Consider the following 108,313-nt stretch of genomic DNA (forward strand, 5'->3'; position numbering starts at 1 on the left):
ATTCCTATATTGAATTTGCTGATATGCCTATAAACTGGAATATTGTGATGTGCTAGCAATCTTTATGTACCACAAAGATATAGTCCAAAATGTCCTTGAATTAATTCACATTAATCCCAAAACAGTGATATAGTCCATGAAGTATTAATGAAGACTCTGTAATTCCAGTGAATAATTTCAATAAAAAAATCCTCTCAAAATAAAACTGAACACAACAATATGACTGATTACACTTTGAATCTTAAGGTATGAATGAGTAATTCTGAAAGAAACAGCCTTTATATAAAAAGCTAAGACACAAAAATGGAATCTGGATAATGGTCATTTTACATCAAATGTTTTAACAACCTGTAACACTCTTAATTTTGAAACAAAGCTAAACCTCGAACTCAACATCATATGTTGTTTGTCTTATTTACTTCTCTATCATAGTTTTTATATTTTTTTGACCTTATTCTTCATCTCTGTAAAGGTTTGAATCCTACCATCAGATCAGCAGAGTTCATCTTTAATTCAGTTATCTTGACACTAAATAAATAATCTGATTGCAGTGCCATAAAGTACCAGACCAAACCAAACCATCCAGCTACTAGTGGCAACTTTACTGCTGCAAAACAGTTTTTAATATAATTGTACAAGACTATTTGTAGGTACAACTGTATAATCTTATGTGATAGTAATATATTTTCTAAAAGCCAAATTATTAATAGCTAAAGCTTTAACTAGTGACCTATCATTATAGTAACTATTAGTTTAATATTTTTTAATTTCTTGTAATATTATAATTTACTATTTTAGATATAAACATAATCCTATCATAAATATGTAATATTGCTCTTTAAATTGTTTTATTTCATTCATGCAAATGTTGAGAGTTTAATTTGTGTAAGTCTACAGGAGAAATGTTTATGTTTAAGTCCAATATTACCAATTATTTTTTTGTTGTTAGAATGTTACAGGTTAATGGAAATAGCTTCCTGGACTAGTGTTGATGTTACAAGTAGGTGGAAATAGCTCCATGGGCTAATGTTACAAGTTGGTGGAAATAGCTTCCTGGACTAGTGTTGATGTTACAAGTTGGTGGAAATAGCTCCCTGGGCTAATGTTACAAGTTGGTGGAAATGGCTTCCTGGACTAGTGTTGATATTACAAGCTGGTGGAAATAGCTCCATGGGCTAATTTTACAAGTTGGTGGAAATAGCTTCCTGTACAAGTGTTAATGTTACAAGTTAGTTTAAATAGCTACCTGGGTATTAAATGCTTTATGTCTTGACTCTGAAAATAAAGTCTCTTTATAGACACCTAATTTAGTTATTTCTAAGGTGAGACGGCAGTGATCCGTAACGGAGAGTGCTTTAGACCACTCGGCCACTCGGGGCCCCCAGTATGAGGTACTTGTTATATATTCAGTATGAAGTGATGTGTGATACTTGTTATATATTCAGTATGAGGTGCTGTATGGTACTTGTTATATATTCAGTATGAAGTGCTGTGTGGTACTTGTTATATATTCAGCATGAGGTACTGTGAGGTACTTGTTATATATTCAGTATGAAGTGATGTGTGGTACTTGTTATATATTCAGTATGAAGTGATGTGTGGTACTTGTTATATATTCAGTATGAGGTACTGTGAGGTACTTGTTATATATTCAGTATGAAGTGATGTGTGGTACTTGTTATATATTCAGTATGAAGTGATGTGTGGTACTTGTTATATATTCAGCATGAAGTGATGTGTGGTACTTGTTATATATTCAGTATGAAGTATTTTGTAGTACTTGTTATATATTCAGTATGAGGTGCTGTGTGGTACTTGTTATATATTCAGTATTAAGTATTGTGTGGTACTGGTTAGGAAGAACAGCCACAGTGAAGTTGGAGTGAAACGGAAATAAGCAGGTTATGAAGTTGTACAAAGCAACAACTTTGATTGTTCACTCAATTTTATGACGAACCAATTCTATCTTTAAAACAGATTGGCAATTTATATAAGTATATTTGTGTTTGATATTCGGTGAATGATTTATTTCAAAAGAGAAGTGTATCTTCCTAATGTAACGTATTATCACAGTTGTTTATGTAATTGATTAACTTGTTGTAAATCATGTACGGGGAGCTCATGTCATTCTGTTCTATATATCTGCTCTGATCTCTGTTTATTCCATCTATAAGTTTCATGCTTTATATTAATATTTACTCAATCTGCACAACAACACCAAAGGCAAACACCCTCTAGATAATGACAACCAAATAAAGTAGACACCTTGTAAGAAGGTACAATCCACCAATCAACCACACTGCCAACACCAACCAGCTTTGTGGGGGCTGGAGCTGGCTGGTGTTGGTGGGTGTTGGGCAGATTGTACCTTCACTGTGGCTGTTCTTCTTGGTCCCTTTCACTTTCTACTTCTCCAAACTCTATTGTCTCACCTCTTTTGGCCCTCAAACTTTGTGTAGGTAGGTGGATATGTAAGTACTCAGATATATAGATACCTGGATAAGTAGGGACGTGGATACATCAGTGGAGCTATTTCCCCTTTCAAAATAAACAGTGAAGCAACCTGAATCTTCTGTCAGATATCCTACTGGGAATATATCATTACCCCCCTTCTCGTTATGTCAGATATCGTCCTATCAGAATTCAAACAGATACCAAAGGCTATCTGGACAAGCCAAAAATGGCAGACCATAAATAAACCTAGTTTCATAATATTATTGTACTTCCTAATGGCTATTTCATCACCGACTCACATTAACATCACACAAAACATAACAGTTCTGTTCTCATCTCAATTACACAAACAAATGAATGAAATTCATTACAAGTCTTTAGCATAAATGAAATCTCACTTCATGGCTTACAACATTAATTTCAGTCAGTACACACTAAAGTGGGACCTCAAGTGGTCTAAAGCACTCTCCGTTACGGATCACTGCCATCTCATCTCTGTCTGCATGGGTTCAAGTCCAGGATTCGGCTAACGTGGGTATGCAAGAAAGCTTGCCAGTAGCTTCTCGTGGGTCAGTGGTTCTTCTCAGGGTTTTCTCGGGTTCTTCCTCCACCATTAATACTGGGTGCCATGTATAGCCTATTGTGTGCTGAAAAATGTCATTAAACCCTACAACAACAACAACAACACACTAAAGACTTTATCATACATGAAATCATCTAAGATTGGAGAATTCACAAGATTCTTGTAACAAATATCAACTAAAGTAATGCATGAAATTCTTCCTATAACAATCAAGACCACAGTCAAAAAATTCTTCAAACTTATATAAAGAAGATCATTGTACAAATTCATATTGATGAACTCAAACACAGTTATACTCATATCAAGAAAATTGGTCTACGGATTAAAAAAAAAAAATTAATGCAAATAAAAGCAAATAAATTCAAGCAAATCATTATAATGGTATCAACAAACTACATGAGATTGATGCAAAAATGCTTTCAAGCTTTGCTCGCTTCTACCACCAGAATTGTGTCCTTCAACTTTCCAGACATCCAGTCCCTCAAATAAATGTCTTACGAGAGAATTTCTTCTAAATTCAATCTCAGTCTCCTATATTTTTTCCTCCTGCAGGAAAACATAGACTGACTTAATTTTTTCTGTTGTGATGGGGCATATTAAAACCAAGAAATTTTGTGTGGGAAATATGTCCCTTTTTTAGTGTAACCAATTGGGATTATATCTACCACCTTATTAAACTAGGCACCACAATTGCGGTCAGCCTGACTTTTAGATTTCCAAATAACTGATTCTGAACAATTTCAAATCTGACATGTTTGATACAAAGATCGAAGTTAACCTTGTCCTTCCAGTCTGTTTGACGGTTAAATAAACGAAGACTTAATTAAGAATCACTTCCTCTTACGACACAGACATTAAAAATCATTGCAGTATAGTGATCTAACATGCACCTGTCCCCATAAATCAAATTAATTGTTTCTCTTTCTCAAATTAATGTGCTCTTTATAGATCAACAGAAATTTTTACCCTTACATATCTCCTGATCATCAAGTACACTCCATTCCAATTAAGAAAAATGCCTCCAAAATGTGAGAAAAATAGAAATTTCTCTGAAGTTTATCATATATGTATTTTTTAGAATTTTATGACACCTCAACACAATAGTAGCTTTATGGTGCCAACAAAAGGTAAAGTTTGAATGAGGAAAAAAGAGATTTGCACAAAACTTGAGGAAGTTACAAACTTCAAAACCAATATAAACATACACAAAATAAAAATATAGAAACATGTTAAATTTCTGTAAAAAGTAACACAAGAAAGATAAATGTAACACATGTACAATTCTTAAAACATATGACCAGAATCTGTCAATGTACAAAACTGCATTCCCTCAAAAAGTCCATGATTTTCTCAGGTGGTAAATAATCCTAGTTTCCTCATGCAGTTCCTGTCAAAATAACTGTTTCTCGATATCTGAAGTCGATGCACTCTATAAAAATGTGTTCTGCTGTCAGGGTGATACTTTCATGGTATGCACTCTTGTCAAGGTACACCCTTCAAGAGGTATTCACAAGTCAAGGTCGTGTATCCAATGCATGGTCTACACAATACAGAAATGGGTAAATGCAGGGTTTAATTTTTATACCAGTGTGACTAGACAGTAAACAGTACAGGATAGTTTCATTCCAAGCTGTATGAGCAATCATGTTTCTGTAATATATGGGATATTAATGAGCTGTCAGATTAAATTTTTTGATAGGCTTTCAGTGTAGAAAGAGATCCAAACAGGTGATTACTTCGTTTTTCTGAGAGGTTTCAATGTAGCTCAAAGATTTAAAGATGACTGTAAAAACTGAGGCCTTATTTGATAACTGGCACAATATATTGCTAGCAATGGCAGCACAACCTTGATCTTCATCTTTTGAACCAGCTGTATAGGAGGTTTCATGGTTAGTATCTCCCCTTGAAAACACCAGAGGGCATCTCAGTGCAACTCACTTCCGGATAGTTCAATCAATTAAGATGGAAAATCTAGATCAAGAAAATGTGACAGACCGCTCACATTATGCAAGCATGATCGATATCTCACTATCTTAAAAAGAAATTATATCAATATTTGATCAATTGATTTTACTTTTTTTTCCCTAACTTGCGCTGCTCCCAGCTTTCAAATAAATATTCTCTTCCCCTTTCAGAACTTCATTATCTTTCCATTACTACCTCATGCTCTAGTCTGTATTATTTGATTGTGTGAAAGTGTATTGCTGCGCAAAACGTTCTTGCAATTTATCTCACTTGAAGAATATTGAAAATATGTTTATTTTTTAAAGCTTCAATCATAGCAGTTAATGAAGGCTGAACGACGAGAAAACAATTCCAACTTCTTATTGTTCTTTTATTATTGATTTAGACTGTTGTTTCTCTATTAATAATTTAATATATGTTTCATGAAATAACTTGAGTTTTTAAAAATGCACAGATGTCAACCACACTTGAATAGACAGGTGAACGTGCAAGTCTCCTTGATTATTTTAATTTTATTTCCTTGAACGGTTGAAAATTTTAGAGAATACAGTTTGGAGAAATATCGATGTTAGACACTATGCATGTATAGAACATTTGTGGCTCTCACCTATATGCCTGTCTGTCTGTATGTATATCTATCTTCTTTCATCTGGTTCATGGGTATGTATATCCTCGAATGAATGTGTGTTCGCATACATATATTATATAAACATACTTCTGGTTAAAAACGAGTATAAAATGATGCTAAGATAGAAAGAGTGACTAATAGATAAAAACAAATATGAATATTTGTGAGTATCCATTTATTATTGACTTGAAGAGCATGTTCTCACAAGCAGTCTCTTTTCTAAATCATAGTGTTTGCAATTTTACATCCGGTCACATGGATCAATAATGATTTAAAAGGCGAACCAACGAAATAGGACGGAATCTGTGAAATAATTGGATCTTTAAAACGTACATATTTGATGCAAGGAAAGTTAAACAGAATTAAACTAATTTTAAGAAGGCTGTTTTAGATGAATTTGCTGGTGGCGATCAGAAATGTTGTCTAAAGACCCCAGCAAATTTGAGAGTTATTACATGTCAGCATAAGCAAAGAAAAATCATGCTGAAAGTTATTACATGTATTGTATAATACTTGATGTTTCAAAAGTCACAAAAGAAAATGAAATGAAAAAAGAAAACGTCATTGGGCACGTTATTTAATCTGAATATTGTACGATATTTACACCCACATATGAATAAATATTCCGTCTGCATTACTTACACATTTATCGTTATGATAGCTTTGTAAGTTCCTCTGAATACATTAAAACACTGTGTTCCATTTTTTTTTTTTTAAAAAATTTTGGTTTAAAATATTCAGCATTACAAATCAGCTGACATATCGAATTCATGTTAGAATTTTCTTATCAAACTTGTGTTATAACTTTTTTAACTCGTGTTATAAACAAACTATTAGCCTTGCGAAAGTAACCGAGAAAGAAGAATATATCAACATATGAAAAATGCAAATTGTTGAGATTGTTTTCGTTAAAGTTATATAGCCAAAAATAGGCAATAAATGTTTAAAATTGGAGAGCAAAGTGAAATGTTCCTACAAATGTATCTGAAATTATGGATAATGAATCTATATTATCAGAAATGGACAGTGTATTTAATTTAATTATTTGATATCATTTAAGTATGGAAAGTAAATATTATTTAATTGTCTGATATAATGTAAGTATGGACACTGAATTTAATTACCTGATTTAATGTCTATAATTATTCTCCTAGTATGAACAAGATGTTTGACATATATAATGTATTCATTGGTTTAACCATAATGATCTGTAGTACAGCTAAGTTTCCTTCCTTTGTTGACTTTATGTTCTGCTAACAAAGTGTAGAACTGGTGAACTATCCGGAACTATAAAATTTTTGTGGGCATGCGCATTGGAGCTAAGGGAGGTAATTTTTGACGCTACGCTCAGTAACTCCGTTGCAACCATGAAACCCCATATACAGGGACATGATTATGATATCAGGTTCTGATTTCAGTGAATTTACTCTGAAAAAGGAGATGATCTGTTGCAAACCTTAAGAACAGGCAAAGATCAAATATCATTTGTGGTTGTGTTAATAATCAAGGTGGTGATTTTGGAATAATAATTTTGCAGTATTTCCAAAATTGATTTCTGAAAAGTCTGGATGAATTTGTGAACCAAAAGGTGAAATGAAAATTAGTTTCTTTTCTGTTTACAAAGTTTGGTATTTGGTTTTTGAGCATACAAAGTTTGGTATCTGGTTTTTGAGCATACAAAGTTTGGTATTTGGTTTGTGAGTGCATAAAGTTTGGTATTTAGTTTGTGAGTGTACAAAGTTTGGTATTTGGTTTGTGAGTGTACAAAGTGTGGTATTTGGGCCTACATGACATTTGGAATTAGATGGATTAGTGGAGTGTTTAGTATTATACTGAGGAGACAATTTTGTTCATGTAAGAGTGATGGACTGTTTGCCTCAATATACAGGCTTTCTGAATGAAAGTTTTATATACACCCTAACAAGTCTAAGTCCCTGATTGTGTATCCGTTTAAGCATCTGGAGGCTAGATCTTCTGGGTGATCCATGAATAATCAAGCTGTAATCAAATTTAGATCAAACCCATGACCTGTAGAACTGGTGTAAGAGTCTGATCCACTCACCAATCCAAATTGGCTGTGACTTGTATTTAAAAAAATTCTTAGTTTTGCCACACGAGGATAAATCTGCAGCGAATAAAAAAAGGTCATCTGATGGATGTTGCTAAAATACTGCATGTGAATTTGGTGAACTGAAAGTAAAATAAACATCAACAAGTATACTTGAAATGGACCATGCTTTATTACAGAATGAAAGATGATACATTTGTATCCTTAATATCTAAGAAGGAACACAGAACTAACTTCCCCATTAATAATTGGTTTCATACTTTTATATGAACCACTAATTAGTTTTAATGATATGAATTTGAACTGTCCAATGCCCAGGCATTAACATTAATACAGGAATACATATAAAAGTAAAGGAAATTAACATTAATATAACTTGATCATTTGATATATCTGGAGTATTATTCGATTCTTTTCAGCATAAGATACTTCATATCTTTTTCTAAAAACAAATATTTCAGCAATTTTTAAATTACTTTTCTTAAAAATAAATTCCATAAATAGATAAGAAAGGTAAAATGATTTCCAATATTTTACAAATGCAACTAAGACTTTGTACCACTTCTGCATATTCTGCACAACTTTTTGTGTAGTTAAAGGCATTCAAGCATGAAGAAAAAGGAACATCAAACAATTACTAATTTGCCATAATCAGGATTAGGTCAGTTCCAAATAATGTATTCAGCACAACAAATGAATTTACTGTGCAGGCTGACATGCTTCCCCACTCAAACTGAGCATATATGATTCCAATTACGAACTATAAAATGCTGTAAATTTGTATGAATTTTTTACATTCTAGTTTGATTATAACCTTTAAGAAAAATCTGCATCAATAATAGTATTCACATATAACAATAACACTTAATCACCAAATAAAAGTTCAATCTACAGTAGATTCATCTATGCATTTCTACTTTTTGGTTATTAAATCACAGGACTATTAACACAGTCAAGTTTTTATCTCTCCATGCATAATAAGCAACTAAAATGACAGAAAACTTAATACTAGTAATACAACTATTATCATTTAAAACTTTAACATGCACCAATTATGATAACAACACTGTTGGGTGATATATGTTATGATAGACTTTTATTGACTGTGACATGATAACAACACTGTTGTCTCATATATGCCATAACAGGCTTGTGACATGATAACAACACTGTTGTCTCATATATGCCATAACAGGCTTTTATTTACTGTGACATGAAAACAACACTGTTGTCTCACATATGCCATAACAGGCTTTTATTGACTGTGACATGATAACAATATTGTTGTCTCATATATGCCATAACAGGCTTTTATTGACTGTGACATGATAACAACACTGTTGGGTGATATATGTTATAACAGGCTTTTACTGACTGTGACATGATAACAACACTGTTGGGTGATATATGCTATAACAGGCTTTTATTAACTGTGACATGATAACAACACTTTTGCCATTACATCCTCCCATGAAACAGCTCTACTACCAAAAGCTATTTATCTTATCAAATATAAATTGCTTCCCTCTGAAACTATGATCCATGAATTTTTCTACTTTTTATGTAATGCCAAAACACAACCATGAAAAATAAAATAAAAATATTAATACTCCAAATCACAATAACATAGATTGATGATTACTTGATTAATCACAATTACCAAAATTGTCCCTGTTACTCACTAATTAGCTCATGATAAACCAAAAGAATCCATGTCATTCAAACACAAATTTGCTTATAATTACCAAAAGAACCCGTGTCAGTCATCAACAAAGTTGCTCAATATCACCCACTAAGGTCCTCTTGATTACCAAAAGAATCCATTCAGTCATCAGCCAAGTTGCACAAGATTACTAAAAGAATCCATGTAAAGCACCCACTAATTTGCTCATAATAACCAAAAGAATCCCTTCAGTCACCCAATAAATTGCTCATGGTAACCAGAAGGACCCTGTCAGTCACCAATAAAGTTGCTCATGATTACCAAAAGAATCCATGTAAATCAATAAGTTGTTAATTACCAGAAGAATCCATGTCAATCACCCACTAATTTACTCATGATTACCAGACAAATACATGTCAATCACCCACTAAGTTGCTCAAGATTAACAAAAGAATATGTCAATCACCCACTAAATTGCTCATGATTACCAGAAGAATTCATGTAAATTACCCACTAAATTACTCTTGATTACCAGAAGAATACATGTCTATCACCCACTAAATTGCTCATGAATACCAGATTAAAGCACCAATGCCATCTAACAATTTATGTGATCTCAGCTTTTTACGATGATGTCATATTGTCCTATGCAACATTATCTCACATTGTAGCTCCTAATATATATGTACACCATTTTAAATGTAATACACAAACTATACACTTAAAACTATTTATTGTCTGGGTAAACTTTGTGCATCTGAAGCTCTTCCTAATAAGCATGCAAAAACATAATGTTTCCATCATATGTACATGCTAGAATAGCTAGTCCCCTTTAAATATTTTGGGAATTTTCCAATAAGATGGTTCATTCTCTCTCCCAATATGGTTTCGCTACATAAAACACACTAAGATCAAATTTTTATACTAACTGAACCAGTAAAGTTATGGGATAATGGAAACATGAAAGAGTATGTGACAGCTTCCACACACAGTTATAGACATATATAGATATACACCTAATTATTTTAGCCGTGCACATAAACACAATCAGACAGTAGAAAGTTGGATCAACATCAGTTTTTTTTCAAGAAAGAAAGGATGCCTATTCTAAACTCTTCATTTTTAAAGTGGGTGAGAACCATTTACCATGAAACTGGTTTATATCCCATGTTATCCTTTACAAACATTTCCTTGTAAGATGTCATCTGTTATCCTTTACAAACAAGTCTCCTATAAGATGTCACATGTAATCCCTTACAAACATGTCCTTTATAAGATGTCATCTTATCCTCACAAACATGTCCCTTTTAAGATGATAACTGCTAAGACAAGTATTTATGTACAATCTGATATCATCCTCAAGGTTCAAAGCTGATATTATCCTTGAGGTTCAAATCTGATATCATCCTCAAGGTTCAAAGCTGATATTATCCTTGAGGTTCAAATCTGATATCATCCTCAAGGTTCAAAGCTGATATTATCCTTGAGGTTCAAATCTGATATCATCATTGAGGTTCAAAGCTGTAAAAGATTCAAGCAACATTATGCCATCACTGTTTGGGATAAAGTCAACTCCAAAATGCAATCAAAAGATAAACAAAAGAAAACAAAAAACCAGTTCATATGATGGGCTGGAGTGTCACAATTCATGTGACAAGGGTGTCACTTTTGTCAGCAGCTAGATGCTAAAAAATGAAGTCTATGTCACAAATTACTTAAAGGAAACAATTCTGAGTCAATTATTAAGATTTAAAAATGTATATATTCAAAAATATATTTCCCAAATAAAATCATGATCACCAACATAATAATTCCATAAACTGACAAAATTCCAATAAATTTATTTCCTCCCAATTGTGCTTGCTTCAAATTTATTCTCAGCCATGAATAACTACAAGATGCGTCTTTTCTAAAACTACACAGCCTATATCACAGATAATAAGCTACTGAATAAAAATAAATGTCACATGTGGCATTAAACTACAGACATAATCTTCAGAAAATAAATAAAATAAAATTATCTAATTAATAACAATAGTTAAACAATGCATAAACTAGACATAAAATATGTATACTGAGACAAAACAAATTATTGAAATTTAACATAATATTGCACTAACATAATATTGCACAAAGAGAAATGTTAAATAATATACCACAAAACAAAAAGATCTCTAAAATATAAAATTATTACAGATTAAAACAGATTGAAGGCTATCTTTTGAATATAAATATCAAGTAATTTTTTCAGACTTTATTGACATTGCAGGAAAAATACTGATGAAGAACTTTTTGATGAAGGCTGTTCCAGTAAAATATACATGTGACCCTGGATGGCACATTTTAATGTAGAATTGTCACCCATAAATGCATTTATAACTTTGTATTGTTTTCATATAAACTCTTTGGGTAATCTGAATACCCTAGCATATCATTTTTTTAAAGTGCCTTCCCTGGGAACCATGTATGTTTAAATGGAATAGCTATAATTGGATTTGACTTTTCCTAATCCACTGTGGCTCTGTGATCAGAATATTTGTATCTGATTTTTTAACATAACTATTTTTTGACTATATACTATAGTTTGATAAAACATTCATGCAGTTTTTAAATAATATCCACATTCATAGAGAAGAGTCAAAAGACATCACAGTATGATTCTTACACTCAGTATCCTTAAAATAAAACATATTTAATAAACCTTGGTGTTACAAATAATCAACCTCCATAATGCGGTTCCACTGGTATCAAAAGATGATTATTTTCAAAGTGTAAATCTTAGACATTTCCATAATTACTTATAACCATGCATAAACAACACAATGGAAAAATTAATTTACGTAAAAATAATAAATCCTACAAAAATGACAATTTCTTTAAATTTCATGAAACTACTGCTAATGATTATAATACATAATATTAATTCAGCATGCATTAATTATAATTATTATATGCTCATTTTTTCCCCCGTTAACTTTACATTGTCAGAATTGTTCAACATTACCTGATACTGAACTCGCGCCACAATACACATACAGCATTCACGTGCATAAAGGAACTACTTTCTATTGTAAATAAACAATGGACACAGACGCCAGCACTTTTGATTTTGTACACAAATCATTTACACTCGCGTAAGAGGCTCTTTATGTTGCGGTTGTTTAAATTTGCTTCTGAATGAACTAAAACAGATGTTTCGTGGACTGCCACATACCAGCTGCTTTGGCACATTCCGCATTGATACAATGTTATGGATTTAGGCTAGCTACATTATATAACAGACGCAAGATAATGTCCTTACAAATAACATACAATTGGCAAGTCACATACTCTCTTCTTTAGCTGGTGATAAGAATGGCAAAATAAAATATACTTACAGTTTTACATCCTGAATTTCCTCAAAATGTATTTTCTTAATTTATGCAAATCTGAATTACATGAGCCATGTCATAGGTTTTCAATCTGTATTATACATTTCGAAATTGTGCTGTAATTTCGATGATAAGTGCAACTGCATCCTCCTTACTGCACTTTTTAAAATGAAATAAGCATTAAATTCCATAGCATCTTTTTGATAATTGCAAATGAAAGACTTCATATTTTTTCCCACATTATGATTTCAAACATTCAATGACAGAAACAGAAACACATTTGCAGATGTCAACACACTTCTCCCTATCTTATTAAATCTCATATATTTCATGTGGAATCGTCACATACAAATCCAGTCAATAATCATGAAATTTCCTAGAATTGAGAAAATTACAAAAATCTATTCATTCCAGATCAAATGGAAAAGTTGTTGCTATGTACATTCATTCACAATACGACTCCAAATTTCAATTTTAACTAGACATGCCATTTTCTTTTGAAAGTTATGTCAAGCGCGCGACTAAGTTCAAATTTATCTAGGCGGAGTTATGTGCGCAGTAATAATGTTGATTTGTGTAATGATGAATATGCGCTTGTGTATTTAGTTTGGAATGCGGCATACATTCATTTACATTGTTTCTTGTAGTGTATTGTGTTTAGGTAGAATAAAAAAATAAGCATATAATAAAAAGGTTACTGCCTTTGTATGGGAAAATATGAACTCGTTCTGTCAGAAGGATATACTGCACTCCCAAGGTCGTGCAGTATTCCATCCCAAAACTCTTTCATATTTTCCCATACAAATGCAGTAACCTATAAGTATTTTGAAACACAAGTCCTATCAATCAAATTTTGCTTTTTTTTTGACAAAGTAAAGCTTAACACATTCATCTAAATATTTGTATCTAAGTAAGCACTTTTCTTGTTCACTCATTATCCTCCATTCTAACCAATTATCTCTTAGTGTGCTCTTAGGGATATAATACCATGAGTCCCTCAAAGATAATGATGTTCAATTGACTGAAATGAATTTAAAAATATTCAAGATATGATCAATTTTTCTTTTTTTAATTTCCAAGTGTTGAAACTGTCTCTAGGTTATTCAGGTAAAATGTACTTAAGACCCACGGAAGACACTTATTATTTGAAGTGGTCATCTATACATGCAATTTAGAATTTTGTATCAGCTTCATAAGAACTCTTGAGTTATCAGAGTACCCTGGCATACATCTTTAAAAACTGACTTCCTTGGGTACCATGTATGTTTAAATGAAACAGCCCTCTGATATTTTTAGGCAATAACAAGCTTTTCAAATCAGTCACTAGCAGTCATAATGGCTCTATGAACCCACCATTTACTATAAGAACTGAAAAAACATGTTGACTTTCCATTCAGGATGAGTTGCCATAATTTTCAAGATGGCTACTATGGTGGCCATATTGGATGTCACACTGACACCATTCTTTTATCACAAGAAATCTTTTAGTGAAAACCACATCCTGATACAACTTTTTATTCAGATGGCATAGCAATGACAAGATTTTCGAGATGGACACTGCTGCACTCATTACTGGATACCAAAGTGGAACCAGTTTCATTTAAGACTAACTAGATGTCATAAGAAATCTTCTGGTAAAAATCCCATGTTAATAAGACCATCCATTCAAGAAGAGTAGCATACATATTTTTTTGAAATGGCCACTGTAGCAATCTTACTGGCTGCTCAAGCATCCATTATCAATTAGGTCCAACGAGACATCAAATGAAGTCTTCTGGTGAAAATCCCATGTCAATATGATTTTCCATTCATATGTTATGAAACAACTGTTTAAAGTTTAAAGTTTACTCTGGTCTTTGAACCTTCATCCACATCTGAAGGTACATTAGCATCATCGGTTCAATGTTAAAAGACCTTTATGTCAGGATGCACTGGGTCAAAGTTTTAGCTGTGTAAACATTCTTCCATCAATAGTAATATCTGCCGTAATTGAAAACTTTTTGTCAAGTCTAACCAAAATTTCTTGATCAAATTATGAGATGTCATTTAAAGGTTTTTCTATTTTTAGTAATGGAAGTCCTATTTGATGTAAGCTAAGCAAAAATTTCAACAAATATGAAAGACTTTCATGGAAAGATTTTTGATATCAAGTATGGTCAAATGTTGCTGAACAGTTTCTTGTTTTAGTAATGGTGCCACAGTGAATGATGGATTAACATCCATTACACAAATCAAAAAATCCTTGATAAAAGAACTCTTCCTCTAAAAGTCTGCAAACAGGTTAGCATTTCTTAAATAAAGTTTTTAAGTAACAATTGTGAACAGATGATATACAAAGAATGTGTAATTACAGTATCTTAATGAATGTGTAATTACAGTATCCTAAAGAATGTGTAATTATAGTATCCCAAAGAAAGTGTAATTACAGTATCCTAAAGAATGTGTAATTATAGTATCCCAAAGAATGTGTAATTACAGTATCCCAAAGAATGTGTAATTACAGTATCCTAAAGAATGTGTAATTATAGTATCCCAAAGAATGTGTAATTACAGTATCCCAAAGAATGTGTAATTACAGTATCCTAAAGAATGTGTATTTACAGTATCCTAAAGAATGTGTAATTACAGTATCCTAAAGAATGTGCAATTACAGTATCCCAACGAATGTGTAATTACAGTATCCTGTAATGAATTAACTTCAATAAGAATATCACAAATCAGCACATACACTCTATTTCACAATCTGATTAAAAATTGAGATCTACTTATAATAAGCATACCTGATCGGCACTGATATGACATCGTGTTTTGCTGACTTTCTGATAAGCCAAGCAAGTTACAACTGGCAATGTGTGATGTAATGATAAAACACAAAAAAATTAAAGGCGATGTTTTATCTGCTAGGCAACTAGAAAGAAGTGGACCAAGAGTTCCAAAGATCACCAGAACATAGAATATCAGTACCCGTCCAATCTCTGCTATGTTGGCAAGCTTGGTATTAACAAAATTACTGGACTTATACTTGGACTTCTCAGCATCACTTAGCACTGTGACTATGATAGAAATGCTAAGTGATCCAATCAAAATAAAAATTGATGATGAAATGGTGGTTCTTTCTTTCTGTTGCTGTGGCAGTCTTGATTATGATGCACCTGAAAGACATAATAATAAATGCCTCAAAGTCTGAACAATTAATTTACCTATTTACACATTTAAAAATGCTTATCCTCGTGCATGTTTTACATAAACAATAATCTCAAAGCTTTGATTAATGCAAATGGGCTTGAGGTCATGAGTTCAATATATAGGACTTGATGTTGCTAGTTTAATATAAAGGGCATGATATTACTAGTTTAATATGTAGGGCTTCATGTTACTAGTTTAATATACAGGGCTTGATGTTACTAGTTCAATATGCAGGACCTGATGTTACTAGTTTAATATATAGGGCTTGATGTTACTACAGTAGTCCCCCTCTTGAACGGCCCCTCTGACCAGCGGCCACCCGCTCCTTACGGCCAGAATTCGTTGGCACCGACAAGTTTGTGTTCAAAAGTACCCCTCGCGAAAGGCCACCCGGCTAACGAGACCAGCGGCCAGCATATTAGTGCAATAATATAAAATTTACCCCTCACAAGTGGCCGCATTTTATTTGAATATGTATCCAGAGCCAGTATTTTATTCATAACGTGTGTTAAGTAATCCGATTTCTGTTTCGCCGATGTCAGCTTTTCGTTACTGAAAGACGTGTTGAGTAAAGTACATTTACCACTAAGGTTAATATTATATCATTTATGCCTCACGAGAAGCCAAATTTATTCCATAAAAACTGAGAAAGACTCAAATTTTAATCCATACAAAAGGGTACAAACATGTAATCCAATTAGCCTTACTGCTGTGTTATCATAAGATATCCGGTTTAGTCACTGATAATTTTTAAAATTACAATTATTGAACAGTAGTAACAGCTGAGAAGTGGCAGTTTCGATGTACAATACACAAGTCAGCAGGAAAATGGTTTCATAGCCTTTATGGCTTCCCTTAGTAAGATGTTCAGCTTGTTCACTTTGATAATTACTGGCTATTACTACTGACAATAATTCTCAAATTACAAATCCTAACAGCCGCGAGGTCAAATCTGTGTGATGTTAATGGTACATATCGAAGCCATTTTGGCTTCTATCACTTAGTGTAAAGAAATGTATAAAAACAATAGGGTACCAGACTGCAACTAACAAATCACGTGACAAGATCACTTCCTTTAAAAACACGCGGCAATTTGTTTAGATGCATACAAAATTGTTTTATCAGTATTGTAGTTGGCAACATAAATAGTTTACTGCAAAAAGATCAGCATGTCATTGAGGAAAATAAAAATTCTCAGTTTAGAGGAGAAAGTGAAAGTAATTCAACTGACCAGGGGATGGGTCGTCGAAGATCCTTGCAGAAAACTAATGTCAGGAAGACTCTGATAAACAATATCGTGAAAGATAATGAAACAATTCTGCAGAAGTGGGAAGGTGAAATGGACGGAGAAAGGAAGATTGTTTCCTGATTTGAATGACAAGAAAAAGCAACAATTTTGTCAGTTGAATTGGGATATGATGACTTCACCGCAAGTAACGGATGGTTGCACAGATTTCAAGTGCGACACAATATTAAGTGTTCTGTCCTTAGTGGAGAATCAGCTGATGTTAATAATGAAGTTGTCAAAGACTGGAACAAAAGACTTAACGATATATGCAGGGGATATGACAGCAAGGATATTTTGATTGTGATGAGAATGGTTTGTTTTTTTAGACTGTTACCAACAAAGTGACAGATGATGTGAACTGTAACATAATTATAAAGACAGTTTTAAAACTATATCAATGGTTATTCATAGCTTTCTTTTGAAAATGATGACACAGTTTGTTTTACATTTATTTCACATCATGCATATGATTTTTTAATGAAAATATTAAATATTTAAAATTAAATATACTTGTGACTTTCTTCATATGTATTTACTATTCACATTTGTCATCCCCCTCTAGAACAGCCACCCGCATTATAAGGCCACTTCCCTGCTGCATTAGGGGTGGCCTTATAAGAGGGGGACTACTGTAGTTCAATATGTAGGGCTTGATGTTACTAGTTCAATATGTAGGACATGATGTTACTAGTTCAATATGTAGGACTTGATGTTACTAGTTTAATATGCAGGGCTTGATGTTACTAGTTTAATATGTAGGGCTTGATGTTACTAGTTCAATATGCAGGACCTGATGTTACTAGTTTAATATGTAGGACTTGATATTACTAGTTTAATATGTTGGTTCTTGATCTTACTAGTTTAATATGTAGGGCTTGATGTTACTAGTTCAATAAGCAGGACATGATGTTACTAGTTCAATATGCAGGACCTGATGTTACTAGTTTAATATGTAGGGCTTGATGTTACTAGTTTAACATGGAGGGCTTGACGTTACTAGTTTAATATATAGGGCTTGAAGTTACTAGCTTAAGATGTAGGGCTTGATGTTACTAGTTTAATATATAGGGCTTGATATTACTAGTTTAATATATAGGGCTTGATGTTACTAGTTTAATATGTAGGGCTTGATATTACTAGTTTAATATGTAGGGCTTGATGTTACTAGTTTAATATGTAGGGCTTGATGTTATGAGTTTAATATATAGGGCTTGATGTTACCAGTTTAATTTGTAGGGCTTGATATTACTAGTTTAATATGTTGGGCTTGATGTTACTAATTTAATATATAGGGCTTGATGTTACTACTTTAATATATAGGGCTTGATGTTACTAGTTCAATATGCAGGACCTGATGCTACTAGTTCAATATGTAGTGCTTGATGTTACTAGTTTAATATCTAGGGCTTGATATTACTAGTTTAATATGTAGGACCTGATGTTACCAGTTTAATATGTAGGGCTTGATGTTGCCAGTTTAATATGTAGGGCTTGATGTTACTAGTTTAATATGTAGGGCTTGATATTACTAGTTTAATATGTAGGACCTGATGTTACCAGTTTAATATGTAGGGCTTGATGTTGCCAGTTTAATATGTAGGGCTTGATGTTACTAGTTTAATATGTAGGGCTTGATGTTACCAGTTTAATATGTAGGGCTTGATGTTAGTAGTTTAATATGCAGGACCTGATGTTACTAGCACAATATGCAGGACCTGATGTTACTAGTACAATATGCAGGACCTGATGTTAATAGTTCAATACGCAGGACCTAATGTTACTAGTTTAACATGTAGGGCTTGATGTTACTAGTTTAATATGTAGGGCTTGATGTTACTAGTTTAATATGTAGGGCTTGATGTTACTAGTTCAATATGCAGGACCTGATGTTAATAGTTTAATATGTAGGGCTTGATGTTACTAGTTTAATATTGTTATGACTGTTTCCTATGGTTCTTTCAGTCAAAACATATTCTGGGTTCACCTGGTACTGGCTTGAGGTGAAATGAATGTAGCATTTTGATTGTGGTGTTTGTACTGATATTTCTGTACAATAAAAAGCTAGAATGACAGAGGAGATTATAGAGAAGAATGAAGAAATGTGTGCTATTTATGTTGTAAATAAATACAGAATAAATTATGTTTAACTTTTTATTGTGTTCTCTTATTTCCTTTTTCTAATACTCACAAGATCACAATTACATTGACATACACAATAATAATTTTACTTCATGATCATACATTTTCTATACAACATAAGCCAAACAAGATTAATTTTAAATACACAAGGGTTCATGTATATTTTAAGAAACAACAATTTTAGCATAAATATGTTTTTAAACTAAATTTGATATAATGAAGATTGTTTTTATAACATCAAAGTATAATTCTATTGGTGGTGGATTGTACTAACCCTATTTATAGAAATTCTGAAAAAATAAAACCTTTAAATGAAATCTGGGTATTTCCAAATTTTTATACAGCTCTGAAATTTGTATAAATCAAAATCTGGGTAAATCTGAATTTTGGACCAATCTGAAATTTGTATAAATCAAAATCTGGGCAAATCCAAAATTTGTATAAATCAAAATCTGGGCAAATCTGAATTTTGGACTAATCCAAAATTTGTATAAATCAAAATCTGGGCAAATCCGAAATCTGTATAAATCAAACTCTGGGCAAATCCGAGTTCTTGGACAAATCTGAAATTCGGATAACTTTAAATCAGTACAACTCTGAATTTTGTATAAATCAAAATCCTGACAGATCCGAATTTTGATATTGTAATAACATAACACTTTCAGAGATGTGATGTGATTTTGATTTTTAATGTAGCTTTAACAATTTTTCAGTCATAATGCTACGATGTCTGCAATGTGGCAGTTTATAGTGGTGTCTAGCACTGGGGCATCATGCCGAAGACATGTAGCACGATGTCCCACCCAGTCACATTATCCTGACACCAGGCCGACCAGTCCTAACACTAACCTCTTAATGTTGAACGCCAAGCGAGGCAGCTGTTAGTACCATTTTTGTAAGTCTTTGGTATGACTTGGCCGGGGATCGAACCCACGACCTCCCGCATCCAAGGCGGATGCTCTAACCACTAGGCCACCGAAGCGGTCTTTTAGAGATGGTTTTTACCTGAATAAAAGTAGTCATGACTGATAAAAATTTGGATTTAGAATTTTGGTCCGAAAGGAGACAGACGGTTGTGACTTCGATGCTGTCAGTCTCTCGTCTGCAAGGACGGAGGCCTTATTTATACTCTCTATACCCTTGGAGAACCTTGGATGTTTACACAAACATAAACAATGGGGACACTCGAGGTTCTCCGATACGGGTTAAAAACGAGAACACTACCACCTCACGCTCAGCAAACTAAAGTACTGCGAACAATGGCACCATTACAAACCTAGCGGAACATGTTCTGGGAGGCAATACTTGATTAAAATACAACGTAACCATGTAAGGCAAAATAAAATATTGTCATCTAATAATACATAATTATCTAACAGTTACTCGAAACATAGTGACGAGTCAAAATAATCATCACAATGGATGAAATGAGTGTCGGTCGGTCTCATTCAAAGCCGACATGTGCTTTCAACGAGGGACCGTCTCAAGGCAACGTAATCACTGGCAACACGGTACAGGTACGCAACATTTTAAATAATTGTACTAAACAATTAGATAAAATAAAATTGTGAGACTGGCATAGCAATATGTAGGGCTTGATGTTACTAGTTTAATATATAGGGCTTGATGTTACTAGTTCAATATGTAGGGCTTGATGTTACTAGTTCAATATGCAGGACCTGACACTACTAGTTCAATATGTAGTGCTTGATGTTACTAGTTTAATATGTAGGGCTTGATATTACTAGTTTAATATGTAGGACCTGATGTTACTAGTTCAATATGTAGGGCTTGATGTTGCCAGTTTAATATGTAGGGCTTGATGTTACTAGTTTAATATGCAGGACCTGATGTTACTAGTTTAATATACAGGGCTTGATGTTACTAGTTTAACATGTAGGGCTTGATGTTACTAGTTCAATATGTAGGGCTTGATGTTACTAGTTCAATATGCAGTACCTGATGTTACTAGTTTAACATGTAGGGCTTGATGTTACTAGTTTAATATGTAGGGCTTGATGTTACCAGTTTAATATGTAGGGCTTGATGTTACTAGTTTAATATGCAGGACCTGATGTTACTAGTTTAATATACAGGGCTTGATGTTACTAGTTTAACATGTAGGGCTTGATGTTACTAGTTCAATATGTAGGGCTTGATGTTACTAGTTCAATATGCAGTACCTGATGTTGCTAGTTTAATATGTAGGGCATGAAGTTACTACTTTAATATGTATGGCTTTAAGTTACTAGTTTAATATGCAGAGCTTGATATTACTAGTTTAATGTGTAGGACCTGATGTTACTAATAAATTCAATAGGAAGGAATTGATGTTACTAGTTTAATATGTAGGGCTTGATGTTACTAGTTTAATATGTAGGGCTTGATGTTACCAGTTTAATATGTAGGGTTTGATGTTACTAGTTTAATATGCAGGACCTGATGTTACTAGTTTAATATACAGGGCTTGATGTTACTAGTTTAACATGTAGGGCTTGATGTTACTAGTTCAATATGTAGGGCTTGATGTTACTAGTTCAATATGCAGTACCTGATGTTACTAGTTTAACATGTAGGGCTTGATGTTACTAGTTTAATATGTAGGGCTTGATGTTACCAGTTTAATATGTTGGGCTTGATGTTACTAGTTTAATATGCAGGACCTGATGTTACTAGTTTAATATACAGGGCTTGATGTTACTAGTTTAACATGTAGGGCTTGATGTTACTAGTTCAATATGTAGGGCTTGATGTTACTAGTTCAATATGCAGTACCTGATGTTGCTAGTTTAATATGTAGGGCCTGAAGTTACTACTTTAATATGTATGGCTTTAAGTTACTAGTTTAATATGCAGAGCTTGATATTACTAGTTTAATGTGTAGGACCTGATGTTACTAATAAATTCAATACAAAGGAATTGATGTTACTAGTTTAATATGTAGGGCTTGATGTTACTAGTTCAATATGCAGGACCTGATGTTACTAGTTCAATATGTAGTGCCTGATGTTACTAGTTTAACATGTAGTGCTTGATATTACTAGTTTAATATATAGGGTTTGATGTTACTAGTTTAATATGTAGGGCTTGATGTTACTAGTTCAATATGCAGGACCTGATGTTACTAGTTTAATATGAAGGGCTTGATGTTATTAGTTTAATATATAGGGCTTGATGTTACCATTTTAATATGTATGGCTTTAGGTTATTAGTTTAATATGCAGGGCTTGATGTTGCTAGTTTAATATATAGGGCTTGATGTTAATAGTTTAATAAGTAGGGCTTGACATTACTAGTTTAATAAATAGGCCTTGAAGTTACTATTTTAATATGTAGGGCTTAATGTTATTAGTTTAATATACTGGGCTTGATGTTAAAAGTTTAATATATAGGGCTTGATGTTACTAGTTTAATATATAGGGCTTGATGTTAATAGTTTAATAAGTAGGGCTTGACATTACTAGTTTAATAAATAGGCCTTGAAGTTACTATTTTAATATGTAGGGCTTAATGTTATTAGTTTAATATACTGGGCTTGATGTTAAAAGTTTAACATGTAGGGCTTGATGTTGCTAGTTTAATATATAGGGCTTGATGCTACTAGTTTAATATATAGGGCTTGATGCTACTAGTTCAATATGTAGGGCTTGATGTTACTAGTTTAATATGTAGGGCTTGATATTACTAGTTTAATATATAGGACTTGATTTTACTAGTTTAATATATAGGACTTGATTTTACTAGTTTAATATACAGGATTTGATGTTGCTAGTTTAATAAGTAGGGCTTGATGTTACTAGTTCAGTATGCAAGACCTGATGTTAATAGTTCAATATGTAGGGCTTAATGTTACTAGTTTAATATGTAGGGCTTGAAGTTACTATTTTAATATGTATGGCTTTATGTTACTAGTTTAATAAGTAGGGCTAGATGTAACTAGATTAATATGCAGGGCTTGATGTTGCTAGTTTAATAAGTAGGGCTTGATGTTACTAGTTTAATATGTAGGGCTTGATGTTACTAGTTTAATATGTAGGACTTGTTGTTACTAGTTTCAAATGTAGGGCTTGAGGTTGCTAGTTTAATATGTAGGGCTTGATGTTACTAGTTTAATATGCAGGACCTGATGTTACTAATGAATTCAATATGAAGGACTTGATGTTACTAGTTTAATATGTAGTGCTTGATGTTACTAGTTTAATAAGCAGGGCTTAATGTTACTAATTCAATATGTAGGACCTGATATTACTAGTTTAATATGTAGAGCTTGATGTTACTAGTTTAATATGCAAGGTTTCATGTTACTAATTCAATATCAAGGACCTGATGTTATTAGTTTAATATATAGGGCTAAATGTTACGAGTTTAACATGTAGAGCTTAATGTTACTAGTTTAATATGTAGAGCTTGACGTAACTAGTTTAATATGTAGGGCTTTATGTTATTAGTTTAATATGTAGGGCTTAATGTTACTAGTTCAATATGCAGGACCTGATGTTAATAGTTTAATATGTAAGGCTTGATGTTACTAGTTTAATATGCAGGGCTTGATGTTACTAGTTCAATATGCAGGACCTGATGTTAATAGTTTAATATGTAGGGCTTGATGTTACTAGTTCAATATGCAGGACCTGATGTTACTAGTTTAATATATAGGGCTTAATGTTACTAGTTCAATATGCAGGACCTGATGTTAATAGTTTAATATGTAAGGCTTGATGTTACTAGTTTAATATGCAGGGCTTGATGTTACTAGTTCAATATGCAGGATCTGATGTTAATAGTTTAATATGTAAGGCTTGATGTTACTAGTTTAATATGTAGGGCTTGATGTTACTAGTTCAATATGCAGGACCTGATGTTACTAGTTTAATATATAGGGCTTGATGTTACTAGTTCAATATGCAGGACCTGATGTTACTAGTTTAATATGTAGGGCTTTATGTTACTAGTTTAATATGCAGGGCTTGATGTTACTAGTTTAATAAGTAGGGCTTCAAGTTACTATTTTAATATGTAGGGATTAATGTTACTAGTTTAATATGCAGGGCTTGATGTCACTAGTTTAATATGTAGGGCCTAATGTTACTAGTTTAAAGTGTAGGGCTTGATGTTACTAGTTTAATATGCAGGACCTGATGTTACTAATGAATTCAATATGAAGGACTTGATGTTACTAGTTTAATATGTAGTGCTTGATGATACTAGTTTAATATGTAGGGCTTAATGTTACCAGTTTAATATGTAGGGCTTGATGTTACTAGTTTAAAATGCAAGGTTTCATGTTACTAATTCAATATCAAGGACTTGATGTTATTAGTTTAATATATAGGGCTAAATGTTACGAGTTTAACATGTAGGGCTTATTGTTACTAGTTTAATATGTAGGGCTTGAAGTTACTAGTTTAATATGAAGGGTTTGATGTTACTAGTTGAATATGCAAGACCTGATGTTAATAGTTTAATATGTAGGGCTTGATGTTACTAGTTTAATATATAGGGCTTGATGTTACTAGTTTAATATGTAGGGCTTGATGTTACCAGTTTAATATGTAGGGCTTGATGTTACTAGTTTAATATGCAGGACCTGATGTTACTAGCTCAATAGGCAGGACCCGATGTTACTAGTTTAATATGTAGGGCTTGATGTTACTAGTTCAATATGCAGGACCTGATGTTAATAGTTTAATAAGTAAGGTTTAATGTTATTAGTTTAATATGTAGGGCTTGATGTTACTAGTTCAATATGCAGGACCTGATGTTACTAGTTTAATATGTAGGGCTTGATGTTACTAGTTCAATATGCAGGACTTGATGTTACTAGTTTAATATGTAGGGCTTTAAGTTACTATTTTAATACATATGGCTTTATGTTACTAGTTTAATATGCAAGGCTTGATGTTACTAGTTTAATAAGTAGGGCTTCAAGTTACTATTTTAATATGTAGGGCTTAATGTTACTAGTTTAATAAGCAGGGCTTGATGTTACTAGTTTAATATGTAGGGCTTGATGTTACTAGTTTAATATGTAGGGCTTGATGTTACTAGTTGAATATGTAGGGCTTGATGTTACTAGTTTAATATGTATGGCTTGATGTTACTAGTTTGATATGTAGGGCTTGATGTTACTAGTTCAATATGCAGGACCTGATGTTACTAGTTTAATATGTATGGCTTGATGTTACTAGTTCAATATGTAGGGCTTGATGTTACTAGTTTAATATGTAGGGCATGATGTTACTAGTTTAATATATAGGGCTTTATGTTACTAGTTTAATAAGTAGGGCTTTATGTTACTAGTTTAATGTGTAGAGCTTGATGTTACTAGTTCAATATGCAGGACCTGATGTTACTAGTTTAATATGTAGGGCTTGACGTCGCTAGTTCAATATGTAGGGCTTGATGTTACTAGTTCAACATGCAGGACCTGATGTTGCTAGTAGGGCTTGATGTTACTAGTTCAATATGCAGTACCTGATGTTACTAGTTTAATATGTAGGGCTTTATATTACTAGTTTAACATGTAGGGCTTGATGTTACTAGTTTAATATGTAGGGCTTAAAGTTACAATTTTAATTTGTAGGGCTTGATGTTGATAGTTTAATATGTAGGGCTTGATATTACTGGTTTAACATGCAGGGCTTGATATTACTAGTTTAATGTGTAAGGCTTTGTTGTTACTAATTCAATATGAAGGACTTGATGTTACTAGTTTAATATTTAGGGTTTGATATTACTAGTTTGATAGGTAGACATGATAGTATTAGTTTCATGTGTAACTATTGCTGTTTATCTTGAGACAGGAAACACCTTGTTTTCCTGATGCAAAACTTTGAAACTAAAAAGATTCACTCAGAAAATATGCCCAAAAATGTTGAACAAGAGTTCCTCATTAGAATGACGCTTTACTCTCTCTGTGTGTGTGTGTGTGAGGTTTGGATTTTTATCATAGCTTTAACAATTTTTAACCTATATCACTACAATGTCTGCAGTGTGACAGACATGTAGCATGATGTCCCACCCAGTCACATTATCCTGACACCAGGACAACCATTCTTAATACTAACCTCTTAATGCTGAGTGCCAAGCAAAGCAGCTGTTAGTACCATTTTTATAAGTCTTTGGTATGACTCGGCTGGGGATCAAACCTACGACCTCCCACATCCAAGGCAGATGCTCTAACCTCTAGGCTACTGGAGCAGTCTGGTGCTTTACTCTCTGAAAAGAATTTCCAACAATTCAAGACAAGACCATTTCTTCTTTTTAATTGCTGAGTGTGTAAACCATCTCTGATATTCTTCAGTGATAACATTTTCAAATTAGCTACTGTGGTAGCCATAGTGGAAGTAAGATCGGCACCAATCATTTAAGACAATCTAGATACCATTTAAAAGATTGTGGTGAAAACTCCATGTTGATATGACCATCCATTCAGGAGATACAGAGACAAGATTTTCAATCATCCATCATGGCATGATCAGATCAGAAAATCATTGCAACCTGGTCCATGGCATGATCAGATCAGATCTGATTTCAGATCAGATATGCACTATTTTTGTTCAGGAGCAACCTGTTGTTTATTACATTTTATATTATAAATTTTGTAATAGACTTCTAATTATAACTAAGATTTTATTTTGTAAGCATTAGGAGCCTTCTACAATGTTATTTTCCATTAGGTAATAGTTTTGTTTAGACACTGCTAATAGTGACTGGAGTCAAGTAAAGGATTAAATCATCTTTTTCTAGAAATTATTCACTGATGCTGTAAGATCTTGTACTATTGCTGTGACCAGTAATTTATTTATTCAAATTATTTAATTCAAGTGATTCTTCTCTGAAAATACAAAGTGCTCTTCAAAAATAACATCTTGGATTAACAGTGAAATTCGAATAAGAATATATTCTTGGATTGTATTACTGTGATCCAACAAAAGACCTGGCACATCATCATGATTTGGGTCACTGTAGGCGCATCAACACTTCCAGTGTTGGATTATTTATTTTAAAATACCACTAAAGTTTGTTCAGAACTTTAATCATTAGGACATGAGTTCAAAATTCTAGGATTATTTGGGATTCATTTTGCAACACAGTGAGATCTTTTTACATTTTTCACTTTGTATTCTAGGGAAATAAATTATTTGTTCAATTTTGCAAAACTTGTTGGTTTTTCGCTATTTTCTTTTGCTTAATTTAAGACCACAGAGCTGTAGTATTAGTAGGATGCTTTTGGAACAGGTAGCAATGATTTTCTGTCAAAATTACTTCAGTGCTGATGAATGCAAGTATGTTAGGCATGTAGGATGCTTTTCTACAAAATAATAATAGCTTAAACTCCTGTACCAACCTTTCATCCTGTGATCAAACACTGGAGTAGAATATGGTGGGGGATGTTCAGTATAAACAGGTGGAGGCTGGCCCACTGTACATCCTTGGTTACCATGGAAACTAGCATTGAATTCAGGGACACTTGGAAATGGAGGTGCTACCAAAAAAATTAATAGGAAATGAAAACATGAGATTCAAGTTGGTCTGACATTACTCACCTATGCAGTTGATACATGTCAGCTTGTCAATACCAAATTCACACATCTAATAAAACTAAAGAGGGACTGAAAAACTTGAAACACATAGTTGCTACACTGTCTTTTATTGCTAGTGTAATGTATCTTCTTTCTTATGTTTCAAATATGCTGTGTGGTATTGCTGTGTTAACAAGATGTCTTATATTTCAGAATGACTAATTAAAGTGTCTGCAAACAATAAATTCTGTTTTGCTGGGCTTTGCTCAATTTTGCAGATGGCTCATACTTCACTGAATCAGAGCTGCATTTTGATATTTTACTTTTACTTGTATTGTTTTCTGAATACCAATGTTCTTACAGATGGAGTGAAATCTGATTCTAATACAAATGGTGTTTAATAACCTTTGCTTTTCAACATGCATCTCTGAGATCTGCCTATAGCTTCAAATGAATTGGGTGGGTTGTTCCACTTTGCCTGTGCAAATCAGCCAAATGGGCTGTTCACATCAGTTTTGAAGGGAATTAACACAGCTTCACCCAGGCTGTTTTCAGCTAATTAAGTAATATGTGAAATGCTTATGTGTGACCAACTTACCTTTTAATAGCCCTATGATAAGCAGCTGTATAACCTGCCTCAAGGATAGTTTTACATGGGTTAAAAAGCAGGACTGCTAACTGTTGGTACAGACTACAAGCACAGGACAGATATAGTGGTGGTCAAAACATTTCTCTCTCTGCTTATTTTTTAAGATTTTCTTTTTAAGATCATTGAAAATCATATTTATCTAAACACGACTATGGCATGTGAGTAAACCAGTTTTTCACGTTTGATGTTTCAATTTTATCACAGGTATAGCTCATGATAATACAAGCTTACATAGCAATCCTAGTCAAAATCAGATGAGAAATATGTCCTCTAGAATGTTCACAAACTCAGTCAATTAAATGCAAGATCACCTGAGTATTATGCCTTAATGTGACTCACAAATGAATATACCCAAAATATTGATGAAAAAAGCTTGTACACCAAATAGATCACCTCATCAATATGCATGGGTGATGCTCATAATCCAAGATTTTAAAGACCAAATCTTAACAGAAATAGGACCTTTTAAGTTTTCATCAACTCAAGCTTATGTTACATGTCTATGCTCTTAAAATAAGTAACAGAAAAGAGTGAAAGACAACAAGTTTTGTAAATTTAACAAATCATTTATTTCCCTAGAATACAAAGTGAAACTGAGATAAATGAACTTACAGTATTGTGAATCAAATCCCAAAATAATTCACGAATTAAAGACACAAGTCGAAATAATATAAAATCCTGAATAAAATTCAGTACAATTCCAGAATAAATCCAAAAACTGAAGGTGATGACATCTATTATAGCTATTAAAGTGTTGACATGTCAACAGTCTTTTGTTGAATCACAGAAATATAATTTCAGTTTTTGAATTCAGTATAAATTCCAGTGAATGTCTTTATCCAAGAATTTTATCAGACCACTTTTGTATTTCCAGAGAAAATAATCACTTGAATTCAATAATTTGAAGAAAAGAAAATTCAGCTCAAAGTGGTCACAACATAATACAACTTGAAGGTGCTAGATGTTAAAGTACAAATGACCAAATCCTCACAATCACAAAATATACAGTTCTCTACCTGACCTTGGGTCACAATTAGCATTTTCTATTAAAAAATATTACCTAATGCAAAATAACCTTCCAGAATGATCTAATGAGCCTCGTTTACTTACAACACAATAACCTGTAAAATTAACTTAGGAATCTCCAAAACCCTGACCTAAATAAACATGTTTACTTCTTCTAGTTTACCTGAATAAAACTCCTGTATTAAGTTCATACACATACAGAATAATGAAGCTATTATTAGTTGCTTACATAAAATGAAATAAATTTTTTTAAAAGTCAATTAGGTCAAGCAGAAAATAAGTCAATTTTGGACAAGGTCAAGTCCAGCATACAATGATACATTATAATAGCATGTAATGAAACTAACAAATAAACAATTAAACTGAATAAACAAAACACCTATCTGATGCAAGATCTCTAACTGACGGGCATAGATGCTGCACATATCTCGATTACATAAGCTGTCATACTAAATCTTGTCAAAATCTGATCAGATTATGTGGCCTCTAGAGTGTTCACAATCTCAGCCAATCTGATGCAAGATCACCTCATACCGAGATCTTGCTCATGTTCAAACTTCTCTCAGATTCTGAGGGTATCAAGCTACTGAATATTTCAAATTTGATCAAAATGGAATCAAAACATGTTATCCAGTAAGCAAAGAAGCAAATGTTGGTGGACAGACAATAAACACTAATGTGGTAAAAAGCATACATTGATGGACAGACAACAAACACTAGTGTGGTAAAAAGCATATACTGATGGACAGACAACAAACACTAGTGTGGTAAAAAGCATATACTGATGGACAGACAACAAACACTAGTGTGGTAAAAAGCATATGTTGATGGACAGACAATGGACATACTGCCTTAAGCTCACGAGACCCTTATAAACAGGAGAGCAAAAGAGGATAAACAGACAATAAAAATTGACAAAGAACAAAAACTTATGAGTATATCATACAATACAAAGTTTAAGTTCACTGATGCATCAAGGGGCATCAGCTTTTTGACCCTCCCTTCTTATTATTTTTAAAATATTGATTCAAATACTGAAAGTGATTGTATCCTTTATTTCAATGCAAGTTAAATCTATCATCCTTCAAACCCCAAAGCCCCCTCCATGACAATGTGCATCTACAGAATAGAGCAAACAACCAAGCCTGGCACTTCTAATTTAAATTACCAGTAATGACCTGAACTATAAGTACTGACACTAAGAGTGTTCTTGTTTATTTAAAAATCCTGTTATCTTTATTAAAATTAAATTTTCTTCTAATTTCTCTACTTTAATGATATGAATACAATTTTTGTTTTAAAAAGAATGGTGTTGCCCTGTATGACAAACTAAATAATTTATTCATTTTACTCTAAAAGCTACCACAGTTCTGTCCATTAATATTTACAAAATTGTCTTTACTAAATCCTGACAAGTGTGTGACATTTTACAGACTTATTTTTGTACTATCCAGTTTTTCCTTGCTACAACAAGTTATCAAACTTGTGTTATCCACACAGTAAATATCTGCTTGCTTGACAGCTACTTCTAATGTGATCATAACATACATTTTGCTGCTAAAATACGAACATAGGTATCTCATTAATTAACATTAACTGATTCACTTCCAAAGCAATACTGCATGTAGAAGTTAATGCCCAAGGGCATGAATGGCTAGATACAGGTAGACAAAGTGATTAAAACAACAACTTAAGGTTTTGCTGCCTTTCTGAAAATAGGAAAAAGGCACTTTTCCCAATGAATATCAGAGGGCAACGGATTATGAGATTTGATCAGCTCTGCAGACCCTGACCTTTGACCTGGGGACTTAGCGAAAGTAAAAGGTGCAGACATGTATAAAGTTTCATCAAAGTATCTGGGGATTACAAGTGACAGCCCAAAAGAAAAGTCAATAACTTTATCCTTTTTCATGACCCTGACCTTGAGACGGGGGACTATGCAAGAAAATGTCATTTCAAAATATATAAAAGGATAAAGTTTCCTTCAAATATCTTAATTAGTATAAAAAAGTTATGCCCAAATAAGGAAAGAGGTCACTGACTTACATTTTCCCTTGCCATGACCTTGGCCTTGTTGTGAAGGTTGTTGATGGTTTTGGCTAATCACACTATAACTGGTTATAATTTCATTAAAGTATGTTTAGAGGTTCAAAAGGAATGCTCCAAGCAAGGATTTAAGTTACATTTTCACTAGTTTTGACCTAGACCTTGGGTTGAAGCTGGATATGGTATGTGACACAGTAAAATCAAAATATATGACTGGTTACAATTTCATTAATATAACTTCAAAAGGCAAGGATATCAATCTGAGTTACTTTCTTACTTACTGTAGCCTTGACCTTAAAGTGGTGGTCTGGCTATTGCATGTGACCAGTATAAATAATATATATTCTTGGTTACATAGTAACTAAAATATCTTCTGTGCTTCAAAAGACATACTCCAAACAAGGATATAAATCTGGGTCAATTTTCCCATACTGTGACATCAGGCAGGGATTTGGTATAAATTTCACTAAAATATCTTAAGACATGGACACAATTCACAAAATTCAATTTACAATAATGTAGTATCTGTAAATAATGTAGTACCTACATAAATAAGTGCCAAATAATGTTGTATCTATATAAATGAGTGCCAAATAATGTAGTATCTATATAAATAAGTGCCAAATAATGTAGTATCTGTAAATAATGTAGTATCTATATAAATAAGTGCCAAATAATGTAGTATCTGTAAATAATGTATCTGTAAATAATGTAGTATCTATATAAATAAGTGCCAAATAATGTAGTATCTATATAAATAAGTGCCAAATAATGTAGTATCTGTAAATAATGTAGTATCTATATAAATAAGTGCCAAATAATGTAGTATCTGTAAATAATGTATCTGTAAATAATGTAGTATCTATATAAATAAGTGCCAAATAATGTAGTATCTGTAAATAATGTATCTGTAAATAATGTAGTATCTATATAAATAAGTGCCGATTGCATTAACATTAGACTGCAGCCATGCCTAATTTGAAGGTCTGAAAATAATGCAACTTGAAGAGAACCCACCTGTATAAAGGTGGGTTAACATGAGGTTTCTTGGTTAATCTATGAAGATGAGATTACACAGAAAAAATATGACTTTATTTAATTCACCTGAGGGTTCTACAGATTGGTTAGAGGTGAATGCTTGCACTTTGGACTCCTCACTTGAATCAGGTTTGGGGGTTTGTCTGTACTTCCGGCCTTGATGTCTGGCTCTCTTCTTGCAGCAGCAATAAATGAGCAGGCCAGCAATGATCACAACCAATATTATCACCCCAATTATGATGGCTACAATAACACCAACCGACATCATGAAAGTATCTATGCCATCTGCAAAGACATCACCTGGAACAATCATCAAAAATCCATTTAGAAAACTATATTCAAAATAATTTTCAAGGAAACTTTTTGTCCTTTAGGAATGTACATTCTAATGCAAATTGCATACCTCATTACTGAAAACACTGATGTGTAACTGTAATAAAAAAAACAAGAGTCCCTAGATGGGGCTGATGCTCTGATCATTTTAAGACCTTCATGCAAGTAATTTAGGAGATACAGCAAAAAGATAAAAACTGCTAATGACAAAAAAAAGAAACTCATTTGACCAACATGAAAAATTATAACCAAAACTGGTAAATGAAATCTTGATACAATGCTCATCTTGTCATTGCACACAAATTTGTAACAAACATAAGGAAATTTGCAAATTTTAGTAAGAAACTATATATCTGTAGACTTTGTAAACAAAATTATTTTCTCAGTATATAACAATATACAATGAAATATCAATCAATGAAAATGTTGGGAAATGGCAACACTGTAACAACAAAAATATCATTTAAAGTCTTATCAAGTGGAGTTTGTTTTATTTTTTTAAATTCAGTTTCAGTGAAATGATTATAAATGTGATATGTGTGTTTCTATTCAAATGTTTAAACAGTCAATAAAAACTGTCATGGTATAGCGCCCACGAGCTTTAACATGTGATCCAAATTAACTAGGCAGCTAAGCCAGCTTTATTCTGACAACTGCTTTATTCATTCTATATTTACTTTTATGCCTCCGTACATATCAGGTAAATCCAGGCACAATCTAGTTGTTGCAATTGTCAAACTTTGCTGATTGCAATTCAGTTCTGTGGAGAGCAATGGTACCTAGGAATGCTAAAATTGACTCAACTAGTTGTGCAATTTCTTGATTATAAATATGTAAATTCACATGTCTAAACAATCAAGTTACATGGCAGGGTTATCATTCCTCTTCAACCATGTGAAACGGCAAGGATACCATCATTCTTCAATGACACTGCTACCAATGCTCTTCAACCAAATAAAATGACAAGGCTACCATTGCTCTTTAACCAAGTGAAACTGCAGGGATATCAAAACTCTTCCATGAAGTAAAATGGCAGGGATATCAACACTCTCCCATGAAGTGAAATGGCAGGGATATCAACACTCTTCAATGAATGAAATGGCAGGGATATCAACACTCTCCCATGAAGTGAAATGGCAGGGATATCAACACTCTTCAATGAATTGAAACAGCAAAGCTACAACTGCTCTTCTATCAACTGAAATGGCAGGGCTACCACTGCTCTTTAATGAAGTGAAGTGGCAGGGCTAACACTTGTCTTCAACTAAGTGAAATGCTGGGCTACCATCGCTCTTCACTAAAGTGAAGTGGCAGGGCTACTAGTGGTCTTCAACTAAGTGAAATGCTGGGCTACCATCGCTCTTCACTGAAGTGAAGTGGCAGGTCTACCATCACTGAAGCAAAATGGCATGGTTACCACTGCTCTTCAACCTAATAAAATGATAGGGCTACCATCTCTCCTCAACTAAGTGAAATGGCAGGGATACCATCACTCTTCAACCAAGTGAAATGGCAGTCCACAACAGTGATAATGTACACGAGTCAAAGCAGTAATTTCTACCTTTCTTGTAAACAAAACATGCATGATTCATGAAAATTTGCATCCAATCTTTACTGTTTGTGTGATAGTGCCCACATAAATTTAAATATGCTACGCAAATCTTTCAACTGAAGTGGGGATTTCACAATCATGTGTTCTAGATATATCCCTCTTGCAACTAAACATTCGAAACTAATCTGAAGCGTCTATTAAATTGCACAAATTGGTCATTCCAATTTCTTTTTTTTTGTTGTCTTTTGTTCAAGTAATCACAGTGCAAATGCGAGATGCTGTTTTATTTTTATCAGCAGACAATACAGGGTTATATTCGGTCAATTCCTGTGCTATCAACAAGAATTTTATGGTGACATTTAAAATTGCTATCTTGCAGAATTAATATTTGATGGGTTTTACTCCAGCATTTTGTAACTCTAGCCAGCAATTTTTAGCTTGTTAGTGTCAGCAATGGATGAATACACATGTTCTTACCTCAAAAGGGAAGGAATATTTCAACTTTATTGATACACGAATTGTGAGTACCTTATGTCAACTTTACTAATATGTAAATTGTGAATACATTATGATACCTTTAACTGTATGTGAATTGTGTCAACTTTATTGACACATAAATTCTGAGTACTGTATGTGAACTTTACTGACATGTGAGTTTTGAGTACTGTATGTGAACTTTACTGATATGTGAGTTGTGAGTACTGTATGTCAACTTTACTGATATGTGAGTTGTGAGTACTGTATGTCAACTTTACTGATATGTGAGTTGTGAGTACTGTATGTCAACTTGATTTATATTAAATGACTTCTTCATATTTAATATATAAATATTAAAATCCATTAAATTAATACATTTTAAGACAAAAATGGACATTGTAATTCTCATGTCTCAACAAAGTTTCAAGCACCTCGGCCCCCTTCATTCCAACTGTTATCCAATTGTTAACCAAATTTTAAGTCTACTTGCAATCTAATACCCTGGCACACTAACAGCTGAACAGTGGTCATGAGTCTGGCACACTAACAGATAAACAGTGATCATGAGTCTGGCACACTAACAGATAAACTGTGATAATGAGTCTGGCACACTAACAGATAAACAGTGATGATGAGTCTGGCACGCTAACAGATAAACTGTGATAATGAGTCTGGCACACTAACAGATAGACAGTGATCATGAGTCTGGCACACTAACAGATAAACAGTGATGATGAGTCTGGCACACTAACAGATAAACAGTGATGATGAGTCTGGCACACTAACAGATAAACAGTGATGATGAGTCTGGCACACTAACAGAAAAAACAGTGATCATGAGTCTGGCACACTAACAGATAAACAGTGATGATGAGTCTGGCACACTAACAGATAAACAGTGATAATGAGTCTGGCACACAAACAGATTGACAATGATCAAGAGTCTGGCACACTAACAGATAAACTGTGATAATGAATCTGGCACACTAACAGATAAACAGTGATGATGAGTCTGGCACACTAACAGATAGACAGTGATCATGAGTCTGGCACACTAACAGATAAACAGTGATGATGAGTCTGGCACGCTAACAGATAAACTGTGATAATGAGTCTGGCACACTAACAGATAGACAGTGATCATGAGTCTGGCACACTAACAGATAAACAGTGATGATGAGTCTAGCACACTAACAGATAAACAGTGATAATGAGTCTGGCACACAAACAGATTGACAATGATCAAGAGTCTGGCACACTAACAGATAAACTGTGATAATGAATCTGGCACACTAACAGATAAACAGTGATGATGAGTCTGGCACACTAACAGATAGACAGTGATCATGAGTCTGGCACACTAACAGATAAACAGTGATCATGAGTCTGGCACACTAACAGATAAACTGTGATAATGAGTCTGGCACACTAACAGATAAATTGTGATAATGAGTCTGGCACACTAACAGATAAACAGTGATGATGAGTCTGGCACACTAACAGATAAACAGTGATAATGAGTCTGGCACACAAACAGATTGACAATGATCATGAGTCTGGCACACTAACAGATAAACAGTGATCATGAGTCTGGCACACTAACAGATAAACTGTGATAATGAGTCTGGCACACTAACAGATAAACAGTGATCATGAGTCTGGCACACTAACAGATAAACAGTGATCATGAGTCTGGCACACTAACAGATAGACAGTGATAATGAGTCTGGCACACTAACAGATAAACTGTGATAATGAGTCTGGCACACTAACAGATAAACTGTGATAATGAGTCTGGCACACTAACAGATAAACAGTGATGATGAGTCTGGCACACTAACAGATAAACAGTGATCACATGTCTGGCACACTAACAGATAAACAGTGATGATGAGTCTGGCACACTAACAGATAAACAGTGATCACACGTCTGGCACACTAACAGATAGACAGTGATCATGAGTCTGGCACACTAACAGATAAACAGTGATCATGAGTCTGGCACACTAACAGATAAACTGTGATAATGAGTCTGGTACACTAACAGATAAATTGTGATAATGAGTCTGGCACACTAACAGATAAACAGTGATGATGAGTCTGGCACACTAACAGATAGACAGTGATAATGAGTCTGGCACACTAACAGATAAACTGTGATAATGAGTCTGGCACACTAACAGATAAACTGTGATAATGAGTCTGGCACACTAACAGATAAACAGTGATGATGAGTCTGGCACACTAACAGATAAACAGTGATGATGAGTCTGGCACACTAACAGATAGTGATAATGAGTCTGGCACACTAACAGATAGACAGTGATCATGAGTCTGGCACACTAACAGATAAACAGTGATGATGAGTCTGGCACACTAACAGATAAACAGTGATAATGAGTCTGGCACACAAACAGATTGACAGTGATCATGTCTGGCACACTAACAGATAAACAGTGATGATGAGTCTGGCACACTAACAGATAAACTGTGATAATGAGTCTGGCACACTAACAGATAAACAGTGATGATGAGTCTGGCACACTAACAGATAAACAGTGATGATGAGTCTGGCATACTAACAGATAGTGATAATGAGTCTGGCACACTAACAGATAAACTGTGATAATGAGTCTGGCACACTAACAGATAAACTGTGATAATGAGTCTGGCACACTAACAGATAAACAGTGATGATGAGTCTGGCACACTAACAGATAAACAGTGATCACATGTCTGGCACACTAACAGATAAACAGTGATGATGAGTCTGGCACACTAACAGATAAACAGTGATCACACGTCTGGCACACTAACAGATAGACAGTGATCATGAGTCTGGCACACTAACAGATAAACAGTGATGATGAGTCTGGCACACTAACAGATAAACTGTGATAATGAGTCTGGTACACTAACAGATAAATTGTGATAATGAGTCTGGCACACTAACAGATAAACAGTGATGATGAGTCTGGCACACTAACAGATAGACAGTGATAATGAGTCTGGCACACTAACAGATAAACTGTGATAATGAGTCTGGCACACTAACAGATAAACTGTGATAATGAGTCTGGCACACTAACAGATAAATAGTGATGATGAGTCTGGCACACTAACAGATAAACAGTGATGATGAGTCTGGAACACTAACAGATAGTGATAATGAGTCTGGCACACTAACAGATAGACAGTGATCATGAGTCTGGCACACTAACAGATACACAGTGATGATGAGTCTGGCACACTAACAGATAAACAGTGATAATGAGTCTGGCACACAAACAGATTGACAGTGATCATGTCTGGCACACTAACAGATAAACAGTGATGATGAGTCTGGCACACTAACAGATAAACTGTGATAATGAGTCTGGCACACTAACAGATAAACAGTGATGATGAGTCTGGCACACTAACAGATAAACAGTGATGATGAGTCTGGCATACTAACAGATAGTGATAATGAGTCTGGCACACTAACAGATAAACTGTGATAATGAGTCTTGCACACTAACAGATAAACTGTGATAATGAGTCTGGCACACTAACAGATAAACAGTGATGATGAGTCTGGCACACTAACAGATAAACTGTGATAATGAGTCTGGCACACTAACTGATAGACAGTGATGATGAGTCTGGCACACTAACAGATAAACTGTGATAATGAGTCTGGCACCCTAACAGATAAACTGTGATGATGAGTCTGGCACACTAACAGATAAACAGTGATGATGAGTCTGGCACACTAACAGATAAACAGTGATCATGAGTCTGGCACACTAACAGATAAACTGTGATGATGAGTCTGGCACACTAACAGATAAACAGTGATGATGAGTCTGGCACACTAACAGATAAACAGTGATGATGAGTCTGGCACACTAACAGAAAAAACAGTGATCATGAGTCTGGCACACTAACAGATAAACAGTGATCATGAGTCTGGCACACTAACAGATAGACAATGATCATGAGTCTGGCACACTAACAGATAGATAGTGATCATGAGTCTGGCACACTAACAGATAAACTGTGATAATGAGTCTGGCACACTAACAGATAGACAGTGATCATGAGTCTGGCACACTAACAGATAGACAGTGATTATGAGTCTAGCAATCTAACAACTCAATCATCACTGATCCTACACTAAAGGAAGTTTTGTTTTAACTTCTGCCCAGTGATCAAAAGTTTGACATCCTAACAACTGAATACCACAGCTCCTAAAGTAAAGGCAGTTTTGATTTTATTGCTGATTTGAAGACAAGTTACAAATATTACTTACTATTTGTCCTTTCTCTCAATTCCATATCAAATGTGTATCCGTCTTTGGACAGTCCTTTTTTACTTAACTGTACCGTCATGTATTTACCTGTGCTACATACCATCTCTGCCTCTGAGCTACTGTCAAATACTTTCTGAAATAGGGTAACAAACTATACAATACTACCTAACTATATATATATATATATATATATATATATATATATATATATATATATATATATATATATATATATATATATGAGTTGATGGTGGAAACAAATTCTACTGAGAGGAATCATATATCATCATATTTCAATAAGCTTACATTTTCAACCTCATGGCTGGTATCTTATTTTCATTTTCACAAAGGACAGGGCCAGCAACAAAACTTTTCTTGTTATTTCCATTTAAATCCTTGCATATCTTGGTCAAAGAGACTTTTATATTAACAGTTGCTTAGATATGCATGGAAAGTTGTTTGGATTGACTATTTGGCCCATCCTTGAGGATATAGGTGAAATTCTTTTTTCTTTTACTTACTGGATTTGATTTTTGTCTACTTGTCCCCTTCTCCCCCAAATCTCAAAGTTACCCAAATATAAGTGAATGTTCGTCTGTCTGTGTAAAGTTTGGTCAGGTCTATTTTAAATCTAACATGAGGAAGTTTATAATCCAGACAAAACTGGTCCAGGAAACAAATAATTTTTGCCTTACAATATTCTGTCAAAAATGTAGGTTTTTGGAGTTATTCTTTAAAGTTCGCATAATGTCAACATTAGTTTGTATTAGTGTAAAGCTACAACCTTGTTCTTTTCGCTAATACCACCCACTTGGTTCTATGAAATGTAATAATATGAAAGACCATGGAAGAAGGGTACTTCCTCATAACAAAACATCTTTTGGCCTTAGCAAGTTTAGATAATAATGTATACTGAAGTTAAAAGCTGAAGATTATGTCTCAACTGTCAAGTCGTGTTTTCACGAAAGACTGAACAGTGACCTACTACACAATAGGAGGCCCAAAAGATATATAAACTGATAATATTTGAGAGGTTTATCTTTCTAAAATAGCATTTCACCCACCCCCCAAGACTTAACAAGTGAAATATCTTTTGAAAAGGCTGCAGGAAAATCTTCTATTCCATATTAACATTCACAACTACATCTAGACACATAAAAATGATACTCCAAGAATTTACTAAAGTTCAAGAAATTTGAATCTTTTCATCAAATGGGAATAAATGTAAAAAAAGCCCACTAATATCATCTTTATATTTTTTAAGTTCATACTGTAAAGTTTGATGATGACTTAAAAGCTTGTTTTTAAATTAAGATTCTTTAATGAAACCTTATTAATAAACTTGTAACCTGCATTCTCAATGGATAATTGTATTTGGTACCTGACCTTGTCTAAAAACAAGTTCATTGTGTTCCTGCCTAAAGACAATGATCATGCTTTCATGTTTGTAAACAAAAAATACATAGCTAACATTTTCTCAATGAGATTAAATACTAGGATCATTATCACTAGAAGTAAACATATTTATTAGGGTATGGGTCAGTTATTGGAATTCCCCCATAAAAATACCCAGCCAACATGATGTTTACCACATTCTATATTATAATTTTAGCAATAGAATCTTCAAGAGTCGACGTGTCCATTAAGTATTAATTATTTAAAGAAAATGCTAATTGTGATCTAGGTCAAGTAGAGGGCTCTATAATCTTGTTTACTTGAAATTATTCATTTTTGCTTTAATATCTTAAGGGAGAATCATTGTTGTGTTGAGTATTTGATTTGGGCTAGAATTATTTATTCAAATTATTATTCTCTGGAATCAAAAACTGCTCAATAATATTCTTGGACAGAAACATCAACTTGGAATTATAGTGAATTCAAACAAGGATATCTTGGATTATAATTGCGTGATTCATCAAAAGACTGTTAGAACATCATCACACTTCAGCCACTGGTACATTAGTACATTTGGACTACAGGCGCACCTTCAGCTTCAGATCTTATTTGGAATACCGCTGGAATTTAATTACATCTTTATTCATCAGGACTAGTGATACAACTTTTTGGACTCTTTGGGATTTAATTTGAATTACTGTAAGTACTTTTAAAATTTTCACTTTGCATTCTAGAGAAATAAATTTTTGTTGAATTTTACAAAACTTGTTGGTTTTTTATTACTTGGTAAAACACCATAGAATTGTGTTATATATATATATATATATATATATATATATATATATATATATATATATATATATATAGTAAACTGATAACAAACAGTGCAAAACTAGTTTATTACTAGCCCGAGCACTTCTGAGTCGAAAGAAACAGCAAACACAAAAAAACATCAAAATTATACATTTTTACATAATGTTTCTACGCAATCAAAGCTAGAAAATAGTTTATGTTTCGATTAGTTGGCTTCAGCTTGACTGATGATGTTGTGTATCTATTTATATCAACCAACAAATGGATGAGCCATATCACCATCTGCTTTTTTATTTTAAGTTGGTGTAACTGTAAATTATATCCCAGATATTTCATTGTTGTAGTAATCATAGGCAAGTGAGTGACCAATAAGCAAAATGAGAAAAAAAAATTATTTAACTATAAATGCTGGCTGTAAAGAGATGATGATTTTAATTGGGTTTGGTTGTCTTTTTCAAGTCTTCTTGACTTAGGTCACTTGGTTTCAATGTTCTAAGGTAAGATTCCTTTTTCTTTCCTGGTTTCAGAACTCCATTGGGGGTTGTGTGCAATTGCAGTTAAAAATTATAAATTACGTTCTCTGTTTTGCATGCTATGTTTTGATCACTTAAGTTTAGTTTTTCACTCACTGTGCTAGAGAATGCACTGGTCTCAATTATCTGGGCTTTCCTTATCAGCTGGAATCTGGGTGATTTACTGGGTTTCTGTTACTTTACACAAGGCTACTTAAAAAAAAAACCTGTATTCCCATTAGGGGAGGTCACCCAACCCCCCCCCCACACCTACTTTGGCAACTCATCCTCCAACTTTAAATCTAATGGAAGGCTCTGATCAAACATTGACAGATTTTGCACCTTTTATCCTCACAGGGATGGTCTTAGCTTGTGATTGGCATTAGCTATGCTCTGACTAGGATGTTTCTGATATTTTGGTCTGCAGCAGGCTCTTACTGTTTTGTTTGGTAGGATTAACTTTAGTGTCACAAGATTCCACAAATAGGCCAGTGTCAGGCTAGTGAGAAACAAGTTTTTCACTGTTCATTATCAGTTTGTTGCATTTATCTTAATCAATCCTTGTCAATCCTTGTGCGGAGCCAGTACATTTGAAAGAACCATTATTTGCCATATATATATATATATATATATATATATTCATCTCCCAAACCCCCTTCCTATCTCTCACATAATAACAAAAATGGCATAACAGCACAACTGCCATGATGGCCTATTGTGAAAATAAAACTCTTGTCGTAATTATGGAAATTTTTTAATATCATTTTAAACACCCACCCCTCCCTGCAATGGCCACTATTCTGCCTCTTTATCAATGATTCCTCCAAATTGTTATCTAGGTACCTGTTCTCAAAATCCAATAATGGCCACAAATATAAACTTTTGGCAATTATTTTGAAAATGTCACTCTGATTGTAACATTACTTCATCTCCCCCCACACACAACTTCAATGGATAGAGGTGCCTAAAAACAATATCCCCTTTTACACACTGTTGCATGGTCCATATAAATACACTTTAGATCTGTAAATTATCAAGCTTTAAACATTTCCATCAAGTTTTTGAAAAGACATACAGGCTGATAACAAGTATCACAATATTCCTGATGTTTTATTAAAAATGTCCAGAATAACATCAGGTGAATGTATTCAATTTTGAGACAATCCCCCAAATTTAAGAAATCAAGCAAAACTCAACTGAATGTCAAAATCATATACAAAATGTAATATAATCACTAAAATCATACCAATGATTAAAAATAACTGTTATATCAACTTCCCACCACAACAGAGCTGTTATTACCAATTACCATCATCTATGAAAACCCTTGAAATCAATGTCAAATCCTGAAAATTTCCTATGGGGTTACCTATTTAAAACTCTGTCACCCATATGGCCTCAGCTAATTAATATCCAATTCATACTGGATTTCAAAAGTATTTATTTGCACAGGTCATGATGGAAAGTACATAAAAATTAAATAAGAAATATAGATGATCGAGCAAAAAATTTGGTTAGTCACTGAAGCATATAACTGTGCATTTAAAAATGAAAAATACTGAAACAAACTATCAGGTGGGCATATGGCCCTTTGTTCTCTCCCCACTCCCCCCCCCCCCAAGGGAAGTCACAATTGTGACAGGATCCCATTTCCGGTAACAAGTTTATTGTTTTACTGAATAAAAAGAAATTAACAAAAATGCATGTTTCAAGAAAATGGTATGACTCATCTCAAATGTATATGATGGAACCTCAAACCATAAAGTAAATTTTGATTCCTTGAGGAAAATATTACTCTGACTATGCACTAAAATTTTACGAATACAGGACCTCAAGTTCCAGCCGGTTCGAGTCTCGGATTCGGCTAATGTGGTTATGTGAGAAAGCTTGCCAGTAGCTTCTCGTGGGTCGGTGGTTCTTTCCGGGGTTTTTCCGGGTTCTTCCTCCACCATTAATACTGGCCGCCATGTATAGCCTATCTTGTGCTGAAAAATGGCGTTAAACCCTACAACAACAACAACAACCTCAAGTTCCAGAACATTTCACACATACATCACTTCAGGTTATCAAGTAGAATGTAACCATTCATACATTATTCTATCAAGTAGAATGTAACCATCCATATTTCATGTTATCAAGTAGAATGTAACCATTCATATTTCATGTTACCAAGTAGAATGTAACCATTCACACATCATGTTATCAAGCAGAATGTAACCATTTATACAGCATGATATCAAGTAGAATGTAACCATCCACACATCATGTTATCAAGCAGAATGTAACCATTCATATTTCATGTTATCAAGTAGAATGTAACCATTCATACATCATGTTATCAAGTAGAATGTAACCATTCATACAGCATGATATCAAGTAGAATATAACCATTCATACATCATGTTATCAAGTAGAATGTAACCATTCATACATCATGTTATCAAGTAGAATGTAACCATCCACACATCATGTTATCAAGTAGAATGTAACCATCCACACATCATGTCATCAAGTAGAATGTAACCATTCATAAATCATGTTATCAAGTAGAATGTAACCATTCATACATCATGATATCAAGTAGAATGTAACCATTCATACATCATGTTATCAAGTAGAATGTAACCATCCACACATGTCATCAAGTAGAATGTAACCATCCACACATCATGTCATCAAGTAGAATGTAACCATCCACACATCATGTCATCAAGTAGAATGTAAGCATCCATACATCATGTCATCAAGTAGAATGTAACCATCCACACATCATGTCATCAAGCAGAATGTAACCATCCACACATCATGTCATCAAGTAGAATGTAACCATCCATACATCATGTCATCAAGTAGAATGTAAGCATCCATACATCATGTCATCAAGTAGAATGTAACCATCCACACATCATGTCATCAAGCAGAATGTAACCATCCACACATCATGTCATCAAGTAGAATATAACCATTCATACATCATGTTATCAAGTAGAATGTAACCATTCATACATCATGTTATCAAGTAGAATGTAACCATCCACACATCATGTTATCAAGTAGAATGTAACCATCCACACATCATGTCATCAAGTAGAATGTAACCATTCATAATTCATGTTATCAAGTAGAATGTAACCATTCATACATCATGATATCAAGTAGAATGTAACCATTCATACATCATGTTATCAAGTAGAATGTAACCATCCACACATGTCATCAAGTAGAATGTAATCATCCACACATCATGTCATCAAGTAGAATGTAACCATTCATAAATCATGTTATCAAGTAGAATGTAACCATTCATACATCATGATATCAAGTAGAATGTAACCATTCATACATCATGTTATCAAGTAGAATGTAACCATCCACACATCATGTTATCAAGTAGAATGTAACCATCCACACATCATGTTATCAAGTAGAATGTAACCATTCATACATCATGTTATCAAGTAGAATGTAACCATCCACACATCATGTCATCAAGTAGAATGTAACCATCCACACATCATGTTATCAAGTAGAATGTAACCATCCACACATCATGTTATCAAGTAGAATGTAACCATTCATACATCATGTTATCAAGTAGAATGTAACCATCCACGCATGTCATCAAGTAGAATGTAACCATCCACACATCATGTCATCAAGTAGAATGTAACCATCCACACATCATGTCATCAAGTAGAATGTAAGCATCCATACATCATGTCATCAAGTACAATGTAACCATCCACACATCATGTCATCAAGCAGAATGTAACCATCCATACATCATGTCATCAAGTAGAATGTAACCATTCATAAATCATGTCATCAAGTAGAATGTAACCATTCATACATCATGTTATCAAGTAGAATGTAACCATCCACACATCATGTCATCAAGTAGAATGTAACCATTCATACATCATGTTATCAAGTAGAATGTAACCATCCACACATCATGTTATCAAGTAGAATGTAACCATTCATACATCATGTTATCAAGCAGAATGTAACCATCCACACATCATGTCATCAAGTAGAATGTAACCATCCATACATCATGTCATCAAGTAGAATGTAACCATCCATACCATCATGTTATCAAGTAGAATGTAAGCATCCACACATCATGTCATCAAGTAGAATGTAAGCATCCACACATCATGTTATCAAGTAGAATGTAACCATTCACAGATCGTGTTATCAAGTAGAATGTAACCATCCACACATCATGTTATCAAGTAGAATGTAACCATCCACACATCATGTTATCAAGTAGAATGTAACCATCCACACATCATGTCATCAAGTAGAATGTAACCATTCATAAATCATGTTATCAAGTAGAATGTAACCATTCATACATCATGATATCAAGTAGAATGTAACCATTCATACATCATGTTATCAAGTAGAATGTAACCATCCACACATGTCATCAAGTAGAATGTAACCATCCACACATCATGTCATCAAGTAGAATGTAACCATCCACACATCATGTCATCAAGTAGAATGTAAGCATCCATACATCATGTCATCAAGTAGAATGTAACCATCCACACATCATGTCATCAAGCAGAATGTAACCATCCACACATCATGTCATCAAGTAGAATGTAACCATCCATACATCATGTCATCAAGTAGAATGTAAGCATCCATACATCATGTCATCAAGTAGAATGTAACCATCCACACATCATGTCATCAAGCAGAATGTAACCATCCACACATCATGTCATCAAGTAGAATATAACCATTCATACATCATGTTATCAAGTAGAATGTAACCATTCATACATCATGTTATCAAGTAGAATGTAACCATCCACACATCATGTTATCAAGTAGAATGTAACCATCCACACATCATGTCATCAAGTAGAATGTAACCATTCATAAATCATGTTATCAAGTAGAATGTAACCATTCATACATCATGATATCAAGTAGAATGTAACCATTCATACATCATGTTATCAAGTAGAATGTAACCATCCACACATGTCATCAAGTAGAATGTAATCATCCACACATCATGTCATCAAGTAGAATGTAACCATTCATAAATCATGTTATCAAGTAGAATGTAACCATTCATACATCATGATATCAAGTAGAATGTAACCATTCATACATCATGTTATCAAGTAGAATGTAACCATCCACACATCATGTTATCAAGTAGAATGTAACCATCCACACATCATGTTATCAAGTAGAATGTAACCATTCATACATCATGTTATCAAGTAGAATGTAACCATCCACACATCATGTCATCAAGTAGAATGTAACCATCCACACATCATGTTATCAAGTAGAATGTAACCATCCACACATCATGTTATCAAGTAGAATGTAACCATTCATACATCATGTTATCAAGTAGAATGTAACCATCCACACATCATGTCATCAAGTAGAATGTAACCATCCACACATCATGTTATCAAGTAGAATGTAACCATCCACACATCATGTTATCAAGTAGAATGTAACCATTCATACATCATGTTATCAAGTAGAATGTAACCATCCACACATCATGTCATCAAGTAGAATGTAACCATCCATACATCATGTTATCAAGTAGAATGTAACCATCCACACATCATGTCATCAAGTAGAATGTAAGCATCCACACATTATGTTATCAAGTAGAATGTAACCATTCATACATCATGTTATCAAGTAGAATGTAACCATCCACACATCATGTTATCAAGTAGAATGTAACCATCCACATATCATGTTATCAACTAGAATGTAACCATTCATACATCATGTTATCAAGTAGAATGTAACCATCCACACATCATGTCATCAAGTAGAATGTAACCATCCACACATCATGTTATCAAGTAGAATGTAACCATCCACACATCATGTTATCAAGTAGAATGTAACCATTCATACATCATGTTATCAAGTAGAATGTAACCATCCACACATCATGTCATCAAGTAGAATGTAACCATCCATACATCATGTTATCAAGTAGAATGTAACCATCCATACATCATGTTATCAAGTAGAATGTAACCATTCACACATCATGTTATCAAGTAGAATGTAACCATCCACACATCATGTTATCAAGTAGAATGTAACCATCCACACATCATGTTATCAAGTAGAATGTAACCATTCATACATCATGTTATCAAGTAGAATGTAACCATCCACACATCATGTCATCAAGTAGAATGTAACCATCCACACATCATGTTATCAAGTAGAATGTAACCATCCACACATCATGTTATCAAGTAGAATGTAACCATTCATACATCATGTTATCAAGTAGAATGTAACCATTCATACATCATGTTATCAAGTAGAATGTACCATCCACACATCATGTCATCAAGTAGAATGTAACCATCCATACATCATGTTATCAAGTAGAACGTAACCATCCATACATCATGTTATCAAGTAGAATGTAACCATTCATACATCATGTTATCAAGTAGAATGTAACCATTCATACATCATGTTATCAAGTAGAATGTAAGCATCCACACATTATGTTATCAAGTAGAATGTAACCATTCATACATCATGTTATCAACTAGAATGTAACCATCCACACATCATGTTATCAACTAGAATGTAACCATTCATACATCATGTTATCAACTAGAATGTAACCATCCACACATCATGTCATCAAGTAGAATGTAACCATCCACACATCATGTTATCAAGTAGAATGTAACCATCCACACATCATGTTATCAAGTAGAATGTAACCATTCATACATCATGTTATCAAGTAGAATGTAACCATCCACACATCATGTCATCAAGTAGAATGTAACCATCCATACATCATGTTATCAAGTAGAATGTAACCATCCATACATCATGTTATCAAGTAGAATGTAACCATTCACACATCATGTTATCAAGTAGAATGTAACCATCCACACATCATGTTATCAAGTAGAATGTAACCATCCACACATCATGTTATCAAGTAGAATGTAACCATTCATACATCATGTTATCAAGTAGAATGTAACCATCCACACATCATGTCATCAAGTAGAATGTAACCATCCACACATCATGTTATCAAGTAGAATGTAACCATCCACACATCATGTTATCAAGTAGAATGTAACCATTCATACATCATGTTATCAAGTAGAATGTAACCATTCATACATCATGTTATCAAGTAGAATGTACCATCCACACATCATGTCATCAAGTAGAATGTAACCATCCATACATCATGTTATCAAGTAGAATGTAACCATCCATACATCATGTTATCAAGTAGAATGTAACCATTCATACATCATGTTATCAAGTAGAATGTAACCATTCATACATCATGTTATCAAGTAGAATGTAACCATCCACACATCATGTCATCAAGTAGAATGTAACCATCCACACATTATGTTATCAAGTAGAATGTAACCATTCATACATCATGTTATCAAGTAGAATGTAACCATTTATACAGCATGATATCAAGTAGAATGTAACCATCCACACATTATGTTATCAAGTAGAATGTAACCATTCATACATCATGTTATCAAGTAGAATGTAACCATCCACACATCATGTCATCAAGTAGAATGTAACCATCCATACATCATGTTATCAAGTAGAATGTAACCATTCATACATCATGTTATCAAGTAGAATGTAACCATTCATACATCATGTTATCAAGTAGAATGTAACCATCCACACATCATGTCATCAAGTAGAATGTAACCATCCATACATCATGTTATCAAGTAGAATGTAACCATCCATACATCATGTTATCAAGTAGAATGTAACCATTCATACATCATGTTATCAAGTAGAATGTAACCATTCATACATCATGTTATCAAGTAGAATGTAACCATCCACACATCATGTCATCAAGTAGAATGTAACCATCCACACATTATGTTATCAAGTAGAATGTAACCATTCATACATCATGTTATCAAGTAGAATGTAACCATTTATACAGCATGATATCAAGTAGAATGTAACCATTCATACATCATGTTATCAAGTAGAATGTAACCATTCATACATCATGTTATCAAGTAGAATGTAACCATTCATACATCATGTTATCAAGTAGAATGTAACCATCCACACATCATGTTATCAAGTAGAATGTAACCATTCATACATCATGTTATCAAGTAGAATGTAACCATCCACACATCATGTCATCAAGTAGAATGTAACCATTCACACATCATGTTATCAAGTAGAATGTAACCATTCATACATCATGTTATCAAGTAGAATGTAACCATCCACACATCATGTCATCAAGTAGAATGTAACCATTCATACATCATGTCATCAAGTAGAATGTAACCATTCGTACATCATGTAGAAAGAATGTAACTATACAATTTATAGGGTCATCACATAGATTTTGAGAGATAAAAAAAGTATACTTTTGTCTGCATTTATAGAAATATCTGCATTTCAAGATCAATAAGGAAATCAACAGAAATAATATAAAATCAAGGTACCTACAAATTTCTTATCTATTACCTCAGTATATCCCTCCACATGCAAAAGTTTCAATTATATGTACTAAAATATTTTAAGAGGAAAAAAATTAACTTTAAATGTAGGACTCACAAGAAATAGTAATTTTTGAACAATATAGTTTCAATCATGGAAAACAATATGTACTCTTGGATTACCCACCCACATATCCACACTATGACAAAACATATGCATAATACTTAAGAAACAAAATGTGTACATGTGGACAGCCTGCCATAAACTTAACCACAGTCATTTCCTTTGCTGTTTCCAGGTTCCTCCATCACTTCATGTGCAACATCTTCAACACTTTCATGTTGACATTAAAAGAATAAATCATTTTGAAAGCTTAAAATCAAAATAATAATTACTAGTGTTCTAGTATTAAGAGCAAACTGCCACATCACCATTTCCCTAAGTAATTATTGCCAAATATTTATAATTTATAACTAAAGAACATGCACTTGAGCTATGCAAACTTACCATGGGTTTTCCAGTTGCCCCAGGCCCATCAAAAATATTTAAATTAACATCCATTCTCACTATATTAAATTGCTTGAAGCTGATGCAAAGTCGCAGATCATTTAATGATTTGAATGTCATTCGACAATTAAGAGAGTAAAACACAAATTTCCCGCCTTCAGACAGAATTCTGTAGACATCTTCATCAACGGAGATATAATCATCTCTTTCACAGTCCCCAAATTTATCCATATACAATACTGAAAATGTGAAAAAATTCAGGCTATTAGCTATATATATATATATATATATATATATATATATATATATATATATATATATATATGCACACACACAAAATGAAAACATTGGCAATTCAGAGAATAAAATTTCAGAAGACATAATCATTTGATAAATTCTTTCTAGGTAATGTAAGAAAATCAATCAATTACATGTTGTCACCGAAGAGATGTGGTCTCTTCATTGAAGGCAGTCTTTAACATGGTATTAGTGTAGGAAAAATAGGACTGATTTTGTTTGGTTGTATGTTTTTTAGTAATAGTGAACATCATCTCAAAAGAGGTATATTTATTGCATTTCAAATATCATATTCAAAACTCAAAAATAAAAGCTGTTTTACAATTGAACAATCTGTCTAAAATTATTCTGTCTAAATTTTCAACATGCATGTAATATCTCTCCAAGTTTCCACATGTCTCCCAGAAAAATGATAAAGCCACTTTTCTCCTGGCCAGGAGACCAAATCTTTAATTTCCTGATATTTTAAAGTACTTTGTGAAACCAAATAATTTAAAGTATTTCCTCAAAAAAAAATATATCCTCCTATACCAAGATGAAGGTTTGTCCCTCAGAAAAAGTTTAAGGCATGTGTTTATTAAACCTTGACTATGTTATTATTAGCCAAAGCTATGAAACAAAACATTATATTTCAGTTTTGAAATTTTCTCCAAACAACAAGGGTGAATATACAGCTTAGTGACATCCATAGCTGCCTAAGAACCATAAATTAAAAACCTGACAAGTATGAAGTAAGGTTTTTGTTTATAATAATGGTAGCCATATAATATTTACATAAATTTGAAAGATCCTCATGCCAAGTTTGATCATTCCTATTCAGCAGCTTTGGAGACAAAGTTGTTTACATGTTTTCTATTTTAGTAACACTGGCCATATTTGATGCCAGACCATCAACATTCATATAATTGTTTTGAAGGTTTTCATGCCAGGATGCATTCTGCAAAAATTGATAATATACTCCTCACAATTTCTTTTAGAAATTTCAAAAATAATATACTCCTCACAATTTCTTTTAGATATTTCAAAAGATTAAGGAATGGCAGCCATAGTTGATAACATACTAGCATCATGTGCATACATTTGCAAGGTTTTACAATTTTCTGTTTTGTTAGTTTTTGTTAAATCATTTAAAGGTTTTCTATTTTTGAAATAGTAGATTGGCATCATTTGCACAGACAAGAAGGTCTTTTTATTTATGCCTGAATTCTGTGAGTCTGACTGAAATTGAGCTGGCTCCTTTTGAGAAGAAGACAAAAGATAACAAATGTTGACAGATGCCGTGATGACAAAGAGTCATACTGTATTCTCATTAGGCTTTACAGCCAGGTGAGCTATTATCTACACCAAACTAAATCTGTATTGGAACCACAAATCACCTGCATCTGTATCTTGGACATATCATATGAATGTTTCAGTAAATTTGTCTCCTTCAATCCAACTGTAACATCATTTCATCAAATACTTGGTTTCTCAAACTAGAGTATAATAGAACCTCAACTTTCAACAGTGGTTCATGCTTCCTTTATGATTCAACCAAGGATTTTTGGCTGATACAAGACTGGACAAATACCTCTCTTCAGCAGTACACATATTGTTAATTAAATTAACTCCTAAAATATATTGAAGGATGGATAGTTAGGGTTAGTTTCATAATTTAATTGGTTATTGCTTGTTTTAAAGGTATTGCATGCTCTGACACACTGATATATCAAGGCACATGACATATTGGTGTTAGGTACTGAAGAAATGATCCTAGGTACTATTAAAAGGCAAATCACTTATAGGGATTGATACCATTTTCTAGCTACTATGATTACAAATTTAAAGGTCACCAGCCATATTCTAACATTTTTCTTTTTACATCAGATTTGCATTATATTAAAAGTAGTTATATTCGCAAACACACACACAAATGTATCAAGTTTAAAGAAATAATAATCTAATTACTCGAAATGGAACAATGTTTAACTATAATTTCCCACCTATAGAAGACACCAACCAGAAATTACATACATTTATCCCCACAAGACAAAGTACGTGCTTCTTCTTGTCAGAAAATAAAACACTATAAACTATAGACAGGAAACATTTAGATGAAACTATTGAAAACTAATTTACTGTTCAGCCTTATATCGATATGCATGCAAGATGCACTAGATTGTGTCACTTTCAAAACTGTTCCATTGTTTCAATTTGTTTTCAAAATTCCCATTAACACAGGTAAAAAAGAATCAATGCTGGCTTCCCTATGTCAGCTGACTTTGAAGAAAAAAAAAGGAATCTACACTCTTAAAAGAATCCAAAGGAACCAAAGTTGGCTTTCTTATGTCAGCCAACTTTATACAAATAATTTTAAAAAATTGACACACTTAAAAGAATCCTAAGTCAGTTTCCGGGGTTGGGTTGCTTTGTAATAAAATAACCTTTTGTATCTGATATCCTGACAGTAAGTTTAAGCAATGAGTTTATTGCTCACTGCCAGTTCTGTTTATTCATCACCCCAGCTTCCATTTGTTTGCCATATGTAATCATAATTGAAGTTTGTTGGGTAAATAGTACACACAGCTATAGCCAATAGCTTGCTTTAATAATACTTTTGTAACCTATGCTAGTGAAAAGATTATCATTTGTACTCAGAGTGAATGTATTTTCAAATAACGCATATACGGAGTTTGTGGATGTATTTTTTTCTTTAATTCATTTCACATGATGAAAAAAGAAGGAATAAATGATAACAATGCAAGGTTAGTTTCTTTCATAATATTTTCAAATAAGTGTTTTATCTATTTTATTGTACCATGCAGTGGGGGAGTGAGACACAAATTCAACACAAAATTATTCTTGGGACATATACCTTGATGAAGAAAAGTTTCACCATAAGATCTGGGACAGGAAAAAAAATTATTTTATTGTGTCCCGATATATATGGTAAATAAGGGGTATATATATATATATATATATATATATATATATATATATATATATATATATATATATATATATATATATATATATATATATATATATATATGAATGACTGATTCTACAGACTTGTAAATCTATAAATTATAAACGTCCCAGAATAATACCTCATATTTCTTTTTTTAAATCCTTTTGCGTTCATATTGGTTATGATAATGGTAAATAAAAGTTTGATCAAAGTCTACACTACGCACATTCAAAAAGTATTATGATTATTTTAAACATTAATATTTTACATCTGCAGTAACATTACTGTACTGTAACTATTTATTTGATATATTTTACTTAGGCTCTTTTTATGCCTCATCTCATATGCACCAAAGAGCTTTGTACAGGATTTAGGAGGATTTAGGACTTTCCCATCCCTCACCCTATTAGATCCCACAGCTTCAATACACATTTTTATGGTCAACATGGTCTTTTGAAAAAAGAAAGAACCGTTTTGTCCCATCATCACTCGTTTGGTTACATCCATATGCAACACAGTGCACCATATTTGCTGTACAAAAGCAAAGTAGTAACGTATATCACATAGACATTTATGTTGGGAAATTAAACACTTCAATGTGCTATGTATATTTGAATTAATTTATTTTTGATCTAATTTATTTGTTTGTAAGTTTTAAAACCTTTTTATTTTTAATTTCATTACAAGTCAAAGTAATGTAATTTTGTTTATTAGGAATTTGATATTTTCCAGAATTTAGTTTGACCTGACTGTTAGTTGTAAACACCAAACTTTATATCTTTTGCTGACCTAGTTCCTGACCTTGATTGAGAATCAAGTAAACAACTTCCATTCTTAATGTGTGAATAATAGTGAAATCGAGGCTGCCTGGGACTATGTGCCTTTAGACGTAAATACTTTAACGCTGTTCTAAAAAATTCTGGAGCTGACCCTCATCCGGGAATCTGTTTTGCATCTCAAGTTACTGTATAACCTTTGTCAATAGAGAAATTATTCTGTCAGGCTTCTAAACATTGGGATGTAAAGGTGTTCCTTTTATTGTGATCAGTTTAGAGTTATATTTTAATTTTTATTCAAATTATTTGGATTCTAAGATTAATTCTTTATCCTGGAAATATCTGAGTGCTCATAAAGAATTCTTGGACAAAGACCTTCCTTTACATTTTATTCAGAAATTCAAACACTGGAATATTGTTTGTGAATCAACAAAAAACTGCAGACACATCCGTAAAATAAAGGCTACAGTATACGTCATCGCCTTCAATTGCGGATATTTCATTGGGACTTGAACTTGAATTCATTAGAATATTTCATTACTAGGACTTCTAAAATTTAATTTGAGGAATATTCTTGGATTATTTTTGGATTTGATTCTTAAAACCATAAGTTATTTTTTCATATTAACAGTGTTTTTCCACAGAAATAAATTAGTTGTTACCTTTTTCAAAGCTTGTTGTTTTCACTCTTTTGTTACTGTTTATTAGAGCCTAAACTAAAAAAAAATGGCAAGGCTGAATATAAGGGATAAATGGCATATCCGTTTTTGGCATGCAGAAACTACCGAATGTTTCCTGAGATTGCCAAATAATTGTTTCATTTAAAAAAGCAGACTTTTAAGTCTAATTAAACATTTTTGTGGTGTGTATACATAACAAATACATTTTTATGACTATAAAAAACTATATCCCACATTTGTAAAATATAGGTAGCCAGTGACCTTTAAAGACTGGCTTATGAAACTGGGTGATTGCACCTGTAAAAAAGATAAGAGGCATTCATGGCTACCAGAACAATATGGCACATGACTGACCAATCAGGTCCTACTCCAACTGTTCAGAATTTTGTACACCTCCACAGTCAGTATGAAAATTACAGTTAACCCTCTTTTTATACTCTATCTGTCTCTTGAAGAATCTTTATTTGTACTGATTATAAGGCTGAAAAGTTTAATCACACTACTGGAAGATCCTCAGCAAAAGAAAACATACAGACACAAGACAAAATCAACACAAAGTCTCAAACTCTTTGTCACATTTTGCCTTTTCTTCAACAGGAATTCTCCTTTCTGCTTTTGCTGAAAATCTTTAAAATGCATGGTGTCATCCATGTAAAAGTACTCTTTCCTGTAAAGACCACCCATGATGAATTGAATATAACATTAGTAGTATTACAACTGAATACATTTTTAAGCAAATAATTTCTATCAATATTTGCAAAATGTTACTAAAAGAGATATGATTTTCCATAAGTTAGTTTTGAAAATATCTTGAATTTTGATAAAGCTGCAGGAAAATAATTTTGATTTACATTTAAAATGATACACTGTTTTTAATGGATTTATATGTGCTGCATCTTTCTATGGCTATCGACTAGATACAAAAAACAGGATGATGAATGGATGGAAAGATAAATGGATAAATGACAAATATAGAGAATAGAAGAAAGGCATAAAACTAGTTTTGTAAAAAAAAGTTTCTAAATAAGTCACAGTACACAGTTATCTTAACTTTAGGAGAAAATTTGTAAAATGAATGCAAAGCAGGTCACTGATAATTTTCATTTACTTACAACAGCAGGTCAGCAGGAAAGATGTCTCCTCAATCATGTGGATAAATCAAGGAAATGGAAACAATACACAGAAGCTGAAACTATAAACTAAAACACTAAAACAACACCCAAACAAAGAATAATGTGTGAAAATCAATGCAACAACCAAAGCCAAAGTATGTAATAAAAACTTAAAAACAAAACCACAAAATAATTTAACATAAGATGCATAGCCATGCAGAAGTCTTTAATTTTCTATGTTAAAATCTCTTTATTACAAATACATGTATCTCTGATAAAACAAAACAATTAATTGTCTAGTGTGAATCTACACATAAAGTTCTTAATTGACCTTTAAATGTTAAAATAAATTTGCTTCATTTATTCTGGATTAGGTCTGCTTCATTCATTATTTTAAATGATATCTTAATAGCCATTCAGACTTTTCATTTAACTGTAATTTACATGTAGCTGCCATTTTATCATACCCAATAGTACAAAATCAAGGAATAAAAGATGGAATTACTTTTACTCCATCCACATCAGCATGTTTTGAAAATAATTGTATGTAATTATTTGGTGCGTCAACCCCTTCCCCTTCCCCACCTTTTATGCTAAATAGGTGGCTAAAATCTGAATCATAACACAAGGCCTATGTAGCTGAACCATAGTTATGGCATGGTCTACGTATTTTAGAGACAAAAAATACAAGTATATTCTCATAATCTTTAAAATAATTTTAAGTGAAGATATTGTGTTATAAGATCCAAATATTATATCAGAACAGAATTCAAAATAAATTAACTGAATATATTTTAAAAAATCAAATATTTTAAATCATACGCTGATTACTGGGTTTTTTTCTTCTTCATATCAATCTTGTGATCCTATAATTTTGCAGATTATATATCTTCATTTTCAAATTCATTTTATTACTGTAATAGTATCAAATATTTCATTTAAAAATACTTTCTTCCAAATTCTAAATTATGTACCAACCAACTTCTGTGGAAAAAAAGTTTGCCTGACACACCTTGAAAAGTACAACTCTATGTGTATTTTCATAGCTCTGGCAAGTCTTGACAATCAAAATGGGTAATTAATACTGAGAGAACTGTTAACTATGTAAAAAGGAAATAAAAATGTTTCCACTATGTTTAACAATATGGATTGGTTTTTTATTCTTCAATCAAAATTCTTAATTGAATCACTAATAAGTCAGTCCTTTCAATCCTGCCTTCTCTGCATTTCACTGTCTAAAACTGCAAGGTTGAGACCATTTGATATTTGTTTGCTAATTACAGATACATTTTAATGGGATAAAAGACAGTTTCACCCACCCTCAGACATTTTTTATACTGTACTGGCTTTCTATTAATGTATTTCCTGTAATTAGGTTTAATGAGTTAGCTGTATTAACCTGCATTTTAATCATAAATATCAACTTCCCTGCACAGCAACATACAATTTGGATTCACCTTTTACGATTTCATATAAATTATACCGTTTACTGACCTTCTGATGAAATGATGGCAGTCTTTTTGGAGCATACCTTGTTATTTTATAATAATTCTGCTTCATTTTGGATTATATTGTATTAATTATTTGTGATCAAAATTTTTAATTTATTGAAATATGGAAATAAATTTGTTATCTTATTTGCAATGATATTGAAAATATTAAATACCTCCGAAGAATTAATGAATACGTTGTTAAAAAAATGTTTTTTTCCTGAGTTGTGTTAGTCAGTTATCACTTATTCTTCGTTACCATCTCACTTTTTATCTTGCTCTCGTCTATTCTGTTTTATACTGTAAGGTTGAAACTATTAACCATCTGATAAAATGTTTGGTAATTTTTTTTGTTTCCTGGGTTAATTTTGAAATCATTCATTAAGAAGAACAACAAAATTATCACTGTCAACATCAAATGATGATAAAAGTGATGAAGCTGCTGCTGATGATGATTAGACAGAATTCATGGACTGGTGAAACAAATTCCAGTAATTATCCTAACATGAATACTAAATATGATATAACTAAAACAAATATTTAATTTAAGAAAAGTTATTATGTTAATATGTGTTTAGTTAAGAGACATCCTAATTAAACATAATTAAACTTTAGAGATGAAATGAGTAATAAGGTTGGAGACCATCACATAATCAAACACTAATATTTATTTTTCTATTTCTCTCATGATTAAGTTGCAAACTGAGATGGTCAGAGATTTTGTGTCTCAGCAACTGACAAAGATGAAGAAATACTTCACACCATCAAATACAGCTGGCTCACTTGTATTTTGTGCTTTGGTAAAAAAGAAATATTTTTCTCTGTCATGTTAAATAAATGTCAAGTGGATTTAGTTTACTTATTAAAAGTAAAGATGTGTAGCTGACAGATCTAATATATGTTGGATAATTGTCAAAATTATATTCTTCATGCTTCTTGCACAAAGAAATATGCACATTGAATTGTGTATTTGTCCACCTATAAAGAAAAGAACCTTCCTTGGCCAATATCCATAATCATATTATGTAGCATTATCCACATGGTAAATATCCATGATTATTGTATGTACCATTATCCACATGGCTATTATCCATGATTATTGTATGTACCATTATCCACATGGCCATTATCCACGATTATTTTATGTACCATTATCCATATGGTCAATATCCATGATTATTGTATGTACCATTATCCACATGGCCATTATCCACGATTATTTTATGTACCATTATCCATATGGTCAATATCCATGATTATTGTATGTACCATTATCCATATGGTCAATATCCATGATTATTGTATGTACCATTATCCATATGGTCAATATCCATGATTATTGTATGTACCATTATCCACATGGTCAATATCCATGATTATTGTATGTACCATTATCCACATGGTCAATATCCATGATTATTGTATGTACCATTATCCATATGGTAAATATCCATGATTATTGTATGTACCATTATCCACATGGTCAATATCCACGATTATTTTATGTAGCATTATCCACATGACCATTAACCATGCATATTTTATGTAGTATCATCCACATGGCCAATCCACATGGCCACTATCCATGATTATTTTACATATCATCATCCACATGGCCAATATCCATAACTGTTTTATGTAGTATCATCCACATGGCCCATATTCATGACTGTTTTATGTAGTATCATCCACATGGCCAATATCCATGTCTCTTTTATGTAGTATCATCCACATGGCCCATATTCATGACTGTTTTATGTAGTATCATCCACATGGCCAATATCCATGACTGTTTTATGTAGTATCATTCCACATGGCCCATATCCATGACTGTTTTATGTAGTATCATCCACATGGCCCATATTCATGACTGTTTTATGTAGTATCATCCACATGGCCAATATCCATGTCTCCTTTATGTAGTATCATTCACATGGCCACTATCAATGATTATTTTACATATCATCCACATGGCCAATATCCATAACTGTTTGATGTAGTATCATCCACATGGCCCATATCCATGTCTCTTTTATGTAGTATCATCCACATGGCCACTATCCATGATTATTTTACATATTATCATCCACATGGCCAATATCCATGACTGTCTTATGTAGCATTTGCACATTTTAGTGAAAATTTGTATTTCAAGTACTTGTCTTTGGAAATCAAGCTTATAAGTCTTTTGTTTATCCCTCTCTCTCTCTCTAGTCATATTGTCAATTAATTTAATTAAAAAATATCAGTGCAAATACATTTCTGTAGCTAAGAGCAGTTTTGTTAAAATTGGACTTTAATTTGTTAATGTGCCTGCTTCCAAAAGATATGTGTACGAGGTAAATCAGATTGCACATATTTTTTAATAACAGCTTCACATAAAACTTAATTGTCCAATATCTGGTACTGCTGATTTTTTATGTTTAAATTACATGTATTTTGTAAATATGAGTATTGATTTGCATGTCTTCATCAGGAATGAGTACAGGCTTAAAACACTTATCACTTACCACAATGAGCACATACCTAGATCGCTTATCACTTACCACAATGAGTACAGGCTTAGATCGCTTATCACTTACCACAATGAGTACATGCTTAGATCGCTTATCACTTACCACAATGAGTACAGGCTTAGATCGCTTATCACTTACCACAATGAGTACAGGCTTAGATCACTTACCACTTACCACAATGAGTACAGGCTTAGATCACTTACCACTTACCATAATGAGTACAGGCTTAGATCACTTATCACTTACCACAATGAGTAAAGGCTTATATTGCTTATTATTTACCACAATGAGTACACTTAGACTGCTTATCACTTACCACAATGAGTACAGGCCTTGATTGATTATCACTTACCACAATGAGTACACTTAGACAGCTTATCACTTACCACAAAGAGTACAGGCTTAGATTGCTTATCACTTACCACAATGAGTACAGGCTTTGATCGTTTATCACTTACCATAGTGAGTACATGCTTAGATCGTTTATCAATTACCATAGTGAGTACAGGCTTAGATTGCTTATCAATTACCATAGTGAGTACAGGCTTAGATCGCTTATCACTTACCATAGTGAGTACACGTAGATAGCTTATCACTTACCACAATGAATACACTTAGATTGCTTATCACTTACCACAGTGAGTACAGGCTTAGATCACTTATCAATTACCACAATGAGTAAAGGCTTATATTGCTTATCATTTACCACAACGAGTACACTTACACTGCTTATCACTTACCACAATGAGTACAGGCTTTGACTGCTTATCACTTACCACAATGAGTACACTTAGATAGCTTATCACTTACCACAGTGAGTACAGGCTTAGATCGTTTATCACTTACCATAGTGAGTACAGGCTTCGATCGCTTATCACTTACCATAGTGAGTACAGGCTTAGATTGCTTATCAATTACCACAATGAGTACAGGTTTAGATCGTTTATCACTTACCACAGTGAGTACAGGCTTTGATCGCTTATCACTTACGATAATGAGTACAGGCTTAGATCGCTTATCACTTACCATAGTGAGTACAGGCTTAGACTGCGTATCACTTATCACTGTTTCTCATAAATGAATTTGACAATTCTGCATACTGCATTTTCATTTATTATATTATACTTAAACTGATAATTAAACAGTTAATTCATGAAATTCATTTTCATGATGTTGAGACTGTGTATACATACACTTTATGCCCCTTATCATTAGCTCTTAATTTTTTTGTTCTTCATTTCTTTGGTTTTATTCTCACTTTAATTTTACATTTTCTCTAATTATGGTCAATTTAAAATAATGAACATTCATATTTTGATGTATTTCAGTGTCATGCAATGTGGTTTTCAGTGACCACTCACTACCTACTCTCTCTATCTCTCTGTCTCTTTCTATGGTATTCATTAATATATTCAGAACCAAAGTTATGTATTTTACTCAATATGTAACAATGCTTTTATCATATTTCTGCTGTTCTGCATTCATGTTTTCCTATGTTTTGTCAGTTTTACCAATAAAAAAGATTTCATTTATTTTTTCTAAACTGAATTCAAAATTCTGAATTTTTTATGACAATTACATACTTAAAAACAATTTAAATATTTTTTACTGATGAATTATCGAATAAAGTGTACGAAACTGGATCAGAAAGTCTTGTCTTGCAACAATTGAACTTCAAAGTCACGATAACATGTAATTCAAGGGAGATAACTGGGTTATAATATATTTATTTTGTAATATTTGCTCATTATTAGCACATGTACACTGATCTGAAGCAGCTGGATATGCCTTGTGCTCATCTCTCAACAGCAACTCAGTGCATGGTTTGGGGCCCCGAGTGGCCAAGTGGTCTAAAGCGCTCTCCGTTAAGGATCACTGCCATCTCATCTCTGTCTGCGTGGGTTCGAGTCCAGGATTCGGCTAACATGGGTAGTAGCTTCTCGTGGGTCGGTGGTTCTTCCCAGGGTTTTCCAGGGTTCTTCCTCCACCATTAATACTGGCCGCCATGCATAGCCTATCGTGTGCTGAAATGTGGCGTTAAACCCCACAACAACAACAACAACAACAGTGCATGGTTTTGTAAGAATGCATGGTGAGAGGTGATTCTGCACATTTGACTGCCATAGCTTACAAGTTTGCAATGTTTAAGTCGGAGGGCTTTTTTATTCATCATCTCTATGCTCTTCATACCCTCGCTGTGTTGCATGGAGAAATAAAAAATTGTGTGAGCCTTGCTGGATGCTTTCTACTGAAATTACACCCAAACCCTGTAACATCTGTAAATTCTGAATGACTCTCCAAAGGCAATTAACACAAAACACCTTGCTACTAATTAAACAGGTTTACAAAATTCACACAACATCAAACACGTGCAGGTAAAAGCGAAGGATGCATAATATTATTAAATACCTGTCGATGCTGCAACTGTCTGAAGCTTCAAGTGTAAGAGCAGTATGAGCAATGAACCCCAGTTCACATAATGAACTGCTCCTAATAAATGGTTCAACATGATTCTAGATTATTCCAGAGGTGAATCACTTTTAACACAGACCGGTTCGCTACATGGACATTACAAATTGGTCACTGATGATGATTTTACAGCCTCTTCTCAAGTCAGAAAATTTCTGGAAGAGAAACAATAGAGAAAACATTTGATATCTTTTGCAATATGCACATTTGACGTACACTAAAATAATCTCTGCAAATGAGCATGGCAGTGATGCCACAGAAAATTGGAAAATACTGTAGCTTTTGCCAGACTTTATAGCTATTTGAAAATAAGAACTGCTGAATTTGAGAAACTGGATACCTTTGCCAATTATGAAACAATTGTTTTTTTTCTCCAAAGGTTCCATGAAAAACAAGTACATATGAATGTGAAATATACACATGGCAACAATATATATATATATATATATATATATATATATATATATATATATATATAATGAACACACTGGATATAAAAATATGAAGATGATAACTACATGTACAAATTAAAGGGGCAAAGGTGAAGCTGTTTTAGCATGGTGAGAAATGATGAGACTTTAATGTGAACTGGCATGTTAAGTGTTTGGGGGGCCAAGCAATACCTTCCATATGATATAAGCAACATATATTATGAATAAGCTGTTCGGAAATATAGCTGATTCAGCATATCAATAGCATGTCTAAATTATTCACACAATGCAATTTTGTATTTTCTAAAGTCTATCAATACAAGTTTAGCAGACAACACAAAATGTTTGAAAAATAATGATGTGGTGAAAGAGTATGTGCATTATTACAAGATTTTCCCAGTATGAATTGGGCTGATAGAAGAAACATATTTCAGAGTCCCAATACCTCTACATCTATTTAATTTTTCAAATGATTGCTGTAATTGCCATTTGAAAGTTAAGTTCTGAAGAATAAATATCTAAAAAATTATACAATTTAACCTTTGTCATAAATTTTACATTAGATATCATCATCATCAATCCTGTAGCCCAAGAGGCCGATGGGGCACAAGAGATGACTTCACAACAAATTCACTCCATCTTTCCCTGCTATCCACTGTCCATTTGTAATCTCTGCCTGTCCACTCTTTCATTGTCTTCCCACCTCTTTTTCTGTCTGCCTCTTCTTCTGCACCCTCGCACTGTGCCTTGCAAGATATTCTTTGCCAATCCAGATGATCTTGAGACATGACTGTACCACTTCAGTTTGTGCTTTTCCATACTGATGCCATTGGCGTTGTTGATCATCAGTTTGGTTTCTTTGGCGCTAATCTCCATACCATATGCTGTGGAGGTTGTGTTGAGGTGCTTAACCAAATCAGCCAGAGAGCTAAATGACCATGTATTCATGACTTGCGCGTGCCACATTATATTGGTGGACTTTGTCTGGGGTCATCCAGCCTGGAAACGGATGGGCTCTGCCTAGCTGTATCTGACCCTTGATAAACTACATGAAGACAACTAGCAATCCTTCCATACATTAGATATACACTTGTTTAAGATATTTCAAGCATAAAAGTAAATGTACATATTGTCAGTCACTGACAAGAAAGACAATGAAGGAGATGTGTCAGTTGAAATAGGGAGATTTTAAAAACAGAAGAAAATATTCAATGAAACAATAATCTTTGAACCATAGTACATTTTCTCTGCGTACTTTTAAAAATATTATTCTGAGTTAGTGAGGGTCTCAAATGACATCATATAAAGCACAATGTATGCAACCAATACGTATTGCAAGGGACTCCTGAGTACACACCAGTCATAAGCCATGGGTAATAATCTACTTTCTCACCTTAAACTGCTATGCCGAGATTTCTTCATATTACAATAATATGCACACAAAAACATCATTAAGAACACAATGCTACTTTATGCGACACATTAATGAAGTGCAAGTTTTAAAGATCAGTAACTGATTGTTTTTGGAATAGAAATTTTGATTGGCTCATTTAAGCTGCTTGAAAGATCACATTTGGACAAAATTTTATTCCCACTCATGGTTAAGCTGATTTACGCATATTCAAGTGAAAAAAGCTTAGTACAGGTCGCCACAGGTGACGAAGGATCATTGTGGATTGAGGCCTGTCTTGCAATGATGAAGATGCATACTATGCACACATACATATGTGTGTGTGTGTGTGTGGTGATTGGTTGGCTTTTAACAGCACTTTCTGCATATTACATAGTCTTGTGAATTCATTTTTTTGTGTGGTACCTATTTTGGAGGATTTTGTGTGATACCAATTATTGGGGATGTTGTGCTTGCTGCAAACATCAAATAAGAAGACCCAAGGAACAAGAATCCTTCTGTGAAAACAATGAGACTGGGTCTCAAAATCAACTTTTTTCAGTGCTACCAAATTTTGATAGCTGTAATATTGTCCGCTAAAACATTCTGCAGTTTACTAGCAATTTAGAATTATAACCAACAAAATGCCAGCTTGCAAGTATCAATTTCAAGTCTTGGACCCCTTCCCCAAGCCATAAATGTTTGTATCAAAAAGAAATGAGATGACAGCTCTCTCAAGAACACACCCGGGCAGCCGACCCATTTTTGCAATCCCTTTTGAAAACAAATTGGCCGAGTCAGTACATTTTATATTCATTGTCTTGAAATCATTAAGTTGTAGTATAAAACTAATATATGGCTGTAATATCACCATAAAAATCAAGAGATACTGTCAGGCTCTCCAAATGACTGTCATAGTTAATTTGCTTCAGGTTTTGAATCTTATTTGATACTATTTCAGTCTGTCTGATTATGCCATTTCCATATTGACTGATTATGACAGAAAATAAATGTAACCAGAATGCTCTTACAGTCCAATAGCTTACATGTCTGAGCAACAGTGCACTGTGATAATGAATTACCACTCCAATGCTGATTAGCATCTGGTACTTCAAGGTCTAACAGCCAATACACATTGATCACTTACCATAAAGAGACTCTCATAAGTCCATCAAACCTTTGTGGTCAGTGATAGGCATGCCATGTTTATGACCAAAAGGGTCTACCTCTCAAAACCTGATCAACCTGGGTGGTCCAATATGCTGCATCCTTGGGCAAAGAACTTTACTCCAATTGCTTTGATATGAAAATCCAACTTGTATTGCTGTGCCTTAAAGCACAAAACCAAACCAATGAACACCAGATAAAAGGTATATGGTCTGTTGTCAACAACTCATATGCACTGTACTACCAGACAAGGACTGGAGTTAGGGATTAACTTATTAAGGTGTATCCTGTGCTGTATTTTTTTTGCCCATTTCCACAGAAATATCTGAGAGTCCACAAAGACCGCACTATAGTCCTCTGCATTTAATGAATGAATTATTATGATTCTATATGTCTGAGCTCAATCTAGAGGTCAGGCTCTACCACAAATATTGATTGAAACTGGCAGCCTGTCTCTTCCTGATAACTAATCCTACCATCTGAATATAGAGACATATATATGTATACATTATTTTCTATGTTCTAAACTTACAATTACTTTCTGTTCAGCAAGTTGTGAATTAAGATGGTGTTAAATACAAGCCCAATGTACAAGCTGGATGGACCAAACTAGCATGCCAGTCAATCACCCTTTCAGCAAATGTAGAAAAGGCAAATACCAAGCCCTATTAAAATACCAGTATAGACAATTTAAAGCAGAATGCAAGTTTCATTTCTTTCTCAAACATTTTAGCCTTGCTGGATCATGTGCTTAAAAACTATATTTTTATATTGGGGTTAAGATAAACTGAATAAACAGGAATGAAAAAAAATTAAAGAAGTTACTTCTATCTGGTGGCTAAAGTGAGTCCTGCATCTGATTAAATGGTGCAGCCTTAAATGGCCTAAAAAGTTGAATAAAAAACAATAACAACAGGTAGATAGCCTGCTTGAAAGAATTTTTGTGGACAAGAATGGCATAGGTGCCAAATTTGTGTCTCGTGCTGATAAGTGTATCGATAATGTATCACAACATTGGCTGTGTATTGTAAATTGTATACATACACGGTACAGATGTATTGTTTCACTCCTATAAGCAAGCAAGGGGTCAGGAAGCACAAATGTATGGTATCAATTACATATACATTGTAATATGCATTGATGTAAGTTTGTAATTGTTTGTTGAATTTATTCATTTTAAATTCATACTTCAATTATTCCATGAGTTCAGAAATAATCATGCATTCATCTATACTGAATGTAATAGAAATCATGCAGTTTAGGAATTTCATGCATTACTCTGATACACATTGTGAGAATCAAATTATTTGTCTTGAAAGTTAAAGGACTTGTGTATCCTAAAGATTTCATGCATTTCTTCTGATATGAATTGTGAGAAATAAATTATCTATCTTAAATAATTTGTATCACGTATGCTGAGAATTGACTTTTCTGTTTGGAAAAGTATGTCAGTGAATCACTAATTAGCAAGCAAAGTGGTTAGGACAAGGAGTGAAGTCCATTCATTTACTTGTGTGATTAAGTTGGGGCTTCTTTTCAACCAAGAATAGATGGTGTTAGCATCAGGAGTGACACTGCCCACTTACAGTCCAAAGCAGGATGTAATGGTTTATCAATGAGGTATAATTATGATATGGTTCCTGTAGGAATGCAAATAGGCACTAGAAAAGACGTAAGTTAATAGGTCCGTGTATCAATATCAGGTTGTGAAGTGACCATAGCTTACTTCTGTTGAATTACGATAAGACAATATCTGGCATGAAAAGAGTAGGGATAGTATTTGATCCCAAGGAAAGAAAAACACCTCATACATATTTATGTTGGGTATTATATTTTATTTAAAGGAAAATAGCCCCATACCTGTACTGCACAGTGGAAAAGAGCACAGTCTACAACCAAGACAGTGGGTGACCCGAAGAAGAAGAAGAGAGAGAGAAGAGAAAAAATATGGGAATGTCAACCCATCATCAACAGTGATTTGGAAAAGACTAAAAGCAAAGTAACCAGATGATGTAAAAAGCTGGCTATCTGAGTTCAATCAGTCACACAATGGCTAATTGAATTTCGCATACATTTTGGGAACTCTATTTTGAACAAAAAGAAAAAAATTCAAATTTCATGTTCAATTTCATTTTGTTTAGCAGAACTAAAATTCGTAAAAGAGGGATTGACAATAATGCAACATAATACACTCCATGATATGGAGGGGCCTTGGGTGGCTGAGTGGTCAAAATCACTCACCTTTATACATCCCTAACATCACACCTCTGCCTGCATCAATTCAAGTCTTGGCACCGCCAGTGTGGGAATGTGGGAAAGCCTACTAGTAGCCTGACATAAGTTAGTGGTTTTCCCCTGAGTTCTCCCTCTTCTATATCTACTGTCCACCATGTATAGTTATCATATGGTTAAAAATGGTGCTAACCCACACAAAAATCAAACAAACTGCCTTATGAAAGGTGCATAAAAAGGTACTGCAAATGCACCTGGGCTTATTAAGGAGAAATATGTTAGTCCAGTCAATCAGACCCAAAATCTCTGAGTGATACCATCAACATATATGTTTATATAGTCTAGTCTCATTACAATAAAAATTTTATATGTCAATGCAACTACCACTTTTATACAATTTCATCAAAGGAAAACAACCTTATTGAAACACATTAAAATTTGAATCTATGGCTTATGCTGTGATATCTGATGATTTTTCAAGGCAAATATTTGGTCTGCAGCATGTGCATAAAAAAACCTATGGAGCTGAAGCTGTTCATGTAAATGCTGTTTACTAGACTGAGTGTTTTACAGTATAATTTCCTGCACAGAGAAATCACTTACATATTTCAGCCAACATGGAACACCTTCACCATAAATCCTACATGCAGTATTTCCCATGAAGATAAGCCCAGAGAGCATATCTTGTCAATTTTAGCTTACTTAACCAAAATGAGCTTATGATCTGTCCAAGGGCATTGCTCATCTGCCTGTCAACACTTGCTAATGAACATGCTCAAGGCTTGTTTTCATATTCTGTAATCCTATATCAACAAGATCTTCAATGAATTTGATTATGAGGAACATACACACATGTTAATAGGGTGATCTTGTATGTGACTGGTTGAGCTCGTGAGCACTCATTTCATTTTTCTTAGTAGAGTGCAATCTGATTTGTTAAGCAAGCTTCTACTGTCATGATCTTGAATGAGTTCAATTGTGAACAATATGCATGCATTTTCATGAAGGAAGTGATCTGAAAAAGCTCATCAACCTAGAGACTCTATTTCTGATCCAATTTGTTTCAGATTTGGTATATGTCATAAACTGGTATCATCATTTTGGATAAAGGTATCAATGGGTACCCAGGTACGCAGGTACCAGCCTGTTCATAATTACCCGGGCAATAAATATAGCTATAGAGTACCCATTTAGTCCATTAAAAAAAAAACACCCTAAAAAGAAAAAATGTTTCCAGGTTCATTTCAAAGATTATACCTTGCAATGCCCAGGAGCAAATGAGACACAGAATAACAAGTACAAATTCAGGGCTCATTTTGTGTGATACTGATCTGTCATAAATCTCCATCTACTGATCTAGTATTTTCAATGTGTGTGACCATCTGACTATGTACATCAATCAGTTTCTTATATTTCTATTTAAAATAACTGTACATGACACATTTCCAAGAAAACAGGTTTCTTGAATTTAAAACCATGTACAAAAGATTCACTATAGTTTGATACACACATTAGTAGCAGACCCCGTGTACAATCTACAAGCCATACTGCATATGACTGACTGCCTGACCCTGCGTACACTCTAAAGGTCATACTGGATATGACTGCCAGACCCCATGTACACTCTAGGCCATACCGCATATGATTGACTGCCTGAACCTGCGTACACTCTAAAGGCCATACTGGATATGACTGCCAAACCCTGTGTACACTCTAAAGGCTATATGGCATATGACTGATTGCCTGACCCTGTGTACCCTCTAAGGGCCATACTGCATATGACTGCCTGACCCTGTGTACCCTCTAAGAGCCATACTGCATATGACTGTCTGACCCTGTGTACCCTCTGAGGGTCATACTGCATATGACTGCCTGACCCTGTGTACCCTCTGAGGGTCATACTGCATATGACTGCCTGACCCTGTGTACCCTCTAAGAGCCATACTGCATATGACTGCCTGACCCTGTGTACACTTTAAGGGCCATACTGCATATGACTGCCTGACCCTGTGTACAATATAAGGGCCATACTGCATATGACTGCCCGACCCTGTGTACACTCTAAGGGCCATACTGCATATCACTGCCTGACCCTGTGTACAATCTAAGGGCCATACTGCATATGACTGCTTGACCCTGTGTACAATATAAGGGCCATACTACATGTGACTGCCTGACTGTGTACAATCTAAGGGCCATACTGCATATGACTGCCTGACCCTGTGTACCCTCTAAAAGCCATACTGCATGTGACTGCCTGACCATGTGTACACTCTAAAAGCCATACAGCATGTGACTGCCTGACCCTGTGTACGCTCTAAAAGCCATACTGCGTATGACTGCCAGACCTGTGTACACTCTAAAGGCCATATGGCATATGACTGACTGCCTGATCATGTGTACCCTCTAAGGGCCACACTGTATATGACTGCCTGACCCTGTGTACACTTTAAGGGCCATACTGCATATGACTTCCTGACCCTGTGTACACTCTAAAGGATATTTCTGATCCAATTTAAAGTATGTAAAGTCTGTCTCCAAGATCCTAGACAAGTTCAATTATTCATGATGCTTTCATATTAATGAAGACCTTGGCAATGGTGTGAATTTAATCTTCAACCTTCTGGTCACAAGTTCAATTCCATAACCACTAATCCTATGCAGCTCTCTTGGGTAACATCTTAATGAAACCAATCTTTCTTATTATCAACTCACTTGGGTGAATCTCTCATTGGTTCCAATCTTTCTCATCATCAGCTGGCAACCAGCTAAATTAGTGTTTAATGGCAACCTACTTAATACTTTTCAGCTGCAGTCTGTAACCATAAATGACAATGAAAATGATATTGTGTACAACTACTATACAAACAACTAATTTTACCATTCATCATATCAGCAACATAATCAATAAACCAATTAAAACTGTAAACAGATCCAGACATGTTATATTCCCTCCTGACAAGGCTGTGTGCCACATATTTGAAAACTGTATAAACGTATATGACTGGAGAGCTAATTTGTAGGCATTTATCACATACCATCATACTCAAACTACTAAATGATATATGCTCATTAGCAGAACTAGTAAAAATGGGAAAAACCCAAGAATGTTAAATAGTATATTTTTTTTTACATTTTTTAAATCAGCAGGTACAATACTAAGGTGCCCAGAGCCCAAGTTTATTGGTCATCTTGATGAAGGTCTTTAACTGGAAAAGAGTTTATGGATGCAGCCATATCCAGATATCATCGAGTTACATGCAGCAAATGGATTTGAATATTTTCAATGCATGAATAATTATGGGATTACATTGCACAAGTAATTACTGAGCTTATATTTATAAACAAATACAAATGTATTACAAGTAATTTCTGAATTTATGTTTATAAACAGTTACAAACGTATTACAATTACTGAACTTATGTTTATAAAAAATAACAAGTAATTACTGAACTTATGTTTATATACAATTACAAATGTATTACAAGTAATTACTGAACTTATATTTATAAACAATTACAAATGTATTACAAGTAATTACTGAGCTTATATTTATAAACAATTAAAAATGTATTACAAGTAATTACTGAATTTATATTTATAAACAATTACAAATGTATTACAAGCAATTAATGAGCTTATGTTTATAAACAATTACAAATGTATTACAAGCAATTACTGAGCATTTGTTTATAAACAATTACAAATGTATTACAAGTAATTACTGAGCTTATGTTTATAAACAATTACAAATGTATAACAAGTAATTACTGAGCTTATGTTTTTAAACAATTACAAATGCATTACAAGTAATTACTGAGCTTATGTTTATAAACAGTTTCAAATGACCTATTACAAGTAATTACTGAGCTTATGTTTATAAACAATTACAAATGTATTACAAGCAATTACTGAGCATTTGTTTATATACAAATACAAATGTATTACAAGTAATTAGTGAGCTTATGTTTATAAACAATTACAAATGTATTACAAGTAATTACTGAGCTTATATTTATAAACCATTACAAATGTATAACAAGTAATTACTGAGTTTATGTTTATAAACAATTACAAACATATTACAAGTAATTACTGAGCTTATGTTTATAAACAATTACAAATGTATAACAAGTAATTACTGAGCTTATGTTTATAAACAATTACAAATGTATTACAAGTAATTACTGAGTTTATGTTTATAAACAATTACAAATGTATTACAAGTAACTGAAAACAGTGAAATTCACTTCAAGCAACTACTACCAATCTTTACACCAAGTAACATCTAAAACAGGAACGGCTGGATATCAGGTTATACACACTGGCTATGCACAGAAGATATATTCTGCCCTTAACTTGCCATGAGATTACACACAGTGGCTATATACAGCAAATATATTCTGCCCTTAACTTGCCATGAGGTTACATACACTGGCTATATACAGCAAATATCTTCTGCCCTTAACTTGCCATGAGTTTGTGTGTGCGTGTGTGTGTGTGTGTGTGTGTGTGTGTGTGTGTGTGTGTGATTTGGATTTTTAACATAGCTTTAACAACTTTTCAGTCATATTATGATGTCTGCAGTGTGTCAGTTTATAGTGATGTCCAGCACTGCAGCTTCATGCCACAGACATATAGAATGATGTCCCACCCAGTCACATTATTCCTGACACCAGGCCAACCGGTCCTAACACTAACCTCTTAATGCTGAGCGCCAAGCGAGGCAGCTGTTAGTACCATTTTTGTAAGTCTTTGGTATGACTCGGCAGAGGATCGAACCTATAACCTCCCACATCTTAGGCGGACGCTCTAATCACCAGGCCACCGGAGCGGTTGCCATGAGTTTACAGACACTGGTTAAGCACAGTTGACAAAGACCTTCTGCCTATTGTAATGAGGTTACAAATACTGGCTATGCACAGCTGACAAAGTCCTGCCCATAACTTACCCTATCTATTTCTTTGCAAATTGGAGGCCATTTTGAATGCTGAGGATTAAGTTCATATTCTTCACATATATACTAATCATGGATTGAATGTAGTAAATGGAAATATCAAAATAAATTGAAAAATTGTATTAAACAATTACAAAATGCAAGCCTTCTGAAATACAAATTATTTGGTTGTGTGTGTGTGAAATGCGGCAAAGTAGTCAAACGCCAAATGCCACTATGCAGATGTGGATGCAGCCATATCATGAGTGATTGTGGGTACTACAGGTGGCTATGCTTTTAAGCAAGTGCAATTTCTGTAATTATGGGATAGGTTCAATTAAGAAACTAAAGTAGGGCTTAAAAATATTATGTTCATCTATTCAATTTATAATGCTGCGATTTCTTTTACAAATTAGCAGTAATCTTGCAATTGCATATCCTATAACAGACATACTTCAACATTTGGTTATCTAAGCTACCAAATGACAGCACAGAATCAAGACCCAATTATGATCGTGCAACAGCTATGTCAGTAAAGCATCCGTGCAGACCCTTTTGAGAAAATTTTCACTGGCATTAGCACCATATTTTTATTTATTTTTAAGAGTCATTCTATAGTATTTGCTTACCATCCCATTTGTACCCCTCCCACTACCCATTTTAAAAACAAAAATCAAGGATAATTTTCTAACCTGTCATCTTATTCACTTTTCAAACCAAACGTTAATTTGTTTACTAGCACAGTCGCAATGTCTGCATGGCCGAGTATATTTTTTTCTGAGAAAAGATGTGCTGTAGTTCACCATCTTCGATAAGCTCTGAATAAATCTGTAAATTTTCGTAATGATATGTGAGTTACATCCTCTGAACACATTTAAATAAGACTTAATTTGTTAAACTTTTGTTTTTGAAATATTTAACTAGACATATTAGATGCAAATGGCACTGAAATAAATTCCTTTGTAGGAGGGCCTCAAGGTAAATTAGTTCTTAGCTAATTGTGATACCCTCTTTAAAGTCATTACTGAAAAAAGATTGTTTTATACATCAGACTTGCTTACATCAGTGGCTTCCCTCTGATTTGAAACGCGAAAAATAAGACAATGTTATAGTAGTAAAATGTTCAAAGAATTATTTCTGAAATTTCATTATTGTAGTTTTGATATATCATTAATGTTTAGTACATTGGTGCCCATGTTTTGAATCCAAGGGATGTACTTCATTCATCACAATGTATGAATTTCAGCAAATGTTCAAACGTACAATGTACATGTGGTGGCACCATAATGTAAATATGCTCACTAGCCTAGATGCTAGCGTTGAACCAAACCCTATCATTGTTTGTTGTTGTCATACTGGGATCGCATTTTAATGTGATAGGTATAGTGATGGGAACTGGTCAGAATTTCATAATCGATATAATTGGTTCCACTTAACCAACTGATAATCAATTATAATCGGTTATTATGAGTACATTTTAATTTTTCTTCATTATACAGTTTTATCTCAAGAGTTCAAAATGTTAATGTACATAAGTAATCTCATTTAATGACATCTATAGGTTTTGTTCTACAACTTTGTTCAATGAAAGAGCTTTTTATGGCTGATCAGTCTTATGTAGTTGAAATACTGTTGCAATTCCCCAAAATCCTTTCATTTCTATGTGATGTGTCTGTAATTAAATAATAAAATTAATGGTAATTAAATTGAAGGACATGGTTTTCCTGTTTGTCATTATTTAGATACGCTGCAAAGGATTTTACATTTATATTGAAAGAAATCATCAAAATGTGCTTAGATTTATTAACTCAACAATTTAACAGCTTATAAATGTATCATGACTACATGTTCCTAATTATGAAAGTTTGCACCTGCAGAATATGGTATGGTTCTATATTTGTAAGTTGTGACAGGAACAAATATTTCAGATCAACTTTAGGGGATTGGAAGTCCTATTTAGCTTACTAATTAAACTGTAGTTTTACAAACCTTTCTGTTTTGCATATAACTTAAAAGAAGAAGTCTCCCTTTACACACAATCGATTAAGGAGTTTCACAATTGATTATCTTATTGGTTTGCTCAACCAACTGATGATCAATTATAATCAATAATTGGAAAAACACTAATTAGGCATTTACAATTTCAAGGCAAAACAAAGCATAATTGCTAGTGCAGCGAAATAAAAAGTCTAATGCAAAAATGCATGAACAAACAATAATTAACTTGGGTCAATAGGGAGAGGTAGTGTTACAGCAACCCATGAATGCTTCTTCGATAACCAATGTTCCAATGTGATAATCCTATCTACACCTTGGCAGACTGAACAGATATATTGCTGCTTTGTCCTAGCAACATCTATTGTATTTCATTAAACGTCTCTCTTAGGATGTAATGCCAACTAACCAACAGTGTGGTACATTGTACACTGGCTGAAAATATTGGAGGAAACTGACCTAACAAGGGTACTTTGGAAGTTTAACAATGCAAGCATGACTATGTACCAGAGGGAAGCCATTACAGGAGTATTTGAGTAAAGGGCATTTGCACAAACAAGGATAGACACTGGAAAAATTACTTATTTATCAGTGCATTCAAGTTGTGTGCTCCCTTTGTCTCGATCATGTAGGAAGAGTGTTCAAATTTGAACAACTTAATTTTGATTGGATACAGAGTCTTGCCATTGCATCCTATGAGATTTACAGACCTGAAGTATAGAAACATCTGTTCCATACAACAAGGTGTAGATAGGGTTAACATATCAGAACCTTGCCTAGCAAAAATGCCCATGAATGATCAATTCTTCTCACCATCTGATCAAGTTACACACAAATCTGAATTAGGCAGAAACAATAAAAAAACATAAAATTAATTTCTTGACTTTTCCAAACAAAATTATGAATTTATACCATTTCTATGTAATAATGACATGCAAACCCCGAGAGAGGAATACACATCATTTTTGTTAATATAAATTGTCTAAATAATGCATTTAAAACCTTCACATGTGCATCTTGTGATATCATCTCGGACTTGTGGGTCAGCTTTAACATGCATCATGCACTTTTAGTGTTTATACCTATTCAGTTGGGGGGGGGGCTAACTTATATCTAAATGAGCTTATACGCGAGTATATATGGTAACTAGTTTTGTGCACTATTTTGACACTATTTGCCTCAACAAACAGTGTAACACTGGCCACTCATTACATGCTGAAACAGGGTGGTCTGTTTACATAAAATTCTTCAATGCCATCATAACCTGTTGAAGAGTCAATTTGTTAAGCATTCCTATTCATCCATTATGTAGCTGCCTCCATTTGATTTCTCTGCAGTATTAAAAACCAACTCTTCCACAACTCAGGATGAACATGACTGACTACATGTACACAGACCAGTCTTCTAAAGCATGTACTGAATGAATGGTGTTGGGCTGTAAGTCAATATGAATTATATTTAAATCATTTGTACATTAAACTAATTGGATAATTTTAGCTATATATCAAGACACTGATATGAACATTCAATGAGAAACAGCAGTAGCTATCATTCATGATGCTGTGTGTAGTGATAGCATTACCAGGGGGCACTTCTGTCAGCCAAGTGCCACCATCTTACCATTTATGTACAGAGAGGGTAGTTAAGTATATGTAATTTACATGTAATTATTTGTTTATCAGTTTTTTTTAAATTATTCCATGCTATTATAATGTAACTTTGTTTACTGGATTTGATATTGTCTAGAATAGAGTTCAGTTCTAACCTATTTTTTAAATATTTTTTTATGTAAACAGCTAATAATAGAGACCTTGATTCAGAGACAGTGGCAGTTCTAGTAAACAACTTATATATATATATATATATATATATATATATATATATATATATATATATATATATATATATATATATATATATATATATATATATATGGCCATACTGGGAGTATGTGATGTTAGGCAGGTAATAAGCTTTTGTTTTGTTCTGGAAAGGTGATTATGTGACCCTTATACAGGAATCTGTTTTGCATCTTAAATTAGTGTATAACTGTTTCCACAATAGAATTTGGGCATTCGGGCTTAAAACCATTGACACTTATAGATGTTTTGTTGTGACCAGTTTGAGTTGAAATTTAATTTTATGGAATACAAGTGATTATTTTTCCCTGGAAATCTATAAGTGCTCATACAGAATTCTTGGACAAAGACAGTCATTGAAATTTATTTGGAGTTCAAAACTGGATTAATTTTTTTTGTGAGTCAACAAGGAACTGTTGACACTGCAGCACTTTGAAGGTCGCCTTCCATTTTGGATTTCATTGGGGTTCAAACTCAAATTCATTTAGTATTTTTTAATAATAGGACTTTTATTTTGTAAATCTTGGATTAATTTTGGATTTGACTCATAAAACCTTAAGTGCTTTTTTTTTATTTTGACTTTGTTTTTCTAGGAAAATAAATTATTTGTTAAATTTTACAAATCGTGAGCATGTTTTCACTCTTTTCTGTTACGTTTTATAAGAGCCTAGACATGTAACAGGGTACTCTTCTTTACAGGCTCCCATTCTTTTAACTCTGATTGAATAATTTCATGGATAGTGGGAAAACTACAACCTGCACTAACAAAACCATTTAGCTTTTCTTATCAACCATACATTACTGGTAGGAATCTGATATGGCTTTGAGAAAATGTTCCTGAAAAATCCACTAAATGTGTCGATCAGGGAGGGTTTCACCTGGAAGCGGTTTTATTCATGTATCTAACTATGGAATGTGTCACAAACTTTTTAGTACTTTTTTTTCATTTTCTGGGAATTGAGCTGTATTACATCATACCCCCATCTTTAGAAATGAATGTCAGTTTTATTCCTTGAGAAACTGGTAGCAGTAGCAACAACATACTCGCTGAATGTAAATATCCTTGCTACCACTACCAGCTCAGTTTGTTTTTATTATTGCTCCTACAACATGGTATTAAAATTGGCTGATAAATATGGACATGAAATTAATGTAGCAGTGACATCGATAATTACAAATTTTTATTGTATCTTCTACAGATGAGATGTGATTGTTTGCTGTTAAAAGAGTAAGATGCCCCCTCCCTCCAAGTTTTTTTTCTTCTTGTCTTTTAAAGTTTTCTTGGCTGATCACTCTGGCTATTGTAGTATCCATCCTCCTGCATATACATATTCATTTGTCTGTGCTTTTATCATTATTTTACTTTGTTCAAAAAATAAATACTGTTATGACATTAAAAAAATATCAGCACAATACAACTATGTAATAAAAATACAAAAATATTGATGGTACTGTATGGAACTTTTCATAGGAAATATTAAAAGAAAAGAAAAAATATTTTATGCAAACTTGCTCAGATGAATTTTAATCAAAAAGAACTTCTCATACAGGTTGACATTTATAAGGAAAAATACATGGATTGTCTTATTACATTGTCCTTAGAGATTTATTTGAAAAGGAGGTGAATATTACCAATGTCTTTTGTTTTTAACTTTCACATGAATATAACATGAAGAAAGACAAGCTTTTCAAATCATTTCGCTTTCAGACTGACATACACTCTAATTCCAAATTCTTAGTAATTAAAAGTACAAATTGTGGATAGGCTGATACACATTTCCCAACAGTGACCATATATACGGCACATACATTGGTAAATTATGCCTCAACAACAGTCTGATTATATTCACTTGCAACTGCTTGAAGAATTATCCCCAAAAAATGACATTACCTGATTTGTTTTCATTACATACACTGTACAACAAATGCTCACTTTCTGGAGAGAAAAAAATTTGAAGGCAAAATACCTGTCAACTCTCACGCTGGGAGAAAAAGAAAATCCTGATTTTTGGGTTTGTTCCATGCATGTCTCCCAATTTCTTTGCAGAGAACTCTCAATTATTACATTATGTCTGTAAATTTTCATATCTCAATTTTTGTTGTGGGGTTTAACACCATTTTTCAGCACACGATAGGCTATACATGGCAGCCAGTATTAATGGTGGAGGAAGAACACGGGAAAACCCTGGAAAGAACCACCGACCCACAAGAAGCTACCAGCACGTTTTCTCACATACCCACACTGGCTGAATCCGAGACTCGAACCGGCGCAGACAGAGGTGAGATGGCAGTGATCCGTAATGGAGAGCGCTTTAGACTACTCAACCACTCGGGGCCCCTTTCATTTCTCAAAAAAAAAATCCTATATAAACAGATATACTGTATGCAATCCACAGAAGCCATCATATATTTTATCAAACAGAATGTTAAGTTTAAACATTATTCATGTAACTTTCAGAATTTTTTAACCCATACAACAATACTATAATCAACAAAAAAACAACAACAATAAAACAGTCACTATTAGTTTAAATCCGATGAATCATGAATGATCACTGTGAATCCTATGCATTTTTCTCTACATCTAGCATCTCCATTCCCACTAAAGAAACTTGAACCAGTAAACACCTAGCAATCCTGTATTATTCATGTATAAATAAACTTTAATCACCATGATTATATTAAAAGAAGAAATGAAAAGTATACATCGCACTTACTATATGTTCCCCAAAAGAACTTCAGAATAAATATTTTATTTAGTAAACAATGTTACATGCCTTACAACCTGACCCTAATGAAATAAGGTGGGATATAAATCGTGGGAATACAAGTTGCCACAGTAACTTATGACTGCAGATTTGAACTGCTGAAATGAAGTCATAGGTAACTTAAGTTACAACAAAATATGGCATCATTTATTTGCCAATCAATTGCTGGTGCTTACATACACACACTGTAGCACATGGTTTCTTTGAAAGTATGTCCAAGGAACAGTCCTTTTCACAAGATAATTGCAATGACATGGATTGACAGTTAATTAGTGAGACTGGCTTTATTTCTTGTGTACTTAAATCTAACATTCAGCTATTGTGCAGTTTAGCCACAGATGACCATAATATGAAAAGAGGGTATGTCCTGGAGGAGAATAAGGAGTGTCACAGGGAGAACAGCACATCCCATGGGTGCCCCCCATTTCACCTTTAAACGTGATTAATCAACATCCTTAACATTTAATAGCTGACCACTACATGATTGCCTCACCAACCCCAAAAAGTTTCTGCAGGCATTCCTGGAACTCCCTTTCAGAATTTCATGCATATTGAAACCAGCACTTACAAATTCAGCATAAAAACCTCCCAAATTTAGGTCACATTCTTCCTACTTTTTTTATTCACTCTCCCTACTTGGCTTTTTGAAAAGTTGACAGGTATAAGGTAATAAAATAAGTTGTTTACACCTTCTATGAGTACATAATATTGACAGGTATAAGGTAATAAAATAAGCTATTTACACCTTACACAATGAAATGGATTATAATTACTAATTTGTGATTTCTGATCATTTAACCTTTGACTTTTGCAAATATACCATATTGATGAACCTGAGGTCAAATTTTTAATTTGGCCTGTTAATGTTATCCCTACTATTGGTCCTACAATGTAAGACGCTTCGCCTGATATGCGTGTTCTTCAGGCAACCTAAAAGCACAAATATGGGGTGGGGGGCTTGCATATTGTAGGATAACCCTACCTACTATGTGGTAGCCTGGAATGCTGTATTATCGCGATACGTAGAATCAAATTCTAAAACAGTACACCCACTACTGGAATGGTCGGTGTTGAATGTCATGACCCGTGTGGCTTATACTTCATGGACGGGCTACGACATTGTAGCTATGTATTTGATGTTCATCATTTGCTTGATTTGTTGTATTTTGGTCAAACTAAACACACAAAAATAAAAATGAAAGAAAACCATCGTCCCTATGTAACCCAACCTAAACTTGTAAATTGGTCGATAGTGTAGAGCAAATCACTGCAATCCAAATAACAAAAATGTCTTTCATTGCGAAAAGAAAGCATTGGTTATTGTAACCGGGAGTACCGTTACTAAGGCATTACAAACTGTGTAAACATTAGTCGATGATTCAACACATTAGATCAATCGATAGCGACTCCCACCAGCCATAACGGTATATTTCAGCTATAGAGAGAGAGTAGGGCCTTTCGAATGATAGCGATTTCTATTACACGGATTATATTTCTTATCTCATGTAACTGGTGATTTAAGGGATATTTAAATATGTCCCTTCACCAAATAGGTAAAACAAAAATCACATAACTTTGCTACATTTTCAGAGAGAAACTGGCCTTACCAGATATGGATCCAACACATCCGCCATGATAAATAAGTGTCAGACTCCCAGGGGGCGCTGTTCAGCGCATCACTTCTTGGAACGAATCACGGTACTAATTCAGTTCCCATGGTAAACCCATACAAACACCATGCAATTAAAAATTCAATAACATAAAAATGTCTAGTGCTCATTATCAAACCTATATTTATCAGTATAGATGAAACCTGGATGTCAGCTTCTCTGTAGAGGAAAGGATATGAGCCGCGGCATTTTCTGGACCCGCATGTGTTTGAAACATGTGCTTTCAATTCCACACCATAGAGTCAGGTGCTAATTTTAGTAAGGAGTGTTCCAAACTCAAGACTGTTAAAGGACTGAAATTCCATCAAGAAAATAATATCTCTGTTTTCATTTACAACTAGGATAAGCTCTCAAAAGATTCTTTTCCCTAAAACATAACATACATTATTAACCAAACCTGGTCAGCCAAAACCCATATAGACACCCATTTCCAGGCTGGTTCACATTTTTATCATTAGTACCGTGTGTCCTGAAGGCAGCGCTTTCCGTATATATTACACAAAGAGCTAATTTTAAAAATAAAAATAAAAATCGTTTAATTTCTTTTGCTGAACTCCAAAATTAAATTTTCAGAAGTTAAAGCTGTTGTGAAATATTTTGCATAAATTAGTTCTGATGTTTCAAAAATATTCCACAAACGTGATCAAATAAAGTCTTAGTTTCATCAGTTATTGTTCTGTTGGTTTTATTTTAAAGGCCCTCACTTTAGCAAATTTTATATCCAGGTACTTTGAAGTGATCCCTAATTCTGCTGCGGTGAAAATTTGTCCTCAGCATTCATGAAGTTTTCTTGCTCAGGACTTTTTCCATATCTTTTCTTTGCAACTTTTAACACTTTCGTACGGATTAATAAAGTATACTGACTCGAATTTTTTGTCAAAACTCTGTGTGTGTGTGTGTGTGTTCCTGCATCATAATCGAGGATGTGTGATAATATAAAGTGACATTATAGATTGGAAAGGATATCATGCAGGTTAGATAATTTTACATTTGTTTCCTTCTGAGATTCGAACACGGATTTGCACCTTCAGCTCTTTGTAGTGCATATTTGTACTTGTCTATATTATTTTCTATATCTCTTGATAACTGACCCAGAAACCCAGAGTGACTGTGTATGAAATGAGAGTTAATTGATGGGTCGTCGTTCAGGCGTGTCTGCTACGCTTATACCAGCGACCATGTTCCACCCTTGCAATTTTGTTTTAGCGGTATGTGCACATGCTCGAAGGGGAATAAGGGGTTGGTGCGTGCATACTAATCTCAGTAACGGAGCCAAGTCAAATTTCTCTAATGTGCATGATAATATTCTTTATTTATTCTATATAATTTAACTCTGTATGTTATCATATATTTTCATGTAGGATCTCGGGATAGCGCTTTCCGCTCTGTCTGCTCCTCCCCCATCATCTTTCTCGTTATGTTAAAGCTACTTTCAAAATCTAAATCAAATCTCTCTCTCTCTCTCTCTCTCTCACACACACACACACACACACACACACCTCTACCTTTGAAACCACTTGAACTACCATCTATGTTATTGTTAAAGCTGGAGAAGGGGAAACGGAAGAAGTCACCGGAAAATGAATTTATTATATAGCTGATTGCATCTGAAATAGTTTATGAAATAAATATGGTTTAAACTAATGTTAAATTAATAACAAGTTATAAATAGAACTGATACAGCTAAAGGAACGAGCATGCACTGGAGCAGAGTTGGAGTACGAATAGGAATGAAAATATTCAAATTGAAGAATCATGGAATACATGAATGCACAAACAAATGAAAATAAACAAGCTGATTTAAATACGGGTATAAATTGCATGACTGGATCGTGTCACTTTTGAATAAGAGTTTAGTGTTTCGTTAGGTGGAGCAAATAAGCAATTATCTACTCTAGCAATTTTCCTCTGCATCAGAGTGGGCCGTTTTGATAGGTATACACGTATTGAGAATGGGATGGTCCAGTTATAGGAATAACTTGTCTGAATAACGTCATAGTTCACGTGGTACCAGTGCATAGCAGTAGTATAATAATAATAATAATAATAATAATAAAGACTTTACTTAGAGAAAGTAACTCAACTAGTTACTGAACTAATCTACCTTGAGGCCTTCTATATGTTATGTACAATATATACAGCATAAACATAAACATGTTAATAATAATAATAATAATAATAATAATAATAATAATAACAATAATAATAATAATTTATAGAGGGTGATTCATTAGTCAATGACTATTCTCCCATGATGCCCTCTTAAGGAGAGTAAAGCAATGCAAATTATATGAAGACATCAATAATTACTGTTTATTTTAACACGTTCAGCATTAAAATACTAAATTCTATTATCTATTAGAAACACATGTATGCTCATGATATCTCAGTAGTGAAGTGGGATACTATAGGGTCTATGGGACTTATCGTTAAAAACACCCCTGGGACAATATAGGGTCTATGTAAATTTAACATGGAGAAAAATCGTGGGACAATATAGGGTCTATGGGAATTAACATGGCCAAAAACCCCTGGGACTGTATAGGGTCTATGTAAATTTAACATGGCCAAAAACCCCTGGGACTGTATAGGGTCTATGTAAATTTAACATGGCCAAAAACCCTTGGGACTGTATAGGGTCTATGTAAAATTGAAACAGGGAGGGTCTCTATTTTCAAAAAAAATAAAAAACAAAATAAAAAAGAGTAGGCAATGGAAAGGCTATCTCTTTTCGAGAAATATGGGGGCCCTGAAAAGGGCCTTTGGGTTTATGTTAATGTATTTATTAACATAAAGGACACCGCATTGGTCTTCTTCTTGTCCTTAGGCTGCGTCTCACTGTTGGCCCGTAAACCAGCACTCTTTTCAGGCATCCTTGTCTTTCAACGTAGATCCTACGTATCCACAGGCTGGTGTTTGTCCTGTGGACAACGGTCCACTTGGATCGGACATACATGAGCAAGTCTGTCCGAAACATCATGGAAGACACAAGGGTGGATGACTCAACTGTGGTCCACATCTTGAAGCGACGAGAACAGGTGAATCAATGCACTGAACTGCGCTTATTTATAGGTACAGGTAGGATTGAAACGGATTGAGCTCATTCACCAATCCGAACACGCGTTACGAAATTCAGTCAGCCCGCATCCAATCCGAAGAGAGCAGTCTGTGACGTCACGTAGTCTATATAGATTTGCTAGCGCTTGTGTGCAGTTAATCTATGCAACAGTGATTCAACATGACGGAAACTCAGAAAACGATCCAATGGGGTGCACCAGCAGGGGAGACCGCCCAAGGGAACCCGGACTTACTTTCAGAAGAGGTGAATTGGGATTTTGTGGATTTTCTCTCCTCGCAAGAATTTGTTCCGGAACCTTCGTTACCTTCTTCATTACCGCAAGTGGAGAATTTTAGACAGAGACAAAAAGAAGAATTGGAGAAATTTATGCAACGACAAAAGGAAGCGGAACAAGCTTTTTTCCTACAGCAGCAGCAACAAGAAGAAGAGGTAAGAAAAAAACAACAGCAAGAAGAGGTAGCAGCAAAGAAACAAGAGGGTGAAAATCAAACGGTCACGGTACTGTTGGACATTTTAGCGGAGTTAAGAAGTCTGAAACAAATGTATCAGACTTCTTTATCACGACCGAAGAGAATACGACCTTCCCGAGCTAAACACGTCAACCCTGTGACTAAGCCTACCGTACCACCCTTAGTGATTTCAACCCAATCATCATCAACATTACGCAGTTCAGAAGTAGGCCTTGGCCGTGGCAAAGGCATAAGGCAGTTAAAGTTGATTGCTTAAACTCACCCCTACATCATAAAGAGAAAAAGGCCCTTTTCAGGGCCACCCACATTTCTCGAAAAGAAATACAATTTGAATTTGCCAATAACTCAAAAATAAACCCCACCCATTTTACCCTTATAGTACGTGTCTGTGTATGAGTGCGTGAGTGTACGTTCTTATTTTAAAATCAGAACTAAAAGACTCTTACCTTATATCATTAATTTATTCTTTTATCCATTTTTTTACAATCCAATTCAAAATTCACAACACAACACTTTAATAAAAAGTTCATTGACTTCTTCTTTCTCCTTGGTTAGTCTCTCTGTTTTTTGAATTTCTTCACCGTCTTTTCCTCATTTTCTTCCCTTCTTCTTTTCTTCTTCTCCTGTTTCTTTACCTCTTGTAAATAGAATTGTCTTTTTTCTTCCTCTTCTTCCTCTGAAGAATCCCTCTCTTCTTCCGAAGAATCCCTCTCTTCTTCTGAAGAATCCCTCTTTTCTTCTGACTCCTCTTGTTTCTTTTTTGGGCAATCTGGAGACCAATGTCCTTTTTCTTTACAATAATAACAGGTATCTTGACTTTTGTCTTTTTTAGTCCCTGGTTTTGTTCTTTTTTGACGGTCTGGACACTCTGAAGACCAATGCCCTTTCTTCTGACAGATATAGCAAGTATCTTGACTTTTATCTCGAAAGGAAGGAGAGTAGTCCGTATGCTGGTCTGAAGAGAATTTTCTAATGACCCCTCGCAAAGCTCTGACGAAACGTTCCATCTGGTTAGTCTCTTCCATCGTTGTGCTCGGCTTGAGAGTGAAATGAATAGTGAAAGGATAAGACACACACCCTTTTATATACGCTGGTCTGCTATGACTATAAAGTAGCTCATGGTGTTTGAACTTGAGTCATTTGACTTTTTGCTTTCAAGATGAAACGATCAAATTCATTCGAGAAGAAAGAAGAAGAAAGTAAGAGGCAGAAACGTGATCTATCGCCTCGAACCAGGGCTGAAATCTTGGCACAAATTCATGCCAGTGATTTTGAAGAGGACATGAGTGAACCAGAATTTGAAACCTCTAAACCAAGTTCACCACCCTTAGTCAACCCTGAAAAATACTATTCCATTCGAGAGACGGAAAAGCGCTCCTCTAGAAAATTTAGAACCACGGCTTACAAATACACGGTGAAGTTTAAAGATTTCAAGTCCGAAGTACCGTTAGAGAAAGCAGAAGGGTTCATCACCGGAGTGTGGGATTCTCTGCTCACTGCACTCAAGCGACAATGTCAACCCAAAGAAGACGATCGCTTGAGACTTTCCATACAACACGACGGTTTGAAATCCCCTGTTTGGATCGAGTTTAGCACCCCTGCAGAATTGACCGCTTCCAAAGTCATGGACAAGATTCAACACGTGCAACAATCTAATGACCAGTTTGACATCACCGATGGAAAAGCCACACTGGAAATGACCCACGTCTCTCCTCCTCAAGGGACCGGACGCAAAAAGATGTTATTGGTGAACGACCTTCGCAGCATTAAGCGTAGCCTTGTCCAAATTCACAATCCTCATGACCAGATGTGTTTAGCCCGTGCCATCGTGGTGGGACGAACCTATGCCAACAAGAACGACACGGTAGAATGGAAAAGAGACTGGGAGAACATTCGACAATCGGACCGAGCCAAACAACGAAGTGAAGCAGAACTCCTGTTACGACAAGCTGGCCTGTCCAAAGACACACCCTGTGGCATTCCTGAGATGCAAAAATTGCAAGATGCCCTAGCTCCACGATACACCTTGAAAGTGCACCCTCAAGAAGTGCGCGGACCTCTGTTGTTTCGAGGGCAAGACTTTAAGGACGGAAAATACATTCATGTTTATCATCACGATGAACATTTCGATACCATTACCAGTATCAATGGATTCCTAGGATACGGTTATTATTGTGAGAAATGTGATTATGGTTATAACAATCGAGAGCAACACAAGCATTGTGGATCGAAATGTCCAGGATGTTTGGCCTCTTCACCCTGTCTGAGCGAAGAACCAGTGCCTTGTTCGACTTGTCTGCGTACGTTTGTCAGCCCTGCCTGTTACCAGCAACATCTGAAGACGCAAGGTTCACAGCAGAAATGTGCTTGTCAACTCTTGAGATTGTGCCCTACCTGTGGACAAGGCATACTTACCAACAATGCCAAGGCACACGTATGTCGAGGAAAGAAAAAATGTCACATTTGTCACCACATCGTGGACTTGGAACACGAATGCTACGTGCAAAAATACCAACCCCCACCAGAGAAAGAGGACGGTCACAAGAAGAAATGCAATTTCATCTTTTTCGATTTCGAATGCACGCAAGAGACTGGCATTCACATCCCTAATTTCTGCGTGGCTCATCGAGCGTGCGAGAAGTGCATTCAAGAACCTATCTTCAGTCATTGCCCTCACTGCAGCAAGATTCCCGGAGGACGTGAAAAAATCTTTCGGGGACCAAACACGCTAGCTGATTTTGCCCAATGGGTCTTAGACCCCGTCGACAAGACGTGGAGCCAAGAGGACATCGAACGTTACGGAGATTGTCATCGTCATGCCACGGTGATGGCTCACAATTTCTCCGGATACGATGGACAGTTTCTTTTGAGGTACTATACGGAACAAGGCACCGAGCGTCCTAAAGTGACTTTGAACGGAGCCAAAATCATTTTCATGCAAGTGGGACAAGTGCAGTTTAAAGATTCGATGAGTTACTTGGCCATGCCTTTGAGTCGAATGCCTAAAACGTTTGGAATGACAGAAATGGCTAAAGGGTACTTTCCACACTTTTTCAATACGGAAGCCAATCAACATGCCGTTCTACCCCATTTGCCTGAGGTTCACTATTACGACCCCGACAACATGCGTACCGAACAACGAGAAGCTTTCTACGCTTGGTACCAGGCTCACGCCTCGGACCCTTTCGACTTTCAGGAAGAAATGCTAAAGTATTGTCGTTCCGACGTGGACATTTTACGGCGTTGCTGTGGAAAATTTCGAGAACTGTTCATGGAACACGGAGGGGTGGATCCTTTGAAAGAAGCTTGCACCATTGCCAAAGCATGTTCCCTAGTGTATCGACAACGATTCATGCCTGAAAACACCGTGGCTGTCATCAGCCCTCAAACGACCCACTTTGTCAAACGTCAATACTCGGTCAAAGCCCTACGTTGGTTACATTACTTGTGCGACAAGGAAGACAAGTGGATTCAGCATGCCCGCAACGGAGGGGGCGAAAAGACCATCGGAACGTATTCGGTCGATGGCTGGGACTTAGAAAACCCCAAGATCGTGTACGAGTTTAACGGTTGCTTATTTCACGGATGTCCTGTTTGTTACCCTGACCGTGGCACTAAAAATCAGTTTTTGCAACGAACCATGGAAGACCTGTACCAGGACACTTGTCAGCGACGCCTAAAGTTAGAACAGCAAGGATACCAAGTGGTGGAAATGTGGGAACACGAGTACGATCACCGTATGAAAACCGATCCCGAGTTTAAACGCCTCGTGGAAAGTTACCAGTTCATGGACCCGCTGAACCCGAGGGATAGTTTGTACGGAGGAAGGACCAATGCCACCTGTTTGCTGTACCAAGCCGACGAAGAGAAAGGAGAAGAAATCAAATACTTGGACGTGTGTTCGCTGTATCCCTACGTGTGCAAATATTGTCGCTTTCCTGTAGGGCACCCACAATTGTTAACGGAACACATCGACCTGAAAAACATTCGACAATACGAAGGCTTGATCAAGTGTAAAGTTTTGCCTCCCACGAACCTATACCATCCCGTCTTACCTCACCATTGTCAAGGCAAACTGATGTTTTCCTTGTGCCGTACTTGTGCCGAAACGTGCAACCAAGACCAGCCTTGTCATCACAGCCAGGAAGAACGGGCCTTGACGGGAACCTGGGTCAGCGTAGAATTGTTCAAAGCTTTGGACATGGGATACCAACTGTTAGAAGTGTACGAAATTTGTCACTTTCCCAAGACACAACAATACCACAAGGGTGATCCCAGTCAGAAAGGCATTTTCGCTGACTACGTGGATGCCTTTTTGAAACTGAAGCAAGAAGCCAGCGGCTATCCTTCCTGGTGTCACACTCCCGAAGACCAAATAAAATTCAAAGAGAAATACTACGAACAAGAAGGCATCACTTTAGACCACATCGAGAAAAACGAAGGCAGGCGATCGTTTGCCAAAGTGATGTTAAATTGCTTGTGGGGTAAAATGGCACAACGACCGTGTTTACCCAAGACGGAATATTTGACAGAACCTTCCCGCTACTTCCAGATGATTCACGACAAAACCAAATACATGAAACACGTGGACGTCGTTCGAGAGAATTTGATCTTGGTCAATTACGAAGAAGATCTGGACTTTGTACAAGACGACCCTTTTGGAAATGTCATCATTGCGGCTTACGTGACAGCTCATGCTCGCTTAAAATTGTACGAAGCTTTAGAACTGTTAGAAGAACGCGTCCTGTACTTTGACACGGACAGTTGCATTTACATCCATCACCCGATTCAACAGCACCCTGACATCGAAGGAGACCGTTTAGGAGCCTGGACAGACGAGCATCCCGACGACAAGATTCTAAATTTCGTTAGTGGCGGTCCCAAAAATTACGGCTACGAATACCGGGACAAACAAGGAGAAGTGCACACGACGTGCAAAGTGAAAGGACTGACTCTGAATTATCGTACCAGTCGAGTGGTCAACTTTGGGGTATTGAAAGAAGCCTTGCAATCGGGAGAGGATGGAAACTTTAAAGTGACCACCTATCAACCGAACAAGATTGTACGTTTACCTACTCACCACATCGTCAGTCGACCCTTGGAAAAAGTCTATCAAATTGTGTAACAGAAGCGAGTGCGACTTCCCAATCATTTCACCTTACCGTATGGACATGTTGGTATAAAACACTGGTTGTAAGAGGATAGTTACCAGAAAGATGACTTCGCCACAGCAAGAATCGAGTGAGAAACCCGATGAGAACTCCAAGTTCAAGCCCTACCATTTTCCAGTCTTCTTACCTGACTATTGTGATTGTGCCCGTCGATTGGACACGTTTCAGAAATGGCCTACGGATAGGGAAGGATTACCTTCTTCGCATGTTTTAGCTAGAACAGGATTTGTCTACTTGGGACCTGAGTCAGGATTGGGATACGAGGTACAGTGTTTTGCTTGCGGACTGAAGTTACGAATGGATCTATGTATCTATAAAGATTCAGCTATTCTGGAACATACTCGATGGTCTCCGCACTGCCCTTACCTTTCTATGGCCTTTCCACCCATCACACTACGGTACAATGTTGACGGTACCTTAGAGACGGTACCTTCCAGAACAAGACATAAAAAACGTAAAAAAGGAAAGATGTACAAGCTGGAGACTGCATTGAGACTAGTATAAAAAGGGGGCTATGGTCAAGATCGATAGTTCATTGTGACTACCAAGACCGAGCAAACAAGATGAATACTTTGAAAGAGACATCGTTCCAGTTTGGGGATTGTAAAAAAGTTGTATCCTCCTCTAGTGTGACTAATACTGGATGGATAAGACCCAGACATTGCGACGGAAAATGTCCGGAAGGAAACTGCGATTGTCCATGTGGTTACCATTGTAATTGCGTAACGGAGTTTGCAGACGAGTGCGATTGTGAGCCTTGCGATGGATACGATGCTGTACCTTGTGACCTGAGCGATGCCGTAAAGCATCATGGGAACTTTGTTCTCACTGCCCCTATCATGGAAAGTGATGCTGTGCGTGTCAAACCTGAGGGATGCGAAAGCGATGCCGCTCGTCCTCTTAGACATTTTACCGGGTTTAAAGGGGAATGTCGACCTTCACGTTTACCTCCCTACGGATGTCATCCAGCCCTGAGCAAACTCCTGTTCATGTCACCCAACCCTCATCGAAACGAACCTGTGAAAGACGAATATTCCTTTCCTGTGCGTTTGTCGGAATACTGCGACTTTGAAAATCGTCTTCAATCGTTCAAAGGAAAATGGCCAAAGTATCTGGGAGGACCGACCCCTGAAGAATTAGCCAGAGCCGGATTTTTCTACTTGGGCGAAGGAGATAAAGTCAAGTGCTTCAGTTGCGGTGTGTCACTTCACCACTGGGAACCGCAAGATTCGGCCTACGTAGAACATGCTCGATGGTCACCGAATTGTCATTACTTACCCTTAGTTGGACCGAGACATTGAAGTAACTTCTTACCATAATAATCTGTTCATGGATACTTTACAAGAGAACATTCGTGCTTTGCCTGTGGAGTTGAGAGAACGCATTTATCGAGAACTGGTCAAAATACAAGTGAAACGTAAAGAACAATTGCATCCGTTACGTCACCGGTGTTTGAACCACTGGTACCTGAAGGCTATACAAGGATTGATTCAATTGAAAGTGCTCCATCGGACAGACATTGATCAACGATCCTCTAGTTTTAAAAAGGATTGGTTTGGTATGGACGATTGTAGTTACATCATTGTAAACGTACTGCATCGAATTCCAGAGGAAGAGTTAACGAATTACCAACATCTTGAACACAATGTCAACTTAGTGAAAGAGGAAACTTCTGAACGAATTGTAATGTGTAGATTAGTGACTCAACGATTTAAATTCGACACTGAAGTGAAACCATGTTTGTGCAAAGAGTACATTTCTTGTGTCAGACCAAAGAGGATTTAGTATGACCTATTCATGGATACTTTGCTAGAGAACATTCGTGCTTTGCCTGTGGAGTTGAGAGAATGCATTTACCGAGAGCTGGTGAAAATACAAGTGAAACGTAAAGAACAACTGCATCCGTTACGTCACCAGATCTTTAACCACTGGTACCTGAATGGTATAAGAGAACTGATTCGTCAGAAATTGTTTCAGTGGTCAGACCTTGTTCAATACTTCCAGGCCCCCGATGATTCACGTGTTGATCATTTTGGTTACTTCGAGATTCACCTAGAGCAACCCATTGAGGAAGACGAGGTAAAGGATTACCAACATTTGTTACGTGGAATCTACTTAGCGGAAGAGGAAACTTCTAATCGAACTCTGACGTTTCGGTTACAGTATGCAAGATTTACATTCCCAACTGGAGAACGAAGATCACTGGCTAGAAAGTACGTGTATTCTTTTCGAAACAAAGAGACTATAAAAACAGGCTGCTATGCCACGACTTATGTCGTATGTAATCCAACAGATTCCGTGGAAGGAACTCAATGACCATATTCAAACCGTGGATCATTACCATCGATTATTACAAGAATTGTATCCATTCAATTTGGGACGACAAGTGGTGTGTGTCTTAGTGACTTGTTTTCTGGGATTTCGTTTACCAGCCGATTCTTTGTGGACTCTTTACGATCAGTACTTAAAACCTCCATGGCCTTAAATGGTCACGAAAAACTCTTTTTGCTCAAAGCCTTGCGTTTTCATCTGGATACTTCTCGACCTCAACAGGAAAAAAAGATTCGTCAACTTTTAGCTACCCAAGACGTGTATGACGATGTGTGTGTAGCTTGTGACTTACATCCCCATTGGACAGATGTCCGTGCCTGGAAAGAATGGGGTTTTGAGGCTTGGACCCAAGAAGTGGCCCAGTATGCACGAGAGTTGTTCAAGGAAAAAAGTTACTGTTCAACCCGTGTTAGTGACGGTGCCAGAAGAACCCGTCACCCAGGACAGGACTGTCGTGGACAGGCCTGAAAGACCCTTTCGGGAGGACACTTGTGTGACCTTACCCCCTACTATAGAACTGGTTAGAACCTTACCCAAAACATGTGGTTGTTGTACAGACACTTGTGTTTATTCCACATTCATAGTTATCATGTGCCTTTTATCCTTGTACTTAAGCCTTTGGCTTTTATGTATTTTTGTCTTTCGTATTCATGTTTGAAAAAAAACATTCAATAAACGTGTTCTGAAAAAGTATATAAACTCTTGTCTTGTTTGTTTTTCGTGTCACAAGTGACATTTCTCACACCATGGCTACCTCTACTGTCTCTGCTCCCTCTTCCTCTACTGTCAAAGTCATCGACGAACACTTAGATCGTGCCAGTTGGGAGGCTTTGTATGTTCGCCATCCCTTTAACATGCTCATTGCTGGACCTAGCGGTTCTGGCAAAACCGAATTCGTCAAACGTTTGATCGAACATAAACATCATTTGATCGATCGGCCCCCTCAACGGATCGTGTGGTGTTACAAAGAGTGGCAATCGGCGTACAGCCTCTTGCGAGAAAGTCAAGGCGATTCCATCGTGTTTGTGGAAGGCATTCCTAAAGAAGACGACGGCATCGTCTCTGACTCCCGTCAAACCCATTTGGTCATTTTCGACGACATGTTAGGAGAAGACGAAGAAGAAATTAAATTGTGGTTCACGCGCAAAGGGCATCACCGTAATGCCAGTGTCGTTTACATCACCCAAAATTTGTTTCAACAAAGTAAAGCCCATCGCACCATCAGTCTCAATGCGCATTACGTGGTCTTGTTTAAAAGCCCTCGAGATAAATCGCAAGTGCAAGTCTTAGCCAAACAGTTAGGAAGGCCTTGGCTGACTCAGGCGTACGACGATGCCACTCAAACGCCACACGCCTATTTACTCGTCGATTTGAAACCTACGACCCCCGAGGATTTGCGATTTCGTACCCACTTGTTTCACCACTGGTGCCAAGACGGAGGGCCTGTCCTGTACACGTCTCCGTCCTCGACTTCATTTCACTCCCCATGAAACAAATCTATAAAAACCTCAGACCCTTTTTCGTCTGTCTCACTCACAGGGTGAACATGACGTCCCTTCAGTCGCATCTTCCCGTCAAATTGATTCGTGCCTTGTATGGCATCAGTCGAGAAAAAGATCCACAAACACGAGCTCGTGTCTTAGAAGCTAGTCTCAAAGAAGTCTTACGATGGTTCACGGTGACAGCACGTCAATTACTCCAAGGAATCATTCAGATTCCTCATCAAACCAAACGCTTTTTCGATCGAAACAAAGTTGCTTTGGTCCAACTGGCCGATCCCCGCATCGACACTCAAACCAAAAACCAAATCATTTTGAAACCTGGAGGGAGCGGTACTCTAGGAGGGGTCATCATTCGCTCACTCTTAAGATGGGATCCTAATGCCCCCAAAGTTATCCCCAAGACAAAAGTCCAACGAAGCCCCAAGAAGAAAAAGAAAAAGACCAGGTCCCCAAGAAGAATAACTTCTCCAGTGGCAGGACCCTCCTCTTACCAGACACCACCACCCCGGAAAAAGAAAAAAAGCCCCGAGAAAAAGAAACAGAGAAAAAGTCCTCAGAAAAAGAAAAGTCCACAGAAGAAAACTAGTCGCAAGAGAGGCACTTCGGCCAGGACGCAATCTTACACTCGCAAACCACGACCTGCCACAGCGGTGACTGCGTCTCCGGCAACCTCACGTTTGTCCACTTCTCCGTTGATGTCACCAGGAACTGAAGAGTACTTGGAGACGTTGATTACACCAAGAACTTCTCCGTTGATGACTCCCAAAAGAACTTCCCCAGTAGCAGGACCCTCCAATTTAGTGGCAGTGGCTGCTGCTCACAAAGTACCTTCTCCCAAAATCAAAGTCCATGAAAGATCGGGTATGTTACAAAGTTTACTGGAGTTGTCCAAGCAAGAACTGGCTCGATTTAGTCCGTTGCGTACCCCTGCACGACGTGTCATGCCTGTCCTCAAATTGATACGACGTAAAGACAATCAGTGGCGACGCGTTCCAGTATAAAAAAGGCCTGTGACCAAGTCGGGGTATCAGTGAACTTGTAAAAGATGTCACCTCCAAGAAGCCACAAAAGAAAGAGACAAAGGCAGACGCGTCATCCGACAAAGCGCTTAGCCAAGCATCGACGTTACCCTAAGAAAAGACACAGTCGTTCCAAGAAAAAGAGGCGTCAACAAAGGGGAGGATTCCTTGGCGATTTTGGGAAAAACATTGTCACCTTTATGACAAAGCGATAGTCCCAAAAAAAGATAAAAGGGTGTGCGTTAAGTCATCGACGTTAGTGTCTGTTCGGTGAATGTCCCGGAACCCACAAGCAAAAATGTCACCCTCCAGAAAACCCCAAGGAAAGAAAAGAAAAGGACTACCACCACGTTTAGCCAAACATGGGGACCTGTTATCTGTCCTGTCCAAAGCTTCTCCACCCCTACGAAAAAAACTCATTCAAACGGCCTCCAAAGAGGTCATCGATACCGTGTGCGAATGCTGTTTGAACGTTTTGAAAGGCACGATCCCTTTTTCCAAACACCAGAAACAATGCTTAGGCAAACATCGTCACGTTCTTCGGAAAATGGTTCAAAAGAAAATTCCCATTCGTCAAAAAAAGAAGATGTTGGTCCAACGTGGAGGCATTTTACCTCTCTTGTTAGGCCCCATACTGAAAGGAGTCTTGGGAACCATGTTGGGAGGACTGGTGGGAGCAAGATAAAAAGGCCTTCGGAAGTCCCAAGATCTCAGAATCGACCCCTGACAACCCCATGGAAGGACGAAAACTAGCTTTAGTGCCTTACAAACGATGGATGGAATACCATCGTTGGCAAGAACAACGCACCCCGCATTTACCCCCCAATCCCAATTTGAGCGAGATGTCCCAGTTACAACACGAATTGCAGTCCTTGATGGATCGCCAAGATTTGTCCGAAACAGAAAAATCGCAAAAGTACGGTCAACTCTTGCAACGACTACAACTCTTTCACCAGAAAGCTTTAGACGAAACAGCTCTACCCACTCTGAAAGATTTTAAGACCTTGATGAAAAGTCCAGCACCATCACCAGTACCAGTACCGGTACCAGTGGTCAAGACAGAAAAAGGAAAAGGAGAAGAAGAAGAGGATGGGTTTCAAACTCCACCCGAAAAAGTACGCAAGTTAACAACACCACCTACCTCCAGAATTGGATGGATTAAAAAGATGATGGCCACCCCTTCTTCCTCACAAGAGAAAAAGAAAGTGAAGACAGAAGTGAAGACAGAAGTGAAACAAGAACCGATATCCCCCGCTCAGACATCCTCCTCCTCCTCTTCAACACCTATTGCCGGTCGCACACGCAAAGCATTGCAATCCAAGAAAATACCCCAAGAGAAAAAGAGTAGCCTCTTCCAAGAGTGGGTGCCTTATTAAGACACCAATCAACACAAAAAAATGGAAAAAGTCTTAGCCAGCATTTACTACGATCCCTCCCATTCTGCAGGTTACGCAGGAGTTCAAAAATTGTATCGTGCTGCCAAAACGCGACTGAAAAGTCTCCGTTTACCTCAAGTGCAACGATGGTTACAAGAACAAGCTACCTACACTTTGCACAAACCCATTCGACGCAAGTTTGCCAGAAGTCGCACCCGAGTGGAAGGCATCGATCATCAATGGCAAGCCGATTTAGCCGATGTCTCTCATTTGGCCAGCTACAATCGTGGCTACAAATATTTGTTTTGTGTCATCGACGTCTTTTCCAAATTTGCCTGGGTTGTGCCCTTGACTTCCAAATCGAGCAGCGAGTTAGTGCGAGCCCTGCAACGGGTGTTGAAACAAAGCGGTCGTCACCCTCTTCGATGGCAAACGGACAAAGGCACCGAATTTCTGAACCAAGCTTTCCAAAAAGAATTAAAGAAACGTGACATTGATTTTTTTACCACCGAGAATCCCGAAACCAAAGCCAGCATCGTGGAACGTTTTCAACGCACTTTGAAAGAACGCATGTGGAAATATTTTACGCATCACCGCACTCTGAAGTACATCGACATCTTACCGCACCTGGTGCAAGCGTACAACCAATCTTACCATCGAAGCATCGGACGTGCCCCGCAAGACGTGACTCCCGACAACGAAGTGCTGGTGTTTGAGCGCCTGTTCGGTACGTCCCCGACGAGGGCTGTCCCCAAGAAAAGTGGAGAGTTGGCCGTAGGAGATTGGGTGCGCATTGGCAAAACCAAACGCACTTTCGACAAAGGTTACTTACCTAACTGGACGACCGAATTGTTTCGCGTCACTGGACGAGTGCATGGCCGTCATCCTGCCGTCTATAAATTGGAAGACGTGAACGGAGAAGTACTCAAAGGAACGTTTTATTTGCCCGAGTTACAACGTGTCACCAAAAAAGAAGACGACGTGTACGACATCGAAAGCATTCTCGAACGCAGAACCCGTAAAGTGGGCAAACGACGTGTCAAAGAAGTCAAAGTACGTTGGAAAGGATATCCACCCAGTTTCGATTCTTGGATCGACGCTTCGCAAGTCATCGACTATAAAAAGAAGAAGTGACCATCATGCCCTTTCACACATCAGACGCAGCTACGTCGACCACTCCTTCTTCACCTAGTTCTTCTGTGCAAGATTTACAAAAACAACCCTTGTGGGTGTGGTGTGGAGAACGTGTGCCTAAAACGCAAATCGTCTTTTTCTGCCAAATCTTCGTGGTGTATTGTGTCATCGGAGCAGCCATTGCCAATTTGAGTTTGCAACAAGGAGACAAACAATTGTGGACCATTTTATTGAGCAGTTGCATCGGTTACCTGCTTCCCAATCCCTCCCTGAAATTCTCCTCGAACGGGAACCACGGGAACCTTGTGTCCAGTGCCAGTGCCAGTCACCACTCCAACCACAATCAGAACCCCATTTTGGGCGGAGACACGCCTCTGACGTCCAGTAATATCCCCTCGGACAGCCACAGAACTCTAGAATTATGAGTCACGAAAACCAATTTTACTTGACCTTACCCAGTGACAGTTCCATGGAGGTGTTTCCCAATAACACGTTGTGCTGTTACACGGCCAAATTACCTCAAGCCATCCCCTTAGATCACGAAGCCCATTGGGAAGTGGCTTTAGTAGAAATGATTCACCCGACCCAAGTCCTCAATGTCCTTCCCAATCAAAATTATTTTACAGTGGAAGTTCTTGACGATCAATTGCAACAGGAGTTGGATAAGAGAACCATATCTGACATTAAAACCTATGATGAGAAAACTAAAACGTGGACCTACAACTTGGTGATTTCCGCAGGCTATTATTTCAGTGGTCAACATTTGGTCAACACCATAGCTGCCAAGTTTAATGGCGTGTTTGGGAAAATTTTTGACATTGTCAAGAACAAAAGTGTCACCATGGAGTACCACAAAGTAGCTCGTCGCTTCTTGATAAAATTTGAACGGACTAAAATCCTGTCCATTTTATTTTGTCCTGAATTGTTTGACATGTTGGGTGGAGACATGAACATGAGAATGACCATACTCAAGAACAGCGAATCACCCAGCGTTTACGACAACGAGTCTTTTAGCAAGTTATTTCGTACCCCAGTAGAACTGAACCAAGGACTGAATTTGATGTTTGTGTATTCCGATGTGGTGGAATACAACGTAGTCGGACACACCTCCGTACCGTTACTGCGTGTCATTCCTTTCAAAGTGGATTCTGCCACGAACGCTGACGAGGAAGGTGGAAACACTTATCACGTCCACCGCGAATTTGTCCATCCTCACTATTTGCCGGTCAGCAAGTCGTATTTGGACACGGTCAACATTACTATAAAAGGAGATTTGGGACAAAATATTCCATTCACCAAAGGAAAAGTCACGGTGAAACTCCATTTTCGAAAACGGTTCTCTCACGACTCGTAAGTAAGTCATGTATCCAGTGTACCGAGGGGTGGCTCGACAGCGAGGACACGGTTTAGGAGACATGTTAAAATCGGCCTTTCGTTCGGTGGCCCCGGTGTTGAAACCGATGGTGACACGCGGATTGCACGCCTTGAAAGATGCGGCACTGACGCAAGGCAAAGAATTTCTCCAAAATGTCATCATCGACAGACAAAACCCTAAAGAAGCCTTCATGAGGGCTGGCAAAAATGTCTTGCTGCAAACGGGCAAAGACATTTTAGGCCGACGAGACACACCTATAAATGCCCTGCACGCTACCGAGTCAGGCATTCAGCAAGGACAAGGCAGAAAGAGACGACGAAGAAGAAAACACCCTTTCACCAGACTTCAAGCGAGAAAGGCCAAGAAAAGAAGAACCGTTCGAGACTTAGACGTTTTCGATTATTGAAACACAGAAAAAAATGATGCACCGAGAGTCTTGCGCCTGTTCCAAGACGGAACTGGATCTGTTTGCCATGCCCCCTACCATGATGACAATGCAAGAATCTCAGTGGGTGGAATTTCATCCCGTCTCCTCACTGACCGATTCCGCTCCCATCGAGTTTGAAATCAAGGGACAGCCCGAAGATTACATCGATCTGAATAGCAGTTACTTGTACTTGAAAGTCCAAGTTCTAGAAAAAGATGATAGTGGAGTAGATGACGCTGACGAAATAGCTCCCGTCAACAATTTCATGCATTCCTTGTTCAGCTCAGTGGATTTGTACTTGAATAACAAACTAGTCAGCAGCAGCATGGATACATACCCTTACCGTGCCTACTTGGAAAATCTCTTGACGTACGGAATAGATGCCAAGGATAGTCATCTCAATGCCTGCGTGCTGTGGGTAGCTGACGAAGCGAACAAGTTCGACAAAACAGATGGAAGCAATTCCGGCTTTGAGGCAAGAGAAGACAAAATCTTAAACAAGAAAAGTTTAGAACTGATGGATCGTTTGCATTTGGACATGTGGTTGCAAGAGAAATATTTGCTGAACGGGGTGAATGTCCGCTTGAGACTGAATCGCAGCAGTGCCGCTTTCCATTTGATAGCTGCTGATCCTGCTAAGGCTCCTAAAAGCATAATCCAGGAGGCCAAACTCTACGTACGACGCGTGGAAGTGTTACCCAAAGTGGGTAACGACATCAGTCAAACGTTGAGCAGAACGACCGCCAAGTATCCCATACGACGTGTGGAAGTGAAAACGTTCACCATTCCTGCTGGACAGCATTCTATGATCGAAGATCATCTGTTTCAAGGACAGCTACCCAAGCGTTTAATCCTTGGTATGGTCCTGAATTCAGCCTTCAACGGAGCCTTCAAAGAAAATCCTTTCAACTTTCAACACTTTTTAGTGAAGAAAATCGAAGTCAGTCGCGATGGCAAGAACTTGTGTACCCGACCTTTCGAACCTGACTTTACCAAGAAGAATTACTTGAGATCGTACTTGTCCTTGTACGAAGCTACCGGCCAGTTAGGAACCAACACCAGTCACGGCATTGAGTACGACGATTATGACGGAGGCTATGCTTTGTGGGCTTTCGATTTCACTCCAGACCAAGGCAGCGACGAGGGACATTTCCACCCTATAAAATCTGGCCAGATTCGTGTGGAACTTCAGTTTGCAAAAGAACTGGACAAGACAGTGAACGTCATCCTGTATGCCGAATTCGATAATACCATAGAAATCAACAGTTTGAGAGAAGTCATACTAGATTATTAGAAGCTATGGAAGACTGTTATCCCTCTTTACCTAGTGGAGAAACTTTGGAGATGAAATGTAAGGAGACTGTGGAAAAAGAAGAAGAAGTGATCATGATGAAATCGAGATGGCCAGAACAAGAAGCCCATTTAGTCTCCTGTTTTGCCAAACACTTGGTCGACAAAATGACGGAATTGATCAAGAAAAATTGCTATGGATGTCAAAACGATCATCCCAGTCAAATTCAACACGATAAATGCCTGATGTTAAGTCAAGAAGAAAAATTGGACGAGTTTCTGGACGAAGCTTGGAGCCTCATCTCGAACAAAGACGTGTTGCACCAGTGGTATAAAGACTTGCGTGAACATTCTTGTCCACCATTAACCACTCAAGAGATCCATCGTATCGAAGCTCTCCTGAATCAGAGTGAGGAAACAGAACGAATAACCGTTTATTCGTCAGACATTTTCAAGCAAAAAGTCAGGATCGAATTGACGACTTATTATTACCTGTGAAGAAGAAAACAAATCAATGGATACCTGGGAACTTTATTACCTTTTGAACCACAGTTCGTATACGGCTTCTTGGAATCCTGTCGTCTGTGCTAAAGATGAACTCCCTCATCGCAAACCTAAAGACCATCAAGCTTACGTGATCAACACGGACGACAGTCATCTCCCAGGAACCCACTGGGTAGCCGTCTACTTTCCTCAAGAAGGATGTGTGGAATATTTCGATTCGTATGGATTGCCCCATTTGGAAGACGATATCATCGACTTTATGAGAAGAAATGCTCAAACCACCCGATTCAATAACGTGAAATTACAAGGCACAGATTCCTTGGTGTGTGGACAGTACTGTGTGTATTTTCTGCATCATCGCAGCCTGGGCTATTCCTTAGAACATTTAGTGACTCATTTCGATCCTCGTTCTTCTGCTAGAAACGATGTGAAAGTAGATCGATGGTTTTGTGACCATTATGCTTATCTTTTGTCTCAAGCTAGGAAACGTAGTGTCCATCAATGGCCTAATGATTTCCAACAGTGGAAATCACAATTTCATTCACAACGTTGTCAGCCCTGTTTAAAGTAGGTTGTAAAATGAGAAAAAAATGTTTGTGATTTGAAAAAAAAATTGTTTGATGTTATAGTGTTCAATTATTGTTAAAAATGTTAGAGTTGTTGTTTAGTGTTAAGTGATTTTTGAATAAAAAATGTTGTGTTTTGAAAAAATGCTTTTGTGGTTTGTTTAGCTATAAGAATGTTGAATTGATGCTCTTTCATTTCTTACTATCCCTCTCATGAACGTTGCGGCTCGAAAAACCGTGTGGGGGATGTTTTCCTTCACGTCCGCGCTTTGACTTTAAGAACCGGGTTGTTCCCAGTCTAACCATCCATTGTCGACTCATCCTCCTAAGAAGATGTGCTCCAAACTAGCTAAGCTCAACGAAGCCTACGTGAATTTGCATAGGGTCAGACACAGTCTGATACCGAAGCCAGAAGAAATAGAGAATGTGAGAATGTTAAAAATCACTGAAGACCTGATAGAAGAGCTCTTCAGAGAAGAAATGAACAGGGAGAAAGAAGAATGGACAGAGAAGTACAGACTTCAGAGACAGCAGCAACAGCAGCAACAACAACAGCAGCAACAACCTGAAGCTGACAGAGGCTTTGTCGATTGTCGTATCGACACCAAAGAGTTCTTCTTCTCTTTCCGAAGAAGCAGACCTATCGCCAGAAAGTCTATCCTCAGAGGACATCGCATTCTTAGAAACTAAAAAAGAATGCCATAGCAAAAAACAAAAAACAGCCCTTTTCAGGGCTACCCAATACTCTAGAAAAGAAATAACTATTAATTTGCCAATGTGTGTAGGTAGAGTGGTGTGAAAATAAACACTAACTCTTTTTTTAAATTGTGTGAGGGTATGTGTTGGTGTGTTAGTGTGTTAGTGTTTATAAGAGCTCAGGTATGTTTGTGTGAATAGTAGATTATGGGTTTCTTTATTGTTTCTTAGCGTATGTGAAGAGTATAGTTAGGGTTTTATTATATGAAATGAAAAAGTAGGGGATGTTTTCCTTCACGTCCGCGCGTTGTTGGGTCATGATCTAGGTAAGATCAATTTTATGTTTTAGGGGCTTTCACTATAAGAACCCACAGTGTTCGTCGTTCAAACCATTCTGCAAAGAATAAAAAGAAGATGGCGTCAAACCAAATGGACAAAATACAAACCTTGCAAGACGTTTTAGACAACTTAGGAATAATGGAACAGATGCTAATAAGACTGGTTGAAGACCATTATTCCTATAGTCCCCATCGTGTAAAGATGGAAATTAATAACTTAAGAAAAGCAAAGGACAAGATTAGTTGCGTTATGAAAGAGATAAAGGAGGAGAAGGAGGATGAAGAGGAAAGAATAAGAATACGCAAATGGAACGAAAAAATTGAAAAAGAAGAAGAAAATGAAAAGAGGAAGAAAGAAGAGGAGGAAGAGAAGAAGAAAGAAGAGGAGGAGAAGAAGAAAAAGAAAGGGAAGAAGAGTGTAGGAGATAAAATAAGAACTTGGTGGAGAAAAAGAAGAAATTAGAAGAAGAAGAAGAAAACCCAAAGGCCCTTTTCAGGGCCCCCATATTTCTCGAAAAGAGATAGCCTTTCCATTGCCTACTCTTTTTTATTTTGTTTTTTATTTTTTTTGAAAATAGAGACCCTCCCTGTTTCAATTTTACATAGACCCTATACAGTCCCAAGGGTTTTTGGCCATGTTAAATTTACATAGACCCTATACAGTCCCAGGGTTTTTTGGCCATGTTAAATTTACATAGACCCTATACAGTCCCAGGGGTTTTTGGCCATGTTAATTCCCATAGACCCTATATTGTCCCACGATTTTTCTCCATGTTAAATTTACATAGACCCTATATTGTCCCAGGGGTGTTTTTAATGATAAGTCCCATAGACCCTATAGTATCCCACTTCACTACTTATCTCTTCATGAATACTACAATATTTTCAGCAGATTTTACATGTAGTTGAAGTTTGTTCCACATAACTGTACCAGAGTACTTAAAGCACTTTTAAAATTGCTCTGTTCTTGGTTTTGGTGCTAGAAGGTTTCCTTGTGATATTGATCTCAACTGGTATTGTGTTGAAAAAGGCCTGATTAAGTCTCGAAAATACTCTGGTGCAGTTCCATGTAGACATTTATATAAAAGAACTGCCCTGTGAAAATCTATTCGTTCATATATTGTGAACCATTTGAGTTCTGTAAACAATGCTTTTGAGTGATGATCAATAGATGCATCTAAAATTATGCGTGCTGCTCGTTTCTGAAGTTTATAAATCCTGTCAAACTCAGATTTAGCACAGTTTCCCCATACATTTGAACAATAATCCATTGTTGGAAGAATAAATGAGTTGTAGCATAGATTGCGAGTTTCCATGGGTAAATATTTCTTGATTCTGCTGAGAAGGGCAATTTTGGATGACAGTGTTTTTTTACAAAGTTGATCAATATGGTCATCCCATAATAAATTATTATCTATGGACACACCTACAAGCTTTTCATGTTTGACATTTTCTAACAGATGAATATTTATTGCAGGAGATAGTTCTGGGTTGCCTGACTTGTGAAGCTTCTGTGATGTCCCCAAAATCATACAATTTTGTTTTGCCTTCATTAATTACCATCCTATTTTGTTGTACTCTAGTAAGGTCTGAGTTTAATCTATTTTGGATAAATTCAGTATCAGAAATAGATGTATACAAGGTTGCATCATCGGCAAACAAATCTGTATTTATGGATTCATGATTTAATGGTAGATCATTTATATAGATAAAGAAGAGGTGATGGCATAAAACTGAGAATTGAGGAACCACTGAATGAATAGTGCGAGTTTGAGAGCTAATATTGCCAATGCTTACTTCTTGAGACCTTTGGTTTAGGTATGATCCAAACCAGTTTAAAGAAGGATTGTCGAACCTTAAACAGTTCAACCTTTGCTGCAGAATTTCATGATCATGAGCAGAATTCCATTATCCATTTCCTTCATCCAAAGATCAATTCATTTGTTAATTTCTGTTTGGCACGAGTGGTACTTTCTAAATTCGGAATGTGCTTTATGAAAAAGAGAGTAAGTTTCAAAAAATGTATAGACCTGATTGGCTGCATGCTTTTCAAATAATGTTGACAATACATGTAGAATTTATATTGGTTTGTAATTCCCTGGATCCTCCGTTTCTCCTTTCTTAAAGATAGGTGTAACCTTTGTACATTTCAGTGTTTCTGGAAAATTACCACTCATTATACTTAAGTTTATGATATGTGTTAATGACTTTGTACTTACTGGTGCAGCAATTTTAAGAATTCGTGGATCAATACCATCCAATCCAGATGATTTATTAACATTCACCTTAATAAAAAAACATCAGTTTCACTAACATTAGCTGTTGAAAAATAATTAATATCAGGAATTTTTGTTCTTATAAATGACAGAAAAGCATCAAGTTCAAATGGGATGTTAGTCTGGTTCTGAATACAGTTACTAGAGATGCTTATGAATAAATTGTTGAACATTTCCACAGTGTCTTGTACAAATGTTGAAATATCATCATTTTGCTTGAGTCTAGGGGGTAAACAACTGTTTTTGGGTGGGTTCAGCTCTTTTAGATGCTTCCACAGTGTCTTGGTACTCTTACTTTCATTAATAGCCTGTTTATAGTAGTTCTCTTTTGCCTTATATATCAGGTGCTTAGTTTTATATCTCCACTTTCTATAGGTTTTCATGCCTTTTGTTTCTTGTGGAAATTATCTCTTAGGCGCCTAGCCTCATTGATCTCAGGGGTAATACACTTGGATGTAATTTGGCATTTAACCTTTTTTGTTTTAATTGTTGCATTCTTGTCTAGGGCTGCATTGAACATCCGATATTATTTGTCTAAGGCAGTGTTGACATAAGCTATATTGCAGACTGATTGGAAGGGATTTCAAACTAAACCATTTAATAACATTTCCTCATCAAACTGTTTAAAGTCCCTGTATTGTATTTCAATGTGTTGACCATTTTTATATGATTTCGAAAGATGTCTTCTATACAGACTGGATAGTCGTCACTCAGTGCATACACTGACACATTAATTTCACTTATGTTGTCAGGTCTTTTTAGTATCCACATGATCAATGATAGTGGCACTGTTATCTGTTACTCTAGTAGGGGTCTTAATTAATTGAATAAAGTTTAAGTTTCAAAGTTACTTATCCATGTGAATGGTGGAATTTTCATGTAGCCAACGTTAAAATCACCTAATATGATAGTTTCTAAATATTCCTAGTAATGAATTTTGGATTTGCACCTCAAATCTATCAATCCAATCAGCTGTGGAACTAGGTGGCCGATAAAGTGAACATAAGCGTATTGGCTTAGACTGGGCAAGGGTTACTTCGATCCAGATATTCTCTGTCCCAATATTCTCTAGATCATCACGTCTGTTATAACTAATGGAACTGTCTACATAGAGAAGATCACCCCACCCCATGGATTCCCTATCTTTTCTTTAAAAGTTGAACAACTGTATTGGAGAGCCGAATCATCAGTATCATCAGAAAGAAAGTTTTCACATAGACCTACAATACTGACTGATCTAATTTGCTGTAATATGAACTTTATTTCATTCAGTTTAGGGAGGATATGTTGAATATTTAGGTTGATTACTTGCAGACCTCTTTTGAGGAGGCCAAACACGTGACAATTTTTGATCAGAGGGTTGATTTTCAGACATGGTAGTATGCAATGTATTGTTTTTAGACTAGACAGATTTCTTTTCATCACCTTGATTATTTACATAAACACATGAGGAAGATAACATACAAGATCCATCTGTTGTACTAGGACCAAATGTAGTCGAGTTGGATATATATATATATATATATATATATATATATATATATATATATATATATATATATATATATATATATATATACACTTTATTATCACGTATCCACAAGGCGAAAAAATTCCGAAAGGCAGGTGCTGCCATAGTAAAAGAACATCGGAAGTGGTCGATTCTTGACTTCTGGAATATGGAGTTCGTATTTATTTGTCGATCTGAGACTCCTCCCAACATTTGATGATCTCAGTTCAGTTAGGTTAGAGATATAATCTTTAGAAAGGTTGTAATTAAAACTAGTCCAAATATAAATGCAATGCAATAAGAAAAACTTTGGAATCCAAATATAAACAGAACTATACAACTAAACTACATAAAACTATAACCTGATATATATATATATATATATATATATATATATATATATATATATATATATATATATATATATATATATATATATATACGAATACCATTTCTATCATATAGGACACCAGATTTAAATGAAATAACAAAATTAAACTTTACACGACCTCTTACACAAATTAGAATTATTGCGCACACACACACACACACACACACACACACCTTGATTTCTTTCGTATGAATCTGGAATGACTGTGTAGATTCATGAGAATGTATTACTAGGTCGTCATGCGAAATTTGTCTGCTACACACGATTGCATATAACACCGATTTGAGTAACATCATTCTTTTTGGTGATGTGTGCTTAGTGGAGAGGAAATATGGGTTCGTGTGTGCAGGAAAGAGATGGGTGCCGTTTACCCTCGGACCTGGGTTCGAATCTCTGTAGAGAACGGATTAAAAAATTATCTAACCCAAATTATAATATTATTTGTATTAAAATATTAAATATCTCTCTCTCTCTCTCTCTCTCTCTCTCTCTCTCTCTCTCTCTCTCTCTCTCTCTCTCTATATATATATATATATATATATATATATATATATATATATAACCAAACCGTTGTATTTGCAAAACTTTACATGTCTGTTTCTACAGGAATTAAACCTTTAAATTTATTGTTTCAACTAGTTTATTTCAACTTGTTGAGGGTGCTGGAAAATAATTTTATTGACCTAGAATTGGATGAGCCATAACGACTTCTGGTATTTTATGTAAATTTATGTAAACACAAATTATATCCCGGATATTTCATTCTTATAGTAGTAGTTATAGGGAATTAATTAAAAGAAAATGTGTCGGCTGCAAAAGATAATTTTATTTGTGCTTAACTGTCTTTTTCTAGTTTCTTGGTTTAAACCGCTTGGTTTCAATGTTCTACGGCGGCGTATCCAGTAAGATTCCTTTCCTTTCCTGGTTTCGGAACTCCAGTTGGGGTTGTGAGCAATTGCATCACTGAAAATGTGGCCTGGTGAGGAGAAGTGTTCTGCGACAGGGCTTCTGTACTGCTTCTTTGTCATCCAATCAGATCTATGAAGGTCGATCCTTTTGCATGGCTTTTCAGTTTCTCCGACATACTGAAGGCTAC

General features: G+C 35.5%; 1 protein-coding gene across 4 annotated transcripts; it reads right to left on the reverse strand.

Moving 5' to 3' along the window:
* Window positions 1-7,851: 7,851 nt before the first annotated feature.
* Window positions 7,852-81,751, reverse strand: LOC149788486 (uncharacterized). 4 transcript variants are annotated; one of them, XM_089974478.1, is made up of 8 exons: window positions 81,700-81,751; window positions 63,254-63,468; window positions 51,024-51,262; window positions 39,286-39,418; window positions 32,696-32,914; window positions 27,696-27,833; window positions 26,413-26,563; window positions 7,852-15,884 (listed from the first exon to the last, which is right to left on the reverse strand). In XM_089974478.1, the coding sequence occupies exons 2-7, from the start codon at window positions 63,351-63,353 to the stop codon at window positions 26,457-26,459; spliced, it is 936 nt and encodes a 311-aa protein (XP_089830604.1). In that variant the 5' UTR covers window positions 63,354-63,468; window positions 81,700-81,751; the 3' UTR covers window positions 7,852-15,884; window positions 26,413-26,456. The 4 variants fall into 4 exon arrangements, with proteins under 4 accessions (XP_089830604.1, XP_089830603.1, XP_089830605.1 ...); XM_089974477.1 differs by having other exon boundaries at window positions 32,696-32,929; XM_089974479.1 differs by lacking the exon at window positions 81,700-81,751 and adding an exon at window positions 56,839-56,918 and having other exon boundaries at window positions 32,696-32,929; window positions 63,254-63,463.
* Between the last annotated feature and the right edge of the window lie 26,562 nt (window positions 81,752-108,313).

The sequence above is a fragment of the Sinohyriopsis cumingii genome, chromosome 11 (genome assembly GCF_028554795.1).
Source record: "Sinohyriopsis cumingii isolate HCF-2022 chromosome 11, ASM2855479v2, whole genome shotgun sequence".
NCBI lineage: Eukaryota > Metazoa > Mollusca > Bivalvia > Unionida > Unionidae > Sinohyriopsis > Sinohyriopsis cumingii.

Coding starts and splice junctions, on each gene's coding strand:
- LOC149788486 (XM_089974477.1), bottom strand. CDS start 63,353: ATGTTGAACCATTTATTAGGAGCAGTTCATTATGTGAACTGGGGTTCA. Junction 39,419..51,023: donor GGGCAACTGGAAAACCCATG/GTAAGTTTGCAT, acceptor ACCCTATTTCAG/AAAGTATTTGACAGTAGCTC. Junction 26,564..27,695: donor GTTTGATCACAGGATGAAAG/GTTGGTACAGGA, acceptor AATTCTTTTCAG/AGAGTAAAGCACCAGACTGC.